At 42.0% G+C, this 144,179-nt stretch overlaps 1 protein-coding gene and 1 non-coding gene across 4 annotated transcripts; both read right to left on the reverse strand.

The window, feature by feature from the left end:
- Positions 1–1,277: 1,277 nt before the first annotated feature.
- Positions 1,278–110,351, reverse strand: Vit (vitrin). 3 transcript variants are annotated; one of them, XM_021253719.2, is made up of 14 exons: positions 110,104–110,349; positions 91,498–91,567; positions 76,243–76,308; positions 62,523–62,679; positions 56,234–56,367; positions 49,950–50,027; positions 41,752–41,943; positions 35,694–35,750; positions 27,661–27,723; positions 24,594–24,741; positions 11,267–11,370; positions 7,749–7,975; positions 5,535–6,048; positions 1,278–2,406 (listed from the first exon to the last, which is right to left on the reverse strand). In XM_021253719.2, the coding sequence occupies exons 2-14, from the start codon at positions 91,547–91,549 to the stop codon at positions 2,228–2,230; spliced, it is 1,971 nt and encodes a 656-aa protein (XP_021109378.1). In that variant the 5' UTR covers positions 91,550–91,567; positions 110,104–110,349; the 3' UTR covers positions 1,278–2,227. The 3 variants fall into 3 exon arrangements, with proteins under 3 accessions (XP_021109378.1, XP_087072262.1, XP_021109379.1); XM_087216136.1 differs by lacking the exon at positions 49,950–50,027 and having other exon boundaries at positions 110,104–110,351; XM_021253720.2 differs by lacking the exon at positions 35,694–35,750 and having other exon boundaries at positions 110,104–110,348.
- LOC147827023 (U6 spliceosomal RNA) lies at positions 45,893–45,999 on the reverse strand. The gene has a single exon (XR_015453303.1). It is a non-coding gene; the product is annotated as a U6 spliceosomal RNA (small nuclear RNA).
- Positions 110,352–144,179: the final 33,828 nt, after the last annotated feature.

Below are 144,179 nucleotides of genomic sequence, written 5' to 3' on the forward strand. Positions count from 1 at the left end.
CTGTGCTTCCCTGTCTGCACAGGCTTCTGGCCTGGCTTTCCTCCCTTGCAGTCTGAGGGCTTGCCACAGATCGTCTGTCTCTAAGGGACTATTTTGAGGTTAAAGATTGTCGTCTTGCCTCAGCAGTGCTGAGCACAGTTTAGGTCACTCAGGGTGCACTGTAGCCAAGCTTCCTGTGTCATTTATCGTCTTCAGAACCTACTTGTCACAAACCCACATTCTGTCCAACCCCTCTCAACCCCAGCCTTCCTACTGGGACACAGGGAGCATCTCTGTTGTCAGCAAGCTCCGAGAAGCTTCTGCCCCTTCACCTCTTGCCCTACTTTCCTGCTTTGTCTCTCGTGTCCTCCTAAGTGGGGACTATCTGCTCTCTCTCAGCCCATGTATTTCCCGCCTGGACTGGGGACTCAGAGTTCTGCTCTTTGTCCCTATTGTCCTTCCAAACAGCCTGAAGTTATTTTCAGCCCCATCTCCATCACTCATGTCTCCTGTCATCCTCCCACTCCCCTTCTGTCCTCTGCTGAAGATACCAGAGCTTGGTCCACTAATTTTCTCTCTATCCTGACTCCTGTGTTTGGTACCCATGGAGGATCTTGGAATCAATACAGTGGATAGTGAGAGGTGACTGAAATTATACTAAAAAAGCTTTTTCTAAATATAATAAATTAAAATAGCATATATGTATGATTAAAGAAATGCTCCTTTGTATGAATTATTGCCATAGTCAAACACATAGGTAGAATAATGTTCCTAGTACTTCAGTTTTTTAATTAGTTTTTTTGGCTGAGTCTGGCATGAATACAGTGCCACTGGTATCTTTCTAAAGAATTTCCTTTTCAAAAACTTGTTTTCATATTTTGAAGTGGTGAAGCAAAAATGTTTGCAATTGTCTTCAAAGTAAATTTTATGGTTAACAATCTGAAATGGCAGACATATGTAAATGATTCTTTCCTGTGGACTACAGTATGTTTAATTGATAATATTCCCTCCCCACCCCTCTCCAGGCACTAAGAGATTTGGTAGACTCAGTGCAAATTCTGCTCAATAAGTGATATCTCAGTTCTATGTTTATGTAAACATTTTGCTCCAGTTATTGACACAGGTGCTGTCCTTTTTCCTCCTTTCGAGGTAGCACTCTCCAGAACACATTTTTATAAAACATGACTTGTCCATTAAGTCATCCCTACTTAGAATTGTTTTAAATATTTTCCCATTGCACATGTATTTCACATCCTGATAGGTGAATCCTTAGCAGAGGAAGTAAAATTCAAACAAACTCTTGCCAGCTTATTTTAATGCCAAAAAATCAATAATAAATGATACCTAGTTACCACTGAAATACCCAGGACAAATGCTAAACTAGGTAGACCCAAGACAGCTGGCACAGCAATTCTCCCAGGAAGCTGTTATAACCCTAAACCCTCACTGGTTCTCAGTCTGAGTATACAAGAATCAGCAGGGAGGTAGTCAGGCATGCCAGTATTCAGGCTCCAGTCCCAGCGGTTCACATTTCAGTGGTATAGGGAAAAGGCCTGGGAATGAAGGTTTTGGTCTCCCAGTGATTCTTTTGTGTAGCCTAGTGCACTATCTTTGAGCAAGATCCACTTGGCCCTTCAGGACCAATGTGTTGCAGGTGTTCTGAACTTCAGAAACAATGAGGGGAAGGCAGATCAGGGAAAGCTATGCTGCTGCCACACTCTCTGCATCCCTGCAGGTGTGTGGTATGGTCATCATGGGCCAGGAAGATCAGAGGGTGGCTTCTCCACAAATCCTGTGAACACTAGCATCACACCATCAGAAAAGTTGCAGGTAATCCTTTTAAATGTTTAATTAAGCAACTTCTACATCATCATGATGAAATGAAACTTGAGGGATAAAGAGTTCTTCTGAGAAATAAAAATTTGAAAAATTTCAGAAAAGCTTGATTTCACCCTAAGTGCTTCACTCTCTTCCGAACATATATTTTGAAAACAACTCTCAAAAAGGAAAGATGTGAGCACCCTCAAAATGATGGCCAACTTTGGCTTACCCTGTACATTTGATGATCGTCTTTCTAACTCCACATTTTGAAGTGTGACAGCTGCAGGGACAAAGAACAATAACAACGCGTCTGCTTCCCAAGCCCCACCCAAGCCCTGCCACCCTGCACGAACCCTGAAGATACAATCCAGGCATGGTCCCAAGAGTGTCAGGAAGACAGCATTTGCCGTGTTTTGCTGCTCTAAATTCAGTTCCGAGGCTGTGAGTTGAACTCGGTACAGATGTTCCGGATGATCTTGGGAACAGATGTGTAGAGGTTGTCAAACTCATCCACAAAGAAGGAGTGGTCCCTGGCAGGGTGAGTGGCAATGATGTCCAGCTCTTCCTGGGCAGCCCATGCAACGCCTATGGCGTAAGTGATGACGCCTGTGGGAACAAAGACTAGATGAGATGGATGTGCCCCAGAACAGCACTGCTGTGAATCTTCTACTTGTTGCTCTGTCAGAAATGTGCTTAACAAAGCAGAACAACCCACTGGCAGGCGACTGCATCCTAGAATTACAACTAAGTATGACCATGAATTCATCCAGTCATTTAACACATACTTCTGATCATCTACTCTCTGCCAAGAGGAATGCAGTAGATAGTGTTGCTGTGTCAGAAGCTTACAGTCTTCTGGAGATAAAAACAACACGAAAAAATGGAGTAAACATATGGTAAGGATTGCACGTACGGGACAGAAGAGGGAAAGATAATTTGGGACAAGTGAAACTTTTGCTGCCATGCACACCACAGCATATGGCGCGTGCCTGCTCTTGTGTGGAGAGCCAAACAAAATTGCAGGGGGCCTTCAAAGCATCAAAAGCCACTTTATGATCTTTTTAACTACAACAGATTACTGCTTTTCATCTGACTTATTTTTACTTTTTTTGAGACAGGTTCTCATTAAGTTGCCCAGGCTGGGCTCAAATTTGTGATCTTCCTGCCTCAGCATCCCGAGTAGCTGGGATCACAGACTCACTCAACCAAGACCTGATCCAGATTACTGTATGAACTGAATTAAATCACTTTAGGCTGGAGGGTGACTTTACAAGACATCATTTTCAACCTCATCCCAGGTGCAGAAATTGTGTCCCCAGTCCTAGCATCTACTCTGTCACCATAGCGAAGAGAGGATTTCAAGATAAGAAAGAAGGTGGCCAGCAATCGTGCATGCAGCAGGGAGTCATATAAAATGTCTTCATTGGATTGAGAAGAAAAAAAACGAACCAAGTCACCAGTAGGTTAGTGAGGGCAATTTCAGGGGGAGGAGATGCCAAAGAAACCAAATAAATTGTTGTGGATTGCAAGTGAAAAAGAAAGGATGATGTTGGGGTAGGACATGTAATTAATCCTTCCCAGAAGCTTGGGTGTGGAGGGGCAGGCAAGTAGTAACTGCAGTAGAGCATGGGGGTCAAAGAGAATTTTTTATTTGGGGTAAGGGAGGGACTTGAGCATATCTAGAGGTGAATGGGCAAAAATATAGTGAAATATAGCAGGTGCTTGGCTTTGCAAAATCCTAATTTCATGCCACCTTCAGGCTGGCCAGAGCAGGTATGCGAGATACCCATGAAAGAGAGGGCAGAGCTTTGGTGTGGCAACTGGGCCTCACTCCCAAGCCTAACTCACACACACTGAGCCATCCTGTTTCAGCATGTTCTGGGTGTCCTGTCCTCCTGACTAGAGAACCATGCCCCCCTCACATGGCTCTCATCTAATCTGCTTTTCAGTTGTGTCCCATTCAGCTGCATGGAAAGCTACTTTCTTTTCTCATCTCTCCACTTTCTCTTCTCTGAATATTACTTAGCTTGGTTGTAGGGGGTTCATCAGTTCTGAGCTTTAAAATGCTGCCAAGGGAGCAGGAGCAGCTTTGCTGCAGAGGTGGGCTTGGACCGACTGACTAAGCCCTCTTTTCTGCTCAAGGGTGGGAAGACTGCCCCCTAATAGAGACTACGCAACAGTATTAGAAATTTAGCTTTTCAGATCCCTGAGACCTCCCTTGTAGTAGAGAACCTTCTCCTGGCAATTCTGACAGGAGGTAACACAGCCTGGACTTGATACTCCCGGCACACAATATTCATTACATTTTTAGAAGAATTGTAGTTAGTAGGCATTTGCATCCATTGGCCTCATTTCTTAAAAGCTGCCCAGAATATGAGACCCTGATAGCTTCCATTTCCTTCTTTCTTCTCTCCTGCTCATGAGTAGGCCAAGGATATCCTCTGGGTGAGATCCAAAGTAGGTCTAGTACATTAGAAAAAATAAGTGATACTTCAGCCAAACACAAGCATGGGACAGATGTGCCAGAGACAGAGGGGCCCTGGGCTTGGGAGTCAGCAGTGGCCCATTCGTCTTGCCCACCCTGGGACCTTGGGCAGGTTGTTTCTGAGCCCTAACCCAACTCTGCTGGGACAAGATTAAGACCAGGAGAACCTGTGACACTGGCACTCAGGGTTCCCACCGCTCACCATTGTAACTGTGCCCCCAGGCTCCTGGAGGGCAGTCACTGGGGGGAAGGCTCTGCCGGAACGCAATGTCTGGGCAGCGTGCTTGCCAGAAGCCAGCACTGCCCATTCCTAAAGGCTTATTTTAGGAAAGATTTAAAGCAGTTCTCAAGAACCCAGAGAATCCTCCAAAATAACCCAAATTAAAGGGAAAGAAGACAAATGACGTCAGCACTGAGCTCTGTACGTTAACACTTATCTAAAGGTCTCTGGTGTTCACTGACCACTCAGTTTACATTTATTATCATTAGTACTATTATTGTCATCATCATCACTTGGGGTTCTCTTTGGGTTGTTATGTTTTCATGATATTTTATGGCACTTTTAGAACAGTGATTATAATATATATATACATACATATACACACATACATAGTCTACAATAAAGGCATAAATGTGACAGATTTTTCAAAACTGTTTTGCTTGTATCAATATATTGTTTGTCTTTCATGTTTTTAAACTTTCTGTTGACTTAGAAATTTTTGTATGGAAATATCACTCTAATGATTTGGAAGCAAAATTTCTTTGATTCCCCAACCCCCAAAAGTGGGTTCTTCTGTGAGTTCTTCACAAAAATATTACTTTTCTTTAAAAACATTATTATTCTTTAAAAGTCACCAACACAGTTTGGTGCCTTAAACAGAGCTAGAGATATGGTGTATTTCATAGAGATAAACTAATGAACCAAATTCCTTTCTAATGCATCAGCCCTCCTGAGAGAAGCCTCAAGATGCAGGCTATAGAGGACAAGGTCACTGTTCCCAGTAACGCACAGCCTTGAATTTTCAAGGACATTTGGGGGACACCTGGCTGTGTTCGCCTCCCCTCTGCATACTCCAGGAGGCCCACAGTGTTTACTCTCCTAATAGTCTCCCTATGATTTTAAACAGTTTCTTATGCCACAGACAAACCAGTGTATAAAATGCCAGTACCTTCCTTGTCCCCTAAGCAGACCAGCCCCCGATCCCCAGAGAGATGTCTCAGTGATGGGCTGAGGGCTGGCCTGGCTTACCCCTCTGATGGGCAGCCATGGCTGGGATCCGCACGTCATCGTAGGACTTGCCATCTGTGATCAGGATCATTAACTTCCGCTTGTTGGGCTTGGACTTCTTGAAGAGCTGCTCCAGGGCATAGTGGATGGCAGCCCCCGTGCTGGTGCCCCCACTCCAGTACCCCACACTCTTGATGGCGTTGAGGATGTCAGCCTTGGTGTGGTACTTGTCAAACCCAAACTCCAACCGCTGCTCGTAGGTGTACTGTACTGCCCCGATGCGCGTGTCCGTGTCTGAGATCTCAAACTCCTTGCTGAGGTTGGCCACGAACTGCAGGACTGTGCGGAAGTTGCCTGTCCCCACGCTACTGGAGCCATCAATGATGAAGCCAATGTCGGCTGAGTTGAAGCAGGTCTTGCTGCAGGCCAGGCGGTCTGTGTCGCAGATCCGCTTCACCAGGGGCTGCACGGTCTTGCGGAGTCCAAACCAGCTCTGCACACTGAACGAGTAATAGCCATTTGTTCTGCACACAGCCTGGAAGACAGATAGGAGAGACACTCACCAGGTGAGGGGTCAAGCCCTCCAATCTACCTCTAATACCCTTGGCCTTCCACCAGGCAGCTAACTCGGCAGGCTCTTGTTTCTTGTGCTTATCCTTGTAGTGTGCTTTCTCCCATTCCCTGGGGGGCAGCACTCACAGAGGCAAAGACCCCTCTAGCAGTCTCTGGACCCCCTTAGCTAGGTCTCTGCCCGATTGGAAAACTGTTTGCTCAGCATACTCATAGGGAGATGAAAACCATTGGTTTTAGCTTCATCTTTATGCCTCTCCAGGCTCCTCATTTCATTTGCCCAGGCAGTCAGCCATAGGAATGGCATGGGTGAGCACCAATGCATGAGAGGACTAAAGAAAGCTTTTGTTCCGATTGGGAAAACAGAGGACACACACTGGAAGTGACTAAAGGAATGTTTCCAGAGCAGCCCTGTTCCCAGCAGGAGGGGACCCCCACAGATGCCGAGTGGCCTCATATATCAGGCCAGGTTCTTTCTTTAAATCCCCACTCTAACCCTATAAGATGGGATGATAACCCCCTGTCGTGAGAGAACAAACTGAGCGCCAGGGGTGGAAGAATGTCCAGGAGTCCTTGGGACTGGAACTCCAATCTGTCTGCCTTCAGAACCCAAGCTCTGCCCTCCAGAGAGCTCTGCTTCCAGGAAAATGAATATTTATTTACTTGTGCCCAAGCTTGTTCCAGATTTAAGGCAGCTGCAGATAAACAATGAGCAAACAGGTTGGTGTGACCCTGGAAGAGGGTACACCAGTCTTTCTAAGGAGGGCCTTTCTTCCTTGCTCCTGCTTCTGGGGAAGCAAAGGGCACCTGACAACTACAAATGAATTTGTGTAATTTAAAAAATTATTTTAAAATAAGAAGTGGCTTATTTTAAACTTTCCTGGGAAGTATTTTTGTTGTTGCTAATTTGCAGAAACCTTAACAGAGTTCACAAAACGTTCGAGCACAGGGCCTGAGTGGGGCCAGGAAGGTGGACTGGGCCCACACTACAGAAGGCCTCAAAAGCAGTGAGGAAGAGTGAAGGATTTGGAGCAAGGACCCTGCAGGACTGGAGAAATGCTTCATAAACACTAGTTGGATTTCTTTATGAAATCTAAACTAAACTAAGGGAGAGAGACAGATGTAAATTACTGGCTTGAAATAGGTAGTTGACAATGGGCATGGGAAAGAGCAGACAGACAAGAATCCAGGAGCATCCCTGGAAACATGATCTCCCTGACTTGTTCAACACCTCCCTTGTCTTATTTATCAGATGGATTAATTAGTAGTGTGTGTTTGTGTGAGAGTGCATGTGCATTTGTGTTTGTGTAAGAGACTGTGTATACATATGTGTGCATGTTCGTGTGCTTGTGTAAAGCCCCCCTGGGTTGCCCAGCTGGGGCCCCCTGGTGTTGTAGGAGGAACAAGGGGGAGCCCCCATGTGAGATGTTGGAAATCCACCCCTACTTTCTGCTCTCAAGCTGCTGGTCTCAGAGTCAGTGTGGAGTTTTGCTTTGAGAAGCTAACTCCAGATTCTAGACTTGTTAGTCCCTCCCTGGAGGTCCTACTACCTAGAAGTGAGCTTCACACCCATTTAATAGACTGAGAAAACAGTCTTGATGGCACTGTAACTTTTCAGGGTACAGGGGGTCCTTACATTGGGTGAGTCTCTGGGCAGTTATATACCTTGCTGGCGAAGTTGGGCTCCACCACGTACTGCTTCTCATTTTCAAGAGCAGCTTCAATGGTGATGAAGAAAATGTTGATTCCTGACTCTCTTGCAAGTCTTGAAGTCTCCTCTACTTTGTCTGTGGGCCAGCCATCCAGTAGCACCACAGCCACGTTGGGAGCACCACCTCTGTTTCCATTGGCTTTGGAAAAGAAGTTCTTGGTCACAAAAGAGATGGCTCGGCCTGGAAGAAAAAGAAAACTTCTGCTTGGAGCGATCATGCTAACTGGAATTATAGGCACAGATCACAGTAACACAGAGGGGTTCAGAAAAACACATTCATCCCTTCCCCAGTTTTGTTTGTTTATTTTAAACTACTTTAACTATTTTTAGGTGTGTACACTTTAGTAGCATTTAGCACATTCCTGTGTTCACATATCCCCTGAAATTATGCACAGTATTTTGTGTACATGAGCATCCATCTGGATAGATGTCAGCCATAGTTTTCCAGACATTCTCAAATGAATTAAGAGCTACATTCTGTGAACTTTAGCTTAATATCGTTACACTCAGTGCTTTTCAAGTTTTGAACAGCATCCTGGCTCTGCTGGCTGGTATAATTTTTTTTTTTTTTTGGTACCGGGGATTGAACTCGGGACCTTGCTCCTGCAAGGGAGGTGGTGGAACCTGGCTGGCATAATCTTATCTTTCAAATGCAAGCATCAAATGGTTACATAGGAAGTTGCTGGAGAAAAGTCTTGATGAACCCATGTAAAGTGATGGCACAGAACCTGATTGCTAAGGGAAAACCCTGGCAACTAAGAAATGCTTTCATGGCCAAGGGATAATTTCCCTCAAGGCCCCAAACATCCAGCAGTTTTCTCTGTCTTAATATTAGGTGCCTGTGGGCAGAGCACAGGGAACCATAGATTCACCTTTATCTCATCTATCTTAAGTCAGGAGGTTACAACGAATCAATGGTCAACACCTCATCCACCTTGCAGTGAGGCTTGAAACCAGAGGCTGGAAATTGGAAAACTGCATTGTGCATACTCCCTTGCATCTAGATTTCAAGCTTTGTTTTAGTTGCATGAATTGATGCCTTTGCCTGAGATTTAGAAGATAAAAGTGAGGTAGAGGCTGTACTTCTTCTTCTTCTAGTTCTACTGGCAGAATCTGTAGAGTATTTTATTTCTCTGGGACACTGTTAGCAAGAGGTGCTTGTAATTGGCTGCTAGCTTCGACGGTCTTGATGTAGCAGGATATGCAGTGTTGCTTTTGTGGGTATGAAGGGGACAGGTAGGGCATAATTCTTGAGCTAGCCACTGTAGAAGCAGCTCCATGATCATGTGGCTTCCTGGCTGCTATGGTTTGTATCTAGATGTTCCTACAAAGCCTTGTGCACTTATAGATGGGGCTTTTGGGTGGGTGATACTGAATTATGGGTATGGTAACTGGATTAGTCCGCTGATTGGTTTGGCATAGTTCTAGGTGTGGATAATGGGAAGACCAATGCTGGGTGTGGGTGGCACCAACCAATGGGCTTGTAACCTGAATGGAATAAAAGGGAAAAGGAAGACTCCCTGCTTGCTGCCTCCTGCCTGCAGGCCATGAACTTTTTTCTCCTTTGCCATGCCCTTCTTCCATGCCACCCTGCCTTGGAGCCAGCTGACTATGGACTGAAATCTCTAAACTGTGAGTTTTATTTTTATTTATTTATTTTTAGGTACTGGGAATCAAACTCAGGACCTTATGCTTTCCAGGCAGGTTCAGCACCACTGAGCTAAATCCTCAGCCCCACTGAGCTAAATCCTCAGCCCCAAACTGTGAATTTTAGTCTTTCTTTTTTTTTTTTTTTGGTATTGGGGATCAAACTCAGAACCTTGTGTTTGCAAGGCGCCACTGAACTAAATTCCTGGCCTGGCCAAACTGTGAATTTTAACTTGTGGGTGTTGAGTATTTTGTGCCAGCAATGAGAAAGTAACTAAGACACAGGCAGAAGCAGGTTTCAGTAGAGGCTATAATGGCAGAATTCAGAAAATACTTTCCTGATTTTAGAAGAAATAGCAACTCCCATATAGGCCCTGTTCTTTTTTTTTTTTTTGGTAACAGGGATTGAACTCAGGACCTTGAGCTTTCGAGGCAGGCAGCAGAACCACTCAGCTAAATCCCCGGCCCTAGGCCCTGTTCTGTAAGAAGCCTTTAGAAGACATCTCTGAAAGTCCAGCCTATAGTCTACTTCTTCAGCCCTTTCCATAATTTTCAAAATATCTAATACCCTGAAATAAATGCTTCTGGGCTTAAATCAGTTGAATAAATTATATTTTCTGAACCCACACCTTGAACAATCCAGAGGCACAGTTAGAACATGCCATCCACTGAAAAATGTATGCCACTTGGATCAGAGAAGTTGAGGGCCGTCTGAAGGCTTTCTTCTTTGGAATTTCGCTTATGTAAACATTAAGTAGAAAATGAGGCAGAAATCATCTCTATCATGTTTGCAATGAAAGCAACATGGATTTGAGGACACAGAGAGCAGTACTTTGGCTAGTGCATAGAGCAAAGGTGCAAGACTCTGTATTTACCAGTTACTAAAGTTCTGTTCACTACAGAGATGTTCAGGGAGGTGGGAAGATTAGATTAACAATCTAATTAATCAGATTGGCTATAACTTCAAAGATGCTCCCTCAAAGACAGCTTTACTTCCTGTGTGTGCTCCATGCCAAGCAACTGTGGCTCTTATCTCTACTCCTTTGGTCACTGACGGTAGAAATAGATTATTGAGAAGCAGGTAATCACTCACCCCCTCACTGTCCCGAAAGCCAGGCTACTATTTTTGAATTAATAATATATGGGCCAGGGATTTAGCTCAGTGGTTCTGCCACCTGCCTCACAAGTGCAAGGTCCCCAGTTCGATCCCTGGTACCAAAACCAAACCAAACCAAACCAAAAACATCGGCATAGGCTCTTTGACAGTCTTTAAACATGGTTAATGTAAAACTTTCTTAATGTCCAGTCATCTCTGGGTGAATTGGTAGAACTGACATGTCCCACTGAGGACTAGAGCTGGGGCTTCTAGTGACATCACTCAACCCCTGGAAAGTCTCAGATGTCACAGGAAACTGTTCTTAAAGCAGAGACTATGCCTCTCTGCACAGTCATCAGTGCAAACAGTAGCTGATAGGAACAAAACTCCCAAGAGGCTCTGAGGGGCTTCCTGAATGGAATTGGTCACAGAAATTCATACTAAATGGTTGGTGACTTATAGGCAAACCAGGAAATAGTCACAGCAGCAGTCCTGCTTGTCCCAGAGAATGGTGCCACACTGGGGAACCAAGCAGGACTGAGCTCTCTAGCATACATGGTTAATGATTCTTCCCCCCTGAATCTGTAACATGTTGGAAAAGGTACAGATGTTATGTAAACCATTTCTTGATGGATTAGTACTTTTTGCCTCCTTCTATATAGAATGCTAGAAGACAACCACGTAGAAAGAGAACCATGGTAACGAGGTAGAATTATCTGGGCCACGTACCTGCATTAGAAAGTCCTCCTCTCAGGGTAATTTTCTCTATGGCTGCCTTCAGATCTCGAGAATTTGTGTGAGTTTTTAGGTTAAAGTGGGTAGCAGGGTTGTCTCTGAGGAGTTAGAACAAGAAATAAAAATTAGCTGGAAAGTTATTACCTTTGGAGGAAGGCAGAACTCATGCTTTTTTTTTTTTTTTTAACATACAAATAGAAGCTACTTCAAAGCCTTAAACTGTGGTTCATAAAATGTCCCAGAATGGACAGTGATGGTAAAACAGGAAGACTGGGATCCTCTGCATTGCAAATACAGAAGACCGGGATGGTTCAGGACTTGGAAGCCATGTGTTCTACTTTTGATAGTGTCCTCTCCTATCTGTGCGCTCTGGAGAAGTCATTGAACTTCTCTGGACTTCAGCTTCCTCACAGAGATAAACACATTGTCCCGCGTCCACATTCTAATGAACAGGGTGCTGTAAGGCGGGCTTCTGCAAAAGTAAGGACCCCACCTTTTGAGCACCCCCTGTCCCTAAGGTTGCCCCAGACTCTCCTCTCCAGGGAGACAATCTCAGCTGTTCACCACTTCCTGGGTTACCCCTGACACTGAATAGTGGTGCCAGAAAACTGCTCTACCTTTCTCATCCTGTGGCTCTTACGACTGTCAAGACTGCTGAAATCTCAGCCAGAAGGTTAGCATCCATTTTGCTGAAGGCTGGAATAGATGAACTGGAGAGGAATAGGAGTGAATCCAGGTGAATGGGTTTGGGAGCTGCCAGGCAGAGGGTGTGGAACACCTTTTCTGACCAGCTGGAGGTGCAGCCGCAGGACGCAGGCTCTGCACCAGAGGCAGAGTGGAGTGGGATGTGCAGTGGGCTCACATCTCATGCAGTGCTGACACTCAGCCACAGGCAGAGCCGAGTTTGCGGGCGCATCCTGACAGTCATACGGGGACCCTGCGCACAGAAAGGGCTACATGTGCTTGGTTCAATGCTCTGCTGATGCCATCTTGAAATTCTTAATAATTTCTGAGCAAGAGGGCCTGCAAATTATGTAGCCAGTCCAGGCTGCAGGTTCCTGAGACCTCAAGAGCAGGGAAAGGGACTTTTAAAAGATTTTCCACGAGGGGGCTCGGGATTTAGCTCAGTGGTTCCGCTGCCTGCCCCAAATCCCCGGTACACAAAAAAGAAAAAGAAGAAGCTCTAAAGGGACCAGGGATTTAGCACAGTGGTTCTGCTGCCGCCTGCCTGGCAAGCACAAGGTCCTGAGTTCGATCCCCAGTACCAAAAAATAAAAGATTTTCCATGAACACCAGAAATAGATCCTCTGAGAAGCCACATGGTCCTGTTTTGGGTGCCAACTCCACGGTTTCAGTTGATTCTTAGCAAATCCTTGGGGACCTGACAGGCAGCACAGTAACCAGGGAGCCAGTCACCAGGACCTGAGAGAGAGGAGACACACTCTGCCTCCTCCCATCCTCACTCCTTTCCTATTTTCCAGTCTTCCTGTCTCAAGGTGACCTGAGTTTTGTTCAGAAGGGGAGTGTATCCAAATGTCATGGAAAATAAAACGGAGAGGGCCGGCCACCTTCAGGCGAGATGGGAAATTTATGACAAGTGCAAACAAGGTGGGGTAAAACGCAACCGGATGAAGTCCCACCAGATGAAAACTAAGTTCTGTGGTTACATTTAAATAAAAACAAATACTCAAATAATAGCAACAAAGCAATCAGCAGCTTGGGGACACGTGGGCCTCTGAGCAGAGCATGAAATGTCCTGAGCGGAGGCTTGGAAGGATCCCTGGGGCTACACTGTCACACTCTCTCCTCCAGGCTCCTGGGCCGAGGGTTTACATTCTTACTGAGCAATTTAGTAATGGCTGTATTTGTCCGCAAGGCACGGGGCTCACACCCTGCGCCAACTTACTCGTAAAACTCCTAAGTGGCCACCATCAGATCCTGGCAGCCCTGTATGTCTTCACCCACTTCTTTCCTTGTCCCTGTATCTCTGGAATGACCCCTAGTTCCAGTCCCCTTATTTCTGGCTGATTGTACTATATAATTCTCTGTTATTCTCTGCAATGCCAGCAGTATCCTATCTGCCAGAGGAGTCTTCCTCTGTTCTTATTTATGACTATAAAATTCCCCTGCTCAAAAATCATCAGAAGCTCTTGTGGTCTTGGTACTGTGTAGGTGTGTCCCCCAAGAGTTTACATGCTCAGTCCCTAGTGTGATGGTACCGAAAGGGCACGGGACCTTTAGGAGGTGAGGCCTAGTTGGGGTTCTTAGGCCATTGCGGGAGCAGCCCTCAGTGTTTGAGTGGCTCTGGTGGGAGCCTGGAGCTCTTGGGAGAGGGCAGTCTGGTGAGTGAGCTGGACCCCTGAATTGCTCTCTGGGTTCCTGTTTGGCAATGTGGTTGTTCCTCTCGCATGTAATGTACACCTGCTATCAGGTGGTCCTCACCAAAGCTGAGCTGAGGCTGGCACTGTGCCCTTAAACCTCCAGAGCTGTGACCTAAAACAGTCTCTCTCTCTCTTTTTTTTTAATAAAGTTAGCCTGTTAAAGTATTTCATTATAGTAACAAAAAATAAACTGATACATTCCCGCTGTTAGACTTTCTATTTCAGCTTTTGATGTATCCATAATGTAATGCCCTCTTCCTTGTTCTCTCTCCTTTCCTCCCCTCCTTTTTTTTTTTTTTTACAGAATATCCCATATTCTAGTCAAATTCTCACTCTGTCCCATACTCTCCATACAGATGAGGCTTGTTATTGGCAGTTATATGCTGTAACATCTCCAAAACACCGAGCCCCAGTGAAACCACAGGGCTGGGCTCCTCTGGAACTGTAGTCTCAATGTTTTCATCAGAGATCAAAGCATAACCTTGTTTTATGTGTATTTCTCTGTGAAGACACCAAATTTAATTCTAGGTGTGACTGAAAAATACAGTAGATGTTTAAATTCTTTAAAAATGTATTACAGCAAAAGACACATGGCCACCAATTCCCCTCAAAATATCCCCCTCTCCTTGAACACACTTATCCTGTTCTTGCCACTTTCTGAAGCAGTTCTGAAAGTCTTTTTTCTTGAGGATCTTTAGTTGCACTGCTGTGGCTGCCTGCATGTCCTGAATCCATTCGAGACACTTACTCTTCATGTCACTGTGACTTTGGGGAAGAGCCAGGAGTCCCGTGGTGTCAGGTCCGGTGAATACGGTGGAGAGAACACTGCAGGGTTTTTACAAGCCTGTCTTCCTGTTGGATGGCACTTAGAAGAACCATTCACTGTACTTTTTATCACACTTTGTAAAGACACTCACAAAGGAGGACTTACAGAACTACTCCAGAAAATGGCAAGAATCACTGGGTAAGTGTGCTCAAAGGCAAGGGCAAGTTTATTTTTTTTTCTTTTTCTTTCTTTCTTTCTTTCTTTTTTTTGAGACAAGGTCTCTCTATGTTGTTCATGTTGGCCTCAAACTTGCAGGAGTTCTCCTGCTTCAGCCTCTTGGGTGCTGGGATCACAGGCATGAGCCACCCTACCTTACTATACGCGACGTATTTTGAAGAGGTTTAGTGGCAATGTATTTTTTAATGTAATAATTTTTAAATTTTATATATTCACCATATATTTTGATCAACTCTTGATATGCCTTTACACATTAATTATATGCAGTATTCCTTTATAATAAAATATTAGCTGATAAGCTTTTAACAGTTTTCTTGACCTTGGTGATGTGGGTTTTAGACTCACAAAAATTCCGACCATGAAGCTTTTTGTTTTATTAGTCAGCTGTCATCTCATGGATCTGTATGTTCAGCCTCTTTTCTATTTTTTCCGTATCTTCATCACACACGATAGATGCTACTTTAGCGCTTTATGGATCAGATTTAAATTTGTTCTCCTTTTTCCTAATGTACAGATCATCGACTCATTAACATTGAACTCACAAGCAACCACGCTGAAACTCACACCGAAGGAAGCTCGTCTGACACAGAGCCAAGGCAGAGCTTTCTCGCAGTCGGAACCGAGACAGAAGTTTCTCACTGTCTCGGGGCCAATTTAAAACAGTGAAATCACCTACGAGAAGTCCCAAAGTGCAAAAACTGCAACACTAAGTCAGCTGTGGAAAGGTCACTTGGAAAATACTGGGAGAGGGAGGTTTGACCGTAGCTGGGGAGGGGCGCACCGGATGACGCAAATGTTTTCCCACCTGTGGACTTGCGCATGCGTTAAGTGACAAGGGTTGGGTTACAAATAAACTTGAATTTTAGTGAGCAGGCCAATTGGCGAATAACTGAATGCACAAAGCCTGAGGATCCACTGCATCCTAGTTGAGAGCGCATGCTCCTCTTGGCCTCTCAACCCTAGTGCCTAGCAGTCAGGAGGTAACCGGTAGGTGTGGAATACAGGAAGGAAGTGCAAACGTCCTCTCCTCTCTCAGCTCATCCCCAGTGAAGCTGCCACCGTACCTGCAGCTTCACCCTGATCCCCCTGTGCCTGTTACATCACAGATAGAGACAAATCCATCCTCAACAGCACACAGCTGGGCTATTCATATACCTAACGAATAGGTGCTCTTAACTTTACTTTATGTCATTTCTTCTTAAAAAACTGCCTCCCTTACTAGATTGAGATTTAAAGGACAGAAGAATCCCTATCTATCTATCTATCTATCATCTATCTATCTATTTTATCTATCTATTTCTAATGGATTGAAAAAGTGGATCAGGGGACCTCTGAAATGCTTTCCAGTTGTTAAAATGATGACGATGATGATGATGATTAGAGGGAAATGCATGGACCTCATCCACCAAGGGTCTTACAGGCATATGTAGCCAAACCACTTAGAAGAATTTCACATCAGCATCCCCTGCAAATGGCATAGTGCTTAGTACATGGCCAATGTTAATAAATCTTTGTGAAACTGACGTAAATCATGAGGGTGAATGCTAAATTGTTAATCTGCAGACCGTGGCAGCTCTCAGACCAGAGCACGTGAACACTTAGGTACATTTGTCCCTTTTCAGGATGTGTACATGGCAGCCTGACACACCAGCCTCATTGCTTTTCAGACATGGGGACTGTTGAGGTTCGGGAATGGTTTATCCTCCAGCAGCGTGCTTGAAGCTTGGTCTCTAGTGTGTGGTCTGGAGATGGTGGAAACTTTTAGGTAAAATCTTGTGGAAGGTCTTATTAGGTCTTGGGATCACTGTCCTCCAAAAGCTTTAATGCAGGTCTTGTGGGACTGGACTGGTTTTTGCAAGAATGGCTTGTTTTGAGGATGCCTGGCACCTCCTTTGCATCCTTCTGCATCAGTCTCACATGCACTTTTGCTACTGTCACATGGCTGCAGTGCTGAGCAAAGCTGGTGTCATGCTCTTCAACTCCCACCGTCAGGTCTAGGAAACTCTTTTCTGCACAGAGTACCCAGCCTCAGGTATTTTGCAGTAGCAACTGAAACTGGAATGAGACAGAAACTATTTCAAAAGTTCAAGGAGGTATCCCACTAGTTTTTAAAATGTGAGCTGTCTTTGAATGTCTAATTTCATTGCAAGTACTTATGAAAGGAAAACACACTTTTTCCCTCAGCAGTATCACTGTCCTTTAAAAACCAGAGAAGCAAATAAACGAAAAGGTTTATAGCCGAAGGAAAAAATATAAAACCATTCTATGTTTGTAAGAGCTGGGACTAACGAAGAGAAGTTACAGAGAGGCTGGTGTTGGCTGTGCACAGAGAATGGTGGTTTGTGTGGTAGGAAACGGGCAGTGGCGAGGGTTTAAGAAGCAGGAATACCCGTCGGAGATGGCACAGGTGATTCCTCGGAAAGCTTGGGGAGAGGGAGCAGAAAAGTTGGGTGGATCATCAGCATTTACCACCTTCCTGATGATGAAAGATGCCAGAGGCACTTATTAAACAATATAGATGATGACGCCCCCCACCCCCAAGAAACTCATTGGGGTCTGGGAGTTTTTAAAACAAGGAATCCAGGTTATGGTAATTTTAGGCAAGTTTGGAACACCCCGGCTTCTAGAGGCCTTCTTAGTCTGTCAGTCCTAATGGTGCCAATCGGTTAGAGTCCCAGAGGCTACTGATTTAATGCTTTCAGTCACCTGGAGCCTCTCCAGGGAATTGTTCTGGCCTTGGGGACATGTTAACTGACCGCATTCCCTCTAACAAGAACCCTCAAAACCATTTTCTTCAGTAAGTCATGACTGAATGTCACAGTCAAATAATCTTAACTCTATTTAGCCATTTAATTTCTATTAGTTGTTAAAATGTGATGTTTTGTGGACTGAGTCAATGAGATGAGGCATGACTGTGTGATTGGGAAGATGTTCCAGGGAGTGTTCCAGTGGCTGCAGGATGGGGGCCAGACTTGTCCCTCAAGGGTACTAGTTGGCTCAGATTGAAAATGATCCATCTGCCTCCATTAAACAGGGATGAGCTCTGCCAGAGCAGCTGTGGAAGCCCAGGTACAGAGGGGCCGTTGAACAGCCTGCTGGGGGACTTTGAACGCCCTTAAGACACTGGCTTTTCGGACCTTTCCTACCATCAGAGAGGGAGGAGCAGGGTTTTAGTCTTTCGATATTTTGTTTTGGGTAATTAATTAGTAGCAATATTCCCACTCATCTACTAAAAAGAGTAGAAACCTGCATGACTCTCTTCCTGCTGGAGGAAATGTGGACATGCGAGGTGGACGTGCGAGGTGCTGATGAGAGTCTCTCCTGAACCCTCCAACCCTGCAGCTACTGAACTAAGCCCACACAGGGCCTTGGCCGGTGGGTGCAGCGATTGTCCACAACAGAGCTTCCCAAGCTCAGATGTGCATCAGGATCATCTGAGTATCTTGTGAAAATGCAGATTCCGCTGCCTGTGGGACCAGACTGAAGTCCAAGGTTCTGAATTTTAAGAACCTCCCAGATGTTAACTGTGAGTCACACTTTGAGTAGCAATGTCTTAGCACACGGTCTAACAGGCAAGAAAATCAGCAAGGGGGCTGTTAGGGAAGAGAGGGAGGGGATAATAAATATGCAGTCTAGAGAAGGGGAGACAGAACGAGAGAAGAGGGATAGAGCTCCTGCAGACCTCTGACTGATCGCTGGGGGAGGCAACAGGGGCCAGGGGCCAAGGACTGCACAGGCTCATGGGAATGCCCATGCCTTCATTCTCTGGTTGCACAAAAGAATCACCCGGGGAGCCCTCAGAATAATGATTCCCCGGCTCCACATGCAGGAATTCTGATGTCATGGATCTGAGGTTTGGTCTGGGCACTGGGATTTTGAAGAGCCCCCAGGGTGGTTTTTACATGCATGGGGGTGGTCATCTGCTTCTCAGGAGGGAGAATGATCTCAGGGAACCCTGGATGAGGCCAGCCAGTGTGTGGTGGGTGTTCACGGGGAATTGTGGGTGCCAGTCAAGTGCTGCTGTTTTGTATGTACCTCCAGGGAACAGCATGAAAGCAGGCAGAAAAAGCCCAGGATTCTGTGCATGTCTTCCTGAGGACCATGGCTTGACCAGCTCGCCTGCTGTCTCAGAGGGATGTGGCTAGGGGGCAGGGGGGACTTTGCAACATTCAAAAGGCCCCAGATACTCAGGCCAGGGGGATGGCAGGCAGCTGTTCTGGGGTCCTGTTAATTCCTGGAAAGGCAAATGTTGGGTGAGGGGCCCAGAGAGCAGCGGGGTTGATTAAGAGACCCAGGTCTGGCAGGCGCTGCCGCTCAGTACTGGGAAGCTGGGCTGTCTTCTCTCCTTGGGGAGCTGGGCATTCTCAACCTTGGCCACAGACTGGAGTAAGAGATGAAAGCACTGCCTTGTGGGTCTCACCCCTTTGCCTGATCCTGGTTTCACCTGGCCTCAATATCTTTTGCATTTCCCGAGGCACTGGTGATGTGAAATCAGGACCCAGGCAGTCCCTTCCTGCTTGGAAGCCTCCTAGGGTGCTGCAGTTCACAACTGCCTGGCCCATTCCAGCTGTCTCTTGGGCCCAACCTCTCTTTCCTTTGCTGCAGACTGAAAGAATGTGAGAGGGTGGCCCTCATTGCCAGCTGTATTAGTTTGCGATTTCTGCTGTAACAAATGACAGTAGCCTTCATGGCTTAAACAACACACATTAGTTTACAGTTCTCCAGCTCTGAAATCCAACTTGGGTCTCTGCGGGCTTAACTCAAAGTGTTGGCAGGGCTATGAAGGCTCTAAGGAGAACCTGTTTCCTTCTGCAAGCTTCTCAGTGACACTGTGTCCTTGCCAACTGCCCTGTGTTCCATCTTCAAAGTCAGCAGTTACTGACTGCAAAATTTTTAGTCCAGGGTTGAGAAGGAAGAAGATGGAGGAGATGCACCCCAAGTCAAAGCCTCTCCCTAAAATAGGGAATGACTCTCATAGATCTGTGAGCAAAGGAAAGTCAGTTTCATTTTTAAATGAAGAAACCCCAACATCTCCCTTTATTTAAACATTGTTATTTTAACATTTTGATGTCCTATGGTTGGTATCAAAGGGACAACTGGGGTTCTGTTATACTGAACTTGGGGCCTCCAGTGAAAGCAGATTATCTGAGGGAGCTTGGCACCTGTGGATGCAGCTGCAGCTCAACCACAAGCCTTTTGGCTGCATCTGTTGTCTGCTAGAATTCGCTGCACAGCAATTTGCTGTTGTTCTTTCGCCTTTAGTGTTTCTGTTGGTAGGAAGTGCAGCCACAGGCCACTGGGTGTACAATTTTAACAGAATACATATACAAGACAGGGGCTTGAGGCTTGGCATTTGGTTCAAGCTCAGTGACCTGTTCTTCAGTCTGGGGCAAAGTGTCAACTATCAGCTCTCCTGGCAGACAAGCATTTCCTCAAGTCAATGTTGTTTGACATTGTGGGGATTGACTCAAGATTGCTATTTGCCCTCATCCCATGGTCAGGCGGTTAGCTGGTATTCTTGGGGAAGTCTCTCAGTGTCTCTGAGTCTGTAGGGAATGCTGTCTCTCTAACTGGAGGTGATAATTGTGATATGCATGCTGTGGTTGCTCACAGGTTGATGTGGATGTGGGTTTTTAGCTGCGGCAGGGAGGAATGCTGGAGAGTGAGCATGTGGTGTCACGGGGTGGAGACCTTGCCTGGGCCTGGAGCAGAGGTAGAAGGTCTGTCAGGTTAGGTAAAGTATTGCAGTAGCAGGAACCAAGAGCCAGGCAGAAGATGCTGGTCTGCTGAGGGAAGAGTGATGTGGACCAACAGAGAGCCAGAGATGGTTGGAGACGAGGGACAGAGGCAAGGAGTGCTCCCACCATAAGTCTCCCTTCTCCTGGGCCACCGGAATGGTTTTCTGTTTCTTGCACCCGGAGGATCTCTGAGTAAGATATCTGAGGAATCAGGATGTGTTGCACTTTGTAAATCACACTGTTCTTATACATCTTGAATTTTTATTTCTTGTTTCCCACTGACATTTAGTACGAGTCGTCTAAGTTTAAAATTTTTTTTTTAATTATAAATTTAAAGATCTGAATTCAGACCCAACTTTCCTCAGGAAGAGCAGGGAGAGGCCTCTTCTGTGGCCTGCGCTGTGTGGTACAGTATCCACTGTAATGGGAGCGAGAGCCTAAGGGGAGGACAAATTCAGGGTTATGGGCTTCTCCTTGGGTCCCTTTCAACCTTAGCCTCTCCCTCAAGGGCGCATTCCTGAGGGCAAGTCACTTCTCTATAGGGCCTCGCACCCTCACTGTACCAGAAAGAAGCAGAACCACTTGTTTGTTCTCTGAGGCCTCGAGGTTCCATAATTCCAAGACACGGGGTCGATCCCAAGTGGGAGTAGAGAGAATTTGATGATTCATCTTGGTTGTCAACTTCCCTGGATGAGCAGAAGTCTAGAAAGTTGGTAAAGCACACTTCTGGGTGTGTTGCCAGAGAAGACTGGCAGGTGGGTCAGTGAACTGCTTGGGGAAGACCTGCCCTGAACATGAGCCGCACAACCCATAGGCTGGGGGACCGGAAGGAACAAACCAGCAGATGGAGGAAGGTGGCACACGCACAGGAGTAGGTGCGATTTTGCTGCTGCCATCCCTCATGGGCATCTGGCTCCAGATTCCTCAGCCTTCGAACTTGAACTTCTACCAGCAGCTCCCCAGGGACGTTCAGGCCTTCATCCTTGGGGTGGGGCTGTGTGATAGCCTCTTTCTCTTGTACTGCATACTGTTGTGATTTTTTTGTTACCAGGGATCCAACTTGGGACCTTGCACTTGTGAGGCAGGCGGTGGCACCACTGAGCTAAATCCCGGGCCCTCCTCTTGTTCTGAGGCTTGTGCCTTCTTTGATTGAGCATCTAGAAGTTACCCCAGCTCTCCAGCTTACAGGTGGCCATTGTGGGACTATTCAGCCACTGGTCATTGAAGCCAATTTAATAAACCTTCTCTTACGATGCTATATGTTGTATCGGTTCTGTTTCTTTGGAGAATCCTCTTACAGGAGCTTTAGAACCTGGTGAGAACCCAAAACACTGTCAGAAGAATCAGATTCCTAGATTCCCAACATACTTGTCCTTTTACAGAAACACAGGTCCTGGATCTGCGTCTACCCCATGCCTTTCCTGCCAGATCCCTGTCCTCGGCATGTGATGGAGAAGGGACTGAGGGGAGCTGTCCGTGTGGGAGTGCTCGGCACCTGAGCCCCAGAGCAACTTCAGCTGCATAAACATGTCACCCCCTCAGTCCCATCGGGTTGTTCTCTAATTTATTTTGTTTCTCTCTTCCCAGGATGGATATATAACCTGGACGCAACTCATCTTTTCATCTTAGACCATCCCAGCTAGCTGGGACCCTGAGGCTGGAAGGAAGAGGGAAGCAACTCAGTAGTCTGTTAGTCCAACACTCATGTACTGGGTGTCATCTGGATACAAAGCCAATCACTGAATTACAGAACACCAGGCTGACAGAGCACTAACAAATCCTCGGCTGACCGCTGTACCTTACAGGTGGCCCCACTCACACGGAGAGGTTAAGTGACTTGCTGAAGGTCACACAGCAGGGCTGAGGTCAGAATCTAGATTGCCCATCCGCAGTTCACTGTGTTTCTTTTCCTTCTTGTTGCCAAAGCAAGGTGAAGATGATGGACTGGTTTATGTGATTATAAAGGGGAGGAAAGCACACACATTTTCCTTAGTGCTTTACGTTAACTGGGAGCTGGAGAGAAAAAGGCAGATATTATGGAAGGTGAAACTGGAAAGCACGAAGGTAATCTTTTTCTTGCAAAAGGTAATTGCATTAGGAAAGTGTAGCAGAGCACGTTTTGTAGTGTGTTCGTGTGTGTGTCTGTTTTGTGTTGTGTAACAGAATACTGTAGAGACTGCATAACTTATTGAAAAGAAACATTTATTTATTTTGAGACAGGGTCTCACTATGTAGTTCAGGCTGGCCTTGAGCTCACTTTGTAGCCCTGGCTGGCCTCAAACTTATGGTGATCCTCCTGCCTCAGCCTCCTGAGTGCTGGGACTCCAGGCATGTGCCACCATGCCTGGCTAAGAAACATTTCTTACTACAGTTCTGGAGGCTGGAAAGATCAAGATTGAGAAGTCCACACCTGGCAAAGGCCTTCATGTGGGGTATCCCATGGCAGAAGGCAGAAGAAAGAGTACTTAAGAGAGCTAAAGCGACACAAGGCCGAACTCTCTTTGGTGGCAAACCCACCCTCTTGATAACTATCCCGGGCCCTTGATAATAACATTAGCCAATTCCTAATCACTTCTCCAAGGTCCTGACTCTCAACACTGCTGCACTGGGGGAAAAGTTTCCAACACATGAACACTGGGGGACACATTCCAGCCACGGCAAGGGGAAGGAATCTTTATGGTTTTTCTTCTCTGCTACATTTGTTCTTTAATCCATGTTCTCATTGGCACAGAGCATTATCCTAGGGCCATTTTTCTTTTCCTTTACATATTTATCACCTTAGTTTCATACCTTGCTATCATCCTTGGCATCTGCAGTTTTTAAAGCAGCTATTTTTAGTGCAAGACAACACACCAAGATTTGAACCTCCTAATAAAATGGAATAGGGTCATCTGTTACTGAAATACTTGTATTTCCTCCTTATAGAAAAGCCTGTTATCTGTTTGCTATCTTAAAAACTAACACAGGAATGGGTTAACATTTTCAAAAGAACAAAACAATAATTTTTTTAAAACCTTATTTCACACCAAAAGCCTTACGATGCATTGACATTGAGACACAGCATTTGGAGCAATGAGCTATTTTTATATAATTGACTCTGACTACATGTAAGTGCAATTAACTAATCTACTAATTTTTCCTCACAAGAAGAGCTAAATGTGTTATTGGAGTTTAATTCTCAAAATTCAAATGTTATAGGTTCTTTTGAAAATGAAGCCCTTTTGTTTGTTTCTTTTGGTAACTTAAAAATAAATATTCTAACGTCTTTGATGGAACTACTTCAGTTAAAAAGCTGCTTCAGGAAATCTTTGGGAAACCTCTGAAGGGGTGAAGGAGTGGTGGCCATGGAGGAGGCCACTTCCGGGGCCTGAACTGCAGGTATTCCGGGAAAGGAGGGGTAGTCATCCTGCCCTCAACAGTCGTTGGCCAAAAACCCACTTATTTGAGATGTAAATCTGAGACCTGTGCCTGTTCTCTCTTTTGATTATTATGTCAATATCTGTTTTAGGGAGAAATCCATTCACATCTGAGATAAGATTGATTTATTATCCCAAAGAAGAGAAAAAGAAGGTAGACTTTGGAATGGGAAGAGGACTCCTTAATTTCCACCCCAAGTAAAATAATGAAGCAGACCGGGACAGCACTTCGGTGGCCAGCTGACCGATGGGGCCATCTGTCTCCACGCTCACCTTCCCTGTTGCCTCAGGAGCTTCTCTGGCAGCAGCACAGAGGCCCCAGGTAAGGTACGGAGAAAGGAAACACAGCGCTAAGGCCCTGGGCTCTCTGGGTGTCTTACCTGTAAGTGGATGGATCGCCACAAACACGGGTCCCAGTAGTCAAGGATGAAAGGGGACCTAGCCTGCTGCAGCCACAGACCAGGGAGGGAGCTGGTGATCAGAGAGGCAACACACACAGGAAGTGGCTGAGCTAAGACCTGCATCCACTTCTCCTAATTTCCAGACAAATAATGACTTTATCAGTCATACTGCAACTGGCATTTACTTACAAGTGTTTATTAAACTGTCTGTCCCTTGAGAAAGGCTCATGTTTCTTAACTGGCATCCAGACTGTTCCGGTTTTTTTCATTTACATTACACAGAACAGATCTGTACTCTAGGACATGCTGGTATTATATGTGGCATAAAACTAAGCAAACATCGTCACTTTGTTTCTAAATTCAGAACACAAACTGCACTCACCCATACTGAACAACGCCCATCAGAGGACCGGAGGGGCCGATGTCAACGGCCTGGGCGACATCAGCCAGGAACTGCTTCTGGATTCGGAACCGACGCTTGCCGATGCTGGAGCTCCCATCAATTAAAAATGACAAGTCAACTTTGCAGTCTGGGGAATAGAAAAAAGATTATTATTCTAATTATCACCCTTTGCATTCACCCAAGCAACCTCTTATTCCTCTCTTTCTCCACCAGCCCCTGAGAGTCCAATGAGAAGAAAGTGAAAAAGAGGTGGCAGAGTTCAGGGTATATTCATCTACTTATACCCCAACTTATACCCCAGCCATTGTTATTTTTTATTTTCAGACAGGGTCGCACTAAGTTGCCCAGGCTGGCCCGGAACTTTGATCCTCTTGCCTGTCTTCAGAGGAACTGGAACACAGGTGTGTGCCACTGTATCCGGTAGGTCTTAGTGCATTCACGGATCTCAGATCCTTCACCTATTGTCTGCCTGGACTGGACATTCAGTGACTGCCAATTCTTCCTGTCAGCTGGCTTCCCCTGTTCTTTTCTTTGCTGCCTGCAAAACTGCCTATTGCCAAGCATAATCCTTGAGATGATGATTGGTAGAAGCAAGAAAAACCAAGAATTGGAGTTTAAAGATGCCACTAGAGCCTGGAATGGAGCAGAAGAGAGCAGAACTGCTGTAAGGCTTTTCTTATGTATGTGGTTGCTCCCCAAGACGACCAACTCATTTTTTTCTAGGTCTGGCCTTGCGTTGTGAAGTTTTGCCAGCAGGTGGCAGTGATGTTCTTTAGGGATTGCCACCCACCAACACCTACTCTTCGCTAGACATGTGGACTGTCAGGCTCCGTGCCCACCTACAGAATCAGACCTACCTTGTAATAAGGAGACCCGACTGATCCATGTACACAGTAAAGTTGGAGAAGCACTCAGGTTTTCCTTCCAGTTGTCAGCAGATTAGTTCAATATGCATTTTAAATAGCTTTTATTTTTGGGGGGGGCGGTATTAGTGTATGGGCTGAAGGAGATTTTCTTTCATTCATTTATTTTAAATGTAAAATAGTGCAGTATATGGCTTTTGTAGCAACTAAGGATAGCTGGGTACCTCTTGGACAGATTTTGTTCCCTCATTTCTTATATCTTCAACTGTATTCAGTAATGACACATTCATTTCTCAGCTAGGCTTTAGAAAAGAAAGTTAGGTATTTCTCTATTTACTTAGTTCTCTTTGCTCAGTGCCCTGATGGCTGATGTGGAGATCACCTTTGATTCCCTTTGCCTAGGATATTTTAATGACAGTGGCTCCAGCTCAGGGCAGATGATGTCTTGGCGGTTTTGAAAGACTTGGCAGCTTTATCATATTGAGATGAAAACATGCTGATCTGAAGATGGCACCAACCATAGGTAGGATTGGGTTGTGAAATGTTCTGCATGAGAAATTTAGTGTGGTATCAGAAAGCAGGATGGAGGACAAAGAAGAAAAGGTGAGATACAGTGTCAAGGGGAGGCAGTCTACCAGTTTTCTTAATTTCTTTGGTTTTCTTCAACATGGTACAACTCTATAGATTAGCGCTTTATGTTGTTCAATTCATCTTAACCCTGGACACATATCAGAGTCATACACCTAACAGAGTTGCTCATGCAACTTCCACTAATAAAGATGCCTGGAAATCACTAGATAGTATTTCTCAAGGGGACCAAAGACTGCATTTGGAACAAATTCCTAGGTGACCCTGATGCTGCTGGACCCCAGGCCACATCTGGTATAGCCAGGTCCAAGGAGACTCTGACACATGTATGCATGAGGCAGGATGTGGGCCAGGCGTGGTAGTACATGCTGTAACCCCAGGACTCGAGAGGGAGAGACAGGAGGATCGCCATGAGTTTGAGGCCAACCTGGAGTACACACTGAGCCTGAACTATATAGAGATCCTGTCTCAAGTAACAACAAAAAAAGAAAGAATGTCTTCAGGTAATTGTCACGTGCAGCAGAGTTGAGACTCACAGCCCATTGATGGCTGACCTATAACTGCTTTCTAGGGGAACCTGAAAGTGCTTTCTTTCTGTTGTTTGCAGATGACCACATCTTTCTTGTTTTCTTCTCTTTCTCTGATCCTTCCTTTCCAGTATCCTTAGGTAGCTTCTCTTCCACCAACTGTGGTTCTTCAGGTTTAACTCCTCTATTTCTTCTGATTCTGCTCTATCTCATTAGGTCATATTTTCTGTTCTCATAGCCCCAGTGTTGAACCATTGCTCATGGTTTTCCAACTCTAATTCTTTTCTCTTTTTTTGGATATATTTTCATACCCACTTTAGAGAAGGGACAGAAGACTATATGATAACCTGGTTTCCTTAGGTTTTGTGTGGGTGGTTTGGTGTGTACAGCTATTCAACTTGGTATTTCTGTGGGAAGACAGTTGCCAGATGGCCTTCCTCAGCCACCATCTTGCTCTGCATCCCCAATTCTAAATTTCTGACTGGGCTGTCTCATCTGAACATCAGACCTGAGCAGTCATCTTTCTACTAAACTGGACATCTCATGGAAGATGCTAAACAAAAATGATCTCCCCATCCCCAAACCTGTTCCATCCTATGTTCCTCACTGGAGTACTGTTTACCCATTGCTCAAATCATTTTTCTGCTTCCTCTCATGCCTCCACCCCAATCCCATAGATTCTTTCTTCTTTATATCTCTTGAACCTGCCTATTTCTCTCCATTTCCGCTTCCGACTCCAAGCTCTGCCCACCATCACTACCACGGCACCATTGTCCCTGCTGAGTGGTCTGTCTGTTCCTTTCATCTGCCATTTTGTCCTCATTCCTTCACATTCATCACTCTGTTGCCATAGTGATATTTAAAAACCTGATCTTTTCCTCCTCATGTGCACCATTTAAATCCTTCAAAAGCTCCCTTTTCTCCTTAGAACAATGTGATAGAAGAGAGGAGATAAACAGACCCATGGCAGGAGAGAGACAGCCTTGGGTAGGAGTGAGTGGGTAGAGAAGAGAAAGAGCAGATCAGATGTCAAAACCTCCATGGGTTTTTAGCTGCCAATTAACTTACTCGGATCTCCCAGGGACACTGGCTCCAAAGCCTGTGTGCTTAATTCTTCTTTTGGAACAAATCCTGGAAAGAGCAGTAAAACTTTTGGTGACTTATAAGTTACAGGAAGCATCTGGCCTTACCCCGGGGAAGGGGACTCAGTAGTATTCACACCTAGCTCAGGGGCTTGGCTTAGAGCTAGCTGTTTTCCACACCACTCCCACCCTGAGAAAAATAAGAATAAATTAATATTTACTGACAGTCTGCTAAAGATAATACTCGGTTGGGTGGTCAGGGAGGTCTGAAATCAGACTTGAGTTCTCATTTATTTTAAATTGTTCTGGCTGAGCCTTAGTTTCCTCATCTGAAAGCAGTAAGAACTTTGCCACTGTAAATTATTCCTCCGTAAAATTCTGAAAATCTTGAAGTCAGGAAATGTGTCTGGTTCACACAAACTTTCACTGTGTCCAGCCTATCTATCCTCAGTCATTTGAAGATTAACGCAATCTAGACAGGTGGAGGACAATCGAAAGAGGGTTGGATGTAGACCTGAGAAGAAGAGCTCAGATAAAAGCAACTCAAGAGGGTGTAGAGACAAAACCATTTCTGCTGTGAGAGGCCAGGTAGGAGGTGAATCTTAGCCTGGCAGGGGTGGGGGGTTCTTTAGAGCCATTCAAATGTTGAGTTCACAAATATGCCCTTTAAGGAAATGGAGACAATAAAAGAGAATTCTTTTAGGCTGGGTTAGACCACCTTGTTTCCCAAGCAGAGATCCATCGGAAGGGTGTCTCCTGTTTTCAGGATGCCCGGAAGTTCAGGAATTGGGCGGGTGGAGGAAGATGCTGGGATCCGTCTTCACTTTGGCTGCAGTGCATTACCTCCTGGCACTTTGGCTTATTTTTTTCCAGTTTGCAAAGCACATGATTTCATCTTCCCATCAAAGGTCAGCTTGCTCACCCCACTTCCTCACATCATTAAAAAAATTCACTTTGGGTGTTGAACAGCATTTCTCAGCCAGAAAGCCTCTCAGGGAAAGCCTTGAAGTTGTAGGTTGTAGGGAGGGGAGCAAGACAAACTCAGGGGCCGAGTCCTCCCCATTCTCCTACCACTGGTCCCCGTTTCCCCCAGTACAATGTCCAGGAGGCTTGATTTGTTGGAATTTCAAACATTCAACGCAGTCAATAGTAAACAACGGGAATAACATTTTTGCAAACAGGGAAGAGAAATCAGGATGTCAAAGTGTTGCCAGATGGAGTGAGAGTTTAATACCACCCATTTGGGGTGGGGAACTAACTCCTTTCTGACTTTTTGTCTTCAGTTTCCTTTCTCCCTTTTGTTAATCTCGTGTTCCCCTTAACACCAGGCCTCCCTAGAGAACAAGATCTGAATGTCCCAGTCATTAGGAAGGACGGACGACGCTTCAGAGGCGTTTGGCTTAGTGGCCACCATCTGGATTGTTAGACCCTCCTAGGTTTGAACCTTTGTGCGTGCTGATCCAGCCACTGCTGAGAGTTTGGGGTGTATAATTACCTGTGTCTAAAAGGACTTGTTCCCCTTCCACAGGTCTGTTTCTTCTGATTTTCAAAATTAAAAAGAAACTTTTTACTTAAACCACACCAGCAGAGCCTCTGGAGTGAACCGCTAGAATGGTGTTTCCTAATTGTGTCAGCATAGAAGCATGGGACCACAATTTTGGATGAAGCAACCTTAAATTTGTGTTAGTTTCCTGTCTAAAACTCTTACAGGCGAAGGCATAATTATTGTTGTATATTTCTTTCACTAGACACCAAGAATCATGGATTCTAGGATTCTAAAGGACCTAAAAAGCTCATCTAGTCCAAAGCATCCCTCAGTCTGCTTTTACAACATTACCTCAAGTGAGTGGCTGGGCTGGTTGGTGCTTTAATACTTCCAAAGACAAGAATTTCATCACATATCCAACCAAAATAGCATTTATGCCTATTCCTTCTTGGATTATTGAGACTGTGAAAAAAATTTCATTATAGGGATCTGAAAATTTGACCCTAAATCTATCTTCATCAGTTAATTCACCCATCGATCCATCCATCCATCCATCCATCCACACCCACCCCATTCATACATTTAGCACTTAGTATATGCTTAATATCACTCTAGCTACGGCAATACCATGTGTTTGTCTGAATTATCTTCTCTGGAACCATACAGAGAAATCTGGCCCCTCCAGGGCGCAGCAACCCACTTGTTTCCTGAGCTTCTACTTCCATGTGCCCTAAGCAGAATAAAACAGCGTGGCACTTGGATTCTACATGCAGTGAGATGTTTCATGTCCTTAGTCACAAACACGCTGATGGAGTAGAAAGGGTGGTGGCGAAGGGAAGATTACAGAATAATTCCTGCTCTCTCTGGGGGAATCATAGCTGGGAGGGGCTCAGAAGCAGCGCAAACATTAGGAAGCCTCAGAAGGACACAAAAATGGCCACTGTCCTCCCTTTTTCTCTTGTTCCCTTTCTGCCTTCTTCCCTCTCTTAGAAGGTTGAGAGTGTGATTAACTGTTTCATTTCATACAGGCTTTATGCTTTCCTGCCAACTGGAATTATTTGCATACTCAAAACCAGAGATATTTTTCTGTATGTCGTAAGAGCCGGGCAGTGTTGGAAGGCAATTCATGCTCTTGCCATCCTGCTTAATGGGGAGAATTGGGTTTAATCTGGCCCAGCCATTAACCAGCTGCAAGACGTTGAGCAAGCTAGGTAGCTGCTGGAGGTCTTAATTTCTTAGTAAAAAATCCATGATATGGTCTCCATGTTCAAGATATTTATGATTTATCATCAAACATTTTGCTTCTTTAGCCTTATTACTCTATTGCCACCTACTGGTGAAAATAGGCACTTTGCTCTAGTCTTAAAACACGGGCTTTTCCCACTTCTTGTCCCCATTTTTTTCTTGCCTAAGCACCCTTGAATGTCATGAAGGTTAGAATGCTGGGTGCTCTATTATGTTAATAGGAGAGAAGCAGTTCCCGGCATCAGGGATTTCCAAGCCTCTTATTTCTGTCCTGGAAGTTTGTCTTTCTATCAATGCCACTTTCTTCTTTTTTGGGACAAGTTTGAACCAACACATTCATCTAAAAGCCAAGGGCTGAAAAATATTTGTACAGCTGAGACCTGGTGTTTTGGGACTTGGTAGTAATGAGAAGTAAGTTCGTGAGAACATTTAGGTTGTGTTGTCAAGGAGGACCAGAGTGGTATGGGAAAGAGAATTCAGAAGATGCCTCCTAGGGCTGCCAAACCAAGGGGCCCAGCCTCACCCGCCTTCACTCCAGCTCCCCTGTGGTTTCCTCCTGCGCATGCTGAGCTCCTAGAGACTGTCCTGCGCGGTCTCACGTGGAGGCAACTCAGAGGAGGTCAGGGTGCATGTGATCACTCTGAAGAGTGTAATCACTCTTTAAAAACAAAACAAAGCAGGGCCGGGGATTTAGCTCAGTGGTGCTGCCACCTGCCTCGAAAGTGCAAGGTCCTGAGTTTGATCCCCGGTACCAAACAAAAAGCCAGGGCATTGTTTTTGTGACCATCTTCGCTTAGCCACCTTCGATACAGTCAGAGCTAAAAGAAGTATTGGTTCTGAGTGATTTCCGTGGTAAAAATGTGGACACCACTAGCATTTATCTGGAGCTTGTTGGATTTCCAGCAGAAGCACTTTCTAAGCAGTAAGTCACAATGACTGTGAGTTAGGTAGAACTATGACTCCGTTTTACCAGTGAGAAAGCTATTGCAAAGGGAGTGGCAAAGCTGAACTCTGAGCCCCGGAGGCAGGTTCCACAATCTGTGGTTAAACACTATGTATTTAGCACAGGTGAGAAAGAGTTGTTGCTTCAGCATCTCAGGGTACTCGGTTAGGCCACTGAAGACTTGCTGGGCACAGCCGCCTGTAACTCCTGTTAATGTGGCCAAGTCTTCAAAAAGTCCTGCTCCTCTGACCCCAGTGATGATCTTTGTATTGGTTTTATCTCCTTCTGGGCTTCCTTTCCCTTTTCCTAGTGTCATGTTTCCAGAGCCCTGGAGCTGCACCCAAGGAATGGCCACATCAGCAGCCCATTGTGTGAGGGCTTTCAGAGAAGACTGGGGACAATCTGAAGTCCCGGCACCAGCCATCATGCCAGGGATTCATCCATAGTCCTGTGCTTATAAACAGGTTACCCTCCAGGACTCTGTGTGGGATTCTCGTTTGGGACCTGGCAGCCTTTTTTCATGGAAACAACATTAACCCTGTAATCATGGGCTTCCGGGCCACTGAAGCTTACTGGACTCAAATGCAGCTCATGGTACACGAAGCCACTGTGGTTAAGGGTGGTTCTCAGGGGGGTCACTAAGGTCTAATTTGACTACAGCAGGGGGTGAGACTACAGCAGGCCCTCCTGTCCCAACTCTGAGGGACCTTATAGGAAGGTAGGGGGTTGGCCCCAGGGGGCCCCATCTATAGGAGGCAGAGGAATTGCTAGCAGAAGAGGAGCTGGGACCTGTGAAGCAAAAACTCCAGCAGGAGAATTCTAGAATTTGGAAAAATTTCATTCATTTTTGTAGTTCTAAGACATATGCTGAAAAATATTTTTTAAATTAAATAAGCTTTCCTGTAATGAGAATGGTGGCTTAAATCAGGGGTATGTGAGTAGGAGGTACAGTGGGTGGGGGTAGCAAGAATCACCCATGAGGGCCAGGTATGTAGCTCAGTGGTTCCACTGCCTGCCTCGAAAGCACAAGGTCCTGAGTTTGATCCCCGGTCCAAAAAAAAAAAAAGAATCACCCATGAGCTGTAAGTCTGGTGTCCTGCAGAGGAGGGAATGAAATACTGAGCCTGATGACATCAGACCACGGGTAGCTGCTTGTGTCTGTTCATGGACTGACCTAGCACAGAAGAGGCAAGTGGGGCTTACAGGACCTAGCCCCATGGGATACACCTGTATTTTTATCAGTGACTGGAATGGATTCATGTGGAATGTTTGCCAGTTTTTCAGATGACACAAAGATCAGAGGGCTAGCACATTCAGTGACAGAAATAAGATTCAGGACAATTACCACAGACAAAGGGGGAATATGTGTGATAGTCCAACTTGGGTTACAAACTCAACTGTACACAGAGAGGGTGGGAGGCCTGCTTCTATAGAAGTTCAAGAGAAAAAACCTTGGGGATTTTAGTAATTGCAAGTGTGGTGTGAGATACGCCAATGGTGAGGCAGAGCTTCCTCCAGATGTAACCTGGGATGATTCAGTGAGACAGCGATTTCCTGGCACACAAGCACTGTGTTCTTCTCCGGGTCCCTTGTACCACAGAACACTAACAGATGGCAGCTAGAGCATGTGCTGCCAAGTCGTATAAAGACCTGTTGGAGGGATTGGAGAAATTTATTCTAGAAAAGATGAGACATGAAGAAGGACATAATGTCTAGTTTCATATATTTGAAAGGCTCTCACATTTAAGGGATTCTCAGTGTCTCATCTTCTGTACACTCTTAAAAATCATTGAAGACCTCAAAGAGCTTTTGTTTGTGTGGCTCCTAGCTACCGATTTTTAACATTTAGAAATTAAAATTGCATTCTCTCACTTGAAATAGAATGTTAAGTAGTAATATATTTAGCTATTAGAAATAATACACCTTTTATATTTTACCATAAATCTGGTTTTTAATGAAAACTAGCTGTTTTCCAAAACATAAGAGCTCTCTGAGAAGAGTGGCAAATTTCTTCAGTGTCTGTCCTGAAGGAAAGCTGCAGGGATCTGATATCTTGGCCTGCAGTCAGTTGTGTTGTGATATGTTGTTTTTGTTGAAATATGTGAAGAATATCGGTTCTCATGAATAGATAGTCCAAAGGAGGACCTCGCAGTGTTCCTGGACCACATTTTGAGAAGCACCAGGTTAGAACAACTGTGAGCTGAAGTTCTAAAGGGTTATATATATCCAACAGAGCCATCCTCCAAGTGAAATTATCAGACATGGGAAAAACTTCTGTCTGGCCTGTCATAAGGGATTCATGTTTTGATAGGCAGTTTGACCAGAGGCATTTTTATCATTCTTTCTTGTTCTACGATCTGACCAGTTTTTAGCTGAGGAACTGGGCAATTTGCCTGAAACTCATGACTCTATCCACAGTGAGAGCAGGTTGAAGAACACCTAAGAACCCCAGGGATCTTCCCTGCCTTTGCTCAGAGTGGGCAACGACCCGCCCGCCGCCGCCAGGAGTCCTGACGAGCGCTGGTGACCAGTTGAGTCCGGGAGAGTCTTCCAAAGCAAGGGCACTTTGAGAGTGCAAGGGAGGGTCTCTGAAACTCCAAGCAAAGCTGCAGGGATGAAGAGAGGAACAGCAGAAATGGGCAGGGGGTGAGGGAAGTAGGAACCTCGGCGAGGGTCACTGATATTGAGTGTATCTATCAGGATCATGAAGGAGACAGGAGAAGAGACTCACAGAGCTCAAGAATGGGAGGATGATAAAGTTAAATCAAAGGGAATGGGACCAACTGCATTGGGCGGATACAGCCATCAGGCAACCCTCAGGTGGTCAGGCAGTGGGCAATGGGAGATGGAGATCGGGAATATAGTTTGTGGCCTCACAACTCACTCCCAGCCATGTCTGGTTCGCACAGTGTGCTCAGGTGTTTGTGCTTAATCTCAGAGGTCAGAAGGGGATGGGCCCTGGGGAGGCAGGAGCTGTCTCCAGGGGACAGGAAGTAACGGGAGCCTTGGGCATCTGAGTTGACAGAGACATTCTCTTTGATGCACTGAGGACAAACAAAGCGAAGGCGTCATGGTGACCTGGGCCTGGGTTGTGGAGGCCGAGAGTGAGTGTGCTCAGAGGGCCACACGGGCACATTCCAGGCAGGCTGGGGCGGCAGGCGGTGGGCAGCTTCCCTTGGTTCACACCTGCTCCCGGGGGTTCCTGGAAGGCAGTGCTGGAAGAATTTTGCCTTTGGATGCTTGAAGGGTTACACAGGGTCTCTGATTTATACACAACTAAAAAACGACTTTCTTCCCTTATTCTGTGCCCTGCAGTGACCCTAGTTCCAATTTTCTAGGAAATCAGCTGAGCTTTCTGTATTTGGCTCTACTTTTGGGAGTTGCAGAGGCAGCAGAAATCATGGCCAAGGGAACCAGAGGAGACAGTGCCCCGAGGTGTGGCCTTGTGAACAGGCCTGTGGGCCTTTTAGGCCTGTGGTGGTCTTGGGGTCCTCGCTCTGGCCGGTGCTCTGATTCCTAAGACCTTCTGGCCAGGACCACAACGGATACATCGGCAACAGTGCCTTTGTGAAGCTCATGGAAACTGCTAGCCCTGGCCAGGGGATCCACGGCGCCCCTCCTCCAATCCCACCCATATCAAAACAAAACAGAACCTGTACTTTCAAGGAATCTCCTACATGGGACGGGCAGATGGCTGTCCTCCCCGACAGGAGGAAAACCTGAACAGCTCTCCACCGCAGGCTGGGTCTCTGAGCCTTGTCCCCTGTGTTTTCTTACCCAGCCAATCTGCTCAAGGAGCAGAGTTTGTGGAAAACAGCACACCTTACTTGATTCCCCTTTCTAATCTCTGCAGGCCCGGACAGTGTCTCAGAGGAGACACTGAGTTGTGCATCCCCAGTTCTGAGCACACACCAGGAGGCACACACAAGTGAAGAGAGGTAAGCCAAAGTCACAATTCAGAGGCGAATTCCTGGAGAAGACAGAATGTGCTTCTACCCCCGCATTACAGAGAACCCAAACACAATAGGCTGTGAGATGATAAAAATGTTCCTTACTCTTTTAACCAAGTTCTCAAACATCAACCCCAGAGAGTCTCCCCTTTCAGGTTTATAAGATTCAGGAATTTCTAGCAAAACCTGCACAAAATTGCCTCGCGGGAACGGAGACTGGGGATCGGCCTTGCTTATTGAACAACTTCCTTACTTTCCTGACAAGCCTGAGATTGGAAGCAGGATCTTCTGTTGGCTCAACTGGTTTAATGCTCTGTCCAACCCTAAATAAATGGCAAGGAATTAGGAAATGAGACCCCTTGGGAAGAAGCAGTGAGGACAGCTGAGGGTCTTACCTGGACCGGCACTGGGACTGTTTTGGCTGCCAATGTAGGCGGCGGTGGACCGGGAATCTGCAATCACATTGGACTGATCAAAGCATGACTGTTAATCTAACTGTTCTCATTCTTTCCATGAGCCAACCTAGCAAGACTCTACTAAGATCGGAACCAAGGTAAGGTTTTGTCCCTGGGCCATCTGAACCTACCCTGTAGGCGGCATTGAAATGGAAAAAAAGAAATAATAGGTTCAGCGCAAAATACTGACTGGAAATTCCAGGTGCTAATAACCCTCGTATTTCACAATTGTCAGAGGAAGTTTCTTTTACTAAAGTGCTATTTTTTTTTTACACTTCATTATTCTTAAAATAATTCTTCTCAACTGTGCCACTTGTGGGGAGGTTAAAGTAATCCTTCAATAGAAATTTTGCTTAACATCTAGCATTTTGCCTAAATTGCATTAATACAGTATTGATGCAAACAGCATTATCTTTCAATCATTTTTAGAGGAACACAATGAATTATCCTTAATTACTCTGTGAAAAAATTAAATATATTTCTGCACTCGTTATTTATTGGAGGAATTTTTCTGAAGCAAGGTTTTAAGAGAGAGGAGGAAAATGGATGGTTTTGTAAAAAGAAATGCAAAGACCCTGTTGGAGAAAAGAGGATCATGGTAAGGGTCAGCTGAGGGAAAGAACCGAGTTTCGTACAAAGGAAGAGATAAGAGTCATGGAAAAATATCAATTTATCTTTAAAAAGGAGTCCATTTTGACTCCTTTAGTCTTTGTTCTAATTATTTGACATAAACTCAGAGTAGTTTTAGTTTCTAATTAAAAAGAGAATACAGACCCACTGTAAAAAATTATATACTATGCATAGTAGGAAAAGATCTTTTATCCTCTACCCAATTTTAGTACATAGAGTTACATCCCTCTTTCCAAGCACGTTTTCATGTATAGCACACAATTAGAAGGACACTATTTGGACCCATGCTGTTTTGTACAAGGTGTGATGGAAGTGTACAGTGAATAATTAAAAAAATTATTGCAGTAAAAGATACAGTACCATTCCCCCCCTCCATACTCCCTCTTGCTTTGAACACACTTATTCCATCATTCTTGCTACTTTTTGAAGCAGTTCTGAAGTCTTCTTTCATGAATATCTTTACAAGGTGTAAAGGATCAAAAATTCAGTGAATGCAGAGTGCCAGCCAACTGGAAGGCAGGCTTGCAAAAATATTACGGGTGCATCCTCATCAGATCTGGTACTTTGGAACTTCTGGGTCTTCCCAAAGTCAAAACGCCCATGAAATGTGAATGTTTCACTTTGATTTATGACCTTGAGGCAGCCAGGAGAGTGCAACTAAAGATATACAGAAAAAAGGATTTCAGAAAGTGCCAAGAATGATGGGAGAAGTATGTTCAGAGTGAAGAGTAGTATTTTGGAGGATTAATGACAATGTGTAATATTTTGCTGTAACAATTTTTTTAAAAATTTAAACATTCACCATTTTCAGTCACACCTCATGGGCCACTGGTTTGACTGGATAATATGCCACAGGGGAATCTGGTCGTGTTGCTCAGTGCACAGATACATCAGTTTAACAGTTCCCTGGCCACTTTAACTATTCTTCCAACAATGGACAGATAAAGCATTTCCATTAATTTTTCTGTATGAGCGTCTGTGTCTAAGCTTCTTTTCACCCTGGGGTAATAATTACTTTAGAATATATTTTTGAATGTGTGAATTGTTCAATTCACCAGACTCTTACCCAAACTGTATTATCACTTTGCATTGTAAATTGGGGGAAAATGAAATTTTGTTGTTTAATTTGCACTTATTTGATTCCTGGTGATGTTGAACATCTTTTAAACAATACATTTACCCGCCATTTGTAGTCCCCTGTAGCTTGCCTGGCCATGACCTTTCCTCATTTTTCATTTGGAACGCTTGTCTTTTTCTTACTCTTTGTAAGACTGGATTTTAAGAAAACCTTGCGCTCGCGAGGCAGGCATGGTGCCACTGAGCTAAATCCCTGGCCCCTAAGAAGACATTTCTGCAGACACCTAAAGAAAGATAAAATTTCACAGGTGCAAGACATGTTGGTGAGAGGGGAGCTAGCAAGTGGAAGGGATGGGCAGTGGTAGATACTGGTCTCTTCTTGTCTCAAGTTTCATTGCTTCTTCTCCCTGAGTGGCCCTACGTCACCAGGTGGTTATGAGGGCCACGCCATTGCCGCCCCTTACCACTAGGCGGCGCTCTTCTGTCCTGTCTCTGATCTGTGGTGTACACTCAAAGCCGGATCAGCTGAAGCGACCAAGGTGCTTCTTGAAATGAGCTTGAGTCGGAAACCGCACTAAGTGCAGCCACGCTCCCTTCTAGGACCCGGAGGCATTTTCTGCATTTCTCAGGACTCTTTCCTGAGCCTAGCTGTAGGTCTGTCTGTCTAGGCTGCTCCTTCCGGAAGTGGGGCGCAGCTCTGCAGCAGCTTGGGTCCTGGGGACCAGTGCCACCCTGGCCTCTGCCATGAAGAGCAGCCTTACCCCTGTCCCCGTGAGAAGCCTGTTTTCCTCGGCCTTGGTTCCTTTACGCCCAGCCTTGCTTGTTCTTTCTGTCTTGTTTAGTTTGCGTACGCATGGATCAGGGAAGGGGTCTTGACTAACCAAATCACCTCCCTTAGAGTCCTTCCATCTGCCTCCATCTCTCCCCATGAGCTGCGAAAGACCCTGTGCCGTCTTCTGCTTTTCTGCTTTACTCTCATTAGCTTCCAAGTGTTTACGTCCTTTGTGACAGGCAGCTTTGGACCTCATTTTAGGGCCAAGTTGACTCCCAGACGGCGAATGACAGGTGCTTCCTTTTCCAGCCACGCGCTCGCCAGGGGTCCCAAGCCCGAGTAACCTGCTGCAGATAGCATGGTGATGTGTCCACTGAGGTAGCCCAAGATCCCAGAACACTGGGCCACCCACAGCAGGCATTTGATGGATGTTTCTTGAATGAATAAGTGAATTAGGATTTGCTTGACCACCCCATCTACAACTGCTTCTAGCGTCTTTTGACTACAGTCACAGATATATAGGGAAAAAATCTTTCCTTGATAAATAACAGCGACTCACTTGTCTATTAGCAGTCTAAGGAGAGTTGCTCTCTTATTATTGGCAGAATATTTTCAGCTTGTTTGAAGAAAAGAAGGAGTTATTTAAATATAGTTGGACTAAAATATCACAACAAATATCTATATCTATATCTATATCTATATCTATCTATCTATCTATCTATCTATCTATCTATCTATCTATCTATATATCTCCATACATTAAGAGAGACATTCATAAAAGTAGATTGGTGGCTACCTAAGGCTGAAGGGAGTGGTTTAGAGAAAGGGTGAGGGTCATAGATATGAGGTTTCTTTCAGGGGTAATAAAATGTCCTAGAGGGCCAGGGATGTAGCTCAGTGGTTCTGCCGCCTGCCTCGCAAGCACAAGGTCCTGAGTTCAATGCCCGGTACCAAAAAAAAAACAAAAACCAACAACCACAAATAAAATGTCCTAGAATTGATTTAGTATAACTATGAATATACTAAAAACCTTTGCGTTACACACTTTAAGTTGGTGAATTGTATGCAGTGTGACAAGTATCTCAATAAAATTGTCATTACAAAAGAACATAGGGATGGAAACATGCACGTCACTTTTTTCTCCCTTTCTTTGAGTAGACAATACACATGTTAGCCCTTTGCCCCCACCCTGTTGACTCCTATCTAAAGAGGCCTGGCCACGCTGCATGGCGTGTCAGGGTGGCAGTGAGCAGGACAGGAAGCGGAGGGGACACCAGCGGTCTGGGAGGCTGTGGGCCCAAGGCCAGGAATGATGACGCTCTGCCAGACTGGGAGCCACTAATTCAGGTTTCTGGAGGTTTTCCACAGGCACAGCCCAACTTGTAACAGGATTTCTGCGCTCCCAGTGTAGCTAAATAAATATCCCACATATTTAATTAAAAGTGTTATGTAAGAATTGATGTCTTCGAGGAGCCAACAGGAGCAACAACACATTATTCAGAAGCTCAAATATGTTTGAAAGAATGAAGGAATCTAAAGTCAAGGGCCTGAGATGTGACAAAGGAAACTTCTGGCTCGGGGACCCATTAGTTCTGGCTGTCAGCATCCTTTCTAACCATTTCTCTTTTGCCATCGTATCGTGGGCCTGTGTTAATGTTAGCCGGAGGTAAAAAAGAATAGTATGGTTGGGGAGGGCAGTGTCTGATGTATTTAAAAAATCTCACAAAATATTTTTATGATATTCTGATTTGGAAAGTTTGTATCACAGCTTTTTCCATGAGTCACTTATAAAATAGAATAATATTAATTCCTGCAGTGGTACCTTGATACTCATCATCAATGGTTCTGGGTAGCCCCAGGAGAACCGAAGACAATGAGGACCAAAAATTGTTTGTGCCGGAAGGGTAGCCAGTCACGAGGCGGTGGGCACTGACAGGTTCTAACTTGCACACTGGGTGTCAAACACAGGATGAATACGGGGACAAGATTTTCACGTCAGAATACAAAGCAGTTGAGCACCAAAGTATGACTGAATATCATAGAGGGGTTGGGAAGATTAAAATAGTGCATGCAAGGTGCCTGGCCATGGATTGTATGGACTGTGTAACTCTGATATTTATTATTATTATTATTATTATTTTGTGGTATTGGACATTGAACTCAGGCCTTTGCAGTGAGATACATCTCTAGGCCCTTTTATTTTATTATTACTATTTGTTAATTTGAGACAGGGTCTTGTTAAGTCACTAAGTTTCCCAGGCTGGGCTTATACTTGTGACCCCACTGCCCCAGCTTCCCAGCGTGCTGGGATCATAGGCACAAGCCACCATCCCTAGCATCACTTATTATTAATTGCAGGAGAAGTTGGGTAGGTCTAGCAACCTCGAATCTTGCCACCCCACATATGTCAAGGTATGCTCTTCCTGGGTCTGGTGTGTTTGTTGATGGTAGGGGTGGCCCAGACTGGAGTTTGAATTCCTATTCTGCTAATTCCCAGCTGTGTGACCGGCAACAAATTTTCTCCTTTCTCCTTACTCTATTCCTTGGTTTCCTCGTCAATCTAATGGGTTATTCAAATGAGAAGTAATATATCCACCTTTGCAGGGTTGTTACAAAGGGCTTAATAGGCTGATATTTGTAAATTGTTTAGAAAAGTGTCCAGCACGCTGAAAGTGCTGATTCCCGTGTGCTAAATAAAAAGATGGAGTGAACTGGGCTCTGCTAGGCAGGGGGAAGGGCCATGCTGCATGGAAGTCATGATTGGAAGCTGGATGAGAGGCTGAAAACAAGTCCTAGGAGCTTCCTCCTGAATGAAAAAGGAAATAAATATTCAGAAAACAATTCTCTGACAATAGTGGCATTCTAACTTCGGAATTTCCCATCTCCTTTTGCTAGGAAGACTTTGAAATTCGATAGGTGCTCATCAGCCCCAGATACTGTAGGTAGAAGCTTGTGCAGAAACCAAGATTGGATTAAGACTTTATTTGATGTCGTGCAGAGATTAATCTCATAAACTAGACTTTGATAAAGCCCATTTAAGAAATGAATATAAGTGGTCAGACAAAAAGCAATCAGGAAAGGAACAAAAATTTCAACCATTTGACTTTTCCTGAATTAATATTTTGGGTGGTGTTTCTAATATTGGAAGACTTCCAATTATATACCACTTGTTACTTAACAAACAGACAGACAAAACCAACCAACAAGAAACAACCTGCCAATCCAACAATGGTTTCATGAGAACCTCCTACCCTTTCAGTTGAGCTTTTGGAGAAATGGAGATTGTGTAATGGGAAAGTTTGACAAAATATCGCATCTTCAAGACCGAAGTTACCACAGTCCTATTTGGAATCCGCAGGGACACACCCTAAGCCCTCTTATGCAAGTCTCAGGTCCTCCCATCCGGCCAGCTCGAGGTGGGGGCTGGGCACTGCATGTTCATGTTCACATAGAGCTGCTACGTTCAAGTCCTCATGAGCCACTCTTGTAGCACGCAACAACACATGGTCTACTACTTACCCATCTCCCAGCTCCTGTGGCCCATGGGCTGTGGCCTGGGGCTGCTGGTGTCAGAGGCTACCAGTAGAGATGGCTTTGGCAAGGTGATGTGAGTGGCCTCAGTTTCCAGGTTAGCCAAGACCTGCATCAGAGCCACTGGCTGTGCAGTTGTCTCTGGAACAGATGGCTTTTGATAGGCTTTGGTGGTCTCATCTGTAAGAAAATGGAATTACGCTAGGGCTACAAAATAGCCTGTATGCTGTTGAGAGGACTAGAAATCAAATAAATGTTTACTGAACACTAGCTGTGATAGAGACCAGTGCTAGCTGGCTATGGGTTGGGTGGGTGGGGGGAGAACTAGACAAACAGCCCATGGTTCCCGCTTAGAGAAATGTACACCCCTTAAAGGGATAAGCCAATCAATAAACCAAAGATTAAATAACAACAATGTTTAAATGACAACTCAACACTACAGCAACATGGACAAGGCAAAATATGATTAGTTGCCAAATTAATTTTCCAGGCACCCTGAGTAATTGTTCATGTACATACTTCTATTTTTCCTGTTTCGATGAGCATTGGCCTATGGATAGACGGTATTGGGAGGGGGGCTTTCACTATGATTTATGCTTAGAGAATGCATTTCAGCTGTTCTAGGTTAGGTTGGTTTATGACTTCTCTGGCTCCCAGTTTTCTGTCTGTAAAACGGGCTGATGGAACTAATGAGATGGTCAGAATTATCTTGATTCTTCTTCTCAATTCTGCTCCTCCATCATGTGTGAGGATTTGGATTGCTTCCAGAATTATAAACATACTTTAGTTGTCCCCTCACAAAGCAAATCTCAATTTGTTAGTGTTCTGGTTGCCTGAGAGTATCTCTGAAGGTATGGGGCAAGGGGACCAATGGCTGCCCACTGAGCATTGGGGACTGTCTTGAGAACTTGGTCTGATGTACCCCACAGTGAACAGCACCTCAGTCCTGGATGGTTGTTGCATGTGCTGGCCAGGCCCCCAGTGAGCTACGTAGGACAGCTCCTATGCCTGAGTGTCTGGTGTCATAGGTATGGCTGCTATAACAAGTCACAGCAAACCTGGTGGCATAAAGCAACAAATTTATTCTAAGTCCAGGGTCAGTATCATTGGGTCAAACTCAAGGCAACAGCAGTGCTGAGTTGGAGGGTCTCAGGGCAGAGTGTGTGTCTTGCCTCGTCTGGTTGCACCTGGCTCTGGCATTCCTTGAGCATCCTCGTTATTTCTCTGCTCCATCTGCACACGATCTTATTCTCTATGGGGTATGAAATAATCTCTCTCCGCCTCCCTTTTATAAGAATACATGTGGTTGCATTTATGGCCCACCCAGATAATCCAGAAAAAACTTCCCCACTTAAAAATCCTTAATAATATTTATCAGTGCCTCTCCTCCCTTTCAAATAAGGGAAGCTTCTGGTGATTAGGGTGTGAGGATCTTGGAGTGGGGGTGTATTTTGGAGCCCAACATGGAGTTCCAGCTCTACCCTTAACTCTGCTTAGGGTTGATGCCACTTTTGATCCATAGAACAGCAGGCCAAGGGGACAGCATCTAAGGTAGGAAGTACTTCCTGTCTCTTCATAGGAACCATCTGACATCCTCTTTGACAGTGTATAGCATTGTACAATGCCCAGTGTCTGGAGAAAGCAGTCAGAGTGACAGTCCTGTGAACAAATGTGTGGTGGGGTGGTTGGATGCCCTGCCCAGCTTTGTCACCTGCTCATCTCCCCACCTTGACACTCACTGTCTGCAGAAATCATAGCACTGACTTGGGAGGGCAGATCTGCAAAGAGGAGCCTGGAATTGGGTTGGGATCCAGCCATTCAGGCTGCTCCTGCAGGCACCAGCCAGTCATGGGGGGATGCAGGTCCCTTTCAATCTGCCTGCAGACCCTGCCAGACAAAGCACTAATGAGCTGGTGATGGCCTTGGTGGTCCAGCCAATCTTCACCCCAACTTTCATAGTGGGTCCTAGGAAATCTTTCAGAGTAGTCCTTAGCATCACCCTGTGGTCAATGCTACCAGGCATTAGTCCCCTTTAATGAGAAGAGGACTAGACTCAACCTATTTCATCTAGGGAAAAGGCATTTAACGGAACCACTTATACATTTTAGAAAATAGGATGTAATTATTAACATGGAAAGAAATGTATAAATAAGCTGACTGTACATTTTGCCTGCAAAATATTAATTAAGCCATAATATACTAAAAACAAACTTCTATATAAGCAAACTTTAGTGGACATTTTTGCCACTCTAAACTTATTATATATTGGAAATCTGAATTATCTTTCTCACACCATTGGCTACTTCCAAGGCTTCTGACTGCTAGAGAGTGCTTAGGTCTCCAGAGGGCGGGCACTGTGTTACATGCTCAGGATAGAGATGCTTATGTACATGCTAAAGTCAACCAACAAGGCCATCTCTCTGGACTTCCATGGCTGTTTGTGCCCACTGTCCTTCACTGACTTCCAGACAGGAGACTCCAGGGTCCTGCTCCCAGACTCACCAAGTCTGAAGCATGCCTTGGAGTTCTGATTTGAGAACCACAACCAGGGCCCGGCTGGGGCCCTGTCTACACCCTCAGCAGCCTTTTCTTTACAGCTTCCTGAGCCTGGCTTCCTTTGCACACAAAAGGGTTGCTCATATCCACTTGGTGGAAGCTGTTGTTACAGTTAGAGATCAAGTCCCTCATGCTATGATGATGTTTAGTGCTGTGCTGTGCCTCCCCCACCACTGGGAGACAGCAGTGTTTTCCATGAGTGTCAGATGTAGGGTGTTATGGCTTGTATTTAGAAGTCCCCCCAAAGCCTCATGTGGTCAGCGGTGGCTGGATCTAGAGCATTGTGATGCTGGGATTAAGGCTGTGTGATTACTAAACTACTCCTTTAATTGGTTTGGCAGTTTTGGGTATGAGTGCTACTCATAAGGGCAGGGATCCTAGATAGAATATAAAGCGACAGAAAGAAGCTGCTATTACTGCTGCTCTCTTGTTTGCTTTTGCTGTCTTCTGCCTGCCATGAACTGTTTCTCCTCTGTGATGCCCCTCTGCCATCCATCCTGTCTTGGACTGAAACCTCTACAGAGACTGAAACCTCTAAATCTTTCCTTCTTTAACTTTGGGTGTTGGTATTTTGTCCCAGAAATGAGAAAAATAACTAGGTAACCCAGAGAAGCCAGAAACCAGGTTAGCAGCAATGTCTGGGGATCAGAGTGCTGGGAAGGATTTGATCCTTTCCACTGCTAACTCATCCCATGCCTCAGGGCTGAATATGAGGAAAGGAAATTTAATATTCATTGAGCATCGCGTCTACTACGAGCAGCCACTCTGAAGGCCTCCTGTCTATACCATTCACATTCAGTATGATCACAATCCTGGAAGTTGATTCAAGTATTTCTATTTTTGAGATGGGGACCTGGCTTTCCAAGAGGTCAAGAAATGAGCTTATGATCATGTGGACAATAGGTATCAGAGCTCAGATTTGGACTAATGTGCATTTGATCCCAAATCTGTGCTTTTTTTTTTTTTTTAACATGAAAAGGGAATCGAATAGAAGACAAGTCTCGAGTGGGTTTAGGGTTCCTGAATGTAGTTCCTAGTAAAGCTGGCCCAGGGTCTTGGGAGATCTCACCAAAGCGACCTTGTTCTGAAGAGAGGTGAGGCTGGCTTGGTAGGGCTGCCTGGTGGTCACACTTACTGCAACAGCTTCAGCTTGACTTTCTTCCGGAGGGAGACCTTAGGTACAGCCAAGGGGAGCAAGGGTCTTTTCATCGCACTGTTGCTCAGCAGGCTCCAAAAAAATGTATTTTCTCATCTCTTGCAGTGGTACCAGGGATGTACTGTTCCATCTGCGCACACGTGCATGCATGTGTGTGTGCGTGCACGTGTGTGAGTGAATTTCTACAAATCAACACTTGCCTGTTTTTATTTACTTCCACGTAGATGGAGGCTCTAGCCAAAAAGCAGCTGCCCACCTAATGGTTGTTAACCGCCTAGGGAATAGCATTTCAACCTCAGACGGTGTCTGTTCTCAGCAGGAGTGACACAAAGCCAGACTAGAAGATGTCTATTTTTCTTTTCTTTCTTTTTTTTTTTTAAAGATGACCAGAATGGTATTCCACCAGCCAGATTTTGAAAAAATATGGAATGCTTCACGAATTTGCGTGTCATCCTTGCGCAGGGGCCATGCTAATCTTCTCTGTATCATTCCAACTTTAGTATATGTGCTGCCGAAGCAAGCACAAGATGTCTATTTTTCAAGTGAGATGATTTCCTATGGAAATCACGTCGTGCTTTGGGGGTGGTCATCCCAACCTGATTTGCCTGTTAACTCACATTCTTGGACAGATGGGGAAGGATTACAGGTGGGCACGCTGAGACTTGAGCAATCTCTGCCTCTTCTGCTTCACCCGCTTTCTGAAGGAATGTAATCATTTAAGGAAAAGTACCGACAAGAGGACCACTCTTCTACAGTTCCACTGGAATTGTTTTTTTTTTTTTTGTACCAGGGATCAGACTTGGGTCCTTGCGCTTGCAAGGCAAGCGATGAAACCACTGAGCTAAATCCTTGGCCCTGGAATTTTTTATTTGAATTGTTGCAAACCTACTCCATGGTGGGCATGTGATTTTTTTTTTTTTTTATGGTACCGGGGGATCAAACTCGGGTCCTCGCTCTTGTGAGGCAGGCAGCGGAACCACTGAGCTAAATCCCCGGCCCCAAGTGGGCATGTGATTTTGAAAGCAGAGGCTCCTCTATCTTGAAGCTGGGTGAGACCCCGCATCTCCTTATGTTGAACTTGAACAGTTGTTGTTTAGCCCGGGTCTGGGGAGGTCTCGGGGGAGGGTCTCTGTGCGTGGCTCCCATGTGATGAATGAATGAACTGACAGTGCATGTAATTCTTCTCACTCTGATAATCATGAGTGACCCAGTCATAAGGAGTTAGTAGCAAGTCCTGGTGATACTGTCACAGGAGGTTGAGATGGTTTGGTAAAGGAGGCAAGTAACATCAGAAATGTTTGTGTTTTAATTTTGGCTTTTGGTAATTTATGAATTTACATCGCAGTAAATTAAAAAAAAGTACTCTGGCCCACCTAAACTCCTCCTGGCTGTCAGGGACACAGGGAGAGGGAGCAATGGCTCAAGTGAATGGCCATGGGGCTGGGTAGGTGGGAAGCTTTGGAGATGATCTCTGTTATGGAAGACCTGAGAACCAAATGGACTCTATAATATAAGGCAACTCTTGGCGAGGTTTCCTCTCCCCTGCACCCCTCTCCCTACAACCTTACCTGCTTTAAGGTGATACAATCAGAGGTTCAGTCCTGTTTCAGGCCACTGAGGATCATACCCTCGGTTCAGTTACTAAATCTCTCTAAGCTCAGCTTCCTTATCTGGAGGAGAACAGGATACTGACACCACTGTGGGGTCATAGCAGGGCAAAGGGCTGTCACGGGCAGATTGTGACAGATACCTAAGGTCACTGGAGGCTGTGTGGCCTCTTTCCATGGTTCAGATTCTGGCTGAAAGGTGGAGAAGAAGGGCCTGAGTACCCCCTCTAAGTGAGGGTGATATAGAAAATGATATAGGACATGAACAGGGAAAACATTATAACTCTTTACCTGCTAGATGCCTGACATGCTGGGTTTGTGTTCCCCAGAATCAAAGAATGAATTCCAGGGAACGACAGAGGTTAGAGTAGGAGATAGTTATTGAGGAGAAAGATATAGCTCTTGAGAGGCAGGAAGGGGCCCGAAAGTGGGTTGCTGAGGACCCTGGTTCTCAGGGGAAGTTTTATAGAGCGTGACCACATGGGTACAACTTGGGTTACAGCCACGATCAACCAATCAGATTATAAGTACAGTCACTTAGGTAACATTGATCCAATGGGGAAGCAGGTCATGTAGCAAGTGCACATGGAAGGGACAAAGAACTTTTTAGGAAGGGATGAGTCCGAGGGTCTTGGTTACCAACCGAGGTGACTGATGTCTATCTAGCCTTTGTTAGGCCAGGTGTTACCACTTATCTTAGGCCTGGTCATTTTGTCTTTATCTCGAGGCCTGGCCTCCAACAAGTGTGCCTCAGTTGTGATGTGTTTTAACTTTGTCCTGAGTCTCTCGAGGGCCCAGGCCTGTCTGACTGCTTATAATATTTCTGTCTAGTTTAGCTGGCTGTAACAAGGGGAAGGGCTGCTGAGCTCCCTGTTCAGGGAACCATTCCAATATACTCTGCAGTCAACCAGGGATTGAGGAGAAGGAAAGGACCAGAGGAGAGTGTTCAGCAGCCACGTTCTGGGGAGTGAAGGGCTCAGGGTGAGAAGACACCCCCACTCTTCCTTCCTGTTTTGTCCTTCCCCAGCGAGGTGAAGGTGCTGCACTAGAGTCCTTCAGCAAAACACAGGGGCCTATGGGAGGCTGTGGGGAGAGGGCCCCCGTCTTCCGCTGAGCTTCCCAAGGCCTAACATCCACACAGCCAGTCTGTGGAGACTTCCAGGGAGTTTTCTGGGAGCCTAGAAGTACTCTCCTCCCTCAGGGCAAAAAGATGGGTGCTTGACATGTGGTTCCTGAAGTTGGGGGTTCACTTGTACATGGGGACTCTGTTTGAAGGGGAAGGGTGCAGCTGGAGGGTCCCAGCCCACAGCCCTCAGAAGCCAAAGGAGAATGGGGTGGGAAGAGGAAGGTTAACCACACTTCATCCCAGTGCTCTCAGGCCCAGAGGGGGCCCCAGCAGTTCCCATGGCTCCCTGCCCAGCAGGCGGCTGGGTCCAGGGCTGAGGATCCCACAAAAGAGGCTAGGATAAAACTGAGCACTGTCCCATTTCACCTATGCAGAAATCATGACATGAGCAGAGGCCACTGGGCTAGAGGAAGCAATAGACATCTACCACTTAAGGAGGCCCCTGTCACCTATTCCTCTTCCCTGTGTCCACACCACAAGAGGACAGGCGATAGCTCAGACACTGTCCAGAAGGTACCGCCACCCACTGCTAACTTGTGGCTTGGGTATGAGACACCTGTGTCCTTGCAACCAAACACACATGTAGATCACTGGACTAATTAAAAAGTCATTAAAGATACAGATGAGGCAAAACAAACAAAAATCCCTAAGCTGGGGATTTAGCTCAGTGGTTTCACTGCCTGCTTCGCAAGCTCAAGGACCTGAGTTCGATCCCTGGTACCAAAAAAAAAAAAAAAATCTCTTATTTGTACGTCAAGGCTTGTAAATAGACACTCTTTGTTTGCATTGTTATTAGCATAAGAAAAGCCAGCACAGCGATTTAGAGAGGGGTTTCTGAAACCATCCTATGGGATTGACTCTCAACTCTGCTACTTTCTACCTGTTTGGCAAGAGGAACTTACTTAGGACTAAGGACAGTGCATCTCGATGGTGGTCAGGGTGATTACAGCGATCAGGTAAGGGTCTTGCAACAGCACCTGGCACATAGCCAACACTCCATAAATGCTAGCTCCCAGTGCTATTCGTCAATCAGGGTCCCCTTGCATTCATGAGTACAATCTGAGGTACACCAGCTATCCCAGCAAGCTCCTGAAAGCAAATACCAAATATCTTGAGAAAGCAAACAGCTCACAGCTTCTCTGTGACTGTGTGGGAGATCAGAGGACCTCCCAAGACAATACTGATGGCCTGGTTCTTGATTTAATACAGAAATCTGAAAAGACAACATGTCTTGGCCCAAGGTCTACCTGTGGCCCCGTTGGTGGCTCATGTGGGAGCTGGGTCGGCACAACCCCGAAGATCACGTATTTTGGCCTGGGTGACTTGCATCAGCTGCTTGCTGTGATCACATAAGCCATATTTTCCCCCTGGCGTTCATTTGTAAGTAGATCCAGCCTTTTTTCCTTTTATTTGCCAGGGAACATTTCCAGACAGAATGCCCTAGCGTCTTCTAAAGTAACAATACGATAAATTTCAAGGCAACAGTCATTCTAAATGAAAATGACACAAATATAGAGACAGTCTCCGATGGTGAAAACAAAAACATAAAGCCTTCATTCCTCAGCCACAGCTGTCTGGTCCCATTGATCCCTCTGCTTTGTTCCTGGCATCCATTAAAATATCCCCAGAGTCAGTGGGGCTTGACTGGTGAACATGTTAATTTCTACACCAACTCCTAAAACATGGTATTTTGTGTTTACCAACTGAGAAGGTTTGGATTAAATCACATATGAACACTTGCCTGCTTTGGCAGCTGGAGTCTTGGATGATGAATATATAAGAGCCGATGGGTAGGTTACACCCTTTTTGGGTTTGCTTTCTGCAAAAAAGAGGAGGGGAAAGAGATTTGTTTCTGGAGCTAGAGGTTTTAGATGGCTCTGTACTGATAAGCTGATTCACTCCTTTCAATTTCTTTCTCTCGAGTTCAATAAAATCAGTCTCCTTCGGAATGAGTTGTTGATTACAATAAGAAAGTCAAGTGGCATTTTGTTTTCCCATAGAGCCTGTGTTTTATTAATATTCGAATGGAAGCAATAAAATCTCCCTGACTCTGAGTCCTTGAACATTAGCAGTCCTATTTCACTCGTGTGCCTTTGAATGTTTAATTGCTGCAGTAGCTGAACCCAAAACTTCTGCACCCTCTGGTAGGTGACAGAGTTCTCAGGCAGGGCTGGTTATTTGAGAGTGGCTCTGGGTCACAGCCACAGATCCTGTAGGATCTGTTTGAATTCTATAGCAGTACAGAAGCCTGGAAGTAGGTTCAGAGACTCCAGCATGGAAAATAACCACTTGTAGTGGGGACCGGTGGCACACACCTGTGATCCCAGCACTCTCGAGGCTGAGGAAGGAGAATCACTGCAAGTTCAAGGCCACCCTGGACTGCATAGAAAGTCTCATCTCCAAAAAAGAAAAAGAAAAAGAAAATAATCACTTGTTGTCTACCCTGGGAGAGGCTTTAGATGCAGGCAAGGAGGAGGGATAGTAATGTCTAACAAAGAAACAGTGGTGGCATAAAAAATAGAGGCAGTGAATGGAGCTGGATAAGCAGGTACCTAGGCTGGCAGGACATCAAATTGCTTGAGAAGCGGCTGCCTGCAAAGCTGTCTGACCAGAGGACATGCCTTCAATTCCACCGTAGGAGCTTCCTTCTGTCATAAAGGGCAAGGGCCTCTGGAACATAGCAAGCGCCCTAAAGGCAAGCAATTGTCTCTGTTGGGAGCTGTTACATTTCCCGGGCCTCACAAGCATCTGGCTCATGTTCTCCAGCTTTTACATGGAATAATGAGAGCCTTCAGCCCTCAACATGAGGGGATACGGTTAGAGGCTGGGGTGCTGAGGCTGTCCCTGGAGGGTGGGGTGGGATCTACAGACTCCCTAGGGCCACGAGGGATTGTAGGGTCTGGGAAAGGACTGGACTGGGAGTGGGAGAAGCTAGGCTTCACTTTCCATTTTATCTTTAAGTGGGTGCTGCAATCTCCAAGACCCATTTTCTTCATTCAGAAACACAGAGCAATGGTAGAGCCTCTACTCACTACACAAAGTAATGGGAATTTGAGGGGAAAAGAAAACTTTGGAATTATCTATCTATCTATCATCTATCTATCTTTCTATCTCTCTATCTCTATCTCTACCTCTATCTCTCTATCCATCTTTATCTACATATCATCAGAGGTGGGATCAAAATAAACATAAAAAAAACCATAAATATTTAAAATAAAAAATTGGTTATAGTAAAAGACACATTGCCATTCTCTTCCAAATCCTCCTGCTCACTTCAAATACACTTATCTTGTTGTTCTGGCCACTTTTTGAAGCAGTTCTGGAAGTCCTTGTTCATGAGTGACTTTACAAGGTGTGAGCAAATGTATGGTGAATGCAAGCGTCATCCAAGGAAAGGCAGGCTTGTAAAAACGTTAGGGTGTGTCCTCATCCACTTTGTTCACCGGATCGAGCGCAGTGTGACTTCTGGCTCTTCCTCAGAGTCAAAATGAAAGGTAAACATTTTACTGTATTGAGGACGTGGAGGCAGTTACCACAGCACAGTTAAAGACACAAAAGTGGACTTCCAGAATGGCTTCAGAAAATGGCAAGAATGATAGGTTAAGTGTGTTTGAAGTTAAGGTCAGTATTTTGAAGGGAGTTATTCCAATGTGTTTTTTAGTGTAAAAAAATTTTTTAAAAAATATTCACCGTATTTTTCGATCACACCGCATATATCCATAAAGACTCAAAAAATTTATGGTGTTGGGCCGGAGATTTAGCTCAGTGGTTCCTGTGCCTGCCTTGCAAGCGCAAGGTCCCAAGTTTGATCTCCGGTACCAAAAAAAAACCCCTTATGGTGTATTCAAGTATTATCTATAAATGTTACTCAAAGACAAAACGAGGCAAAATATTTGGACTTATTGGTTTTAGTTACTCCAGCTTAGGAAAATCACACTGGGTGCCGGGGATTTAGCTCAGTGGTTTTGCTGCCTGCTGCGCAAGTGCAAGGACCCGAGTTTGATCCCCGGTACCAAAAAAAAAAAAAATCACACTAAGGACAGAACTGGGGATGTCCAAGCTCTCAGACAAGTGCAGGCCTACTCTGAATAGACACTGATTGAGGTCGTTTCTGCCCTAAGAGGGCCTCATGGCTGGGGGTCACACTTTATCAACAGAAAATGGGGAAGAAACACCATCTCCCTCTACTTCATATTCTTCTCCCAACTAAAACCCAGTAGTTCTTTCTGTTCCTATTCCGAAGGAAAAGGAGCATGAGCTCAGTTTTCTAAAGTGTGGGTCAAAGAGCGTTGAGGCACCGACCCTCACACCCTTGACTGTCCAGCGATCACATGACCGCACGTTTCTCTCCACCCATTTATCCCCAGCTCCCCAGTACAGGTTAACTGGAGGGGCACAGCGACCTGTAAAAATTAGAAATAAAAATCCAAAGAAAGGTCATGGAGGCATTTTAGCCTTCAGAAGAGGATTCTGACACGATCCTGTTAGACTTTTTGGCTGTGAACCCTGGAATAATGGAGTGTTCCTTGGCCGAAGCCCCATGTGGCAGTGTGCTAGCTCATCTATTCAGAAGGGGGCTCCCATCCACGGCAGAAGCACAAATGTTTGTTATCATTGGCGAAAAGCATTTTCAGTCAAATGTCACTAGGTAAAATGAGGGGAGAGAGCAGTTGAGATTTGTAGGAAATAATCTCAGCAGATTGATTTTCACTTAAAAACCCAAAACATATCTGCTCTCATGGAATTAATCTTTTTTTTTTTTTTTTAAGGTTTATTAAAACTTTGGTGGGATGCTTGGATTGCAAGCTGAGCCCTTGAGGTTGAAATGCTCTTAGCCAGGAGTTGCCAGGTAAAAAGCTACATGGGGATTATCTTTTCTAGCTCAACATATTTGCGTTCCAAACACTCACATTTTCATGTAGCCCATTTTCTGAATTCTTCGTTACAAGGCAAAGAGACCTGCAGTCGTGTGGTGAGTGCCCTTCCATTATCTGATAAAGAAAGGACTCTCATTGGAGTGGGGCATTTGGCTAGGCTAAAGGCAGTAGGGATTGTTCAATTTAAGAAGAATCCTCAAAGGTCTGTCTTTAGTTTCATTATGACTCTGATGGATGGAGGATAGTAGAGGTTTGGGGCCTGAAGCCTAATTATGCCAGAGAACCACCCAGATTGGAAGACCTACTATGATATAAGACATTTCTCTCTCTGCTTTCAATAGGTGTCTGCTTCTCAGCAAAGTCTTTTGGCATCTAGTCTTGCTGGGAGGTCAAGAAATGTTTTTAGAGGGCTGGGGATTTAGCTCAGTGGTTCTGCTCCTGCCTCACAACTGCAAGGTCCTGAGTTCGATCCCCAGTATCAAAAAAAAAAAAGAAGAAGAAGTTTTGTTAGAATCTAGTTTAAAATTCCTTGGAAACTCCTTAGAGAATATGGGGCATTCAGATTCCAAGAAGCGGAAGTTCAAGTTGAGCAAAGGACACAAACTTTATTGTAGACCTGTCAAAGAACAGGGGTCCCACTGGCCAATCTCAGATCTGAGAACCAACAAGGGGAATAAGGATAATGGTAATAACAGATTATATTTTAAAAAACAACCCACTAGTCCACTGACCACATTAAAAAAGTTACAGGTGAAGGAAAGAAAACTCTTCTTTATGTGAGAATACTAGCTACTAGAATGTGGAAGGAAGGGATAATTAGGAAAAATTATAATTTTACAATTACAGTCAACCCTCTGTTTTTGTGAGCTCCAAAACTGTCGACTCAACTAACTCCAGATTGAAAATATTTGGAAGAAATTATGTCTGTACTGAAGATGTACATTTTTTTGGTCAGTACAGTGTAACAATTATTTACATAACCTTTTCATTATACTGGGCATTATAAGTAATTGAGAGATGAAAGTATAGGAGAGGATTATGAAGGTTCTATGCAAGTATCACATCATTTTGCATTAGAGACTTGAACACCCTGAAGATTTTAACATCCAGAGGGGGTTCTGGACCAGTCTCTCATGATTCTGAGGGGCTACTGTACTCATGTAATATTTGCTACTGCAAAGATGAGCAATGGCTGTTACATGTGTTAAGTGAAATTTATTGGGGAAGAAGTTACTCTTGTGTTTTGAAGTATCATCCTACAGATTACCTATTAATTACAAGTACCCTCACCCTGAGAGATATGGGAAAGTATTCAAGTAACCAAATTTAGTGTCACCAACAATGAGACAAACTATTTTATGCCTCCAGGTATGGCCACTGTAGTATAATACAAGGTATGTGCTATGATACTACCTATCCTTTTCAAAATCTTTACTCATAGGGGACTAGATGGACATACTTTTGGTTCAGATTGTAAGAAATCGCACCGGACAACTGTCCTGGGCATCATAGATGTCAGTGCCATTTGTGATCAAAAGAAGTAGTGTAGTGCGGGATTAAAGGAGACTAAAGAGATATGACAACTAAAATGTAATTAATAATCTTGGATCAGCTTGTGGATCAAACAAGAAAAAGAAGAAATTATTATAAAGAATATTTTGGAATATTTTGGCACTGGGGGATTGAGTTTAGGGACACTCTACCACTGAGCTACATCCTTAGTCCTTTTTTATTTAAAAATTTTTGTTTGTTGAGACAGGGTCTCACTATGTAGTTCAGACTGGCCTTGGACTCATTATGTAGCCTAGGCTGGCCTTGAACTCACAGCAATCCTCCTGCCTCAGCCTCCCAAGTGCTGGGATTACAGGTGCATGCCAATGTGCCCAGCTTATTTTTTACATTTTTTTTTTTTTGCTACTTGGGATTGAACTCTGGACCTTGTGCTTGAGAGACAGGCAGTGGCACTACTGAGCTAAATCCCCAACCCCATGTTTTAAATTTTTAAATCAAATTTTGAGACAGGGTCTGACTAAATTGCCCAGATATGTCTCAAACTTGCAATCCTCCTGCTTCACTTTCCCTAGTCTTTATTAGATAATATCACTGTATTGATGTTAATTTTTAGGTGTGGTATTAGTATTGCTGTTATTTAGGGAAATGTTTGTGTTCCTACAAGATATGTGCCAAAGTATTTAGATATAAAGTATCATGGTGCATGCAGCTTACTTTCAGATGGTTCAGAACAGAGTTTAGCAGATAATAGATAGGTAGGTAAAACAGATGTGACAAAATTTAACAATTGGTGAACCTAGCTGTAAGGAACATGGATATTCATTGAACTATTCTTTAATTTTTCTGTTAACATAAAAATTTCAAAATAAAACATTGGGCTGGGGAAATTCACAAAAACAGAACAAAGTGGGAAAGTGGGTCATGATAGTACAAAAATATCTGGTTATCTTTTAATTGTGAAATCATACCACAGTGGCCTTACATCAATGATGCTATCATTTTTTTAGGGGGAGGGTAAAGACTGAAAATGATTATCTACAAAAACTCTTATCAAGCTAGACTGGGAGAACTGATCAAATGGTGAAACAATTAAACAGAAATTAAAAATAGCTAAAATAAAATTGTGGCTCAGTTCTCTAGGATTTATCCCAGCTATTAATTTATCAGAAATCTCAATGGATAAGGTTCTGGACATGGGGCACATTTGGTCTAGCTAAAAGACTAGTTAAAAACCAAGGTTACTAAATTTAATTGTTTTTATCAAAGGGTTGATTATTATTATTATTATTTTTGATATCGGGGATCGAACTTGGGTCCTTGGCTTGCATAGCAGGCGGCGAAACCACTGAGCTAAATCCCCGGCCCCGAAGGGTTGATTATTTAGAGGTAGCAGCAGAGTCTTTGAAATGAGCAATTGGAGCCTTTTAATATTTTCAGATTTGACTTTGTAGTGATTTACCATGTAATCATATTCACTATTTCATGATCCTAATTATCAGAATTAATGCTTTATGTTTTTGTGAAATAAAGTGGGACATAAATAAAAACTAACAGTACCCCAAAAAGAGCACATTTCAACCTAGGAGGTCTCCCAGCCACCTGCAAATGGGCAGCCTTTCTCAGTGTGTGGCCATACCTGAGACAATGAAGGATTCTCTCCATCGTGGTAGAGACAACGATTGGACACCATTGGAGTAACTGCCTCTGTAACCAGACTGTCCAGCCACTTTCTGAACAAGTATTTTCCCTCCTGAATTATCGAGCACACCACTATGAAAAGAAAAAGATTTTTGAAGAAAGTACAGAGAGACTGCTTAAGGCCCACAGGCGATCAAACCATCCTCCATCTTTTTCAAATGTAGGAAAGTACAGAGATGGAGAAAGATTACCCCCAAGAATGGTGCCTCCTTCACTCAGCCTGCCCTCCTACATCCCAGGTCAAATGTCTTTTTCCTTCTTTCAAGGCTTGATTATTTTTTCAGTCAGGAACCAGTCTTTGCCATGATGCCTTAGGCTTCCATTTCCCTGGCTTTCTCCTCCCCAGCCCCCTGTGTTGCCCATCTGGCCTTGAACTCCTGGTCTCAAGTGTCCCTCCTGTCTCTGCTCCCAAGTACTGGGGCTACAAGCATGTACTATCACATGTGGCTTCCGCTGGCTCCTTCTCTTTCTTCTTCTTCCTCTTCGGCCCCTTCCCCTCTCCCTCCTCCTCTTCTCTTTTTTATAATTACTATGCATATTAATTGTACAAAGTCATGGGTTTCATTGTGACATTTCCAGGTGTACATATACCGTGTGCTGATCATATTCACCTTCCCTCACTCCCCTGGACTCCTTCCCCTTCCCTAGCGGCCCCTCTTCTATTTTCTTGTCTTCTTTTTTCTCTCTGGATTCTACATATGAGAGAAAACACGGGACACTTATCTCTCTGAGTCTGGCTTATTTAGCTTAACATGATGATCTCCAGTTCCACCCATTTTCCTGCAATTATATGTAATACTTTATACAATATTATTTATATATCATATTTATTTATATTATTTATATAGAATAGTTTTATATATTATTTATATAATATATCTAATATGTTATATATAACATTATATATTAATGTAATACATCCATTGTATAACATAATATATAATTAATATTATATATTAATATTTGAATTATATATTAATATATCAAATATTTAATTATATGTTAATAATTTATATATTAATATATAAAATAGATCATATATATATATATTACATTTTCTTTATCCATTAATCTGTTGTTGGGCATCTCAGTTGAATCTCAAAAGCCAAACCTAGAACTACCCTAAGACCCAGTTGTACCACTCCTGGGTGTATATGCAAAGGAATCCACACACAGTAGAGACACCTGTTACCCATATTTATTGTGGTGCTGTTCACAGCAGCCAAGATGTGGAATCAGCCCCCTGGTTCTATAAGTAAAGCTCTTTTCTCCTCTGACAATTTCCAATTGGGTTTTGTTGTATTGCAGAATGAATCCAGTTGTTTAAAAGGGTGGTATGAAATCATTCAAATTCCTTGTTTTATTTTGGGCCAGTGATGGAAGATGTATAGATAAATTAAACGCATTAGAAAAGAGTCTCCAGGGTAAGGGATGCAGCTAAGTGAAAGAGCATTTTTCTAGCATTCATGGGATGTTGGCTTCAATACCCAGCGCTGCAAAGAGGAGGAAAGGGATGGAGGGGTGGGGAGAAGGAGAGCGCGTGCCCCCAAAGATCCGCAATTGTTTCTTTAATCTCTAGGATTCTGTCAGGCAAGGTCCTAACGTAAAAGTGATGGATGTGTCAGGTTCTTCCTTCTCTGTTAGGCATGGGGTCCATTCGGGTTCCTAAGTAGCACTTTTCCAGTGTCATTTCCTTGTCCCAGAGCCTAACATGCCTCCTTTGGGTATCTGTGATTTATGAGATGGGGAATAATAAAGAACGTGGATTTGTTCCCATCAACATTCTCACTTCCCTCCCAGAATGAGAGTGGCCATTTCCTGCCGTCCCACCTTTGTGGAGAGTTAACAATGGCCCAGAAGGAAAGAAAGGGATAATAATACTTGACATATAAAACACTTAACTGCTTTAAAGTCATCTCACATATGGCATTTCTCTGGGACCTCCCAGCAGACCTCTGAGTCCTGGAGTGGAGGGAATGCCGTTATTCCCATGCCATAGAAACAGGCTGTTCCTGTGAGTGATTCATTCAAGATTTTGTACCTAGTGAATTGCAAGAGAGATCTGAACTCAGGTCTAACAGACCTCCAGTCTGGGGCTTTTTCTCTCTGTTACAGTGACCTCTCTGGGCTCAGGAGCAGAGACCTCCCAGGCCAGCCAACTCTGCTCTTCCCGGAGTCTCCACTGCCCTCCGCCACCATAATTCCCCTTTTCTCCAGCCGTGGTCAGGCTTTTGTGGTGCACCTGTTCCCGGCACCTCCTTTCTGCAGATGCTGTCACGGCCACTCCGGCCCCTGGACTCTTGTTCTTGCAGCGCAGACTCTGGTTTTGTCCCATCTTGCACTACTTCCTAAAAGTTTCTCAAATTAATTTCGTCTCTCAGCTAAATAAGAAATTTTCTGACGGAAAGGACAGTACCTTAGGCTTCCATGGGAAAAGCCCCTGCCAGTGTGCTTGGTTGGTGCTGATAACCAACTTTGGGATCTGATTGTTAAGCTTTCTGGATTTTGAGAGCTGGTTGCCTTGACATTGGTAGCTTGAAATCAGCCGTGGTGAGAGTGTTCATACATGGAAATTGGCAAATCAGGCCCATCCCTTCCTACCCCCTTTGGAGAGCTGGTTGTTAAGAATTTACCAGTACATTGCTGGCTTGGGCTGAAAATTCTAACTACTAAGGAAAAGTGATACCATGCTCTCTTTACTTATAATTAATGAGACAAAGGAAATAACAATTACACCTTTCTTTTTGTCCAGAGAAATTATGCTGCCCTTGGGCTTATACCCCATTGTTCTGTGAGCCGCTCTTTGAGGATCAATATGCTCACATCCCTGCTCAGGTTTAGGAGCCAGAAGCCAGAGGGTTACGAAAGGTTGAAGCCCCAGACTCTGGATGGCATAGACAGAGAATGTTTGCATTCTCACAAGATTTTCTTGTTGGGGGCAGCGAATGAAGCCTCATCTTCATTGGACTAACTGAAGACATGGCTGTTTCCGAGCAGGGAGACTTGACCGGTGTAGCAGATGCTGGAGGAAGAGAGAGTGACAGCTGGGGAGAGGCTGTGTTTCCCCCTGGGAGCAGACAGAGGCCATGGAATTTGTCTGACTGTGACTTCGTGTGTATTCTTGTCCTCTGAAAGAATGACACACATTCTCCTCCTTTGTGTTCCTCAGACGCTCTGCGTGGCTCTGTGGAAACCTCGATGTTAGCCACCTTCCGGGCCCTGGCACTAGACAGGTTAAGGGTCAGCTCCTTGGCTCAGAGAGAAGGGACAGGAAACCACTGAATCGGGCTTGAAGGGCTGCTGTTCTCAGGGAGGGCATCTGGTTGGAAGTCAGCGGGAAATGTTCTCCGCGTGGAGATGGCCTCTTCATGGCTGCATCTCAGAGAAATCTCTCTTCTCCCAGGACTTGGTCCCGCTTTAAATATAGGGATCAGTTTAGGATAAGGCTGAGCCAAAATACGATGCCTCAGATATGTCCATTATCTGTTTGGTCTGAAGGAATCAGGGGATGGCTTGTAAGAAGACATCCAAGCGTGAAATAGTACGTGTATGATTATTAAATCCTTTAATTCATAATAACCTGAATGTCTAAGCCATGGATTTCTCTCTTCTTTCTCCCAGTTCTGACTGTGGGGGATTCTGGCAGGACAGTGACTATAAGATCCCAATATACTTCCTACTCTGTGTCTTAAATCCTGCCTTCTGAACAGACTTGCTTTGTTCATGAGAAAGCTAATGGCCTCCAAACTGATTTTTCCTTAAGGCTTCTAGTCATCCTCCTCAAGGATAGTGATACCGTTTTGCAAATAACTTTTCCACTCTCTCTGTCCCCAGTCCAGGAAGCCACAAGGGCACTCAGTTGCTCAAACAGCCAATGTTGTTTTTGAAGCATTCAGGCCTTTCTCCTCCACTCTCACCCCTACTCTTCCCACCATGCTCCATACCCTGCCCCACATGGGGCACTGCAGGGACCCGGTCCTGTGAATGCTGTTATTTTCCTTTCCAGAACTGCTCAACCTTGTCCAACTCTTAGTTCCATAAGGTCTGCATCCCCTCAAATCCTCAGTCAGTACACTAAGTGGTGCCTGGCCTCCCTAAGTCTTGGGTAAATGTGTCGGTTGGGCTCTGAGCTTCAAGTCAGGGGACACAAGTTCTAATCTTCACCATGTAACTAACTAGCAGTTTTTTTTTTTTTTTTTTTTTTTTGGTACCAGGGATTGAACTCTGGTCCTTGCGCTTGTGAGGCAGGCGAAGGAACCACTGAGCTAAATCCCTGGCCCAAACTAACTAGCAGTTTAACTAGCTTCCTTATGCTTAAATTCCTCCTCTGCGAGTGAGGATGCTAATGGCAGCCTCACAGGATTGAGATAAATTTAGGAGAGCATCATTGTATAAAGGAGCACTTGTCGATGAGATCTGTGGTGAGGTCAAATTTACTACTTTGGCTCTGTTCTGCCTAGGGAATGTGGGAGAGCAGCAGAGAGCCAGAAAATGCCAGAGGAAGCAAAGCCAACACCTGGGAGCACAACTGGAAAAATACAGGCACCTTAAGACAGGCTCAGCTCTTGCAGCAGATGTCACTGTCTACGCAGACATAGACTGGAGAGTGCTACCCCTGTTGTGGGCCACACAGGGATGAACATGTGTATAAAGATGTGTGTGTGTGAATATGCACATGCATGTATCAATATGTGCAGTAGACATGCGTGAGTGTGTAAGCACATGAGTAGAGAGGTGAGTGTGGGGCCAATATCATATGGGGGCATGCACGAGTATATTTATTTGTACACGTGTGTCTTTGTGCATGTCTGTGTGTGTAGATGTGTATGCTTCTTTCTTGTTTTCATGAAATTGATTTCAGGGGGAAAAGAAACTGTTTTTATTTCATAATTTGGAGTTAAGAAACTGTGTTTGGTATTGTTTTTCTTTTATAGTCTACTACTTATCCTGACTAGAGCTCTCATTGTCCTTCCCCTGCTGAAAAACCATCACCCCTCTGCAGCCATGAGGAAAAGGGAAGCATGCCTAATACAATCTACTAGTCATTCTTTTTTTTTTTTTTTTGTACCAGGGATCAAACTTGGAACCTTGCCTTTGTGAAGCAGGTGCCAGAACCACTGAGCTAAATCCCTGGTCCAGTCATTCGTAAACTTTACCTTATGCATTATTTTTTCTTATTGCTCCCCCCAAATTTCAGAGGGTCTAGTGGCCAGCCACCTTGAAAGGGAATGAATTTTATATCATCGCCTTTCATTTTGGCAGAGCTCTGACTTAACCACCACCTGGGTTATGTGTCAGTAAGACAGATGATACCAGAAGCCTGAAAAATTCAGACTTCATTCAGCACCCAGTAGCTGAGTACTGACTTGAGAGCTATATCTCAAAGCTGTGGGGCAGTGATCAGGAGTGTGGGGACTGCAGTCAGCTGGACTTAGGTTCAAGTCCCCACCCTGATACTTTCTAACTGTGTGGCTTTAGAAAAGCTGCTTTGCCTAACTTCATCTTTAAGTTGCAAACAGGAGCAGTAGATACAACATGGGCGAATTGTGAAGACCAAGAACATAAGGTGCATGAAGTACTTGTCAATGCACATTAGCCTTATCCTTAAGTATATAAAGAAATCATGCATTTCCTTGTCTTTTGACTCCAAACAGGATAAAAGTCTGAGGATTCTGTGAAGGTCACCTTTGCCTCTCCTCACATAGGCAGTGACTTAGTCCAAAGCAAGTCATGCCTCCTGTCTACCTTCCTGGGTTGCAGACCAACAGCTGGCTGAGTGGTAACCCTGTTACCCTCATCTTCACATTGTCTTATCTTGTATATCTTCAGGCCATCACTACAACTTTGATTTTTCCTTTCCTCCAAATTTCTAGATATTCCTTGACCACTTCTTTATGATTTCCGTGCTTAGCTCATATAGGTAAGGGGGAAATGCTATATATCATCAAAAACTTTGATTTTCTTGTCATGATCATGAAAGACTAGCATCCTTTCCTTCCCCACCAAGATATAAGGAGGAGTCAGTTGTCTCTTCTAAGAGTGCTATGGATGGAGATGTAGGGCCATGTGTAACCTCTGGCTCATCCCTTCCCGGTAAGGCTACCAAATGTAATGCAGGACTCAGTTAAATGGGTACATTTTTCACTCACTAAATACAGCAACTTTGCACCAGGTGCTCCCTCCTGGAGCTGTGATTGCTAGTTATTAAGTAGCTCCGAGCCACCCACCTGTGCACTGCAGCGCCACATAGGCTGGAGTAAGACGCATAGACACTGGTGCCATAAACGTGGTACTTGGGGTCTTGGCATCCTGCTGGACACTTCACAATGAACTCAGGATTGATTATCTTTCCAGCTTGGACATCACAGTTGATCTGAGGCACAGCTGGGAATGCAAAATGAGGCCCAAATTACACTTTGTGATATCAGTTTATGTAGGACACATTAGGTCATAGTATTCATTTACTTAATCTCTAAAAATCAGAACCTAAGCTAACCCGGTATCCCTTCCTGATAATGAGGGCAAAGATGTAATTAGGATGTTCCTGAGACCAAAAGAACAACAATGAGTGTCCAATGCATTTAACCTGCTGAAGGTGAAAACAGAAAGCTGATTCCTGTGCTTATTTGGACAATTAATTAAGGAAGAGAGCACCGGGAAAAGATCCACCTCTGGTGACCTGAAATAATCTTGGGTCAGTGGCAGGAGGTTTCGGGTTTTTCAGATGCTCTGTTCTTAACCCTGGAAGAGAAAACTCTCAGACAACCTTACAGGTGGAGAGAAAGCTGTTCTAGAAAGGGCCAAGAGGGGGAGTGTAGATCTTGAAGAAAGAGATGACTGGGATAAAGTGACCTGCTGGGCAAAGGCTCCCTGCTTGCCTGAGCCTGACACAGGTGGGACACGATGGAAGGTTTTCGGATGGGGGAAATATAATGGAAGTGACTTTTGTCCCGGTCCTACAGGAGCCTCTAGGCCAGTGAGGGCGAACCTTTTAGAGCTTTCAATGATAACAAACAGCTGGCTGCGGCACATGTGCCAGAGCTTCGCCACTGCTGCTCTAGCCCTAGGTCCCTATCAGAGCCATATTTTCTCATCTGCCTCAACACCTGGTAGAAGGCCAGGAATTCCCCTGCCAAGCATCCAGGGAAGTTTATCAATTCCTTTCTCCTTCCTCTCTTTCTTACTTGCTTTCTTACTGCTACTGTAGGTTATTTCTACCCCCAGTAGGCAGATTTTCTGGAACTGAGAGTTTCCCTGGGGATAAGGTAGAGAATACGCTGTACTGATGGTATTCATGAAAGGGTGGGTGGGGTGCAACTTCTCTGCCAAGATTTTTTCCCTCTGAACTTCCTTCAGGAAAAGGTTCCCTGGATTACAATCGTGTACCCTTCAAGCTGGGAATGTATTCAGTTCTGTGCCCCCTTCTTCAGAAAGGAACCCTAAACATGAGCACAGTCCAGAGCAGCAGGCTCAGGAGGGGGTGGAACCACTAAATGGGAGTGGTGGTTGGCAGAAATGGCTCATTTTGCCATAGAAGAGCTAGAGTTTGCAGGCAAGTATTAGTTGTCTTCACATGTAGGACTGCTGTGTGCCAGAGAGCTAAGCTAGAACTTAAAAGGTAAACTTCCCATAGAGGCAAATTTTGCCAAGAACTTTCTAGGAATTGACATCCATGGAGGAATGGGCTGCCTCATGGGGCCATGAATGGGCTGTCAGTGGAAGTGTGCAAGAAGAATAGTTGAAGAGGGGATTTCTACACTGGGTAGGAGGTAGAAATAAAACCCTTCCTAGTGCTAAGAATCTCTGATTACACACACAAATCCAGGAGCTCTGCCAGGCCACCCACCCTCTGAGTTACCAAGATGGCCTCAGCATTGTTAATGGCTTCCAGCTGTATCCAAACACACACACACACCCTCTCTCTTTAACCCTTACATTCCTGAATGAGCAGAGTTACGCTTCATCCAGGTTGGAGAGGGAACGGAAGTTAGAATTGCTCTTTTCTTACACATCCCTCCCAGGCGAGCTTTGCCACTCAGGGTGAGGCCAGTATGGTGCTCCTCTTGGGGCCGAGTTGGGTCACAGGCTCAAGGAGCCTGTGGTCTACATTAAGAAGTAGAGGCCAGGGATTTAGCTCAGCGGTGCCATGGCTGCCTAGCAAGAGCAAGGTCCTGAGTTCGATCCCCGGTACCAAAAAAAAAAAAAGAAGTAGAGCACTGTGCTTAAAAGAGTAGGTTTCATTCTCCTCAACAAAGGTTATCGCCTCACCAAAATACTTCCTTTTTATCTTTTGTTCATTTAAACTTTGGTACTCAAGGCTGTGTTTACCATTTTGAGTCTTCAAGTGTGTGTGTGTGTGTGTGTGTGTGTGTGTGTGTGTGTATGTGTATATATATATATATATATTTTTTTGTACCGGGGATTGAACTCTGGTCCTTGCGTTTGTGCAGCAGGTGGCAAAAACCACTGAGCTAAATCCCTGGCCCAAAAGTTGGGATCCTTTTTGTTGTTGTTGTTGTTTTTGTTTGTTTGTTTTGGTACCAGGGATCAAACTTGGGACCTTGTGCTTGCAAGGCAGGTGCTGGCTTCAAGTATATTTCTGAAGGCAATTTTTGGCTTTCCTCTAATTTCTGCTCTCTCCTCAAATTAGCTAATTATTTGATCCCTGGATATAAGTGAAGTCTTTAATTCTCCTTTCTTCCTTAAATCTCTTGCCCACTCCCAAAGGCATCTCCTCCTTTAGATGTGAAGAAAATGAAAGATTTCTTGTTGGTCCTCAGTACTCTGAAGTAGGAGGTGATAAACTCTGTGAACTGGGATTAAATTCTGGTGAGACTTCAGCACTCTGAGATTCTACAGGGCAAGCAGATCTTTTGGGTGAGTCAATGAGGCTAAATCTGGAAATCTATTGTATGCGCATTACAAAATGACCAAATGTGTCAAAAGATTTCAGGTACACATAGTACATGCAGTAGGATTTTCCATGAAATAGCTGATTTAAACAAAACGGAAAATGCCACATGGAGATATTTTGCACCCTACTAATCAATTTTCCCCTTCATTTGAGGAGGCATTTGAATTTTATTTGCTTGCTTGTCTTGTTGTTGTTGCTGTTATTGTTGTTTTAAAGCATAGGAAATATTTTAAGTAACATTTGCTTTATTTGCACCCAGCAGGATTAGCAAAATTGGTGGATTAGCTCATTAATTTGTCCCACAGGGTGAAACAAATAAAATCAAACACATATGCTTGTGAACTTTGGAAAAACAACAAGCAGCGACAAAGTGTGGGTAAAGGTCAAGTATTTGTTAAACTTGTACAGAAAATTAAGCTGGAGAGAGTGAACTAATTAAATTCAGCAGTCATGTACAAAATCATTGCAAAGTGTAGTCTGTGTCCAGCCAGGAAAAGTAGCCATTTGTATCTTTCTGGTAGCTCTTCCTTTAGTACTGCATATGAAAACCATGGCTTATTTCCCCCTTATTTGTGAGATAGTTTGCTTTCTTGTAACAGTTAAAGAATCTTTGATCACTATTCAGGCACAGATGAAATGATTTATCTTTGGATTTCCTTTGCATGTTTTTGAATTATTCAATGCTTACAGGTTCAGTTTTCCTTCTTTTCTCCCTTTTGATTTTTGGGTTCATTTTCTTATTTACCTTCCCCCTTCTCTAGATTTTATCCACCAAATACAGAAAACTGACTTCTTTAGAGGACAGTGGCAGCTCAAGAAGTACCACTTTCAGGTGTGACATTTGGCAAATGGCCAGCCTGCATTCAGAGGGAAAGTTGTGTCTCCACTGTCAACCACGGGTGAGAACGTATTTATATGTTCTAGAAAAGTTTAATCCCCCAAAACACCAGGAGAAAGCAAGACAAAAGCCTCTTCTATTCCTTCCTGAGTGGACAGTTGCTGGTAGCAATGAAGAAGACCCTGGGCTGAGGCTCCAAGGACCAGGGGACCCCAGACCTGCTTCAGTGGAACCTTCGCAGAAGCCTGCAGTTGGCTTCTCCCTCCATGTCCTCACCTGCTCCTCCAGCTGGCTCCATTACCTTACCTGTCACTTTCAAGTCACAGCTCACATTAGAGTGTCTCAGTATCTGTCAAAGGCTCCTCCCCATGGCCTTTGGAATCAGCCACAGGGAAAAAGGAAGAGCCACTTGCAAACCAGATGGTCAGACCTGTGGAATTATCCTGGATGTTGGCCTCTGAGTGCATGTGTCCACTGCATTGATCTCACAGTGTTCTTGGGCGAAAGGTTTCATCTCAGAACAGAAAACTGATATTGCTAAACCACTATTTGAATGCACAATCAGAATCTCAAGGGCAGAACTACAAATGTTTCTGCTGTGGTTTGGGCCTCCTGGCCAGGATAGTAAAAGAGATTATTGGGTGATGTCACATACAACCAGCCAGATGTGTACCAGGCCAAATCAAGCTGTATACTCTTCTTATTTTGCCATTCATCTTTGCAGTGATCTCAGGCAAGCCCCATTGCTTCTGGGAAAACATTTCTTTATTAATTAGAAGAAGCCCTTGTAAACTTTCCTGGTGGTTGTTAATGAGAAAGAATTATTACAACATAAAAGCATGAGAAGCTTTGATGCTATATTTGATTTTGTTGATTTGTGATATGTAAATAGTGCAAAATCCCATTTTAAGAGAATTATGCAAAAATTCTTAGTTTAGTGAATTAAAAATGACTATTAATTTGAACACAAATGTACCCTTCTTCTTAGCTCTGACACCCAGTGAACAGTTCACATCAATTCTTCCTTTATAATGACTTTTATTACAAAGCATTCCTTCAATTTTTCTAAAAACTGTCCTTGATCAAGTTGGGTTTTTTGCTCAAAAATTATCAATGGCTTACTGTTAACTTTAGGAAAAGTTAAAAAATCCTTAAGAACTTTCCAGAGTCCCTTCTACAGAATTTCTGGGCTTGCCCTACTGTCTTTGCTACTTCCTAAATGCATGTTGGCTTGGATTTTGGCTTGAATCATTGCTCACACCTGGAACTCTTTTGATTTCCATCTGTTTAAATGCTACTAATTTTTCAAAGACCTAGGTCTAGTGACATCTTCATTCATCTATCAGGATATAAACTCTACAAGGGCAGAGATTTGTCCATTTTGTTCACTGATGTTCAAGACAACACCAAATGAAACCAATCCATTAGAAATTCCTGTCATTTTTATATCTAAATTTGCTGCCTCTCTACCTCCACCTTGATTAAGTCACTGATGTTTTCTGCCTGGACTGTTAATACCACACTCCCTTGTCTTGGTATTTTCCTGTTATGCATGCTCATCCTTTGCCCCATCTTTCACTATTGAACAGTGCCATGCTGCTTTAAAAAAACAAAAAGGAATCAGATTTCATCATTCTCCTACCCAAAATTCCTCATTGGCTTCCTACTACCCTTAGAATAATGTCCTAACTCTTCAAGATGGTCTAAAGGATTTGGTCCCTCTACTCCCTCCTACTGAATCATCTACCACTGCTAAACAGATCATGGAAGATGCCAGTCGGCAAAGGCTTGGGAGAAGGCACAACCAGGACAAAAACTGTGATGTAGGAATGGGCTTAGATTTGAAGACAATAAAAAAAAATCTGTGTGCTCGGAACATAGTGAGTGCGGGGGGAGAGAGCTGCATGATGAGGTCTTCAAGCTCAGTGGGGAACTAGACAAATTCGCAGGTCCACCATGACCGATCTGTCAACAATTGTTTCCACTAGACCTCTTTCTGGATGAGTCTTTTCAGCAATAGTCTTAACAGAAGAAATGTCTTGACAAGCCTCCTGAGCGTCCAAGAGCTTGTGGGTGGGATAAACTGTTCAGAGAGGCAGCAAAAAGAGTCTACTTGTGGAATGGTCTGTTGTTTTGAAGAAGGAGGGTGGAGGATGAGATGAGAGGGAGAGAGAGTGAGCTGAATGAGGTGCTGGAGGAAGATCATGTCTTCTAGCAGGTGGCTTCTTCTGATGGCCCTTGAAAATCTACAGTAAAGGGTCTAGAATATGATAAAATGTCAGGTGCAAGGAACTTTGTGATAGGAGCTAGTAAGGAAGCTGAGCTACAGGGTAGAACAAGACAGGAGGGCCATGGGAACACAGGAGTGCTAGGAGGAGAAAATCATGAGGATGTAAATTGCAGATTCCAAAGAAATCATGGGGTGAGCTCCAGGCTTTTGCAAAAGGTTACAGAATTGGTTTTTGCACAAGTTTAATCTAACTTCTAAGGAGCCATGGAGGCCAAGCTCATAGTGGGATAACACTGCTCTAAACTATGAAATTATAACTTTGGTCAATGGTAGGCCAATATGTCACAATCCAATGCCATAGCGCACTTTTCCCTGAACGACATCTATTCCAAGAAAATGTGTAGTACTGTATATTAAAGAAACCTTTCCTTTGGTCATAAAAGATTTCTCAAGAAGAATCTACAGAAGCAACAGTTGGGGAAAACATAGGTCATGCAATGGAAATAGTTTCATGAAGATGCATCTAGTAAAAGGTACTTGTCTCAGCAGGTAACTCCATATTTAAGCTTTAAGCACTTCAAAAAGTCTATGAAGATTGATCCTTCTATCCATTGTTTCTTGCCAGGCTTAAGAAAATGCCTTTATACAAACCCCATGGAAGGACAGTGATCAAGGTGTGACAATGACAGAGAGCAATTTACCTGTCGCAACAGAGCTTTTGGGCAGCAGCAGAATTTTATATCTTAAAAAATGACCTATTTTAGTTTACAAAGGATCCCAATGCCCGTTCTTACACTTGATCCTTATAAAATCCTAAAAGATGTGTCGTCTCCATTTTCCAGAGAGGCATGCTGACTTGTTCAATCTCAGGTACAAGTAAGTGGCAGAGCTAGGTCCTGAACTCGCCTTCTACCTATAAACCCAAAGCTTTGCCAGCTCTTCCTGGTTGCTTCTTCAATAACAGAAAAGAAGGTACAATCTCTGCTTCTCAAGTCTATTCTTACAGGGCTTTTCTGAACTCAAAGATTGCTGACAACCACTAGTGGATGAATGCAGGATATATCTGGTAAATAGGTTGTCAATATGAGTGTGTGTGTGTGTGTGTGTGTGTGTGTGTACATCCATGCATCTCTACACTCACCCCGAATACCTACAAGGCAACTCTTCTAGTGCAAATTTCCTTGCAATGTTTTCCTATTATTTCCAAGAAGTGGCCGTGGTAGAGTTCACTCAACTGAAACTCTGCAACATAGAAATGATTTCTTTCTTTTTTATGTGTCAGAAGGAGGGCTATCAAGTTAATCTTCCTCCTTTTTCAGAATCTGAGAAAGGGCACACACAGAAATTTAGGTGTGGAACACACTGGTATTGGCACTGGGTGTTTAAGAAGTGAGTAAACCCTGGAGACACTTACAAATCACCACATGTGAGCCTGCCTAAGAAACCACATGCATGCTACACCGAATTCTTCAATCAGAGACATGTATTTTTCTTCATCAGTGTCCAATACACTGACTAACAAGTCCCAGAACAATAACCTCTTCATGCTCAAGGCAATATGTCTGGGAGTCATCCACTCTCTCAAAGGTTGATTGCAAAATCTTTCCATGCCGTACAAGGTACTAAGGTTAACTTATTTGAGAGAACTGTGTGAATTAAAGGTTGTACATTTCACCGCTGAGTAAGCCTATTTCAACAGACTCTGATGTAATGGAAATATTTTAGAATGTAGCGTCACTATCCATGGAGAATATCTTATTGTTCAGCTTGCTGATAGTTGTCTCCACCAAGTAAATTTCCTTTTCAGAAAACTCTCAGCAGCTCCCACCCTCCAAGCATGGCAAAGAAAAACAGCTTCTCAGATTAGCATTACCTGGTGGTCCTAACCCACCTTCCACTTGCATCTCCCAGGACTCCCCTACACCACAACCCCAGCACACCACTCACTGCTTGCCAACCTCCCCCTGCCCTTGCTCACCATGATAGCTGGGCCCAGTCCAACTAGAAAGGCCTCCTCCTACCTCTACCTGTAAAATTCTGCTTATTCTTCATGTCTCATTGATTGTTCTTTCATGAAACCAATATGCATACTATTGTAGACTCATTTTTTATTCATATTCATCTGTAGGATTTACTACATTTTGCTTTATTTCAGTGTTGTTGTTGTTGTTTATTTGCCCATTTATTCAACAATCACCTAATGAGCACTAATCATATCTTCATGGTGCTTTTGGTTTTGCTGGGAAGACAGACTATATTAAAATGCTCTTAGAATAGTAAGTGGTAGCGGGAGTGCCACACACACAGGAGGCAATGAACCCAGTTATGTGTGCATTTTGGGGATGCTTACTAAAATCAGAGACTTTCTGGGTGGGGATCTGGATGAGCTGTGTGGAGTTAATGATCATGGCTTTTACCTGTGGATTCTCTCTCCTGATGTCTCTTGGACTAAGGTCTTTGCTTCTTGAACTCTTCTGGGGCTTCTTCATATGTAGAAAAGCTATTGATGAGGTGGTGTTTTGGACGTTCTTTTTCATGACATGTCTTCAGTGCATACTGTTTCCATTCCTTGTGTGGAATTAGTCCATGTACATAGCTCATCATTTCTCTTTTCATCCCCTTCCCTCTCCTCTCATCTGCTCCCTCCATGTTGATCCCCTTCCCATTTAAGGAAGATCTATCTCCCTACTTCCTATTATCTATTTTTTTTCTTTTGCTCTTTATTTATAATTTGGGTTTCTCATATAAGAGAAATCATGCAATATTTAAACCCTTGTCTGACTTATTTCACTTCATATTATGGCCTCAAGGTACATCCATTTTCTTCCAAATGACTCATTTATCTTTCTTTATGGCAGACTAGTACTCCATTGTGTGTAATTACCACATTATCTTTATCTACTCATTTGTTGATGGACACTTAGGCTGCTCCCAAGATTTAGCTTTTAAACAGTGGGTGTGAATATATCACTGTAATATTAGTACAATTAGAAACAGGGTGCTGAGGAAGTCACTCCTTTCCATTCATTCAATTTTTTTTTTTTGAGACAGGGTCTTGCTATGCAGTTCAAGCTGGCCTTGAACTTGTGGCAATCCTCCTGCCTCAGGCTCCCAGTGCTGGGGTTACAGGTTTGTGCCACCATGCCCAGCCATCCATTTAATTTTAAATAACACCCTAGGGCTATTCCTCCTTCCATTGGCCTTAGAGAGGTAGAAAATCATATAACAACAACTCACGAGATCTCTGATGCTGTAGACGAGATTTCATGCGTGTCGGATCCCTTGGCCTGAACTTTAGTCATCTTCACCCTACTCAAACCTCATTAAGGTTCATAAATATGCACTACACGTCATACATGTAGTTAAGATCAGAGTGAATTTTTGGACCAGCATGTGTGTTGAGAGCCCCTGAGATGACTCAACACTGTCACTCATTCCTGTCCATCACGCCTAGAGACTCTGGTGAGGCACCTGGCCTGAGCTGTAAATCCTTAAATTCTGAAAGCCTGATTTATCAGGGGCTGTTGCTGCTGCTGTGTGCTGCTATCTGTGTTCTGTGCTTTTGCTATCCTGTCACCCCAGCACCACTTTTCTGTTTGTGACATATCTTTTGCTGGCACAGACTTGCTCTGAGCACAACTTCCCACGATCTTCAAGAAATGTAGCTGCTTTTCACTTGCCATTTGTAGTGTACACTTGCAATTCTTTGCTCGTCATTCAAAAGAGCCTAAAATATATCTGCTAAGTTCATCACACAGTAACACTGTGATCTCTTTAACTCTTTGGGCCTAAAAGTTATTCCCTCTCTAGCACAATCTGCCAAGCAGGGATTTTTCTAGACTCTTTGGTGGACATAATTTATGTGGAAATGTATGATCTGCCTGGTGGAGGCCAGTTTTGAATGTATAATGTACATGAAGCTAATCCTTCAAATTCACGACCCTTCTGTCATTATCTGTAGCCTTAAAGAGTCCAGAAATATGCAGCCTCCTTTTAGTAATTTGTTAGAAACTGCTTGATGAGATTTATGCCGATTAAACCTACCACTAAGGTACTTCTGAGTAGGGTTAGATTTTTGGCTCCAAAACATCAGGATAGTAAGTGCCTCAAAAGAAAAAAAATCACCTGTAAAATAAGTGATGAAACTCCCATTAGTGCAGTCAGGTAAACTTTACCTTGGACTACACAGCGGGTGAATTTGTTAAGTCACTACCATGCTAATTCTCACTGTACATGTCCCTTTTTTTTACTACTCTAAGAAAGTGGCCAGGCTTTTGTTGTTCACCTGCCTCTGGAGCTGAGGGTTGCGGGAAACAGGGCAGAACTGCTCAAAGACAACACTCTCTCTGGGATTTGGAAACAGACTCTCCAAACTCCCCTTCTTTGAGGGGATTGAGTTTTTTCAGCCCAAAGAGTGATGGCAAGGTAGGAGTGGGCAGGTTTTTCCAGTGGGAAAATGTCCCCACTTCCTAGTAGCTGTCTCGGAGGAGCATGACTTCAGACCAGCACCCAGTATGACACCTCTCAGGATGGAGCCCTAGGTATGGGGTTCCCCTACCTCTGCCAAGATCCCATGGTCCAGGAGACAGTGGAGCTGACCACCACCCAGAAATAACATGGACCTGGACACCAAATCTCCCAGGGGACCTGGCTGAATCTTCTAGAAAGCACAAACCTTCTAGGGGCTGGAGCAGGGAGAAAGGAAGCCCTTGTAAAGAAAGAATTTGAATTTCATAGTCCACTCTTCAAAACTGGCAGTTTGAAGTCAAACTTCATTTGATTTAGAAAATAAAGTAATAAACCAAAGAATAAAACTGGATCAAATGTAACTATTCCCATGAAAGTAGAATAGAATGGTCCCCTTTAAGCCTGGGGAATATCTGTGAGAATCCCTTCAATTGCTTTTCCCATTTTTGCTTTACCCCTTTTTATTTTATTTTTATTTTTATTTATTTATTTTTTTGTTTGTTTGTTTTGTTTTTGGTACCAGAGATCGAACTTGGGTCCTTGTGCTTGCGCAGCAGGCAGCAAAACCACTGAGGTAAATCCTCAGCCCTGCTTTACCCCTTTTTAAAAACTTGCGTGCCAGATTATTTTCAAGGTACTCGTATCACCTTCTGGGTCCAAAGGGTATCAAATGGGGCTAAGCAATGTCCTTGAGGGTCCTTGGGGATCATAAGTAGACCAGAGAAGAGGAAAAAAAAGAGAAGATGAGAAGAAGAAATGAAAAAGAAGGAAAAGTAAGGAGCCAAGAAAGAGCTAACCTAAAGCATTGCTACCTAAAGCAATGATAACCCTGTGAGTAGAGAGGGTAGACGCACTGTTAGGCAGGCATTTTTTTTTTTGGTACTGGGGATCGAACTCGGGTCCTTGTGCTTGGGAGGCAGGTGGCCTGAACCACTGAGGTAAATCCCCGGCCTAGGCAGGCATTCTTGAGCCAAGCCAAAGGCTGATGCAATTAGATTCTGTCTCTCAGGGCTTTGAGATGGTAAGAGAAAGAGATATGCAGATGTGCAGAGAAAAACTGAAGTGCTGGTTCCTTCAGCTTCTCCACCTGGGGACCAGTCAAACAAGTCCAGCTGCACTTCCTGCCTTAGGTTCTGTGAACCACCCCATGTCCTGTCCAAATCCCCTTTTCTACTTAAGCAAATTGAACTTGTATTTCTGCTAATTGCAACCAAAATAATCTGCACTGGGATACTCCCCAATGCCTCATGATGAAGTCCAGACTCCCAAACCCAGTAGTAAAGCCCTTCATGATCTGGTGCCTGCTTACTCTCCATCCTTCCTGTCAACACCTTCAACTCCTGCTCCATTTCAGCCAAATTGAACTACTCTTCAGCACTTTCTGCTCTCTGGGCTTTTTGCACTGTGTTTTCTGTGCTTGTAACACCACTTGGCAATTGCCCTGTTTGCTTTGTCGGTGTAGGTGTGTCATTTCCTCCAAGAAACACTTCTCAGTGACACCTCCAATGCAGTTTCTTCTCCATACTCTCAGAGTGCCTTTACCCCTTTGTTCCTATTATTACATATGATATAATGATTGCCAGTTGGCTCTTCTTCCACCCTAGATTGTGAGCTCTGGGACAGCAAGGAAGGAGTCCTGATCACTGTTGTATCTGGGTGTCTAACATCATCCTGGTACTTGGCTGCACCCAATAAATACTTGTTGAATGAATGAATGCCATACCTTCCTTGCCATCAGTCATCTACCCCAGCTGCAGACAATGTTGAAGAGGAAAAATGAAAATTACTTTGGCCTCAAGCTATGGACTGTGATTTGGAAATACCCCGGAGGTCAAGAATCAGTTACCCTGATGGTTTGGGAATATCCTGTTACCTTCATTGTATCTTCTTTCTTCTTTATTTAATGATTTGCCAGAGTTTCTAATTGGAGAAGAGACCTCAAGGCATTTATTGACTCAAATGTGCTGCATCGCAAGGGAGATTTTGAGAATAAAACTAGAATTTAACATATTAGAAATTCAATCCATCTGAGATCTCTTAGAAAGGTTTGCCCTTGGGTCATTTAGCACAGACTTTCATAGTCACTGAAAACTGTTGTCATGGTAATCATGGAACCTTTCATGATTTTTGTATATGAGTTAATGAAGATACTGGAAGTAGCCCAAAGGAATTCATACTTGGGTGTACATTTGTCTCCATATTAACCCAATCATTGTTTTTAACACACATCTGCCCCAGGGCTGGTTCTCTTGGCTCATGGTTCTGACAGGAATAAATAAACAACTGCTTCCTTTTTAGTATTTCAGCTTAGGAGGCTGTGGATGGCTGCCCTTTTGGTCTCATTTCAACAGGAAATCCCACATGGAAGGTTTAAAGGAGGAGAAGAAACAAGAGTGGCTGTATAAAGCAAATCTCTTTCTTTCATTTCAAGTTATTAGTGTTGCTGATTTCAAGGCACTTAATACTTATAAAGAAAGTTACAATTGTGGACCATGGAATGCAGAACCCTGACTGTATCTAAAGCCTTTATTTTATGGTTGTTTATAAACACATCTCGCCTGAAGCTTCCATTAAACCTACAAATATGGATCCAGATATCCCAGTGTGGTCACAATATGTGAGTGTGAGATTTTCCATCTGTGTTCTATTCGACTAGTGATTTCCCAACATCCACTTGTCCCTTCTTTCTTTTTTTTCTTGTCCCTTCTTTCTTAGTAATAGAACCCTTCATTTTTAGTAAAGCATGTGGATGTTTGAAATCAAGACATTTCCCACTCTTTCTTACTGCTGACCAATGGTATTTAAGTAGAAGCAGGACATTTAATTTTCTTGATTTATCTTTAGAAAGGGTTACTATGTGCCCTCTTCAATCCTTCTTACTGACTGGAATGATGGATGGAGATGGAGCAGCCATTTTGGACAGTGAATTGAGAGCCATGTGGAAAATGACAGAATTACAAGACAGAAGTTTGTGTCCCTGAGGATTGTGGAGCTTCCTTAAAATGACAGACTGACTATGTTTACAGCAAAGAGAAAGGAACTTGACTCTTAATGTTAAATAACAATTATTTTGAATTTCTATCATCTAGTCCTAATTGATATGTCACCCAAAGGTGAATTTTTTTTCTTCTGTTCACTGACAGTGAAATTGCATGTGAAATTTACCTTCTGATAGGGCATGCTGAAAGATGGGTCAAATTGCTGGACCTTTACTTTAGCCAGATAGGTATTGAGGAAACATGAATTTTTCTATTGCAGTGGAACCATGAACCTTTTACTCTAAGTCAGCACTTTTATCTCAAATGCTTTTTTGGGATGAGGTAGATCATGAATAATACATCACTACTTAGTCTAGGTGCAATACAATCAAGACAGAGAAAAAAACCCTAACCACACCAAAACAAAATTTCACTCCCCACATTCTCTAAAACAAGTGGAACAACCTTCCCCTTGGGAGACACAAGCCTTGAGCCAACAAGGAATTGTGATTTTACTTACTGAACTTGGGCCTTTTACTCTTCTTTGCCATTTCTTTATTTGAATGTATTCCAGTCACCAGCAAAACTGCATGAAGAAAATAAAAATTGTAAAATGTAATCAATATTCTTTCACCTAAATGTTTCTCTCTTCTGAGCCTTATATTTTCTTTGATCATGCATATTCTCATCAATGGAACTTATTTTCCTATATATTAAGATTGGGAAACTGAGATGCATAGTTTGTGTAACCCTGGCTGAAAGGTTCTTTCAACGTTACCTCTTGCATACTTTTCCTTTGTTTTGCTGCCTTTACGTTTTGCCATACCAGTCTTACCATCTCTGTTTTCCACCGGAGGAGATGTAGGCCTGGAGAAGTCTACTGATTTTACCCAGTCCCAGTAATGAAGGAGAGAGGTGGGGTGAGCACCTGCACCTGTCTTGTGCCTTTTGCTCTGAGCCACAGAAATTTTCCAAATGGCCAATTTCCTAATAGCCAGAGACCTGCATATGAAGTGTGTGTGCACCACAAGTGGGTATCCATGTGTGTGGGCATGTGTGTGTGTGTGTGTGTGTGTGTGTGTATGACTGAGGGAAGGCTGAATGGACATGTAAAAAGCCTCAGCAGTGAAAGAAAAATACTCCAGGAGAACAATGTTAGGGAGAAAGGGGAAGATTCATGAACTCATTAGCTGAACATGCAATTAGGAGGTGGGGCCTCACTGGAGGTGAGTCCCTGGGAGGTATGACCTGGAAGGGGATATTCTTGTTCTGGCTCCTCCCTTCTCTCTCTGCTTCCTGGATGCCCAGAGTTGAGCAACTTTTCTTCTGCCATACCCTTCTGCCATGCCATTTCTGCCTTGGAGCCAGCTGGCCATGGACTGAAACTGTGAGCCAAAAAAAATTCCTTTTCCTTTAAGTTGTGAGTGTTGGGTATTTTGTCCCAGCAACAAGGAAGTGACTAGGACATAAGGTCTGAGAAGTGACTTGAGTGTCTGCTGGTGGTCCACTCCAGCAGCCCTGATTCTGTGTCTTCCTCAAAAACCCAAGGAGAACTTCAAACAGCACTTGGATACTGCTTCCTCTGGGAAGCAGAGTGATAAGGAAGAAGGGAGAACTCTCTATCCTTTTAAATTTGAAGTCACATTCCCAGTTTCTTTTCAAACACATAAAATGAACTTGAGCAGCAAGCTTTTAAAAAAATAACATGGACTGTTTTTCTTCTCGTTACAAAAGTAATACATGCTCCTGGTAGAAATATCTAAAAATCACAATGAAAATCTGTTCAGAAAATATGGATGAACACAACAGATAATATTATTCTCTCTCTCTCTCTCTCTCTCTCTATATATATATATACACACACACACACACACATATATATATATATACTTTTAAACAAATATTTGATTTTAATAATGCTATTCATAACATTTTGTAACTTATTCCAACCTAAGGATATATATGTTCATTTTTCTTGTCATTAAATGTTTTCCATAGTAATTTTAACTGCCTTAAGTATTATACTATATCAATGTATTGTAATTTAGTCAGAATTCCATTTAATACAAAATAGCTTCATCTTTGCAAAGAACATTATTATTTCCTTAAAATAAAATTTCAAATGGAATTTCTTGCCTGAAATTTGTGCCCACTTAAAATTTTAATATATATTGTGACGATTTCTCATAGCAATTTTTTATTAGCCTCATATGACAATGCCCACTTCTCCATTCCTGCATTAATTCTATCTGTAGGCAGAAAAGCAGTATCTTTCCTTCCAAAATGCTCATCAATTCTCTTTATTCTTCTTCATTCATTCCCAGGCATCCTTCCACCTCAGCTACCCCATGGTGACTCTGCTTTAATTTACCACCATTTTAGCCACTTTTATGAGAAACTCACTTCTTTTTTTTGGTACTGGGGATTGAACTTGGGACCTTGTGCTTGTGAGGCAGATGGCAGAACCACTGAACTAAATTCCCGGCAAGAAACTCACTTTTGAGATAAAATTGGGACTCCAGAGATGAGTGTGGGGAAACCTAGCAATCAAATGGGAACTTTGGATTGGGGAAGTGGTTCAGTGGAAGAGTACTTGCCTAGCATAAACAAGGCCTGGGAGTCTATCCCCAGCATAACAAAAAATAAATAAATAAAAATTTAAAAACAATGTAGTGTTTGACCACCTAGTTCATGATTTTTTTTTTTTTAACCAGAATACAGATACTCAATTTGAGTATCAATGGACTTAGGAATTCTTAAATTGGCAGCTATTTTTAAAGGCAAAGATGTTAATGCCATCAAGGGATTAAGAAAAGTTTGTATTTATTTTAAGATTACCTAGTTTCTATAGAATGAACCTTTGTCCCCCTCCCTATTCACATGTTGAAATCCTAACCAAAAGGTGATGCTATTAGAAGGTAGAGCTGTTGGTAGGTGACTAGGTCATGATGGTGGAGGCCTCATCAATAGAATTAGTGCTTTTTATAAAGAAGTCCCTGAAAACTGCCTTGCTTCTCCCATCATGAAGGACATGGTGAAATGGTGGCTGTCTATAAACCAGGAAGTGAATTATCACCATGAACTGCCTTGATCTTGGTTTTCCCAGCCTCTAGAATTTTTACAAATAAATTTGTTTTTCATAAGCCACCCCATCCATGACAGTTTGTTCCTGCAGCCTGAGCAGACAGAGTAGCTAATCTATGCCAATGATGCAACCACTAATTTATCCCCAAATTTGACTATTAGCACTACACTAATTGAAATGTGGGCAGTTGACAAACCATGTCCTGCTGTTGCAAAATTTAAGAGATCAGAGAGACCATCAGGTGAAACAGGAGGATTTATTTAGGTGCACACTGGCTCAGCGGACTCACATCCAAAGGCTGAGCCCAGGACAGAGGAAGAGCTCTAGTTTTATATGTGTTGCAGAGTGGGGCTGAGCTACCTAACTGTAAAACTTGTGGACAGAAGCAGAACAAAGGCAATCAGTCAAGCTGTGACAGTCTTGCAACTTAGCATATCTTGGTGGCCTTGGTTGGGTAAAAACAGGATCTTATGAGAAGAGGAGGGTGTGAAACCTTACTTACAGGGACAAAGTTACTAATTTTGTTTGTACTAGAACAAAGAACAACATCCATAGGGAGGAGAAAGTCTAAGAAGGAACCACCTGGGTTGGGGAAACTTGTTTTTCCTTTTTTTTAAAAGTCCTGCCTCACTACAAGAACAGAACATGAAAGACTGTTGAGTGAGGGCCCAAAGTCCAGCCAACAAGAATGAAGGCAGACATTTTTTAGATGTTATTTACTTCTGGGATTTGGGTGGGTGTGAGTGTTCTGGAGGTCACTCGGCACCACTGAACTCTGTACAAAGACCACATTTTCATTTTATGTACAAAAATAAATATCTAGGATCCTAGAGTATGTTAAAAAAACAAGTACTAAATAAATAGATAGAAAAATCAGACAAATGAAGGAGTAGTGAAATAATAGAGTATTAATTTTTGGATAAAACCAATATGTTCCTTTTGGGCCTGTGTACCTTTGGCAAGTGGTCTAAATCTTAGTATTATAGGTATGGGGGCACTGAAGATAGGAAAAGATAGAATGAAGGCCTCATTGAGTTTTATTAAAAATTAATAAGGCAATTTTGACCTCTGTAACCAGAGTCCGGAAATTAGAAGGGCAGAGGCAGCTTGACTGAAGAATCAGAAAGACAAAGGCAGCTAAACTCAAGCAATTAAGAAGACAACAACAAAGAAATTAGAAGGAGGAAGTTCCCAGGTAGCGCCCTTAACATAAGAATCACAAACTTCCCCTCTACTTAATCCTTTAGCCTAAGCTATCTGTCTATAAGGCCCCCTCCCATATTTTTACCCTCTACCAAAGGACAGGGAAAGGGCACATGGCCGGAAGAAATCCAAGGTTAGGATGAAAAGCAAGGCAGGAAGCCAATCAGATTCCAAGAACCTGCATGGGACAAAGATCTCTATAAAGGGAGCAAGAAATGGAGACAAGCAAAAGGAGACAAGAAATGCACTGAGTTGCTCTCTTTCGGATACTCCCTACTTTTCCAGAGTAGCTATCTGTCATGTCTGTTCTGCCCCTCCCTCCTTATTCCCCTTTCCTCACCTTCAAATAAATTGTCTTCTTTTATTTTAAACCACTTCTTTAGATCCTTTACCTACACTGGGTTTAGAATCACTGAGAGCTGCATGTTCCAGCAGAGCAGTGGCTTGCTGTCCACCCCTGGTTGTTACAGTGTGGCATAGCTTGGCATGGTGTACAACCCTCCCCAGATGTTAAATTAACATTAGAACTATAAATATTTCAGCAATCACCCCATTACCTGTTTAGTCACCCAAGACCCTCTGGACTAAAAACATGCATCACTGGTTAAGTTTAGCAGCAGTGGTTAATACAGCCATTATTGTCAATGGTTCACACAAGCTCTCCCCTTAGTTTATGTGCTTAATTAAAGCTCTCCAGAAACCACTCCTCCAAGAGAGGGCTGGTCAATGGCTTCTAAATATGCTTGTGCCCTGGAGCAAATCTGCATTTCTTATCTGCAAGGCTTCTCTTGCTACATTGGACCTGGTGAATTGCATGTTGAACTTGGATGAGAGAAGCATCAGTCTTGTATTTGTTTTGCTCAGCTGCTTAGCAGAGCACCAAACAGAGAGGGCTGATGCCTGCCTGCTTCCATGGACAAAGCAGCAGACAAGTCTGAAACCCAGTCCCAGGTGCAAGAGTTGATCACTGTCTGTGTGCTGAGAATATTAGTATCTACAGACTATGAGGAAATAAAGTCTAGAATCCAAAGTTTCAAGGCACTCATCATTTACCAACTGTGCAGCAATGTTTCTCTGTGTTTTAAAATCTGGTGTGCTGGTTTTAAGTAACATAAAAAGGTCTCAACTTTGTTTAATTAGTAGTAATTGAAATTTCAAGGAAATTAAATATTATATTGCTTTTCTGAATAAAAAATTGTCACTACTTCATTCTTTTTGGTGTGACACTAAGTACAGTTAAGATATCTGGGGAATAATTGTTTTGAAATACAATTTAAAAAACTGATCATAGAGATAACTATTAATGGAGAAGAGACACATGAATAAGCTTGAAATAACATTCAATCTCATTAAAATGCAAGCTAAAACAAAAGGAGAGGATGTTTTCCTATATCGTGTCAATAAATATGGAACACAAGATTATGTTTAATCTTGGCAGGGATTTGAGGTTAGTGAATTTCTGAGCACCACTGGTAAAGTCTAAGCAGGTGCAGCCATTCTGGAAAGCAATTTGATAATAGCTTTCAAGAGGCTTAAAATATTTATATTCTTTGACCTGAAAATACACCCCTAGGAATATATCCCAAGTTATAATCATTGATATAGACAAAGATTTGTATTTAAAAATTCTCATTATATCAATTCTAGTGGAAATCTGGAAATAATGAAATGTTGGAAATGTCCCAACAATAAGGAAATCCTAAGCACTTATTAAAAATGATGTGTAGAAGAATATTAAATTACCTGTGAAGAGCTCAGCTCTAACTTTAAGAATGACAAATTAAAAAATACATGCAGAGAAATAACTGGGCCAAATATACCAAAATGTTAATAAATTTGGTCAAATTTGGTATCTATTTTATATTTTCTATATTTCCCCCTTTGGTATTTTATGTTTTATATATACAATATATATTTTATATAGAATAAATTTATTTTATCATTAGAAAAAACCCAAATTATTCTTAATCATGGCCATATTGAAATAATATAATAATGAAAAGTACTTTCTAAAATTATTGGCATGATTAATGCTCATGTTTTCTATTTTTCCTGTCAGTAGCAAATTATAATCTACTTTTAAGAAAAGGTGTAAAGTGGCAGAACATCTAGTTAATAATCAAATCAGTGAGTACTTACTGAATACTTAGGTGCCTAGGACTTTCCAGAAATGCCTCATCCTAGCTCTCAAACTTCTTGTTAATGGGCTGGGGATTTAGCTCAGTGGTTTTGCCGCCTGCTGTGCAAGCGCAAGGACCAGAGTTTGATCCCCGGTACCAAAAAAAAAAAAAAAAAAGTAAACTTCTTGTTAAATCTTTTTAGAGTCCTTCAGTATACTAATGCAAGTAGTATCCACAATGCCTTCATGAGAACTGATTTATAAAGTAGATTGTTTAGAAACAATTCAAATTTCCCTAATGCTTTAATTTGGGACTATGTACTCATTGAAATATTTAGCACCAAATAAATCAGGGTTTTGTAGCAAGGACAGAATTTTGTTACAATCATATAAACCATAAAAAGATGCTTCGAATCACTGACTATTAAACCTGGGAGGAGCTTTGGGGTCATCTTTATTTTACAGAAAGGAAACCAATGCTAAGATTAACACCTTGGCTAACACTGTGGTTATCTCGGGATCACGAAATGGAACCAAAATGCAAGTTTGCTAGCAACTGTCTTACCTCTCTATTCCCCTTGCTCCTCCAAAGTGCACACTTGGGACCCCAAAGTACAAACGTGCCACTCCCTTCCCCCAGGCCCTGTAAATCTCTGTTCTCACAAGGGCAAAGTTACTAATTTTATTTTATTTTTTGATGAACTTCCTTCTTGGTTCTGTGAGGCTGGGAACATGGCAGAGTGTGAAATGGCCTTGTTTGTTTTGTTTTACTGAATTCTTCCTACTCCCAGCCCCTTGCTATGTTAGAAACCTACTAACCTCTTGGTTAGTGTGAGAAGGGAGGTAGCCTCACAAAAGAGCAAGGAGGAAATGAAGGACTTTGTGTTCAGGGTGAATGGTCTTTTGTTTACTCAAGCAAGCCAGCCATATCAAACAAGCATAAAGACAGTGCTGGAGTGGTTGATCCTTGGTCTTTGCCTAGTAGTCTGAGGACAACAGAAATAATCAAGGGAGGGCTCCTGTCCATGTACCCAGGAGCCTCTCCGTGTTCTCATAACCACAGGATAGTGCCTCTGAGGACAAGGAGTGCTTTAATCTTTGGCTTTATGTGTAAGCGGCCTAGCTGAGAAACAGGTGACGTGGATAAAGCTACCCTAGCTCTTTGGTAGCCAGGTCACATAGTGGTGGTGATCAACAACTTGACCACATAATCTGTAGAAGAAGAAACAGAAGGCACTGAGAGAAGTAATGTGCCAACATTAGCTAGTTGATAGTGGAGTCAAGTTAGAGCCTCTATCCTCCCTCTGACTTTTAGCTCAAAGCTCAATGCACCACGCTGAAATTCCTTTGCTTTATCGTCTGCATTATCTCTTGCTCTCCCAGCCCCCAGTTCTGCCCATAGACTCCCTCTGAATGGGAGAGTGAAGAGAGGGACCACAACACAGAAGGAGAAGGTGGCAAGTGGTGCTTTCTTCCTGAGCCCCAGCTCCTGGTGTGTGTATGTGTGGGGTGCTAGCACTGCAGATGCACAGTGACTACTGGCAATCCCAGAGGCCTCCATGGAGAAATGCACCAGTGGAATGTAACTGAATACTGTGGACTGCAGTGGCTGGTAAATTACTTGGGTTCAGACGCCACTCAAGAGAGGGTGATTGGCCAGTAGCCATTTTGGAAAGGGACCAACCGAAGTCAGAACTCAGAGCAGCTGTGGGCTGGCTCCATCTAGCGGCTCCAAATGTCAGGTGCAATTGAGTTCAATCTAGCAAGAGGCATTCACAGTGTTGCAGGACAAAAAACTTGGTTCCCAGCCTCACAGCCAGAAACCAGAAGCCACACGAACTGCAGTGGAACTCAAGGCCCAGGTTTGCTGGGTTTATCCACCACTGCCATAATTCTACTGCTGGCTTGCTGGGATCAATCAACATGGATCTAGATTTTGGCCCCTCTGTCAAACAGTGACAGCAGAGTCACACCAAGAAATGGACATTTTTTTCTACTTTTATTCCTTGCTTTACTTTTTAAATTTTTTTTAATTCTTAAAATTTTTCTTCTATTTTTCTGGATTGTTCTTGTTTTTATACTAATGAGAACATTGTTTCTAATTTTTTTGTTGTTGTTTTGTTTTGTTCTGTTCTTGTTTCTGTTTCTTCCTTCTTTCTCTCCCTCCTGTCTTCCTCACCAGTTCCCAAAGGTTATGTAAACTTTTTTGTCCTCTAGCCTTGCTTCTAATCCCTTTCTCTTCTTCTATTTCTCTCTATTTCCCCCAACCTCTTAAATTTTCTCCCCTGAGAGTAAAACTGCCATATTGAGGGGATATTTACCATACACAATTCTCTGGTTTGTTTTAGATTTTGTTATATGACTAAAAAAACTTGTTCATGTGATTAAAGGTGGGAAATTAATAGTTACCACAGTTTGTCATTTTCTAGGGTGTGTTTGATGCTTTTGTTGTTATTGATTGTACTACTTTAGCCAAGGTGACATAACTGTTCTGATCAGTTGTTCTTCCTTGTATGCCAAGACTGAGATTACCAAAGGGTCATAAACAATACTATCAGCCAGTGTCAAGAACCAGGGGCTAGGCCAAATAGGCATCAATTTCTCATCCCCAATAAATTGAAGAGGTAGGATCTTACAACAGACTCAAAACCCAAAAGCCAGCTACACCTGGAAGACATCTCTGAGCAGTCATTTCCTAAGGGATCTTGATACTAGCAATAAAGATACAAATCCAAAACAATTTGCAAGCATGATTGCAGGAATTAAACTAAAAAAAAAAAAAAAAAGAAATGAGAAGACACTTAAGCAATATGCAAGCTCAGACTTTCAGATCACCAAAGGGAAACCCAAGGGACAATGAGGTGGAACAACTTGAACATCACCCATCTGGACTCTGTGAAATGCTAACAGCGGAAGCAACAAAGCAGATTAATGAAGCTCTAGATAAAAGCAATCAGAAGTAATTTCTCCGATAACTTCAGAGATGTTAACCATAATGAAGGACATGGTTAGTGAATGTAGAGTAGATACAGATAAATAAAAATAGAGGAGCTTAGAAAAATGATGAAAACCACGAATGTCTAACATAGGAAAGAAATGGAATCCATGAAACAGATTTAATCAGATATCCAGGAGATTAAAAATTCTATTGAAGGTATATGCAGCAGAATGAACCAATATGAGGACAGAATATCAGATCTAGACTACAGAATTGTGGTTAGAATTCTTGAAAAGAAAGATTTCTTAAAAATATTAGGGCCGGGGATTTAGCTCAATGGTTCTGTCACCTGACTCGCAAGTGCAAGGTCCCAAGTTCGATCCCCAGTACCAAAAAAAAAAAAATCAAGGGACTATGAAAAGCCAGTCCAACAGCTTCTAGATGATGCAAAGAATAACACAGGATTATAGGGACTCAATGAAAAAGCAGGAGATAGTGCAAACAACATAAAAAGCCTGCTTAGGGCTGGGGATTTGGCTTAGTGGTGCTGCTGCCTGCCTTGCAAGTGCAAAGTCCCGAGTTCGATCCCCAGTACAAAACAAAACCAAACCACCTGTTTACAGAAGTAATGGCAGAAAGCTTCCCAACATGGAAAAAGTATTTGACATACAGATAAGTGAAGCATATAGAATTCCAATTAACTATGATCAAAAAAATTGACCCCAAGGCATGTAATAGTATTACAGAAATTCAACACATGAACAGAATATTAAAAACTTTTAGAGAAAAGTAACAGATCACTCATAAAGGATAGCCCATCAGAATTACAGCAGACTTTTCAACTCAAACCCTTATGTTAAGGAGAGCTTGGAGTGAAGTATTTCAATCTCTAAAAGAAAACAACCTCCAACCCAAATTGATGTACCCTGCAAAGCTATTGTTCAAAATTGATGGAGAAATAATTCCATGGCATAATATTCCATGAATAATTCCATGACAAAGAACACCTGAAGAAATTCATGACCACCAAAAAAGTACTCCAGAATGTTCTGAAGGACATCCTACAAAGAGATAATGCAGGCTAAAACTCCATGAACCTCAACAGAATTAATCCACCAGGCAAGGAGAGTAGTTAGAGGGGAAAGAAAGCAAACCAACAACAGGAAAGTAACATGACAAGGATAAGTCAATACATATCAGTTATAACCATCAATATAAATGGTCTCAATTCACCAACCAAAAGTAACAGACTGGCATAATGGATCAAGAGGCAAGATCCAACAACATGTTGCATACAAGAAACATATTTCGCTCAAAAAGAAATTCATAGCCTGAAAATCAAAGGATGGAAAACAATACTCCATGCAACAGGAACCTGAAATAAGCAGGTGTAGTTATTCTAATTGCAGACAAAGTAGATTTCAAGCCAAGACTGATCAAGAGAGACAAAAAGGTCACTACATCCTTGTCAAGGGAACAAGTCAAGAGGTAGAGAGATCATAAATATATATGCACCGAATGCCAGTGTACCCAATTATATAAAACAAATATTGACATGAAAAATCAAGTAAGCATTAATACAATTGTAATGAGAAACATCAATACCTCACTGTCATGAATAGATCAACTAGACAAAATATCAACAAAGAAATATCAGAACTGACCAAATATTTGAACAAATGGACTTAGTAGATGTCTATAGAGTGTTCTACTCCACAACACTAGAATACATATTCTTTTCAGCTGTACATGGCATGTTTTTCAAAATAGACCATATACTAGCTCATAGAACATGGAAAAGAATTGAAATTATCCCATGCTTAAGTAAATGGAAAAGAAATTGAAATTATCCCATGCATATTATCAGACCATAGTGCAACAAAATTGGAAATCAATGGCAAAAGAAACCATAAAAACTTCATAAACACATGGAAATTAAATAACACCCTCTTGAACAACCAGTGAGTCATAGATGAAATTAAAGAAGAAATTAGACAGTTTCTACAATTAAACAATAATGCCAATATAACATACTAGAATTTATGAAAGCAGTTCTATGAGGGAAATTTATAGCGGTAAATTTCCACATCAGAAAAACAGAACAAGCTCAAATAAAAAACCTAATGTTGAACCTCAAGCTTCTAGAAAAAGAAAAGCAAGTCAAGCCCAAAGCTTGTATGAGGGAGGAAATTATAAAGATCAGAGCAGCAATTAATGTAGTGGAGAATAAGAAAACAACGTAAAGAATCAATGAATCAAAGAGTTGGTTCTTTGAAAGATTAAATAAAATTGACGAGTCCTTAACTAATCTTATCCAAAAAAGGAAAAAAACCCCTCAAATCCATGCAATTAGAAATGAAGAGGGTGAAATCACAACAGGTCCTGCAGAAATACAGACCATCAATACCTACTTTGAGAACCTCCATTCTAATAAAATGGAAAACACGGAAAAAATGGACAGATTCCTAGGTACATATGAATTACCAAAGCTCAATCAAAATGATATAAAGACTCTAAATAGCCCAATATCAGTCAATATTGAGGATGTAGTTAAAAACTTACTAACAAAGAAAAGCCCAGGTCCTGACAGCTTCACTGCTGAATTCTACAAGAAATTTGGAGAAGATCTAATGCCAGTACTCCTCAAACTCTTTAATGAAATTGAAAGGGAAGCAGTACTACCAAACTCATTCCTGGAAGCAAGCATTACCCTGATACCAAAACCAGAGAAGGATCCAACCAAAAAAGAGAACTACAGGCTAATCTCCCTAATGAACATAGACACAAAATCTTCAGTGAGATACTAGCAAACAGAATGCAGCAAATCATCAAGAAGATTATACACCATGATCAGGAAGGATTCATCTCAGGGATTCAAGGATGGTTCAACACATGCAAATCAATAAATGTAATATATCATATTAACCGAGCCAAGTAAAAAAATCATATGATCATCTAAATAGTGCAGAAAAAGCATCTGACAAAGTCCAATACCCATTCATGATAAAAACCCTACAGAAAATTGGAATAGATGGTGTTTATCTCAATCCGATAAAAGCCATCTATGACAAACCAAAAGTCAACATCATACTAAATGGTCAAAAACTGAAAGCTTTCGCTCTAAAATCAGGAACAAGACAAGGATGTCCATTATCACCACTCTTAGTCAATATAGTTTTGGAAACATTAGCAGGAGCAATTAGACAACAGAAACAAATAAAAGGAATAAGGATAGGAAAGGAAGAAGTTAAATTATCACTATTTGTGTATGACATGATACTCTACACAGAAGACCCCAAAAACTCCACCAAAAGACTTCTAGATTTAATAACCAAATTCAGTAGCATCACTGGATACAAATTCAACACTCAAAAATCAATAGAATTACTATACACAAATAACAAACTCACTGAAAAAGAAATTTGGGAAGCCACATCTTTAACAATAGCATCCAAAAACATGAAATACTTAGGAATCAATCTAAAGAAGGAAGTAAAAGACTTTTACATTGAAAACTACAGTACTGTGAAAGAGGAGATTGAAGAGGATATCACAAAATGGAAAGATATTCCTTGTTCTTGAGTAGGAATAACCAATACAGTGAAAATGGCCATACTCCCAAAATTGTTACACAGATTTAATGCAATCCCGATCAAAATAGCAATAGCATATCTCACAGAATTAGAGAAGACAATCCTCAAATTCATTTGGAACCAGAAGAGACCAGAACAGCAAAAGCAATTCTGGGCAACAAAGGTAAGGCAGGGGGCATCACAATCCCTGGTTTGAAATTATACGAAGCTACAGTAATAAAAATAGCATGGTACTGGCAAATAAACCTGAGGATCAATGGAACAGAATAGAAGATGCAGAAACAACTCCAGACACACTCAATCACCTTATCTTTGACAAAGGAGCCAAACATCTTCCCTGGAAGAAAGACAGCCTCTTTAATAAATGGTGCAGCAAAAACTGACTTTTCACATGGTCAAAGACTAAAACTAGACCCATGTCTCTCACTATACACTAAACTAGAATTTGAATGTATCAAAGATCTAAATACGAAAACAGGAACACTACATCTGCTGAAAAATAGAATAGGTAGAACTCTTGAAGGCTTAAGTGTCAGCAAAGACTGTATAAACAGAACCCTAATTGGACAAGAAATATTACAAAGGGGCTGGGGATTTAGCTCAATGGCATTGCGCCTGCCTCACAAGTGCAAGGTCCTGAGTTCGGTCCCTGGTAACAACGAAAGAAATGTCACAAAGAAGAAACAACTGGGACCTCAACTTACTAAAAAGCTTTTACACAGCAAAAGAAACCACCAAAACCATCAAGAGAGTGAAGAGGCAACCCACAGATGGGAAAAAAAAATTCACCAGCTCTTCCTCAGATAAAGGACTAATATCTACAATATACAAAGAACTCAAAAAATCAGAACTCTCAAATTTAAAGACCCAATCAAAAAATGAGCATCTGAAATGAATAGATAATTCTCAGATAAAGAAATACAAACAGCAAATTAATATATGAAAAAATGTTCACCATCACTAGTCATTCAAGAAATGTAAATTGAAACAACACTGAAATTTTATCTTAGTCCAGAAAGAATGTCTGTTATCAAGAAATCAACCAATAACAAATGCTGGCAAGGCTGTGAGGAAAAAGGAACGCTTCTTCATTGTTGGTGGGAGTGTAGACTGGTGCAACCACTGTGGAAATCAGTGTGGAGATTCCTCAAAAAACTAAAACTAGAGGTTCCATTCTACCTAGCTAGTCCCCTTCTTGGTATCTTCCCAAAAGAATTAAAAGCATCATACCACAGCGATATATGCCCACACATGTTTATAGGACCATAGTTTATAATGGTTAAATCTTGAAAACAGCTCAAATGCCCATCAACCAATAAATAAATTGTGTGTTTTTAAAAATACAATGGAGTACTCCTCTGTCATAAACAGAGATAGGTTTGAGACACTTCTAGCTAAATGGATGTACCTTGAGACCATACTCTTACGTGAAATAAATCAGACACATACTCTCAAATATCATATGGTTTCTCTGGCGTGAGAAACCAAAAGTGTAAATAAGGACCAAAATGTATAATAGATGTGAAATAGAAAGACCATGTTCAAATGGGAAGGGAAACTGGGGAGGAGAGGAGGGGTAATGGAAAGAAGGGAAAAGGAAAAAAAGAGAACAGAAGGAAAAAATGGAATCAGAGCTTTTTTGTAAATGTGGAGGGGAAGAGGGGTTGAAGGAAGGGGAGGGAAATGGGAAAAAAAGAAGAATCAAGATATATCATGTACAGGTACAAATTCCACATGATAAATATTATCAGTATGTGTATCTAAAATGTACCAATAAAATAAATGTTAAAAAAATTAGGATGAAGTCATACTGGAGGAGAGTGGGCTCTTGATCCAGTATGACTGGTATCATTATAAAATGGGAAAATTTGGAGACAGGCACACACACAGGAAGAATGTCATGTGAAGATGCAGGCAGAGGTGAGGCAATGCATCTACAAGCTACACCAAAGGTCGCTCCACCCCAAACCACAGAAGCTAGGGAAGGGCATGGAATAGTTCTCTTTCAGTCCTCTTAGCGACCAGTCTTGCTGACCCTTGATTTTGGTGTCTGGAATTTGGTCTCCAGAATTGGGAGAGGATATATTTTTGTTTTTCTAAGCCACCGTTTGTACCATTTTGTTACAGCAGCCCCAGTGAACTGCGGACTATGTAAAATGTCTGTGTGCTCTTCCCTGGCAGTAGGGCACAATGGCCCACAGCCTCACTTTACTTGAAAAGGACAGACAGTGAGGCCCAACTTAACAGAAGGTTCACCTTGGGCTTGATCCTAAACTGCTGCTCCTGGAAGGGTCCATCCAAAATTGCATTCTCTAATGATAACACAAAGCGTTTCATTTTATATAGTACGTGTAACCAGTGGTACCAATAAAGCCACGTCTGTGATAAGAATTTCTTTTTTGATAAATTAAGAAACGAGATCTGAAACAGAATCTACAAATATGTCATATCTGAAACAATTGCTTGTTGCTAAAGATTACACACAAAGACACGAGTGTATAATATGTAATATACATACATTTCAATACATATATTTCCTTACTATAAAAATGTATATACATATTCATCCTGAATTTGATCTATACTTAGCATTCTCACTTAAACTGCTCTCCACAATGTTTATTATAAAAAGATACACTGTTGTTATTATTATTATTATTTTATTTATTTTATTTTTTAGTACTGGGGATTGAACTGAGGACCCTGTGCTTGCCAGGCAGGCAGCAGACATTGTTATTATTTATGTGCTCTGTCTTGATTTAAAGCTTTTCTTAGCCAGATTCTTTGGAACTAGGAAAATGTTAAAAGAGTATCCAGATACACATAAAAGTACTTACCAAGGAACATTTCAATAACAGATGCCTTCATAGTGAGAACAGCAATCCCCATAAGTATCTAAATGGCACCCTGGAGAGAAAGAAACAATAACATCATCATGTTTCAGCAAGGAGTCCTGAATTGGATGCAGGAAGTATTGTGGGGAGAGAGCACCGTTTTGTATGGTGCTCTGGAGTCTCAGGACTCCGAGCTGGGGCCTTCTATCAGCTTCCCTTGGAGACGGCAGTGGACTGCTGCCCAGGCACCCAGAGATTCTAGTCCCGGAAAAGCCGTTCTCCCCACCAGCCTCCGAGTCTTCAGAGATCTGGTCTGAGATTTAAGGAAGAAACAACTCCACGTTTTTGAGATATGTCCAACTATTCTTCACATTTGGGCATCATCCACATTTATGGTGTTGCGAGAACATTTTTAGATTACAGATAAATCATTCAATAAGTATTTATTAAACTCCTATTGTATGGCTAAGTTTTGTTAGGAAGAAGGCAATAAAAATTGAATTAAAAACCAGTTCTCACTCTTAAATGACTTACAGCTTCACAGAGGTGGAAAAACACACATGAACAGAAATAATCCCCATGTGAGAGAGCACAGGAATTTCAGGCCTCAGGAGGGAGGGGAAGGGGAAGTTTACAGAGCAGTGGTTCTCACACTTGGCTGCATATTATTATCATCTGGGGATTTTAGAAAACCCTGATATCCAGGCTGCACCCAGAGAAAGTGAATCAGAATGTCTCGGGGGTGGGGTCCAGGTATTAAACTTAAAAAAAAAAACCCTCAAATAGTTCCGACATGAAACCAGGTTCAAGGACCATCAGTTTATAGTAGGGCTCCTTTAAATGTTCATACCAGTCACCTAGGGGTCTCGTTAAAATGTAGACTGGAAACCAGTAGATCTGGGGCAGTTTTAGATTCCCTAAAGGAGCGGGACTTTTAAAGAGAAGAAAGAGATGATTTCAGCCACGGGAGTAAGAGAAAACCTCACAGAGCGGGTAGCCATTGGTTCTAAGAGTGAAGAGTGAACAGAGTTTAGACAGGTAGAAATGGGGAGAAGGAATAGTAGGGAAGGGGGTTCAGCAGCAGTGGAGCCCAGGGGTGGAAAACACCTTAGACATGAAAATAGTGGATCTGTTAGGGGTCCCCTTCTCTTTAGGCTTCAAGGAAGCCCTCAAAAGTTTACTAATACTGCCATGAATTATGTACTACGTGCTCGATATTGTCTTGAATGCTTACACTAAACCATCATGATAGGTCTGATTTATCCTCATTGAACAGAGAAGGAAACTAAGACTTAAAATATTAAAGGACAAGGCAGGGCGTAGACTTGGTTAAGTAGGGGGAGTAGGTGGAAAGGATCTGGCCTGGGCACAGATAAGGGGGAGCATTGTAGAAGATCCAAACCCTTAAATCTGTTCTCCTTTTTATTACCCTTATTAATTAGCAATTTTAAACAATGTCAGTGATACTCAAGCACTCCTCTCTGGGCAGATGGCTCCCCTCCTCCAGGGCCATGGCTGTGTGGCCTAAAGCTGACATTCATAACCCTACACTGCTATTCCTGGTGGTGTACTGGGGTCACTTTTAGGACATACATCCTTCTATGATGGCTGATTTGAGAGGCCCTAAAGTGATGCCATTGAATGAGAAATTTGGAAAGAGATAAGCAGGAACTGGTTGTAGCTAGATCCAGAAACAGCTTATCACCAATATTTAGACACAGCGCTATGAAGAGTTTGTTAACAAAAAGCAATTACTAAATTATAGGTGAAGCACTAATGAAAGTACTGTGCCTGATGTGGTGAACTTGAATCAAACTATTCGGTATATGGGAAGTTTATTACAAGTAAATTGTGCACAAGAAGTAACCCCAATCAACACTGGATCACTGAATTGCCAGAAATGACTGGAATGTGTTAAATTTCCCAATTTAGGTAGTTGATCACTGGCTACATAGTAGACAAGTAATACTCTTTAATTTCAAAACAGAAATAAAATCACACATAGAATCTACTCGGCAACTTGATGCTTAACTATCTGGGTTGCATTTTAGAAATAGTGTGACATAACCAGCCATTTTTTTTTTTTGGGGGGGTCTTTGATTCATTTGAGAAACTCCAGAGCAATTTACATGGCTTCAGGTCTACATGTTGGACTTTCCTCTCAGCTATGCGCAGAAAGCCAAAGTCCCTCGCTGGACCTGCGCAGCCAGCCCCACTACTGGGCTGTTACCGTGGAAGGGTTCACCTCATCTCCTAACTGTTTTTTCCTCACATCTTCTCCACCAGCCAACTTCCTTGACTCTGTATCCACATTCTACCCAGCGTCTGACCATTTTTCAGCCTCTTTACCACTGTACCTGGTCCAGTTCACAGCCTGGCCCACCTGGATTACTGCACTTCCTTTGGCCTCCCCAGTCCACACAAGAGCCAACATGGCCCTATTCCAAGTAAACCGGCTCTCAGCATCCCTCTGCTTAGAACCCTACAGAGGCTCCCACCTTACTAGGTATAAAAGCAGTCTTTATAGTTGGCTCAAGAGCCTACCCGACTTGGATTGACCACCACTGGTCTTGACTTCACTAACCATATTCTCCCCCTCACTTACCCTGGCCTCTTGGCTGTTGGTAGAAATTCCTGGCACCTCAGGCACTCTGCACTTACTGTATTTCTCGGGTTTGCCCTGACTAGATGTTCCTTCCATGGATAAACCCATGTCATTCTCCCTCACTTCTTTCCAATCTTTGCTCTACATGTCACTTAGAGATATTTCCCAACCGCCCAATGGCAAGTTGTAATCTCCCTCCTACTTCATCCTTCCTCTACTCTCTTTTTCTCCAAGTCGCTTATCACCTCTGATGTGCTCTATGGTTTACTTATTCCACGCGCCCATCTTTATGTTCCCCCTAGAATGCAAACTCCAGGAGGGCTGGGATTTTTATTTGATGTTTTAGGTGCTCAGAACATACTTGTTAGATCAAAGTGTAAGTACTGAGAGCTCTCCCCTTCCTTTGAAAATAAAAAGATACAAAGGGAAGGAAGTCCTGATGGACATGACCTTTTCACGCTGGGATAGATGTATAACAACCCATGGGATTCCAGGAAACACTCAAATCCCAGAGGAGAAGCAGCCCTAGTGTGACTCAGCAGCAATGGAAACTGACCAGGGTCAGTCTGCTCTCTTGGGAGCAGAATGATTAAGGCTTCATTCTCACCGCTGCAATGTTTCGTTGTTGACTCATACACTTGAAATGTAAGTGCACTATTGGAAATGTGTGCGGAAAAAATTCAAACCTTTTCTTATCCCTCCAGGAAGCTGAAGTGGAGGAAGGCAGCCCGTGCTGTCAGGCAGCTTTTCCAGGTAGCTGGGGTCACCAGGCTGGGAGTGCTCAGTGGTCCCAGAGCCTGATTCCTCATGCGCTCACCAGGATTCTAACAAAAGTGGAACAATAGGGGCTTTCAAAAAAATTGCTTACTGATTCCTACGTTTTTGGAATTGTACTATGAGTTGCAATAGAAAGAAACTGGAATAGGAAGTTCTGGTGGGACACACGAAGCCCTGTTGGGAAAGAAAAATATACTTAAGTGTAAGTAGATTAGCATAGCCAACTTAATTAGATTTCATTGCTCAGGCTTAGAGCAATGTTGTTGCTAATGAATAATAATATCACCTTGGATTTATATGGTTCTTCACAGTTTTTAAATAAAGAAGCTTCGTGTGCATTTTTAGAATGTGGACTCCAGTTTTCTTTCTTGTTCACTCTGCGGTTCCTAGAGCCTGGAGCAGTGCATGTGGTGATAAATAATATGTGTTCTCTGAGAAAATGAGTAAACACAAACTTGCTCTTCACATTGAACTAGTACAGGAAGTGGGACTCGTATCATAATCCTTTTTAATGGTACTAAGGATTGAACCAAGGGATTTTGCACTGAGCTCCATCTCCAGCTCTTGTATATATATTTTTTGAGACAAGTTCTCATTAAATTGGTAAGATAACTATGCTGGGCTCAAATTTTTGATTCTCCTGCCTCAGACTCCAAGAGTGCTGGGGTTACAAGTGTATATCACCATGCCTCACTCATAATTCACATTTTTAAAAGGTAAAGAAACTGCAGCATGGGTGAGTTAGTGACTTATTCAAGGTCATGTACAAAGTCAAGCCTAGGTTTATGACTCTTGATCTTGTACTGGTGTTTCTATCTCTTGGTGTATATAAAATAATCTGCAAGTTGTATCTTACTGAGATTTTAAAAAGCAAAATTATACAATGGAGTACTACTCAGCCATAAAGAAGGATAAATTTGAGTCATTTGTAGAAAAATGGATGCACTTTGAGTCTGTAATGCTAAGTAAAATAAATCAGACACTGGGTTAAATATCACATAGTTTTTCTTGAATTTTTTTTTTTTTTTGGTACTGGTGATCGAACTCAGGTCTTTCTCCTTGCAAGGCAGGCAGCAGAACCATTGAGCTAAATCCCCGGCCCACATAGTTTTTCTTATATGAGAAACTCAAAGTATAAATAATTTAAAGATCAAAGTAAAAGAAAGACGATAGACTTTATGGTGATGTGAAGGGGCTCTGGGAGGGAAGGGAGAAGACAAAGGATCGAGATGTGCTATGTATTTGTACCAATGAATATATTTATTATGAATTGCAAACATACTAATAAAAAATTTTTTAAAAAAGCAAAGTGGGGACCAGGGATTTAGCGCAGTGGCACTGCGCCTGGCTTGCAAGTGCAAGGTCCTGAGTTTGATTCCTGGTACCAAAAAAAAAAAGCAAAGTGGAATTTTCCTCAGATCTCTCTATTAGAAAAATGCTTGAGATTCACAGATAAGAGGGGAAACTGGTCATCGATGAAGTAAGAAAAGAATGTCTTTTGTCAAAGGTGGAAGAAGACAAGAAAGGCAAATAAAGAGGAAAATTATTGGCCCAGGATGTGACGAAAGCATCTAATTCCCTGTTTAAATTTTCATCCTGTGCATGTATATTAATAACTCAGAAATTAATAAGCACAAATAAAAACAAAAAAAATGGTAAAACTGCTCAAATTAGTAGAGGCACTTAGGAAGTACTATCGTTACCACTGTTGCTTTGACCGCCAGGTTTAGCAGTGATTTAATGGACCTAAAGTGGATAGAGGCCACACAGCATCCTAAGATGCAGTCTCTTGCGAAGCCCTAAGCCATCCAGATAATGTCAGCATCCAGTGAGAAGCTACAGCTGCCTCCTAACCTGCTCCTTCCTGTCCTTGCTCCAGGTCCCCCTCTCCTCTAGCTTGAAAAGACCAGCTCCTGACATTGGTGTTCACCTGTTCAGAATTCTCCTTCACAGGGTGGAGTCCAGATTCCTTGGGAAGACATTACAAACTCTGGGAAAATGGCCTGGCTTACCTTTCAACACGACCAAACTGCTATTCTCCCATAAACTCTCTCCTCTGCTCCCAGCTCCCCTGGGCTTTTGATCTTTTCTCTATAAGTGGCCCACTGGTACCACAGCTCATAATCATATTACTGTTCTACCCGAAATACCTTTCCACCCCTCACTTGCCTCTCCCAAGCTTATCCATCTGTCAAGCGTCAACTCATGGAAATTTCATCAAGTCACAATTCATCTTCATTCATACATCTCCTAATGATCCTGAAGTAAAATTTGTGTGTGTCCTATGTATTAGGTAGAGAGAAGAAAGATACAGGTCCTAGCATCAAATGGCCTATGGTTTTCTAGAAGGAGAGTGACATGCATTTGGCATAACTAACATTTATCGAATGCACACTAAGTGTCAGTAACAGCATCTCCTTTAATCCTCACAGCAACCTGACAAGGCAGAGACTATTTCTTGCCTTAATTTAGAGATAAGGAACCAGAAGCACACAGAAGTTAGGGACTTTGCCAAGATCTCAAGGCTGGAAAGAAGAGGAACTGAATTCAAATCAGCATTCCCAGTCCAGAGGCCGTGACTTTCTCCACTGGCCATAGCTGCTGCAGGATCAGCAAGGCAGGTATCTGCCTTCTGAATCCACTGACCCGAGTTGTTATCAGTACTGTTTTAAAGTTCCCTGCTGACTATGCTGCAGCCAGGATTGAGAGCTGCTGAGGTTGAGGGGAACATGAAGACATAAATGGTGGACGTCACATACCCCCAGGTGCACAGACTGGAAGGGACTTGAATTTCTTTCCCTGGCAGGTTGAAGAACAGTGAAGGATTTGTGAGGAAAGGGCAGGAGCCAGGGACAGAAATGCTGCAGGAACTGGAAGTTGCTCAGCCAGACATGGCGGGGGGTGGGGGGGGCGTAGGAAGGGGCCATGTCGGCCTTGAATGTTATGCCTAAAGAATGTGAGATTGATCCTTTAGGCAATAGGGAGACATGGAAGGCTTAAGAATTATTTTTGCATTCATCTTTTTTAATAAGCCCCATAGAGGCCTACTTGACCAATTAACTTGGAAAAAATCTGCCCTGGTGGACATGTAGGATTTATGTAATAATGTTGGTGTTTGCCTGACCTAGGATGCTGCTTGGGGAAGCACCCAACCGTACTCTGTGTCCATGAGGTGGAAAGAGCCAGTATCCATCTGGAAACATTTAATAGTTATGAGAACTTGTGCTATGTTTCCAAAATGCCACAATTCCCATGAGAACAGACATCTCTGAGTAGGGAGAGGCCACATCTGCAGCCGTGCTTTCTCCATCGCCGCCTGGCTGTAAATCTTCAGCACTTGTCCGTGGATGTGAGTTGATCTGTTGAGGAAAGGAGAGGAGGCAGGCACCAGGCAGGGCCACTGCAACGTGGAGCTGGCCTCCATCTGTCCTAGGCTTTGACATGGGTCCTCTTCCCCCGGGGAGGGTCTGAAACACTGCATCTCCTGTTGTCAGGAATCAGAGGCCACCTTGAGGTCCCCACTAGAATCCCCCAGGCTTCTGTGAAGGAGAGGGAAAGAGAGAAGGAGCCAGCGAGAGCAGCACTTTTTCTCTCTTCTCTGATTTTCTTCTCTTTTTAATTCTTCCCTTCTTTTATTGTATTGAAATTCAGCCAGGGAAGTATGGAAGCCGGGGAATCTTTGCCTTTTCTCACTCTTTTGGTGCCTAAGGATGCACAAGGCTACCAAAGAGTCCTCAAGTCAGGTGACACGGATTAGATGCTATTTGTTGATTTTTGCATACACAGAGTATCCATTTCTCAACCCTTTTCCTCCTGAATAGAACTCCAATTTGGTAAGAGAAATAAATGCAGCCAGGAGACTCAGGAAACTTGGCCCTTCCCAGCTCTTGGGACAAATCCTGTTTCCAAGTCTAACCAAGGAAGGCTACTGTCCCCCTTGCAATGTTCCTCTACGGACACAGTGCCTGTCCACAGGGTGTTTCCTGTAGCTCTGTTCAGATGATCATTACAGGCTGATCATCCTTAATGAAAAATGCAAATCTGAGCTCCTTCAAAATTAGAAACTTTTGTTTGTTCTTTTTCTTTTCTAAAATCTAAAACTTTTTGAATACTGACACTACACCAAGAATGGAAATCCCTATACCAAGACATTTTGTCTCATGCACATCATTACTAAAAACATTATACAATATTACCTTTAGGCTATGTGTATGCATAGTCCTTGGCACATAAATGAGTTTTGGGTTTAGACTTGGATCCCATTTCTAAGATGTATTATTATGTATATGGAAATATTCCAAAATCTAATAAAATTTGACATCAGAAACACTGCCAGTCCCAAGCATTTTGGGATACTTAGCTTGTACTAGTTCCTAGTTCTGGTGGGTTACTTCCTGAGTTATACCAAACAGGAAAGGAAGACTTTTAATCCCATGGAGAAACTTGTCTCTCTTGCTGGAAATAAACAAGGAAGCAGGTTGTTCCAGGTAAGCTTGCAATCATACTGTGACCATGAGGAAAGTTAGGCTGAGGAAAAAAGCTGACACGAGTGGGTGAGGGCAGCCTAGAAAATCACAGGGAAATGGAGGTAGAGCTCTGGCTGTCTTGTGCCTCAAGGTCAGGGTCACCTCTGGACTATCTGTTCTGTGGCACACTAAATTTCCCTTTTGGTTAGCTTGCAGCTGGAAGGTTATTTCTGTTAACTAACTCGCAGGATCTGCCCATGGAGTGGTTTTAACTAGAGAGGCTTTTAATATTACAGATTTTTACAACAGTCTGAAGAGTGTTTTCTCAACAGACCATCCAAGTGTTTCTTATTTAAGCCCCCTAAGAACTCCTTGAGGAGGTAAAATGCACATTATAGTTCTTAGAATTCAGAGTAGTGAAATGACTTGCCCAAGATCACACAGCCTGGGTCTTCCTCATCTTAACACTGTGCTTTTTCTACTATATCAAACTTCTTACGTGAGTGTTACTATACCTCTCACATCATGGTACATTATTATAAAATAAAAATTCCACTCTTAGTTGTGTAGCATACTTCACTTTTCAATGCCTGGTTACATTTATAACTCTGACCTCACAAGATTCCTGAAATGAGCAGCTCAAATCCAGTCTGATGCAGAGAACATGCACTGAAATGTAGGTGAGTCAGCAAGAAAAAAATACCTTAGGCCAACTGGGATCTCTCTTGGAACTTGTAGAAGCCTTGGAAACAAGGAGTGCTGAGCCTCAGGCCCTAAGGGCGCCCTGAATAAGACCTGCATGGTGAGGGCAGAGAGAGGGAGGAAGCAGCATGCAGGGCCTGGGAGAAGCAGGGAGGGCGGATGCCTTCATTTCTGGCCACTTCCCAGGACCATTTCCAGCCTGAAGGAGGTCCAGCTGGACTCAGTCTCTGGTGTATGATGTCAGTGTTTCTGGACCCTTTTACTTGAGCCCATTTGAATTAGTTTCTGTTTCTTGCAGCTTTGATTAAGGGCCTTTTCATGTTTGTTGTTTCAGTTATGTCCTATTTCCCTGAAATGATGAGTAGTAAAATCAAAACAAAGGATGCGTGTGGTTGCCTTTTGGTAGCATCAGAGGGGGTGGGCCCCAGAGAGGCTGCAAGGAACTCGGAAGCCAGGCTCCAGGGAGACCCTCAGCCTGGGAGCCTGGGAGTGGGGCAGCCACTGGGAATGCCTGGCGTGTGCTGGGTGGCCGGGAAACCATGCTGTCAGAATGCTGCTGTGGAGTTTCCTCACATATTTATAACTGTAGCTCACAGCCAGGGACATTTTGCAGTTTTGAAGTCACTTTGGTTTGTCACAACTTGGGCAGGACTGGCAACACCGGTGCTACTGGCACCTAGTGGGTAGAGGCCAGGGAGATGGTCAAACACCCCACAGCACAGGCCAGCTCCTCACAACAAAGAATCGCCCAGCCCCACTCACCAAGAGCCCAGAGTGGAAAATGCTGATTTGTGAGCATGCTTGTTTCTCAGTGTATTCATGAGAACGTTATGCTTATTGACTTTCCAAGCTAGGAACTACCCATAAATATCATTTGTACTTTTTTGGATGACTAAGGCATGAACTACTCATGGATCTATGCCTTTCTCTAGGATCCCCTTTGATCCTACATATAGCCAAAGAAAATCCTACAGCAGAGATGCTCTCTCATGGGCAACAGGTTGACTGAAGAGTTCATGTGTGTCCAACGGCGGCTATGTGCCGTGCCATTGATCTATGTGGCATGTTACTGCATGTCGGAGAACTAAAAAGAGAAAGGCTTTTTTGGTGTGTGTGTTTCAGACCATCATTTTGTACCTCATTAAGAACCTGACATATGGTAATACTTACCACATCCACAAAGACTTCAACCCATAGTGATTTCTAGGGAGACTGCAAACAGTAATTAGATTTCTCAAGTGGTAGTTTAGATCTTATATTGCCAGTGGGGAAAAATACCGGTTTGCAGGCTGCCCCCAAATGAGCTCTACCAAAGAACTCCTCCCAAGAGCTATTCATCCCGGGTAATGGAAGGGGCAGGAACAGCACTAAATCTAGGGAGGAGGTGAGGACCTCTAAGAAGACAAGGTGGCCCAGAATTGCTCCTCTGGGCTACTCTGGAAACTCTGCATAGTTTCAAAGGTTCCTAGGGAGCTTCGGAAAATGAATTTCTCTCATCAGAAACCTCTTTGCCTAATGTGTTGGACACTGTGGATTACCTCAGCCCTCCTCCCAGCAAGTTCTCCCCGCACCGGGGCTTTAATGTTTATGATTGCCAAGGGCCCTCTACTGTGAATTTGGAGCTGGGGATCTGGTTCAGTTCAAATGTGTGATCCCTCGAGCCCTGACTGGCGCAGATGCTGTGCTTTTTGGTCTTCCTTCAATTCTGAGGCACAGAAAAAACATTTTCAGGCCTGGCCTGGCTTCACAGCTGAGATAGGAAGATGAGGGCGTGTGTAGGACCTATGTGCCTGCCTCTTGGAAATGAATGGGTTCATCTCACATGACTGGGTCCCCCGCCCCAAGCTATGGAGAGACAGGCGTGGGGCTGGGGTCAGAGCAGCCAGAGGCTTGGGGAAAAGGAGGATGTGGAGGGGTGTGGAGGAGTCACTGCAACGGAGGAGTTGAAGCTGTGGAGGATCAAGTCCTGGAATTGCCAGGGACCGGCAGAAACAGAGTCATTTAGAATGAAAAGACCAAGCTGCCCAAGGGAACTAGTCGGGCTCTTTCTCCAGAGCCCCTCCCCAGACTGTCCTGGCTCTGAAGGAGCCTCCAGAGCCTCCTGCTTGTCCCTCCTGAGGAGTGTGGCCTGGCTGTATAGTGGTCTGTTACAGGAGGGGGGATTGGTCCCTTTGCCCTTCTTGGAAAGCTTTCTTGTTCTCATTATTCCCACCGCCCCCCGCCACACACACCCAGAACTAGGGATTGAACTCAGTTCTTTGCACTGAGCTACACCCCTAGCTCTTTTTAAATTTTTTATTTTGAGGAAAGGTGTTGCTAAGTCACTAAGTTACCCAGGCTTGAACTTGCAATCCTTCTGCCTCAGCCTCCCAGAGTGCTAGATTACACACATGTGCCATCCTGTTCTGGCTTCTGTGCTTTTCTTTGAGACAGAGTCTCACTTTGTTGTTCGGGTTGGCCTTGAATTGGTGAGCTCAAGCCATCCTCCTGCTGCAGCCCCCAGAGCGGTTGAGGCTACAGGTGTACACCAGCTGGTTGGGTTTTTCATGGAAAATTTTAGAAGTTTAGTGTCCACTCCAGTAACAACCACCATCATTTACTGAATGCTCACTCTAGGCTATAAGCTGCATGTATGAGATCTTATTTAATTAACATGATAATCCTATCAGAAAAGTACTATTATGCCCAGTTTTTTAAAGCAGAAAATTGAGGCTTAGAGAATTTTAGTGGGTTGTCCAAGGTCATAGAATGAACATGGAGCTGAACCAGTTCTAGCTCAGATATCAAAAAGTTAGCATCGTTCAGTACCTCATGTTCACGTGTCGCAAGATAGTTCCATTTTCCTTTTTACCTTGATGCATGTACCCAGGATTTTGGAAATGTTTGGTTGACAGAGTTAAGTTGCAGGCTGTAAAATACATATATTTTTAAACGAAGTTGTTTTAGTTTGAGGTCAGATTTTTTAAAAAGGTCTGACCTCATCTCGTTTTCCCTGACAAATTTTAAAATGACATACAAACATACAAGCATACTGCTAAGTTTAACCAGGGGTAATACACCAATTTAAGCAAGCATTTGCGTGTACGGACATTGACTGTCCATTGGATGTGAAGTGGGGTTTCGGTTAAGGCCCCAAGACAGCAGGTGCCAACCACTTCCACCTTCCGAGCTGGTCTCCTTAAGCTCCTCCCACGCTTGCTTAAAGTGGGGATCAATGCGAGGGGACCACCGGCTCCCCTCCTGCACCTGAGGATGGGGAGGAGGGAAGGAGAATGCCAACAACTTTTCCTAAAGACCTTCTTGTCCTCCACTCTCTATGTCCCTCTCTCGGACTCTACAACCTCTTGCACAGCCTGAAGCGGTAGCCAGGGATCCCAGTCCCTGTTACCTCCTTTGGAAATCCAGCCTGGATGCCCAAGAAGCCCATGGAAGTGAGTGAGCAGTTGTACCCTTTGTCTTGGGGGATGGTGGCTTGGGGTGAGATTTGTGAAGAGGGGAATGTGAGAGACAGAGTCCACCTGGGTCCTGCCTCAGGTCCTGCCGAGTCAGGAGCATGGAGGGCTGGGAAAGCAGAAAGCAGAGGTCAGAGGTCACTGGTTTCTCAGGGGCTGAAGGAGGAGCAGTAAACCCCAAGCCGAGCAGATTGTCTCAATGGCCTCCAGGGAACTACAGGCAAGAGGTCCCCAAAGATGTGAGAGCACCCCAGAAAACCCATAGCAGTGTCCTGTGGGAACACAAAAGCAGCTATCAGTGCAGCTTGGCTCAGGGAACCTGGATGTAAAAGTGCCAACCCAGCAAGGCCTTTCTATCACACGTTGCCTACCTGCATCCACTTCATTCACTCTGGACATGAAGAGACACTGTTAGCAGCCAAGGGGAAGAGAGGATTCCCTCAGCGGGCAGCAAATCTAGTTGTGGGAGTGAAACGCTGTATGTTGTCATTTTTCAGTATTACCTAGTGTTACATACATGAATTTGGGGTGTGGCATATGATCAAGGTCTTTTTAAAAACACTGGTCTGAAATATTAAGGAACCTAGTCCTGTTTCATCCAGGGCAGAGGCAAAGGCTGCTCCACACAGAGCTTGTGAGTGGGCAGGAGGCATGCAGGGTGTTGAGGAGTGCTGGGAGGGCATCCCGAGCCTGCTTGGCCCAAGAGCCCCCTGGATTCCTCTGTCCTCATTCGGCTTGGGACTGTCTGGCCTCCCCAGCTCTGGCCTGTGTAGGGTCTTAGCAGGACTCTTGCCTCCAGGAGCTCACAGGTTGCTCTCTGGCTTTCTTAATCATCCTCATTCTCTCTCTCTCTCTCTCTCTCTCTCTCTCTCTTCCTCTCTCTCTCTCTCTCTCCCCCCCTCCCTCCCTCTCTCTCTGACATTAAGCTTCTCACGCAGTAATACTTATCAGCCCATCTTACTTTTCTCTGTAGTCCCTTATCCTATTTTCAAAGCCTGTACTACCACCAGGCTGCTGATATGTACTTTCCAGGAAGTATTTCCCCCAAATTGGCCACTCTAGGAAAGTGGAAACTATTTTGTTCACACTTCTTCCCAAACACATAGACTAGTTAATGGCACATGACAGTGGCCCAATAAATATTTGTCTTGTTGTTGTTAATATCTGTTTCCCAAGCTTCTTTCACATTTTGGGGTACAGATTTACTTGCTGTATTGTACAAACAAAACCAGTCTGGGCAAGCCAACCAACGTTTTTATGTCCAAAGCATGTTTTCTCTGTCTGGGATACAAAGGAACCCAGAAAAGTAAATTCACTTAGCATTAAGATGCCAGAGACCTGATCTCTTGAAAACTCTATAGAGCCCCTTCTCCCCTTGAAAAGGTTTGTATTATCTTTTGAATCTGAGAAGAAAAAAAATGTAGAAACCGAATTCCTTCTCACTGTAGCCTGAAGGGCAATTCTTAATGAATATTTACTACATGTCCACACAAAACTTTAGCCTCCCTCCAACTGAGGAAAAGAATTTGAGAAATTTTTACTGGAGGCTTGTTAGGGAAAGTGATTTTTCTGAAGGAGTTTGAGTCACAGGAAATGTGATTCTTTCTGTGACAAGCTGTTAATGTAACCCTAAGCCTCCTCGAGTGAAGGAAGATAAAGGAAATGCCTTGGAGACCGATATTCAGCTGCCTCTAAGATGGAGTCGGCTCTCAGCCTCCCACCGGCCGAGAGCCACATCTTCCCCACACACCGGAAAGTGATTCTTAAGTCAGGTTATGGAAGAATGACAGGAATAAAACTCCTCCCTTCCCAACAAACTCCTCTTTTCCCAACAAACTGCTTCCTGTGAGTCCCTTACCTCCACCCTCTTCCATCATTCTTACCAAGGTGTCTCTACTACAAGGAAGAATATTTACCTCAGAAATTTGGCTTGCCTGGAAAACTATGCTTTCCTTAGGATGGTAAAGATTAATTTAATGCAGTGATAGGAAAACCAGGACCATGTGTAACTGTTGCCTGGTAGGTTAAGAATATCAGTTTGGAATTAGGCTTCTTGGATTTGAAACTGAGCTCTCTCTACCTCTTGGTAACTGTGAATTTGTACAACTTAACTAACTTCTCACTTGCCTCAGTTTTTTAAAAGTTGTATATTTGAGATAGCAACAACGCACATGATATGTTTGCTGTTGGGATCGAGTGAGTTAGTGTATGAAAGGAGTTAATATTATTGGGATGGTAGTTAATCATTATAGCCACCCCTGTCAGCATCATGGGCACCATCATCATTTTCATCACCATCTTGTAAAATGCGGCCCACTTAAATACTAGCTTAGGGTCTAACAGAGGTAAAGTAACCAGTTGACTCTCTCAATAACATGGTGTCCAGACCTCACCATGGCTTTTTTGTGAAGAAAATTGCCGTGGTCTGAATGTTTTTGTCCTCCAAAGTTCTTTGAAATCCTAATCCCCAATATGATAGTATTAGAAGGTGAGACTTTTGGGAGCTGATTAGGTCACGAGGGGGAAGCGGGACCTCAGAGAATGTTCCACTCTCTTTCTGCTATGTATGGACACAGCAAGAAAATGGCTATGAACCAGAAGGTGGGCCCTCACCAAATTCCAATCTTGCAGTGCTTTTATTTCAAACTTCCCAGCTTGCAGAACTGGGAAAAATAAATATTTGTTGCTTAAACCATCCAATCTGTGGTACTTGGTTATAGTTGTCCCAACTGACTAAGACACCTAGAAAGGAGAAATTCTGTATTTTTGTTCCTTCCACCTCTGTTTTGAGATTTGTAAGGCTCTTTCCATTGTCATGGAAATCTTCTAGACAGTTGTACAACTTGACTAAATGACTGTGGAGTAACATCTACTATTCAATTCTTATGCAGAATTGAAAAAAAAAGATCTAGTGAAAAATTATGAATTAGAAGTGGACCTAAATATACATGAAAGTGAGAGAGAGAGACAGAGAGAGATCAGAATAAAATAAATATAAAAATATTCTCTAAATCGAATCCTAAGCAAAATAATACTTCCATGTTGCAAGACTGGCTTGCAGATTTTATCAGGAAAGGGCTTTGGCTTCCAGTTTCTCAGGTCACCTTTGTCCCTCAGGCCACAAGGCCCGCAGTGTGGCACTGTACTTCTGCTGAGTCACATCTGCTGTGCGGGATTTGCTCTCTGTAGACTGCCACACAATGTATGGGTTTTATAGGTGGCATCACCTGGTGCCTGCTCTGTGGGCTTCCCAGATAGCCTGCAGCATTCACACAGTCTCTGAGGGTTTCTGTAAGGTTTGCAGCCTGTTAAAGTAGAAAACTTTCTAGCTGATTAAAAACAAATTCTAAACCCAGCGTCCACAACTGTTTGTTTCACAAAAGCAGTAACCATGGAAAATACCACAAACAAAACAGAAATAGTCTTTGCTCTATCGTGGACACGTGACTCTGGGCATGCAGGGGCTGCTCTCGCCTTTCAACACTTCCACCTTCTTGCCTGAAAACCAAGCTCACCCAGAGGATCCCAAACGGACTTGAATTTGTTTGTGTGTGTGTTCTTTTTTTATTTTAATTAAAAATTTCATAGCCAGTACTCCCAAATAATCCTTTCTGACTCTTATCTGGACTTTGCCTGGTATCCTGCTCCTGTCTTGACCCACTTTCTCCAAGAACGGAAGCTGTCCTTTCCTCAGGACCATTCATGCACTTTCTCTCTCTCTCAGTCTGTATTCAGAAAGGCTAGGATTTTACTGTCTCCTGTAGCCCACAGGGAGACACAGTTTAAGGCATTGTTAATTCTCAGATTACAGCCATCACAGAACTTGCCTCTTTTGCTTATCTTTGCTGAGTGACTGATTCCCTCAGACCTTCTAGATGAAGAGATGACAGCTACTTTCTAATAATATATAGATATAGTTTATGTTCATGTACTAGACATCCACAAATCTATTTGTTTACCAGAGCCAAAGAGCTAGTGTCTATAAGTTTGAAGATGATCACACATGCATGATTTCACAGCAGATCTGGTTTCTTTGTTCATGTAATCAAGAAAATACTTGCTAACATTTGGGGGCTGAAGCTCTGTGATTCTGTGAAGTCAGCACTAATAGACCCCTTGTACAGATGACAAAACTGAGGCCCATAGAGTTTAAGCAACTTAGTGAAGTAAACACATTAGCGTGGTGGAGTTTCATGCCTAGCAACCCCCACAGGATCCATTGGCATAAGAGGGCCAGTTGCTTGCCCTTGTGTGAAAGGCCAAATTTAGATATTTGATATGATCTCCATAAGAGATTATGTAGTCATAGAAACCACCAAAGAAATTGAAAAATACCTGTCATACAACTTAGACCACACTGTCCTCAGTATGGAGATATATATATATATATATATATATATATATATATATATATATATATGATACACACACACTGTAATCTTCTTTGTCCTGTGGAGAATATTATGTCAAGTTTCATTTTCATATACATTATTGTCCTTAAGTTAGGTAAATATAAGTATTTAAAACACATCCTAAATTCCTATTTTGATACTTCATTTTGCTATCTCAAAGATGAAATTGGTCTGGTTGGTCTTTACATTGGACTGGACTCTGAGCACAAAACCAAAGTATTGGGAGGGGAACTTAGGAGCTAACTTGTCTGATTGCTTCATGTCATATGTAGGAAATGGAGGCATAGGAACACTGAGTCACACAGCCAGGTGCCCTCCTAGTGGCAGACAGAGTCATGTGTTCTGTCCTGCAGTGGCTGCTGATACTGCCAAGCAAGAAGAAGGGGAGGAGCACTTGTATCCATGAGCAAAGGTACTGCAACATCCTACAGGGCATGACACACTTGTTACAAGACCAGTGACTGCTCCCGACATAGTCTTGTTTTGCATACATGAGAAAATACATTTCACATTTCAATGGCTTGTTGGAACGGGAACTCAATATTGAGTCTCACAACAAACCTGGGAGGGAGGATGTGCAGGTGTGGCTATTTCTGGCTTTCAAAGGGGGAAACAAAACTGAAGCCATGTCACACATCCTTCCCAAGGCATCACGGCGAGGTGGTAGCAGAGTTGTTCCTCTAATTTAGGACTCCTGGCTTGGCACCCTGTGTTGAACCACACTGCTCTCCTGTACTCAATTTGACTTACAGGAATCACAGCCAAGAGCAGTACAAGCATTTTTGTTCTCATGATGCTATTCATAAACCTGCTGCATTCTCAAACCTGCTGCAATTTCCCTTAAAGAACTTTTTCTTTGTGTGATCATTACATAGGTGGCAAAGAGAATTAGATCTTCTAAATTATATCCATAAACTCTATTTCAATAAAGATATTAAGCATTCCAACATTCTTAAGCTATTTCCCTTTCAGTGATGAAGTGTAAGGTATATTTAAATGAAGTTTAGTCTGGAAAATCAGCATATTGCAATTAAAAGTGCAGTCCTTGTAGTCTTGTAATTCTTTGTATAAAGCCCTTTTACAGAAGAGGGTATTTTAATTCAATAAATAAAAGATGGGCCCTTGCAACTCTCCTACCGGTATAGCCCCCACTTGTAGCTAATACACACAGAAGAAAACACAAACAAACATTGTTTGATCTTGGCTTGCTCTAGGGCGTTCCATCTTTCAAGAGACCAAGGGAAAAACAACCTCAGAAATTTACCACCAAAACTTCCAAATTTATTGCAACACAACGTAATGCAAAATACTATTTTCTTAGCAGATACATTTTTGGACAACCACCATGGCCAAGAATGCCTGGTTTTATTTTTACAATAAACCCCAAGAAAATGTTGACTGCTACTCTTGGTTTGGGGATGGCAAAGATGCTGTGGGTTGTTTGGAGCAAAAGATCACATCTAATTATTCATTCTTATCCTGTTTGATTAACTTGTGCTTGAGGCATTTACTTCATGTTTATACTGGTTTGACACAGATCGTGCTTAAAAGAGATTTTTGTATCCTGTTTTCCTGTGCAAAGTTGAGCTACAATGCTAGTCCCTTCTTGGACTTCTCAGTAACAGAAGTGTTCAGCCTAGAAACTCTTCTAGAGTAAACATGACACAGAATTGCACATCTAGCCACATTCCACTGAGATCTGCCTAAATAGAGAGGAGTGAAGGCTCACATTCAATAATTTCTCTTTTAATTTAGGGTAAATGTGCCCATTTCTCATACTGCTTTTTCATACACTGTTATAACTTGCTATACTGCCATTGCAGTCCATATAGGAAGCAAAGTAGAAAAAAGGCAAGAAAGACGTAAATCACTTTAAAGTTTCACACAAATGTTATACTTTTCAACTTAACCATATTTGGTTGGCTTAAAGAAACAGTGAAAACCTTGTCCTAATATTAATATTTTAGTATAGTTTATGTATAACCTGTATTATTTACAACATATATGTATAAATAATAGTAGCTGTTTATAAGGAAGCCGACTGCCACCAACTCCCATCCCAACTCTCTTGAAACTTAAAGACTGATTACTTAAAGTATGTATTCTAGTTTCTTAATGGCAAATACATTTCAATGCTTTTATAGTAATGAATGGAAAACAACTATATGCATAGCTTAGTAACTCATCAGACATACCTTGTTTGAAGAAAGCAATTTTTTTCAAAAATTTTCCACCACACAGAATGGATATTCTTTTTTCTTTAAACTTTTCTGCATCACAAATCCCATCCAAATTATTCTAAAGAAGAAACAAGAGTTCCCAGAACCTTTTCTCTTCTTCTCAGAGGAGCTAAGCAAACATTTTCATCCACCTCCCAGCCCTTTGAGAAGCTCATTTTGTACAACACACACACACACACACACACACACACACATACACACACACACAGCTTCTCACACTGGCTTTAGTGCTGAATTAGGCGGTCCTCTTTCAAATTTCCACTCCCACTTGCTTTTTTTGGGAAAGGACTTCTAAATATTCCTTTCTAACCCAAAGCACACATTTTTTTCAGTAAGCAATTTCTGCAATTAGATATTCTGAAAAGCAGAAGCACAGCAATTAGATAGGAATAAGAGTATTAATATACTTTAAAAACTACTTAAGCAGGGACAATTAATTTTTTCTTTCTGTTTCAAATACTAGTGAACAGCTGAATTAAACTGCAGAAAAAGCCTATGCAAATATTGTAAGCTTATTCTACTGGACTCTCATTTTTGCATTGAAAATATTTACTTTTTCTACATGTGGATGCCATCTTTTTGTTTGGCTTTGTTTCAGTCCTTTCTGCATTTTGGCAAACCTCATCAAATGATTGAGGTATTTGCTGCTGGTAACAGGACACACGGTAATAGCAGTGGGAAGCAAAACCTGACTCATGTTTCAAAAAAAAAACTACCGATGGGTACTTCACATCATCAGTGAATTCTGCCCATGTTTGTTTTTTTATATATTAATGTAGACAATTAAAGTGAAGAGATTCAGACCCTCAACGTGCATTAACATAGCCCACCACTTAAAAAAGCAGGCCCCCAAACAAGTCTGGCAGCCCCTTAGGATCCCGGGGCTTATCAGAGTGGCCGAGTATCTATTCCCTCCGCAGCAGGGCAATAGGTACAAAGAGCCAGTTCCTCCTCCTGCTGGGCAGTGTGCACTCCCGCAGCCTGGGAATAGAACTTCCCCATCTAGCTCCGCCCACCCGTGTCCGCTGGCTCTGGGATTGTCCCTCCTTTAAGATTACTGTTGTAGTGCAGTTAGACCTTTCCTTTTTCCCTCCCTGGTTCGGCACTGAAATTATTTTTCAATCTTGTTTGTTCCTCTATGAAATCTCAACACTAGGTCCATGGGTAATAAGGACAGTGCTGGCCCATGGAAGGTCAGCTGTCTCACCATGTATGTTGGGGCAGGTTGAGCTGAAATGGCAGCTAAGCATAGTAAATTATAATATTACTAATTATAAGAATGCTAGTTGGTATATATCATTTATTGGGAATGGTGATTGTCCTTTACATATATGAGCTCATATAATATTTAGAAGATTCTAGAAGAGTCAGAACTCTTGTCTCTATTCTATGGGTAAGAGGATCAGAGCTCAGAGACAGTAAGGAATTTTCCTAAGGTTACCCAGCGAGTGAAGCAAGATCTAGGATTCAAATTTGACTTTGCCTGAATCCAAGCAATGGTGCTATATTAGTACTTAGAGCTTCTTTTCTTTTACTAGTTTAATTTGCTTTCTTATGGTGAACAATAAAAAAATGAAATGTAAATATTTAAAAGCATATGAAGAAATGCTCAAAGAATATACAAATTCAAAGCAATAGTGTTTGGAGTAGGGCCAGGGATTTAGCTCAGTGGCACCATGCCTGTCTCACAAGTGCAAGGTCCTGAGTTTGATTCCTGGTACCAAAAAAAAAAAAAAAAAAAAGTGTTTGGAGTGATAAACATTTTTAGAAATAGTGATAGCTGCACAATGTTATGAATGTAATACTACTGAATTACACACTTAAAAGGCAAATTTTATGTTCCATATTTTACAGCAACAAAATAGTAGAAAAAGAGAATTTCCCTTAAAAAGCAGTTAAATATTCCTTTATTTGAATTAGATTGGTGAAAATTGGAACTCTAGAGTCCATGGCAGGCATGTGCTGGCCTTTTGGTTTGCTGGTGGTGGACAAATGTGATTATTCTAGAGAGAAATCCCAAAGTGCTTGGTTGAATTACATGGATGCTCTAGCACCCGCTAAACTCTCTGGGGGTATTCCCCAGTGAACGTATTCCCTCACACAGGGCCCTGAAGTCTATCTCCGAGCATCATAAACTCAGTCTGAGAGATCCCCAGGGTGAAACACTCCACAGCAGCCAGAAGCCATCCTAGTCTTCCTTGGGACCCCCGTGTGGTACCTGCATACACTTTCCTCCACTCTGCTATAAGGTCACCTCTGGAGCAAGACCTTTCCTGGCCACCCTGCTTCAAATGGCATCCCCAACCCAAGCACTTCCTCCTCCTCTTCTCTGCTTCATTTTTTTCCAGAGGACATATTACTGTTTATTAATATTTCCTACTTGACTTTTAAAATTCTGCACCCCCTCCACTAAAATAAATATAGGCTCAGGCAGGCTGGAGTCTTTAATGTTTTATTCAAGAGTGCATTCTTAGCTCTTGGAACCAACACATAGTAGGCATACAGTAAGTAGGAACTAAATGCAGTTAGAAATATGCGTACACCAGAACAGCTGCCTATAGGAATTGGGAGTGGAGAATAAGGACATGTGGAATAAAAAACATTCAAGAAAAGGTCTTGGAGCCTTGTGTGAGCCACACCAATGGGGCTGGGTGTCTGGCAGCAGCAGCACCTATAGCCAAAGCACTCAAGCTTGTGGCCTCGAGGAAGTCTTTTAACTTTTTAGAGTAAAACAAGATCGTAATTTCCTGGTGAGCAGTCTTGAGCTGGCATAAACTGAAGTAGATTATTTCTAGTTGAGAACAAAAATTGTCATGTTCAACTTTCCCAGCTATTGCTACTTGAAATTGTTTTGCTTATAAATCACCCATGGTGGCTTGAAAGCATCCATTTTTTCCCAAATAACTGTTTGTCACTACATAAGCTTAGTGTCCTAGGCTGGTATTGTGTCCAGTACAAAAACTCAAATCTCTTTGAGAACATTCTCTATTAAAACTTTTTATTATTGTCATAAACACTGAACTTGATGGTTCTTTAAAATATAGCCTCATTTTTTTTTTGTTTTCACTCCAGAGACAGAATGTGGGGAAATCAATGTGTTTCTCATATCACAAATTCATTCTTTTATGTGACTTTTAAAAACGCAGGCTGGCAATTTAAGGTTCTAAATAATGAGGCAGCCTTTTCAGACACTCTTGATAGTTTTATTGTGTGCAGGTATAAAACTCGAGAGTTACACCTTCATAACATGAGCTCCCTGAAATGTCTCAGGCTAGATGGTGTTTGATGGTACATCAATTTTTCATGGAAATATGATTTGGCTTGAACTCCTCTACAACTGTTTTGAGACTCTTTTTTCCCCTATACTTTGGTAGGAGCTTATTGCAATGATCAGATATAATTTCAGTTTTCTGGACACTGCTGAGCAGTGTTGCTAAATACACACATTTTGTGTAATGTCAGTGTGAATGGAAAATTCGCCAACCTAATTAGCCTTTGTTAAATTAACATTGTCACTACCTGTCAGAGGCAAAGAAAGTATTACAAGAAAAATATAGCTTTCCAAAAATTGAAGGAGCCAAATGGGGAAGATGAGTAACTTACAAATGGTAGTCAAAAGAGATTTTGCTAAGCAATGTAAAAGAGCTTCCAAAACTACAAGGAAGAGGTTCTTAAGAATACATCAGAGGTAAAAAGTGGATTAAATAGACATTAAATATGATAAAAAATAAACTCAAGAGGAAAGGAGATGGTTGACCAATAGGATTCATCTTCTTCCTTAGGTTATTAAAAAGTGTTGTAAGGATTATTCTTCCCAAATGCTTCCCTGAAACACATGAGCTAGAACCATTATATCAAGTGTTGGACAGCACCCACAATATTCTGGGCCAAAATGACAAAATATAAACATAGATAAGTCACTGTGATTGTCATTGTGCAATCAATAGCACAAAATAGATTAAAGGACCTAAAGGAGGATACTAGGAACTGGAGCCTGTCTCACAGGGCCTAGCATTCCAGAGGGCTGCTGAGCTAGCAGGTTAGCAAAATACAAAAGTACCTTGTACAAAACAAGGGTTCAAAATGGTGGCCAGGAGATTAGAGGCCTTATATCTCCCTTTATGCAAAATAAGCACATGGAGTCTAAAATAAAAGATTGGCTCACAGAACACTGGTCAGCTGGGCCTCTGCTGATCTAAGCTGTGCCGAGGAGCCTACAACTTGCTGTAGGTCTATGCATTGGCTGGGGAATCTCTACATGTGTTTATTGTGGTGTCCATGTTACAGGGACAGCAGCTACACAAGAGGAGCTCTTCTCATGGCAAGAGGGCAACAGAAAATATGTGAGGTTTCTTCTAATTGGCACACTGACATTCCTGGCCAGTTTGCTTTGGCCAAAGGCCAAAGGCCAAGGTAAAGCGGCAGAGACCTAGATTGCTCAGAAAAGGCTATGGAAAGTGTGTGGAAGAATGAAGAATCAGAGCCAATGATTTGGTCTCCTGTCCCACTCCCTTACTTTCAGCCTTATTTTTGTTGTGTATTTTTTCAATTTTTTTTTTTTTTTTTTTTTTTAGTACGTGTTTGCAGTACATAATGGTTACATTCCTCATAGGGCATTGATCCATGTACACAACACATCCACATCTTAATCCTTTTTTAATCTCCTTCCCTTCCCCTTTCTACCACCTTCCTCCATCTGTGGTCCCTTTTCCTTTTGCAAAAGATCTATCTTCCTATTTATTATTGTCTATTTTTTATTTTGCTCTGTATCCATATTTTCATTTCTCATAGAAGAGAAACTATGAAATATTTAAACTTGTGTGTCCGATTTATTTCACTTAACATTATGGTCTCAAAGTGCATTCATTTTCCTCCAAATGACTCAAGTTTACCCCTCTTTGTGGCAGAGCAGTACTCTACAAATATTACATTTTCTTTGTCCATTCACCTGTTGATGGACGTATAGGTCACTTCCAAGATTTAGCTATTATGAATTGTGCTGCATAAACATAAGTATGCACATATCACTGTAATATGATGTCTTTAATTCTTTCCAGCAGATACTTAGAAGGAGAATACCTGGGCCAAATGGAATTTCTAGTTTTAGTTTTTAGAGGAATCTGCATAATGACATCCATAATGGTTGTTCCAACAATGTAGAAGGGTTCCTTTTCCCCCACAGCCTCACCAGCATTTGTTATTATTTGACTTCTTGATGATAGTCATTCTTTCTGGAGTAAGATGGAATCTCAGGGTTGTTTTAATTTGCATTCTGTAATGGCCAGAGGTGTTGAACATTTTTTCATGTACTTATTGGCCATTTGTTCTTCTTTTTCTAAGAGGTGTCTATTTTGGTTGCCCATTTATTTATTGGGTCTTTTATTTGGGGGGGTCTAATTTTTTGAGTTATTTATGTATTCTAAGTGCTATATTAGCTCTCTATATTCAAGTAAAGTTTTTTAAAGTTCTAGTTTATTTATTGCTGTACTTTATTAATCTTATACTCATGATTTTTGAAATAGTTGGTTTAATTTATGTACATTATTTGTATTTTTATTTACTATCTTTATCTTCATTTATTTTCTTCTGTCTTCTGTTAGATTAATGAAGTTTTCTGTTCCCTCTATCTCTTCTGTTGTTTTTGAAATTTACATTGTTTTTTAAAGTTTTAGTTTTACCCTTTAAATTTTAAACTATAAGTATAGTTGTAGATTTTTTGTTAAATTTATTTATTAAATTTATTTATTTTGTTAAATTTATTTTGATCTCCCTTTTCAAAGTACTGTAGTTTGGTTTTTTTTTTTTTTTTTTTTTTTGGTACCGGGGATTGAACTCAGGTCCTTGTGCTTGCAAGGCAGGAGGTGGAACCACTGAGCTAAATCCCTGGCCCTAATTTATTATTTTTATTTCCTGCTAAAACCTGGCAAGAATCTTAGGCCACTTTAACTATGTCTTCCAGGTCCTGATATTTTTTTCAATAATTGCAGTGTTACCTTTTTAAAACACAAAGTTAGACTGCTTTAATTTTTTTTCAAAAAAGATTTTTACAGGACCAGGGATTTAACTCAGTGGTTCCAGCACCTGCCTCACAAGTGCAAGGTCCCAAGTTCGATCCCCAGTACCCCCCCGAAAAAAAGAGTTTTACAGTTCATACATTGGCATATTTTATTAGTGTCCACATTTGCCATTGTGTCTTTCTTCTCATGCCTTCTTTCTGGATCTAGATTTATTCTTGTTGATAAAAACACTTAAGAAAGAGAATTGATGAACTTTAGGTTCAAAATTCCTCATCTTAGCTAATGAGAAAATTCTAGAGGCATTTCCATAAGAAAAGATGATGAGAAACAGGATACCTTTTTAATCTCAAAATATCTCTCCAAAAGATCTTTGTTAATTAAGTAGGAAAAATGATATCTTTGTAGTGGAGAAACTTGAAGGAGACCACTTAGCCAAGTGGCTAAGTGTGATTTAGCCAAGTCTCAGTTAACAACATAAGAAACTGGAAGAGTTGATACCATGCACTGTACCTTCCAACACAATGCATTAAGAATAACACATAGCTTCTGTGATGTTCTTCTCACAAATGCTTAACTGACTTCAGTTCTGAGGAAACATCAGACAAACCCAAGTACAGGAAAAGTCTATAAATTAACTGCTTAATGCTTTTTTAAACTGTCAAAGTTATGAAAAGCTAAGAAATTGTTGCAGATTAAAGACTGAGAAGATATGAAAGAGAAGTATATATAATTTTAGACTTGATTATGAATCAGAAAAGGGACATTAATGGAAAACTGCTGAAATATAAATAAAGTCTATGGATTAGATAATGCTGGTGTGTTAATGTTAGCTTTCTGGTTTTGATAATTGTATTACAGTTATGTGACATGGTAATATTTGGGAGATCAGGTGAATACTATTCAGAAATCCTTTGTACTATGTTTACAACCTTTTTGTAAAATTGAAATTAGTTCAATATAAAAATGCACAGTTTAAAAAGAAAAAAGGTGTTGTGAATGGAAAATTAGAAATAGAAAATTAGGTAGAAATAACATTAAGTTTGTATTAGGAGACCTTTATTTATATATTTTGGCTCTTGAACTTTCAGTTTCTTAATTTATAAAATTAGAAAAATAACTTGCCTGACCCTTTCGAACATCAAATCAGATAAAATTGATAAAATGAATTAATAAAATAAAATAATCTATAAATTTCTCTATAAATTATTATTAATTATAATTATTATATGATTTTTTTTGGATAAGATCAGAGTATTCAGGAATTAGATTTCCTTACTATCTATTGCTGCTGTGGAGGAGAAGTACATAGAAAATTTTGAAGTTTTTCATTGGCCAATTATTGTCTTGTATAAATCAGTGTGAATGAGAAGCACATGAAATTCAGGCCTTGGTGGGGAGCAATAGACTGTGATGGATGCATCTGGGGCCTCAATCCCTGCCATGTGCATAAATGAAGGGCTTGGGAAGCCTTTCAAATGATACCAAAAAGGACGTGGGTCTCTTTAGAGAAGGGATTCGAATTGCAATATTGTGCAAAGCCTGGGTCACACAGATCAACATATCCATCATAATGTTTTAGTGTTAATGGTAAAGAAAAAAAAGCCACGTCCCATTTGGAGGGGCAAACACACTGCTGGCCTCTGGGTCTGGGTGGAGGAGGCCGGAGCTGTGGTGGTGAGGCTGTGGGAGCAAGGTGGACCCGGGTTCCCATCAGTGTGCAATGAATGGAGCTTCTGTTTGGAAGGACAAAGTCTGCGAACGAACATGACTGAAACTGCATAAAGCCATGGGAGAAGCCACAAAGGAAAAGATCAATAGGTTTAACAACATTAGCATTAAAACTATGACATGCATTTTAAAAAAGAAACCCACGCATAACCTATGAAGAAATTAAAAAGCAAATGAGCAAGGGAGAACACTTGTAATAAGTGTGAGAAAGGGCGAATATTCTTAAGATATATAAATACTTAAAGGTGTAAGGAACTCTCATAAGAACTGCCAAATAGAAAAGGTAGGCAAAGGCATACACAATGCAGGAGATACAAATTAAAATGACATCATGGCTCTATTTTCAGCCTATTTGACACTTATATTTTTAAAGAAAATATTCAATACTGGGGAGGATAAAGGGCCAGCACCCTTTGTGCTACTCATAGCAAGCAGTGGAAACTGCTATGATCTCTTCTGAAAGCAATTTGGCAAGCTGTGCCATGAGGCCAAAAATGTTTGTGATCTTTGCCCCGATGATTCCTCTGTCTAGTGTCTAGTTTGGGTTGCTATAACAGAATATCACAGACTGGGTAACCTGGGAAGAAAAGAAATGTATTTTTCACAGCTCTGGAGGCTGGGAAGTCCAATATCAAGGTCATAGCTTCTGGTGAGGGTGTTTACACTGCATTATCTTATGGAGGAAGCAGAGTAGCGATAGGGTGAGAGAGGGAAGGAGTGAAACGTGGAGCCTCAAGCTGCTTTTTCGGCTTTAAAGGAAGCCTTAGTGTCAGCACCAGCCCTGGCCCTACCTGATGTCACCAAGCCCTTTCGGTTGTTTGTGGCTGAATGAGGGGGCATAGCCAGAGTGCTAGCTCAGGCATTAGGGCCTTGGAACAGACCTGTGGCCTACTGTCTAAAAGAGTTGATCCTGTGGCAAGTGGATGGCCTACCTGTTTGAGGGCAGTTGCAGCCACCACCCTCCTGGTCAAAGAGGCAGATTAGCTCAGCCTGGGGCAGGACCTGGTCATCACCGCACCCCATGCAGTGGAGATGTTGCTGAGAGGCGCCCCAGAATGATGGCTCTCCAATGCCTGCCTGACTCAGTACCAGACCCTGTTGCTGGATGCTTCGTGCATCAAATTCACCCAAGAAATGCCCTTTAATCCAGCCACCTTACTCCCGGACTCTGACTCATACACACGCCCCTCCATGACTGTCTGGACACTCTGACAACTTCCACCACCAACCGCCCAGACCTGACTAACGTTCCCCTGCAATGCCCAGATGAGACCTTCTTCACCGATGGAAACAGCTTCATGGAAGACGGAGTTAGGTATGTGGGGGTGGCCATAGTCAGTCCAGGAGGACAAGTGCACTGGGCACAGGCAGTAAGCCAGGGTGGGCATTGGCACAGAGGGCTGAACTAATAGCCTTAACTCAAGCCCTAAGGTTAGGTAGAGACAAGGCTGTAAACATCTACACTGACAGCTGGTATGCATTCCCACTGCCCATGTGCATGGCGACATCTACAGGCAGAGAGGGCTACTGACATCAGAAGGGAAAACTATCAAAAATAAAAAAGAAATTTTGGCCTTATTGGAGGCAATTTGGGAACCCAGGGCATTGGCCATTATTCATTACAAAAGCCACCAAAAAGGACATAGCTTCGAGGCCTGCGGTAACTGAGAGGCCAATGATGCGGACCGGCGAGTGGCCAAAGAACCAGTGGGGCCAGTAGACATTCTGCCCATCCGACCCTTTGGCTACCTGCCAGAAAGGCCCACATATACCCTGGAAGAGGAAGAGAAAAATCAAAAGCGAGGGGGTACAAAATTGGACTCAGGCTGGTGGAAAGGGACAAACAAACGAATTTGTCTCCCCCGAGCCCCGGGGCGACAACTTGTTCATCAGTTACATCACTTAACTCACCTGGGAGAATCAAAGTTAAAAAGACTAATGAGCTCCAAGTTTTCAATCCCAGGACTGACCTCTATGGTCCAGGACATCAGTTCCAGGTGTCAGGTGTGTACACAGGTAAACTCCAAGACGAGACCAAGGAACAAAGGTAATTGACTACAGGGAAGAGAGCCAGGGGAACATTGGGAACTTGATTTCACCGAAATAAAATCCAGCAATAGGTTCAAATATTTACTGGTATTGGTTGACACCTACTCAGGTTGGGTAAAAGCTTTCCCCACTTGTGGAAAATCAGCCAACATAGTAACTAAGGTTTTGCTCCAGGACATAGTTCCCCTATTTGCCATCCCTCATTACCTGGGGTTGGACAATGGGCCTGCCTTCATGGCACAGATATCCAATTTGTTGGCAAGGGCACCACATATTGATTGGAAGTTACACTGTTACTATTGTCCACAAAGTTCAGGGCAAGTGGAAAGGATGAATAGACCCTGAAAGAAACCCTAACTAAATATGTTCTAGAAACTGGCGGTAGGTGGCCCGATCTGCTTCCTCTAGCCTTGTTAAGAGTTAGATGTACCCCATATGTTGAAAGTTCTTGTGTCTCATTACTAAATGTATTCCCAAATCAGTCTTGGCCACCCGATCTTCCACCTTATTTTGTGCCACCGTGTATGTTGTTCCACAAGTCTTGTATTATAATAGAAAAGGGGTCTGCGAGCATCTGGGATTAACCACTGAACACTATAGGAGTAAACGGGCTGCTCCCGTTTTAGTGCCCATTCTGGTGGGATTAGGAATAGCCGGATCAGCGGCAATTGGAACTTCCTCCCTGATTCCTCAGGACACAAATTTTAAAGCCTAAGATTAGAGAACCAGGTTGATTCCCTAGCTGAGATGGTCCTACAAAATCGAAGGGAACTTGACCTCCTGTTCATGAGACAAGGAGGGTTATGTGTAGCCCTAGGAGAAACCTGTTGCTTCTATGCTAATCAGTCTGGTGTCATTAGAGATACCTTAGCTATGGTCAGGGAAAATTTAAAGACTAAATATGCTCAACAAAAGGATCAAAATTGGTTTCAAAATCTATTTGACTGGTCCCCATGGTTAACTACCCTAGTTTCTGCTATAGCCAGCCCCTTAGTTATCTTACTTCTGCTTTTGCTAGTGGGACCTTGTATTATAAATGCTCTGACTAAATGTGTTAGACAGAGGGTTGATGCAGATAAACTGATGGTGTTGAGACAAAATTATGAGATTTTAGAAGATGTTTTAGAGGAAGAATCTGAAGAATAAATACAGAAATCAAAGATTTGATTAAGTTACAAGAACCAGTGGGGAATGAAGAACCCTAGTTAGCAAAACAGACTCCATATTGCTGCTGGACGACCCACCTACCTGCCCTTTAGATGAACTCAGAAGGAGGAAACTCAGAAACCTCCTCCTCTTAGAAAGTCTCTTAGAAACAACAATTAATCAACTATTGTTTTACAAATGTTCTAATGACAGGACATTCAGCTTCTGTACCTTTTGCTTGCTTTACTAGTTCTATCCCACAGGGGGGCCTAGAAACTGTTGGCCTCAAAGGTATATAAAACATGTTTGTCTCCCCCCAGTCGGGGCTCGAGTCCGATGCTCGGCTTGGGTCCCGGCTGGTAATAAACTCCTGTGTGGATTTAATATCGGTCTCTGGTTGGTTCTTTCTCCATGGGTGTAACAGTATGATCAGCATCTTCACTCTGTTCCTGGGAGCAGAGCCCCTATGGCCTACTCACCTTGCAAAGGTCCTGCTTCTTAACACTGCTGCGTTGGGGATTAATTAACACATGGTTTTGGGGGGACATCATCAAATCATAGCAGTGTCCTAACTGGAAATCCAGAGACATGTCACTTTGTGCCCAGGCACAAGACACTTGGCCAGCATGGTTTATGCTGTATCCCTGAGCTGTACCTGGCCCACAAGATCTTTAACCTTGGAGACTCCAAGCTTGGCTCTCACCCAGGTTAGGGGTGAGGGAGGGGCTTTCCCAGCACTTTGGACACAGAGTGGCCCCAGATGTTCAGCACCACCTGGTCCCCTCTGGCACATTCACTGAACTGCTGGGCTGTGGGCCACAGCCCCAGTTATGAGCGGCATGGTCACAGGGTGTCAAGCATTGGAATCCACAACTAACTAGAGCAGCTCTGACTTCTTGTGCTTCCGGTCTGAAGAATGATAATAATAATGAAAACAGTAATCTGAATACCATTTATTACTATTATGCCAGGCACAGTTCTTAGTGTTCTGTTTATATGAATTCATTTAATCCTCAAGCAACCCCAATGAGTAGCAGTCACATTAAAGATGAGAAAACACAGGCAGAGAGGCAGAGAGGGAAAGTGACATGTCAGGTGATAATAGCCAAGAAAACAAAGTCAGGGTTTGAATGTAAACAAGGTCCCTTGCTTCTTGTAGATGTCCCAGGTCACTACAAAGATCGAGGCAGGCCAAACGTATGACAGGGATATTGTAAAATCCTAGAGCAGGACATACATGCGAGGCCTGCCTGTCGCTGTGTAAGAATAAATAGCACAGTCACAGCACCTGCGTTGGCAGCTTTACTTTTGCACCATAATTTCACATTTAAAATTCAAATAAAGAAATTCTGACTAGATATAAAATGCATATTGAAAGATCCCTTCCCTCTTAGCTCCCTTCCTCCCTTGTTTTCTCCCTCCTCCCCTTTACCTCTCCTTCCTGCCCTCCCTGGGTTCTTCCTTCTTCCTTGTACACCTCAAGCTAATTGAGAAGAGATGCCTTGCTGAGAAAAATGAACAAATATATGGTTTGAGTCAGCATGTTTTTCTATTTTCCAAATGCAAATTTTAATGCAGACCCAAGAGTCAGTTTTTTGGTAAGTAGAAGTCTTTGGAGGCTTGATGCGCTTATATACTTTTTTTCTATCCTTCCTGCTCTTAGGCTGAAGATTTAATTTGTCAGTAAGAAAAATGTTTTGTTTTCACATGTTTCATGATGTATTCCTGTATAAGATTAATTAGCATAAGAGATTAATTACAAAGCCCTTGAACTAAATGAACCCTAATTATGATGACAGCTGAAACAACCACTTCATTAGCAGATCCGTGAAAACGACGCGCACAGTGAACACAGAGTGAAGTTTGCAGCCCAGGGCCTGCAAGCAAAGGCTGCCGCTGGATGGGTTTCTTGGGAGCCCAGAAGCCAGAGGTCAGTGCCCGGCTGGGGGAGCCATCGGTGTGCAGCAGCAGTCTTTGGGACCAGCATGGGCCCCTTGGATGCCAAATTCCCTGATTTCGCAAAGTGTGTTTAGGGGTGCTTCCAATTACAGTATTTCAAAACGCAGTTAGTGACATAACTAGACTCGGTGTCTTTTAGGGTAATTATCTCTGCATTCTGACAGCTTTTCACCCCCCTTAGGCAGCCTCTTCTCTGTGCCCTTTAAGCTCTGACTTTTGCTAGCAGTTGAACCCCAGCCCTCTTCCACCCCCATGTGCTCTCCCTAGTTTGTTTCATTCACTTCTATGATTTTAAGTACAAAGTGTGTGACAAATTCTTATCTCTGGACTCCATCCTGTAAGTTCCTTTAGCTCTTAGATATTACAACCTTGTTATTCCTGTTATAGGTTGAGGTTTTGCTCCCCCCAAATTAACATGTTGAAGCACTAACTTTCAGGTGATGGTATTGAAAATGGGCCTCGGTGAGGCGTTTGGGTTTAGATGAGGCACTGAGGGTGAGCCCCGCCATGGGATTAGTGTCCTTCTGAGAAGAAGAGGGACCAGAACAATGCCCCACCCCGAACCACCCCACCTGGGGACACAGAGAGGAAGCCGTCTACAAGACAGGAGGAGGAGCCCCAACAGGAGCCAAATCTGCAGGCGCCTGGACTTTGGACCTTCTAGCCTCCAGAACTATAAGAAATCAATTCCCCTTTGAGCCACTGAATCTGTGATCATCTGTTACGGCAGCTTTGTAGGCATCTCAAGCTGAACTCCAGAAATAAGCTCATCGTCTCTCTGGCTGAATTTCCTGTGTCTAGTCTGCTCGGTGATAGTTCCATCCACACAGATCAGCAGGTTGGACTCAGAGCATTGACAGCTCTCTTGTTCTGGCTTCATCATCCCTTTTTTCTTAAGAAATATTTTGTATTGAAGTATAAGCCACATGCCATAAATTCCAACCCTGCCAAGAGTACAACTCAGTGGTTTTTACTATGTTCACAGAGGTATGCATCTGTCATCAGTATTCTAAAATATTTCAATCACCCCAGAGAGAAGTTCTAGAATCCTTAACTATTTTTTCTGCCTTTATAGATTTTTCAATTCTGGACATTTCATACAATTGAAACCATATTATTATATGCCCTTGGTGATTGACCTCTTTCATTTAGCATAATGTTTTTGGATCCAAATAATATTCCATGGCCATAATTACTTGTTTGGCCAACTGTACAAATCCCTGTCTTGTTCCATTGTTTCCAGTCTTATTGTCTCCATCTCTTCTCTCCACTGTTTCCAGAGGAATCCATAGGCACAGATTCTAATTAGGTACTGCTTAAAATCTAGTGGCTCCTACTGCAGAAGGACACTGAGATTCTGGGTATGGCGTGCATCCCTGCAGTGCCTGCTGACCTGCCCAGAGTTTTCCCATCCCATCCTTCTATGCCCTTGGCATACTCTGGGGGGCCTGGCTCTGTTCTTCTGCATGGGGTGACACTTGCCTGAATTGCAGGTGCAAGCTCCTCTCCCAGGAATGTCGTTCCTCCAGACTCAGCCCAGCACACTCTTCATCCTTTTCTACTTCTGCGTCATCTCCTCTTTGGGTTTCCACAGGACCCTGAAGACAGTTCTACTGGGTCATGGCTCACTTTGTACAGTGATTTGTATCTGTGAACTCCTTCAGTCTCAAAGCTAAGTTTTGACCCTGTCTATCCATAGGGCCTGATACAGATCATAGAATACAGCCTGAACTTGATAAATGTTGACTAAATAAATGATTAGAAATAGAAAAAACTATAGTACACTTGTATTTAAACTTTTTTTTTTTTTTGGCGGTACTGGGGATTGAACTCACGACCTTGCATTTGTGAGGCAGGCGCCGTGCCACTCAGCTAAATCCCCAGGCGATTTAAATTATTTTATTGGCAACTCAAAATAATAAATAATTGGAGGATTTTTATCTGAGCACATGGGTAAAAACTGAGGTTACTAAATGCCAGGCTATTCTGAGATTAAGAAAAAAGTAAAGGCATCATTAAAATGAATAGATATTTTACTGCCTGGAAATGGCTTAATTTACTTATCAAAAATTCAATAGATAAACTGCTGACCACTCCATTTTACCTTGACACTAACAGATCAAGGATCTCAGTAAACAAGTGGCTCATAAAAAGAATCTGCTTTTGCCTGTCACTGTGCAAAATGACTTATATGCTACTTGATGAATTTTGATCATGTACTTCTTGTAACTGAAGGCATGATTAATAGATGTAGGCATCAAAAGGCTCTGTTGGCTAAGAAGCCAAAATAGAATTCATTCTTGGGAAATGGGTGGCTGGTCCTCACAGAATTGCTTTATGTCCTTACCAGTTATTCTGACACTGAAGTTAATTCCGTGGTTTATTTTTAATATCATTTGAAGATTTTTTTTAAATCTCAGTTTTGTAGGATTCATGCATTCTTTAATTTATAGCAGTAGCATTAGAATTAATGAAAATCAAGATATCTACCCAAATATTTTTCTTTTCTTTTGTGTCTTTCTCTATTTTCCCAGAAAAGTACTTGAAGTAGCTATCTGGATCTCTGAGCCCAAGTTTCCCTCCATATTGCACTCAACTTTCAGGTCTCCCAAATGCTTCCTAGGTGAAACTGTGGCAGCTTAATACTTGTATAGAATAAGAAAAATAATGAATTTCTATAAAGAGCTTTGTTTTCAATGCCCTAAACAAGCAGACTATTTTTGTGATAGTTAATTGTGGTGTCAACTTGAATAAGAACCACCTAGTGGATTAGTAAGCGTAGTTCTGGGTGTATCTGGATGACTGATTTACTGAAGAAGGAAGACCTGCCCTGGGTGTGGGCAGCACCAACCAATAGGTTTGTAGCATGGATGGAATAAAAAGGGAAAGAAGGAAGTCTTGCTTTTTTCTTCTCCCACGAGCTCCAGTCTTTGCCATTGCCTTTGGACATCCATCACGAGGCTTCCAGAGCAGACTCTCCAGGCTTCCAACACAGACCCTTTCGCTTCCCAACACAGACTCAACTCTCAGTGAGCTCCAGGTCTTTGATTTTTGAATGCTTCTTTGGCTCTCCACCATGTAGATGCCCTTTTGCAGGTGTCCATTGTAAGTGTACCTTGTAAATCTTTATATATTACATCATATTAAATCCATTCCTCTTGTGAGCCCTACCTAATACAAACTTCATGAATGTTACCAAGATGATTATTGCCTTGATAAAATACCACGGGGCCATCTCAAAGTTCTAGTTCTTTGGCATGTGAAAAATAACAATGACATTCAGCTTCTAAAAAATCTGGTATTCCACATACTCTATTCCAAACAAGGAATTTTCAAAGGGAAGAATTTCAGTGATGTCATAGAACATTGATTGATACTCATGTATAAAAATATTTGATCAAGAGAGCCACAGAAGAAGAATTCAGAATCTGTAAAGGTCCTCTAATTTTTTTGGATTTGTTCAAAAGTGACAGCATAGGATTAGATTCCAAGAAGCCCCAGGGAAAAACATCAGTGAGAATGCTGAAAAAGTTGATCAGAGATTTCAGTTGCTATACACTGCTGGGTAGGCAGAATTTGTAGCTTGTATCCTGCCACCTTAGACAACCTTGGTAAACATCTCAATTCACAAAAGAATCAGAGTTTAGGAGTAAACACAGCATTCCCAGGACTAAGGAAACCATCATAAGATTAATGGCGCAATATTTACATAGATGACCCTTAAAAAAGCTAAACCAAGTCTTCAAGGTTCATCAATTTAATTGCTTGAACAAAATGCAGTGCTCCTCAGAGGAAAATAACAGAATCCATAGCTTCTATCAAATGAATGATGTAGGAAAATGAGACCCATAGACAAAAGAGGGAAAAAGCAGCCAATAGGAACAAACAGACAAACAGATCTTATATTAAGCAAAGTAACTCTGATAAATATGTTTAAAAAATCTATAGAAGCATGTAAGTATAATGACAGGCTAGGTGAAAACTATAAAATTGAAACAAAGGCTGGGCGTGGTGATGCACATCTGTAATCCCAGCACTTGAGAGGCTGAGCTAGGAGGATCACCATGAGTTTGAAGCCAACCTGAGCTAGAGTGAGTTCCAGGCCAGCCTGTCTACACTGCAAGATTCTGTCTCAAAAAACAAAACAAAAACAACAACAATGACAAAAAAAAAACTCTGAAAGAGCTAATAGAAAAGAATAAAAGGAAATTCTAGAACTGAAAATCACAATATCTGAAACAATGCATTCATTAAATAGGATTAACACAAATTGGACATAATAAATGAATAAACTTTAAAGCATGTTAATAGAAATTATTGAAATTGAGACACAAAACAGATGAAAAAAACTGATCAAGCTTTGATGACCTTGGAACAACTTCAAATGGTACAGCATATGTCTAGTCTCAAAAGTAGAAAGGAGAAAAGGAGGTGAAAAAAAATACCCAAGGAAATACTGGCTAAAATATCCCAAATTTTACTGGATAAACAGCAAAACAAAAATTCTCAAACCACATATTCTTGAATCCCAAGTTGAACAGATATAAAGAAAAACACATTTAAGGAAATATGGGCAAACCACTACAAATTTATCCAGCGGAAAAGATACATTGTGTACAGGAAAACAATGATAAATATATCACAGACTTGTTATCAGGATCATTGGAGACAGGAAACAACGGGAGGACACACTGATAAAGTGATGAAAGAAAAAAAATCCATGTAGAATTTAAATCCAATGAAAATATCCTTTTAAAATTAAGGCAAAATAAAAGTACTGTTGGCTGCCATAGCACTGCTCCCAGCACAGAGGACGAGGCTTCCGGGCCATCATACCACCACTCCCAGCGCAGAGGAGGTGAGCCGCACGAGCACCAGTAGCACCCCCCACTTCGTTGAAATGATAAGACATGTAATCAAGCCCCAAAACAAGACTTCCAGATCACCTACAACAACCCAAAAGGAAAATAAGATGGGACAATCTGATTCTTAACTACCTGGACTCCCTGAACTGGCAACAAAAGAGGATCTGGAAAAAATGAAATCAGAAATAATTTCTCAGATAACAGCAGAGATTGTGCCCATAATTCAAGACATGATTAATTAATCTAGAGAAGACGCAGATAAAAAAAATTGAGGAGCTAAGGAAAATGATGGAATCCCAACATAGGAAACAAATGGAATCCATAAAACAGATGCAAACAGATTTCCAGGTTAAAAACTCCACTGAAAGTCTACACAGCAGAATGAGTCAATGTGAGGACAGAATTTCAGATATAGAATTTAAGATTGCAATTAGTGACCAGGAAAAGAAAAATTGCTTTAAAATTGTAAGGGATCATGAGAAATCAATCCAGCAGCTGGTAGATAATGCAAAGAAGAAAAACATAAGACTGATCAGGGTCAATGAAGAAACAGGAGAGAGTGCACATAACATAAAAAAACTTCACAGAAGTGATGGAAGAAAACTTCCCAAGCAGAGGAAAAGGACTTGACATACAGATAAGTGAGGCATATAGGACACCAACTAGCCTTGATCAAAAAAAATCTACACATAGACATATAATTGTTAAGCTTCCAGAAACCCAACAGAAGAACAAAATTCTACAAGCAGTTAGAGAAAAGAAACGAATCACATACAAAGGAAAGCCCACCAGAATCACAGAAGACATCTCAATTCAAACCCTCAAGGCAAGAAGAGCTTAGAGTGGCATATTCCAAGCCCTGAAGGAAAACAGCCTCCAACCCAGATTGATGTACCCTGCAAAACTATCTTTCAAAATTGATGGAGAAATAAGATACTTTCATGACAAAGAGCACCTTAGGAACTTCATAAATAACAAAGCAGCACTCCAAAACATTTTAGACAATATCCTAGGAAAAGACATTGAGGACCAAATCTCAGAAAGCCCAGCAGAATGAATCCATTGGGCATGACAAATCAAACGCAGAGGGGGAGAATCCAACAAAAAGAAAAAGTCATGACAATGATAAGTCAATACGTATCAGTTATAACCATCAATGTTAATGGCCTCAATTCACCAATCAAAAGAAATAGTCTGGCAGAATGGGTCAAGAAGCAAGATCCAACAATATGTTGCATATAAGAAACACACTTAATTCAAAAAGAAACTCATAGACTGAAAGTTAAAGGGTGGAAAACAATATTCCATGGACAGGAACCCCCCAAAAAGCAGGAGTAGCTATCCTCTTGGTAGATCCAATGAATTTCAAACCAACACTGATTAAGAGAGACAAAGAAGGACACTACATCCTTGTAAAGGGAACAATCCAAGAGGAAGAGATAACAATCATAAATATATATCCATCAAACACTAGTGCACCCAACTATATAAAACAAATACTAATGAACATGAAAAATCATATAAGCCCTAATACAACGGTAGTAGGGGACCTCAATACCCACTGTCATAAATAGATAGACCAACTAGACAAAAAAAAGCAACAAAATACTAGAACTCAATCAAACTTTTTTTTTTTTGGTACCAGGGATCGAACTCAGGACCTTGCACTTGCAAGGCAGGCACCAGAACCACTGAGCTAAATCCCCGGCCCAAACAAACTCTTGAACAAATGAACTTAACATATATTTACAGTGTTCCACCCCACAAAATCAGAATACACATTCTTTTCAGTTGCACATGGGTTGTTCTCCAAAATAGACCACATATTCACTCATACAACATGTTTAAGTAAGTGCAAAGGAATTGAAGTTATCCCCTGTATATTATCAGACCAGAGTGCAATGAAATTGGAGATCCATAGCAAAAGAATCTGAAAGAATTTCATAAACATATGGAAATTGAACAACATACTTCTGAATAACAAATGGGTGACAGAGGAAATTAAAGAAGAAATCAGACAGTTCCTTCAATTAAATGACAATGACAATACAACATATCAGAATCTATGGGACACAATGAAAGCAGTCTTATGAGGGAAATTCATAGCAGTGAATACTCATATTAAGAAAACAGAGCGAGCCCAATTAAACAACCTGATGCTGAACCTCAAACTTCTAGAAAGAGAAGAGCAGGACAAACCCAAAGCTCATACAAGGGAGGAAATTATAAAGATCAGGGCAGAAATCAATGCAATGGAGACTAAGAGAACGATACAAAAAATCAATGAAGACTAGAGTTGGTTCTTTGAAAGAATCAACAAAATTGACAAACCCTTAGCCAACCTTATCAAAAAAAGGAAAGAAAAGGCCCAAATCCATGCAATTAGAAATGAAAAGGGTGAAATGACAACAGACCCAGCAGAAATCCAGAGGATCATCAATACCTACTTCCAGAACCTATACGCCAATAAGATAGACAACACTGAAGAAATGGACAGATTCCTAGATACAGATGAATTACCAAAGTTGAATGAAGAAGGCCTAAAAATTCTAAACAACACAATATCAATCAATGAAATTGAAAATGTAATTAAAAACTTACCAACCAAGAAAAGCCTGGGTCCTGATGGCTTCACCGCTGAATTCTACAAGACATTTAGAGAGGAACTACTGCCACTACTGTTTAAACTCTTCAATAACATTGAAAGGGAAGCAATACTCACAAATTCATTCCTAGACTCAAGCATCACCTTGATCCCCAAAGCAGAGAAAGACGCAACCGAAAAAGAGAACTATAGGCCAATCTCACTAATGAACATAGATGCAAAAATCCTTAATAAGATACTGGCAAATAGGATGCAGAAGATCATCAAGAAGATCATACACCCTGACCAAGTGGGATTCATCACAGGAATGCAGGGATGATTCAACATACACAAATCAATAAATGTAATACACTATATCAATAGAGCCAAGGACAAAAACCATATGATCATTTCAATAGATGCAAAAAAAGCATTTGACAAAATCCAACATGCATTTATGATAAAACCCTATGAAAAATTGGAATAGATGGTCTCTACCTCAAACTGATAAAAGCCATCTATGAAAAACCAACAGTCAATATCATACTAAATGGTCAAAAACTGAAATCCTTCACACTAAAATCAGGAACAAGACAAGGATGTCTACTATCACCACTCTTGTTCAATATAGTTTTGGAAACATTAGCCATGACAATTAGACAAGAGAAAGAAATAAAAGGAATAAGGACAAGAAATGAAGAAGTCAAATTGTCATTATTTGCAGATGACATGATACTCTGTATAGAAGATCCCAAGAACACCACCAAAAGTCTTCTAGACTTAATAACCAAATTCAGTTAAGTAGCTCGATACAAGGTCAACACACAAAAATCAATAGCTTTCCTCTACATGAACAACAGACTCACTGAAAGAGAAATAGGGCAAACAATTCCTTTCACAATAGCATTCAAAACCTGAAATACCTAGGAATCAACCTAACAAAGGAAATCAAAGGCCTCTTCTTTGAAAACTATAGCACTCTGAAAAGAGAGATTGCAGAAGACATCAGAAAATGGAAAGACATCCCTTGCTCCTGGGTAGGAAGGATCAACATAGTGAAAATGGCCATACTTCCAAAACTGCTATAGAGATTCAATGCAATCTCAATTGAAGTCCCAGGAGCATACTTCACGGACCTTGAAAAAACAATCCAAAAATTCATTTGGAACAAGAAGGACCCAGAATAGCAAAAGCAGTTCTAGGTAACAGAGACATGGCAAGAGGTATTGCAACTTCCAACTTGAAACTATACTACAAAACTATAGTGATAAAAACAGCATGGCACTGGCAAAGAACCAGACCTGAGGACCAGTGGAACAGATTAGAAGATGCAGAAAAAACTCCAGACACACTCAGCCACCTTATGTTTGACAAAGGAGCCAAACACTCTCACTGGAGGAAAGATAGCCTCTTAAATAAATGGTGCCAGAGAAATTGGGTTTCAACTTGCCAAAGACTAAAACTAGACCTATATCTCTCACCATGCACTAAACTAAAATCAAAATGGATTAAAGATCTAAATATTAAAACAGAAATGCTGAACTGGCTGGAGGTTAGGTAGAACTCTTGAAGAACTTGTTCCTGTAAGAAAACATTTTTATGAACAAAACCTCAGTTGCCTGTGAACTAGCACAATCAACAAGTGGGATCTCTTCTTATTAAAAAGCTTCTGCACAGCAAGAGAAACCACCAGCATTGTGAAGAGACAACCCACAATCTGGGAAAAAATTTTCACCTGCTGTTCCTCAGACAAAGGCCTACTATCTAGAATCTAGAAAGAATGTAAAAAAATCAGACCTCCCAAATTTAAAGACCCAATCTGAAAATGGGCATCTGAAATGAACAGACATTTCTCAGACAAAGAAGTAGAAATAGGGAATAGACATATTAAAAAATGTTCAACATCACTGGTCATTCGAGAGATACAAATGAAAACAACACAGATTCCACCTTATCCCACAAAGAATGGCTGCTATCATGAAATCAACCAAAAATAAATTCTGGCTGGACTGTGTGGAAAGAGGAATCCTGCTCCACTGCTGGTGGGAGTGTAGACTGGTGCAACCACTGTGGAAATCAGTATGGAGATACCTCAAAGAACTAGGACTGGAAATCCCATTTGACCCAGCTATTCCCCTGCTAGGTATCTTCCCCAAAGAATTTAAAAAATCATACCATAGTGATATATGTGCATCCATGTTCATAGCAGCACAGTTTGTAATAGCTAAAACTTGGAAACAGCCCAAATGCCCATCAACTGGAGACTGGATAAAGAAAATGTGTTTGTTTGTTTGTTTCTATAAAATGGAGTATTACTCAGCCATAAAAAATGGGAAACTAGAGACATTTATAGCTAAATGGATGCACATTGCGGCGATACTCTTAAGTGAAATAAATAGGACACACATGTAAATACCAAAGTTTCTCTAGTGTGAGAAACTGAAATAGGAAGAAAAGGGGCAAAGGGGAAGGGGAAGTGGGAGGGGTAGGGGAAAGGAAAGAAGGGAATAGAATTAATACAAGAAAATGAAAAAATGGAAACAAAGTCTTTGTAAATAGGGAGGGATGGAGGGGTTGAAGGGAGGGCAGGGGAAGGGGGAAAAAATAACAACCAAGAGAGATTAAGTAAATTTCCAATGATGAATGTCGTTATATTGTATACTTAAAATGTACCAATAAAATTACATTAAAAATAAATAAATAAAAATATTGTTTGGTAAATAAAAAATGAGAAAATTCATCATCAACAGACAAGAAATATTTAAAGAGAATTCTTCAGATGTAAGTGAAATAAAACAACAATGGAAATCTGAACCTTTAGAAAGAAATAGCAATTATGTATGTGATTAAAGATGAAATATAAAATTACCTTCAAATTATTTAACAGTTAAGTCACTAGTTAAGCAAAAATAATTCTAAAGTATTATTGTGTTTAACATATATGCGGGAGTAAAATGTATTAATGTTTGGTAAATTATATCAATGACAATATCCTGATTATGATATTGTATTATAGTTTTGCATAATATTACCATCAAGGGAACTTCAATGAAGGGTATATAGAATCTCCGTGTTACAACTCCATGCGGATCTACAATTATATTCATTAGAAAATCAATTTAAAAAATCAACAGATTTGCTAACACAAGTATAAGTTGTGATTGGAAAATACAGTGAATATTTACATTTTAAAAATTTATTACAGCAAAAGACATATTGCCACTAATTTCCCTCAAAATACTCTCCCTGTCTTTGAACCCAGTTATCCTATTATCCTTGCCACTCTCTGAAGCAATTCTGAAAGTCCTCTTTTGTGTCTTTAGTTGTATGTTGTTGCTGCCTCAATGTCCTAAATTGATTCAAAACACTTACCTTTCATGATCATTGTGACTCTGGGAAAGAATCAAAAGTCACATATTGCCAGATTCAGTGAGTGAGGTAAATGAAAACACACTATAATTTTTTTTTTTGGTAGCAGGCAGCGAAACCACTGAGCTAAATCCCTGGCCCCTCACCATAATATTTTTATGAGCCTATCTTTCTTATTGAATGGCACTCAACAGTAGTGTTCATGGTATTTTTTTATTATGCCTCATAAAGACACTCACAAAAGAGAACTTCCAGAAGTGTTTCCAAAAGTAATAAGTACTATGGGATAAGTGTGCTCAAAGTGAAGGGGATTCATGGCATATACAAATCAAATCAAACAAAACAAAGTACCCTATCCAAAAAATCGAGAGCACAGATAGTTTCCCGTATAAACTTGATAAAACCTCTAGGGAAGAAATATTAATATTACATACATTTTTACAAAAAAGAGAGGAATGCTTGCTAATGTTTGAGACTGATGTACGTTGTGTTGTGTGTCTGTAAGTTATTCTTCATTATTCCATTACATGCATTTATAATAACGTAGAGCTACTATTTGCATTCTTACACAGGATTTTGTGGACATACTTTCTAAAATTTGTATTAGTAAATATCCAAAAGCGAAACTGTAGTGTCATAGAGGAGGTACATATCCAAACTGAACTCAGCTATAGTCATGTTTTGCTCCTGTTAAAAGAACCATGATACTTCTCTGGACTTAGTTTTCTTACCTGTAGCAGGAGGGACTCAGATTTTGATTTCTGAAGGCCTTTCTATTCTCAAATTCTATAACTAACTGATTAAGTCATTACTCTAAATTCTGGTTTTCCGGTAACATTTTATATGGAAAACCATCAAATACCCATATACCTTTTACCTAAATTTACATATTGTTAACATTTACTTCATCTGCTTTGTCATTTGTGCTATCTGTATCTATAGAACTACATTTATTTATGTACACAGAATTTTTTTGAACAATTTTATGATGTTACATGCATCACAATCCTTTATCACTAAATGGGGTGTATTTTCTAAGAACTGAGATATTTTCTCACATAATCACAGTATAGTTATCAATTTCCTAAGTTCGCACTGATATAGTATTTTAACCCAATCTACAATCCATATACCCTTTGGAGCATTCTCCCCTTCAATCCAGGATCCAGTCCAGGGCTGGGGACTGCATTTAGCTGTCTTGTTTCTTTAGCTTTTTTTCATTTGGAACTTTCTACACCCTTTCTTTATGTTTTACATTCCCAAAGGTTTCTTCATTTTTTTAAAATAGAAAATTTCTCTTTTGTGTTTGCCTGATTTTTACCTATGGATGCACAACTCAGACTATGCACTCTTGGCTGGAATATTGTAAGGATTAGGGACAATATGTCTATCTGGGAGAATCACATGCAACAATCAGTTGCATTTTAATGGAGGCTCTAATTTGAAAGGAGGATATTTAAAGGGTGATTTCAGATTTTAGTGTTGAAAGGAGGACACATCGTTCCCTGAGATTGTGCCTGATCCTTATGTTTATCCACATGTCAAATATTTATTGAATTTGTACTATGAATCAGATACTGTTCCAGTGACAGTGAATACCACGCCAATCCAGAAAGGTGGTATTTCTTTCCTTCTTAAGTTTATGTTTTATTTAGAGATTTAGACAAGATATATATAAGTAAACCAATAATTTAAGGTGGATCTTGAGAGGAAATATTGAAAAAAATTAAGGTGATGTTTGAGAGTAGACAGGGGCAGGAGTCATAGAGTTAGACAGAGGGGCTAATTTAGTCATTGAGCTGAGATCTGAATGACCAGAAGAAACCAATGATGGCCTTAAGGCAAGAGAGGAAATGGGTATGAAAATCAAGAAAACTTCAGAGATCCATACTCACATAATTCTTGAACTTAATCTCACCATTATCTATAAGACTCCCATAATATCACTTCGACTCCATTCTCTGATTACTTTTCCCATCCTTTCATCTTACCTGCTGTGCTACCCATGGTTCAACAACTAAAAATTTTGTGAATTTAATGTCAATGACTCTATCTCTTTTTCACGGTTTATCACCTCTTTGTCTGCATTTCTGTACTTACCAGGAACAGGCTCTGTGGCCATACATCCTACACTCCTTGACTCAGTCTTTCTCCATGAGATCATCTGGCTAAATTCCAACAGTGGCTAACCTCAACTAACCAGCTGGTCCTCACCTGTATCAGAGCTGCTAGGGGCAGCCTGAGAAGAACATGCAAAGTCTGACTTCTCTCACATTAAATTCATGGCCAGACTTTTCATGAACATGTAGCATGCCTGTTGCTGCTTCTATTCTTCTCTCATGGGTTTTCTCTCTCACCCTTCAAAAAGATGATCTTGCCTATGCTCCTCTGCCCTCCACCCATCAACATTGCACATTCACCTTCTCCCCCACACCTTCATTCTCAGCTGTTGATTTTACCTCACACTTTCCAGTGGGTGGGGCGATCCCATAAGAATCCTCTTATCTTTTCACACAAAAAATCTACAACACATTTGCAGTTACAACATCAACATTCCTGTTTCAGAAATTGTATTTGCTCTGCTCCCTCCTTCTGCTCACTGACTTAGATACTTCACTCTTGGAATTATACCCTCTTTGTCTTGAAATATCAATCTCTCCCTTTATGGAACATTCTCATTAGTATACTAACATGCTCTAGAATCTCCCATGTTGATTAACATAGCCACCCAGCTAATACTTCAAATCTTTTTGCTTTTCTTCACAAATTTTTTGAAAGTTATTCTTATGGATAGTCCCCACTTTCTCATTTTCTCCTCCACCTCTTCTCATGGGGCTTTGGTTCTCATCAAACCCTCCAGGTACTCCTGCCAATGTCATCTGTGACCTCCGCCCGACCGGATAAGACAGTCACTTCACTGCCTACTTAGCCTTTCAGTTCACTTGACATGCCTGGCCACTTCCTCCTCGCAGTTCTCTCTTCTCTTCATCTTGTTCCATCTCCCTGACTACTTTTCCATCTCCTCTGCTAGTATTTCCTTCTTTGCTTTCCCTCTTGGTAGGTGTCTCTAGCACTCATTCATGGGCCCTTTTCTTTCTATTTCACTTTCCTCCTTGGTCACACCATTGGTTCCTGAAGTTTTTCCATTCACTTATCTGCTATTTTTGTGTGTGTGAGAATCTCTGATGCAGAACCACTAGATTTCTGATCCCAATGTTGGGTGTTTGGTTTGTGGTTTCTACCCCTCTACCCCAACAATGGGTATTTAGCCTACTTAGCAAATTAGGATCTGTTTTGAGACATTACTTCGGAAACCCAGTTTGAAAAAAGTAAACATTAATCATTAAAAAAGATTTCTTACGGTAAATTATTTTATGATTTCAGCATAGGAAAGGTCATTTCCTATCACATACAGCCAAATGCATTGCTGTTTGTTTTAGTTTCATGCTTCCCAGCTCTAAATTTAAAAGTGAACTTGAGTTAAACAGAGCGTAAATTCTTCGTGTGTGGCCTGCCCTCCCTCTTCCCCTAATTTTGTAGTTGGAAACATCCTAAAAGGAAAAATAACTCCCTTTCAGGCAAAGTGAAGAAAAATGTAAACTGCGTCTATGCGATCTTGAACAAATGTACATTTCCCATTACTATACCTCACGGTATAGAGTGGGCTCTTAAGAGAAAATGGAGAAACAAAACAGAAAAATATCAAAGCACAGGCACAAAACCATAAAAATAGAAGAAAGGGCTATGTGAGAGTGTACTGGGAAAAAAAGCAAACTGATCTTTTTAATTCTCATGCCAACTGAATTTTTAGCATCTCTAAGAATAAGTTGGTAAGAATTTTTAAAAAATAGACTTTCTCCATCAAGCTTTCCAGGCTATGCAGAATTCAGGTTGCTGGTTACTCTCCATCTGTTTGGACAGCTGGCTCAGCCTGAACTTAGTTCTCCAGTCTAGAAGATACTGGACTTGTTTCTTCAAGGAAAGTTTCTCTTTACTCATCACCATACAATTACCACTGTCCTTGCTCAGGGGCACTCCTGAGGCCAAAGGAGATAAATTCATTTTCCCTCTCTCTACCCCTCCATGTATCCATCTGTCTACCTGCCCTAATGCTGACTAATATTCTGGAAATTCCTGCAGAAGTATCCATAAATGGAAACTATAAACACATTTTAGAACTGCTATCATTAAAAGTCCTTGTAGAACACTAGAAGGTTCTGGAAGGGAAAATAAGGAGAGTGCTGTGGAAATTGACATTAGAGTGAGGTAGGGCTACAGAATTTTTAAAATTCTGGTTTGGGGTTTAGGGGTATAATTTAGTGGTAGAGCTCTTGCCTAATATGCTAGAGGCCCTGCTTTCAATCCTGAGCACCATGAAAAAAAATGCTGGCTTTTATGCCATCCTCTGGAGAAAGTCTCAATTATATCTATTTTCTAATTGTAGGAGTGGGTTTAGGGAGGGGAGAGGAGGACCATACAAGGTGTGTTTCATTGTCGCAGCAATAACCCAGCACATTAGTTAAAATCTGTCATTCGAATTCTGTATTTTACAGTCTGATAAGTTACAACTTTTGAGTGTATGCAAAGGTTTGTGAAAATATCACAAAATGGTAAAGTCCCTTTCTTGTTGCTCTCAAAGACGTTTGGAAAGAGGCAGATGCTATAAGGAAAGAGGTTGTTAAACAATGAAAGTCTAAGGGCCATGGTAGTAAATTCCTCCACAGGACAAATAGTGGACAGATACTAGTGAATAGTGGACAGAAAATAGTGAATAATGATCAAGGGTGAGTAAATAAATGCTAAAGTAAATATCATTTAAAAAAATAAGTTTGGAGGGAATCAGAGTGCATCTGAACTCTTCACAAGCTCTGGTCATTTGGAGAAAAGTGTTAAACCACTCCTGAATCAAAGAGAGATTTGAATATCCATAAAAATAATAATTAATGGAATGTGGAGCCTCACAAAAAGGGTAAGGTAATTTGGAAGTCAGATCCGTTTACTAATTTTCCTCTTTCTTACTGAGCTACACTTTATATACCATAATGTTCCACTGTTTAAACTATAGCAGTCATTTTTGGTTTGTGTGCAAAGTTACCTTCACTATTTAATTTAGAGCATGTTAAGCACCCTCAAAGAAACTTCAGTACCAGGTAACAATCTATCACTATTTATCTCCTCCTCCCAGTCCTGGTAGTCATTAATCTACTTTCTGTTTCCATAGACTTGCCTATTCTGGACATTTCGTAAAAATGGAACCCTAACATATGCTGTCTTTTATGATTAGATCCTTTTACTGGACGTCATGCTCATTCGTGTCATAGAATGTATCAATACTTCTTTCATTTCATGGTCAAATAATATTCAATCGTATAGATATGTCACATTCTGTTTATTCTGTCGTTAATTGTGGACATTAAGTTCATTTCACTTTTTGGCTATTATGAATAATGCATCTATAAGCATGCATGTACCCATTTTTGTGTGGATATATGTTTTCATTTCTCACAGGAAAGGGATTTCTGGTTTGTATAGTAACTCTATGTTTAATGTTTTGAGGAACTGCTAAACTGTTTTCCCAGGAGACTGCACAAATTTACATTTCTACCACCAATGTATTGAGTTGAGTCTCAATTTCTCCACATCTGCATCCATGTTTGCCATTGTCTTTTAAGCCATCCTAGCGGTGTAAAGTGATGTCTCATGGTGGTTTTGATTTTCCTAAAGATGAATGAAATTGAACATCTTTTCATGCTTTTATTAGCTATTTTTTCTGTCTCTCTTTGCCTCTGTACATTCACTCCCTGTTTTACAATCTCCATCCTCTCTTCTCTCTGAAAATCTGGCACAAAATCTGGATAGATATGACTATATTGAGAGGCCATTTCATTAATGTTGGTTCCAAGCCATTAAAATTAATAACTTTCATTTAATTTCATATTTCATTAATTAAATACCTGGTTCAAATTTATGGAATATGATGTACTTATTCAATGTCATATTTAAAATTAAGTAGGTGATACAAATTAAGTCCATCCATAAGTGTAAAAGAAGAAATAGGTAAATATCCTAAGAAAGTTGTCAAGATTTTTGTTTGGTTGGTTTTGTTTATGCTACTGGGGATTGAACCTATTGCCTTCAAACTGAGATACATCTCCATCCCTTTAAAAATTTTTTTGTTTTGAGACAGGTTCTCACTGATTCACTAGACTCTCCAGGCTGTGCTAAAACTTGTGCTCCTGCCTTACCCTCCCAAAATTCTGGGATTATAGACATGTACCACCTCAACTGGTTCAATAGTGGTATCTATGGGGAAGTGACTGCCTTGATAATGTGTATACTCTTTGACCCAGCAATCCATTACTAGAAATCTATCCCAAGGAAAGAATGCCACATTTCCACAAAGTTTAGCTCCAGGGCCAGGGTTTTAGCTCAGTGGTTCTGCCTGCCTCGTAAGCGCAAGGACCTGAGTTCTATCCCCAGTACCAAAAAACCCCCAAAATCCCCCAAAACAAAGTTTAGCTCCAGAAATGTTTACTTCAGTGTTATACCTAATTATAAAAAAGCAGTTCAGAAGGTAGAGCAATAAATTTGATACATCTGGATAATAATTATGCCTTTATCTAAAGTGGTGGATATATATATATTTATTTAGTATGCAAAAATTATGGGAAATCTCCAGAGGTCAGAAAAAATAGAGAAATGAAAACCAGAGTGGTAAAAATGTGATCCTATGTAGCAGTTTGCTTAGGGAGAGAGGTTAGGGAGGACCTATTACTCTAAGGAATCTGTGGGTTTGAGCTCTAACACGTGGGGACAGGAGGCCAGAACCAGGGACATTTAAAGGTAACTGACTCCTTCACATATTGCCAGACTGCTTGCAGGACTATCACCTTGGGGAAAAGGGTGGTTTAGGAACGATTCCACTCAGTGGCAGAGGTGACACAGAACTTGTGTCTCTCTTGGTTTAGTCTCTGGGTAGAAAAAAAGAAGTCTATTTTGAGAATTTGTAATTAGAGACCTGTAACTTATGTAGTTTGGGGGCCCAAATTATACTACCTAGATTCAAGAGCATTCGGAAGTAGGAAATTAACAACAGCGGGTGTGTGTGTGTGTGTGTGTGTGTGTGTGTGTGTGTGTGTGTCTCTTAGCCAGAAACCTTAGGGCATTTGGCAGGAAAAAAAAAATGCAAGTCTGCCCTAGGGGAATGAGCCAACCATGCAGATCGCTCAAATCACCAACAGATTAAATTCTCTGAAGATGACCACACAATCCACAATTCAAAATCAGTTTCTTCTACTTCTCAGATCTTTCTACAAGATTCTTCATTTTTTCAAAAATCCAACAATATTCAAATTTATTCTTACTACTTTCATCTTTAAATGTTCTTTCATGTTTTTTTTCTGGCAGCCTGGAAATCCTGTCTTCATTAAACTATAAAATTATGACAAGTGTATGTCAGTGATGATTATTTCTAAGTGGAATTAAATGGGTTCTCTTAATATATTAAATAATAACATGCTGAAATTAACCTTCATTCAATCAGTTTAATTTTTAAATTCCTCTATGTTTTCATTGTTGGCACTTTGAGACTTATCAAGTACACTATTACATGTTGTAGGTACTTCTACTGTTTATTTTGTTTTTAACCATTGGCATTTCTGGTTCATTTCATAGCACTTTGGTTTTGTAACACCAGCCAGTGACTCTGTAGTTCTTTGGAACTTTCACTCAACTTTTTACTGGACCCATCTACACTCTCAGTTCCTGTTTAGTGTTTGCAAATGTTGCATGTCGTTTAGATATTGCAGCACATCCTGTTTTGATCGTTATTATCTATTCCTTTAGAGAACTTAGTGTCATTTCATTCATTTCTTGTAAAATATCGAATTTTATTATTATTATGGTGAGACTATGACTACTACTTTTTTTTTTTTGGTACCAGAGATCGAACTCGGGTTATGACTACTACTTTTGAACTTTCCTTCTCTAGGTTTCTGCTGACTTGTACATCAGTGATGCTGTAGTATATTTCCATGGAAACTCAATTTTTTTCAAGATTTCTCGCTGCTTTAGAAACTCCTTTGGCTGAGTGTATCAGTTACTTTTCTCTCATTGCTGAGACAAAATACCCGGCACCAAAAGTTAAAGGAGAAAAAGTTTATTTAGCTCACAGTTTGTAGAGGTTTCGGTCCATAATCTGCTGGCTCCGAGGCAGGGAAGGCAAACAGCATCTCAGAGGAGAAACAACATGGCGGGTACAAGGTAGCAAAGGTAACAAGGGGCCTTAACAGCGTCTTTCTGCCCCTTTTATCTTATTCAGACTACCGGGATTAGAGTGGTGCCAAACCAATCACTCATGTGTAGTGGTTCAGTAATCACATGCCCTTAATCCCAGCATCACACATTCCAGATTTAGTTACCTTGGAAAAAGACTGTGTGAGGCTTTGGGGAGACATCTAGACACTAGCCACAACACTGAGTATTCTTGTTTTTGTTCTTTTATATGATTTTACTTTTAAGTTTTAGTTTAAACTTGGGGGTGGTGTCCTCTGCAATAGCAGTCCTGGAGATTTCAACAAGGAGGAGTAGTGAGAAACAGACAAAGCATGTCTGGTGAGAAAGTGTTTAAGGTTCTAGAAATGATTCACCTGAAAAAGAAAAGATCCGGGAAGGCTATAAGGGCTGTTCTCAAATACTGGGCTAATGGGAGTGAGTGGGGTTATGAAAGGAAGTTCTAACTTACATATGCAGGGGGAAAATATCAGAACCACGCAGCAACCAGATGGACCGAATTGCAGATGAGGTTTTTCCCCTCAGTAGGGTTTGAAGACTCAGGGACTGGCATGAGGTCATATGAACTCTCAGTGAGGACTGCAGAATCCACATTCCATAGCAGGAATGAAGATAAGTGTGTGAATTATTATATACACAATTCTCTTAAAATTTAATTGATTCAATTATGAGATGAAGATTGGAAATAGAGTGCCATTATATTTTATACCCATTTTTTGTCCCTAACCGTTAGGAGAAGAGATTTTCTGTGACGTCTCTAATATTCTTTTTATGATTGAAATGCCCTTCCCCTTGGGGTGTCATGTGTGAAAAATATAAAACAGCACTTTGGACAAGTAGCTTTTATTTTTCTCTTTACTCTTTGGAGCAGTCATTAAAGTATACAAGTTAGGAAATAAAAATGGTATCTTTTTTCCAAGAAATATTTTTTTTGGTACTGGGGATCGAACTCAGGACCGTGAGCTTGCAAGGCAGGCACCGGAACCACTGAGCTAAATCCTGAGCCCATCCAAGAAATATTTTAATACATTACTAATATACACATGGATATAATTGGTTCTTTGTTTTTGTCAATTCCTAAAGAAACTTACTGCTTCTAAACTGGAGAAAATTTCTCTTAGGGAAATTAAAATAGCAAAGCTCTGATTAGATTCAGTTGTCCCTCAGCTCCACAATGGGGCACTATTGAGTTTTCCAAGTTGTCCTTTCCATGGAGGGAAAGGGAACCTGGAGACTAATGATCACCTAAAAGGTGTCTAATAAACAAATTCTTAACATGTATTTTTCTTCAAATAAAAATAACAAGTCTCCACTAAAAACCTGTGTAGATATTAGATTAATCTGAGTTCACAAGTGCCACAGTCGCCTACTGAATGTTACCAATTGGGCCTAAGTACTTTGGAGATGAGCGTAAACATAGAGACATTTTAAATATTCAAGTAGTGTGCAAGATGAGAAAGTCTCTTCTAGACTTGTGAATACGGGAGGAGTTGGCTGAGTCATTAGATTATTTTTAGGTAATCTTAAGTCTCTCAAGTCCTTTCAGACATAGTGTTTTGCACCCACAGTAGGTGGAGATGATGTGATATATAAAAACCAGTGAGCTCAGGTAATTTGGAGAAGATGGCAAACCAGGTTGTTTGACATTGTGTATAGAGAGAAAATGACAAGCTTATTGGTTCTTTTTTCTCTTAAAATTATTCTTTCACCATAATTAATGAATTTATAAATATTATATATTTATTTAGGTCTGTACTTTCCCACTTACGTCTGTTTTCTTTAGGATGCAGGACCTATTCCATAAGAGAGGAACTTTGAAAAGAAAGGGGGAAATGAATATATTATATAAAACATGTTCTCATTTGCACATATTTCTTCAGAAAAGGGAGCTGTGTACTTTAGCTGCGTCTTTACTCGCTGGCAAAATCACCCGCCTAATGATGAGCACATCGGAGGAATACATGGCACCTTCAGTTAGGACGAGGGAGCAAATGAAAATTCACCATCCCAAGAGATAGTGTG

The sequence above is a fragment of the Heterocephalus glaber genome, unplaced genomic scaffold (genome assembly GCF_053883595.1).
Source record: "Heterocephalus glaber isolate CG9 unplaced genomic scaffold, H.glaber_assembly_v1.0 deba00001457, whole genome shotgun sequence".
Taxonomy (NCBI): Eukaryota; Metazoa; Chordata; class Mammalia; order Rodentia; family Bathyergidae; genus Heterocephalus; species Heterocephalus glaber.

What these genes read in the sequence shown, in the direction of transcription:
- Vit (XM_021253719.2), bottom strand. Translation starts at nt 91,549, where the DNA reads ATGGGGATTGCTGTTCTCACTATGAAGGCATCTGTTATTGAAATGTTC. An exon ending in TGTGGCGCTGCAGTGCACAG is followed by an intron (nt 56,368 to 62,522) that starts GTGGGTGGCTCG and finishes TTCTTTTCATAG; the next exon opens with TGGTGTGCTCGATAATTCAG. An exon ending in CCACAGGAGCTGGGAGATGG is followed by an intron (nt 35,751 to 41,751) that starts GTAAGTAGTAGA and finishes ATGTGATTGCAG; the next exon opens with ATTCCCGGTCCACCGCCGCC.